The sequence below is a fragment of the Megachile rotundata genome, chromosome 13 (assembly GCF_050947335.1).
Source record: "Megachile rotundata isolate GNS110a chromosome 13, iyMegRotu1, whole genome shotgun sequence".
In the NCBI taxonomy this organism is placed as follows: Eukaryota; Metazoa; Arthropoda; class Insecta; order Hymenoptera; family Megachilidae; genus Megachile; species Megachile rotundata.
This window is the reverse complement of record NC_134995.1, coordinates 13,956,730-14,080,849: the sequence shown is the minus strand read 5'-3', so window position 1 is coordinate 14,080,849 and position 124,120 is coordinate 13,956,730. Positions and strand designations below refer to the sequence as shown.

Genomic DNA, 124,120 nt, shown 5'->3' with positions numbered 1-124,120 from the left:
GTTACCCAGCCACGCAAACCCAGTCTTCCCTTTCCGTCTCTTGCGCTAGTTTGAACCCTCGCCGTGAAGGACGCACGCACACACACTGGCAAAATTAAGGAACATAGAGAAAGAGGGAAAAGTATCCGGCCTGTTTCAGCAGCGTCGAGCCCGGAGTTTCCACGACTTTGAAACAATTGAATTCCAAGACATCTTAAGGGGGAGAGGGTCGGAGGGTCTGCCATTACGCGAATTACATAATGAATCCGTCAGACGTGAAAGAAAAGAGGAGGAAAAAAAGAAAATATGCCACGGTGGTTAACAGTCTAGGCTCGTTCGAGCGGCCGTCTTTTCTTTGCGGCAACCGATGGAATTTTCGGCTCGGACAAAGGGGGAATTCCGTGAGGATGCCACGTTCTCTCTTTCTTCGTTCCTCTCTTCCAGAGCTTCGAATTCAAACCGCGTTCCTATCTTTCCTCGAGCCTCGACCTCTTATCTGGTTATATCAATTAGAGTCGGTGCCTTTCTGTCTTCTCGCGTTTGCATTCTTTTCGTTCTTTTGCTTCGACATGTCGGAACGGGACGAGTAAATTCGAAAATTACTCGACTATCGATCCTCCTTCGCTCGATTCAATTGGAGTCCCGACACGCGACCTCGTCCTTTACCATTTTCGAAGCGAGCTTATTTGCACTTCACTGCAACTCGAAATTTTTCTAATTAGAAGTAAAAGGAGAAGTTATATTTTGCTTCTTCTTCAAGAAAATTTATGTACTAGGCTTCTCTCTTGGAGTATTATTAATTTGACAAGTTCAAATCGTACGCGACAATGGATCGCCTAAAGTTCCACAGAATGTTGACGATGAAACGCGTCGCTTCGGAAACAAGTTAAAGTGCACAGCACATGTTTTGGAAGGTGTCTTGAGTCTCGTAAATAATAATGTGCATATTCGCTGGCGAATGCTTGGCGTGTTCTAGTCGATAATAAATTACCGGTGACGCAAACTGGGCACGAATGTTATGGTCTACGTTCACCGAAATTTACATACATAGAGAAACTCGTGAAACAGGAGATTAAAGGAACGAAAATTAATTTATTTCGTTCTTTTATCTTCGTTCGGCGAATCTGTCAGTCCGTAAAAGTACGTGTGTTCAATAGAAAGTAAATACATCTTATCATGATCGAACGTGACCGGTAAGAGACGAGCAGGATCAAAAATCCAAGGAGGAAATAACGTGCCGATACTTCCTTGCATCGTGCCATACACCATAACGCGTAGTAATATTTTTCTTTATCAGAAACCTCATGACTAAAGACGGAACGATGTTGTCGATATCCCTCTTTTTTATCATAGCCTGCAGAGGGTAAATCTCGGGTTTCCGCTACGATAAAGTAACGTAAACGAAACGAAACGAAACTCCAAGGAATTAATTAATATAAATCGATTACCAATACGAGCTTGCTCGTCGATGAGAAACTACGAGGAAGTCTACATCCCCGTGGAGGTTCCCTCGATTTCAAAGCATTAGCGAACTCGGTTTGCCGCGTGTAACAAATTCTAATTTTCGGTCGAAACTACAGAAACTGAAATTAATTAATAATCCTGAAACGAGAGCACTGTGTCGTTGTTTTCTCGCTTTTGCAGCTGCTCATCCGTCTATTAACGAGGACATCTTTCCAGATTTAGTTTACCGTGAAAGACAAATGTATGTTTGTTCATTAATGTACAACGATATTAACAATATTGCGAAACACGTTTCCAAGTACATCTATTTTAATAAAAAATTGATGGGTCGATTTCTAACAACGGAATTAGTTTTCAATTACCTCGCGATACAATTAGTTTCGTTCTGCCGTAACAATTATACGCGCACGGAATTGAAGGGTTTCTTCGTTACGTATTTGCTAGTTAAACGCGGGTCAAGTTTGTATATTGAAATATTAAATCGATCGATGCAATCGCGTTCACCCAATTTTCAATCTTTCGGATGAAATGTTCGTTAGCGGGGTCGACTTGATTCGTTGAAAGTTACCAATTAATCGGGGAAAGGATTCGCGTCCGGAGTGTCGTCGAACTTTCTTCTTTCGAGCTTCGGGGCAGCTTCGTGCATCTCATTTCTTTTTATTACGGTTGCAAAACGGATGCAAACCGAGTGCAATTTATAATTCAATTTCCAGATCATCTCGAAAGCGATTTGCTCTCTTTCTCTCAACAGTGAAATTAAGTCGTTCGTTTCATCGGCGAAGAGACAAGGGAGAAACGAAGAGAGAAGAATGCAAGGAGGCAGAGAATCCTCTTAACGCGGAACAAACTCTCGTTCAGTTTAATTACATTAGAAATTCTTAATCTTCCTCTTATCCGTGTCCAGAGGAGCCGTTTTGCTTGTACCGAAAATCGATCGATACGAAGATGGTGCGAACGCGTGATTTCACGTGCGGTGATGCGACTATCTGCGAAGTTAATTTTAAAGATGAACCGATCATATTGTTAGCAACTCCAAGTACGGACGTGTCGCGGGCGGAGAACATCAGCAGGTAATTTTTTACCGTTGCCTAGCAATTATTTCTCGTTTAGCGCATTGCCGTATATCAGATCGACGAAAGCGAGCAACCGGATAGCAACGGTCACGTACGAGCGTGGCCCGGCAATATCGTCGACCCAGGATCTTTATTCTTTCTTATTACTTAATATCCCCGTAACGAGGACAAATGCGGTGGCCAGGGTCCTGCTAATTGCCACGATATCGCGCACTCTCCTCCCATCAATCTATCGTTCCTACGTTCCAAATGCCACGTGGAATTCTCTTGCATCATTGACCGAGTATACTTTCTTGCGTGCTCCTAATTGTCTACCCTTATTTTTCTTTCGTGTCCGATTTTTTTTTATTCGCGCGCGAATATACCGTAATTTCAGAGTTCTCGAACATTGAAGAATTTCAGAAAGTTTCTTAGCCGTCTAATCTAGAGTCAAGATCACTGAACTCGAATCTTCATTTCTCGCGAACGTTGTCCAATTTCGAGTCAAGAGCATATTTTACGAGGAAATTAGCTGGGACTTTTCTATTTCGTTCAGCGCCAAAGGACGATCAATTTTACAAATTTCTTTTTAATCGTCTAATCGAGAGTCAAGATAATGTCTCTACTTTCAATCTCGATCCAGCTTGTCAAGCTAACTCGTTTTCAGACCTAATCGAAACATTCGAAAACCGATTCTCCGTAACACGCTGTACGACATTCGAGCGAGATGACGTTGATTGATCGATGGAATTCTACGAATTCGTGGCTTTCTGGAGGATTCGGGCGTTCGAGGTATCAGGGAGAAAAATTAGGTCGATCGAATTGAATAATTAATCCCCTCGGGAGTAAGACATTCTTCGTCGTGGCAGTTTTCGCGAACTAGTTCTCGATCGTAAAAGGGAAAACACCGTGTGGACCGTGGTTGGCTGCGGTTACCAGCCATTCGTACAATATATGCTTAACTACGTTACGAGAGAGAGAGAGGAGAGAGAGAGAGAAGCTATCTAACTAAATTATTCCGCGAGGCTGACGTTCAAACGCATTTACATTCGGTCGACCGTGAACAATGTCCCATCGCACCCCATGTTTCATAATTATTAAACTTATTGGCTGTTAAATAACACGAAATGTACGAAATTTCATCGCGTCGAAATAATCTGTCGCGTTTCTTATAATGCACGATTCGTCAGGTTTCATCGATGATTTTAACATGGCCGCAGTCGGCGACGGTGTACGCGTCGCATACTCAATCGTTTTGGTATTAATTTAAGCTTTGTCACGTCTTCCTGTCATTTCGTACAATAAACGCGAGAATAAATGGTTTCTGTATTTTCTTTTCTGTCCTCTACTCGGTAATAACGCGAATTCTCTTACAATGCGAGCTCTTTTCGGGTTCCTAAACTCTATTCTGCTCTTCGCTGCTCTTGCCCGCTTTCTATCATTCAGTAGTAAATATATGCGCGTGGTCAGCCACGAGAAGCCGCGTAATAAATTCAGCCCGCGGTGCTTCAGAATTCAACTGGCGGCCGTTGTTTCGTTTCCGATTCTGTTTCCATGCCGGACGTATCCGTCGTCTAAACCAACGATAATCAACTACGCGAAATCTCGTTTATTCTTGCCGAAAATACGGCCTGTGCCAAAGTTATGTTTCATTCGCCTCGGTTCGCAGTCGACGCGATTCTATCTGCGTAAATTTCTCTCGTCGTCATATCCCGAATTCTCGATTTAACAATCGTTCGTGTTCGCTGTTTTTTTCGACGTACAGAAAACAAATAAATTTCGTAAGGTTTCTAATTTACGCGAAGGGAGGCATTGATTCTTCTGGCTTGTCTCCATACATTTCACTTTTCAAGTAGATTCGGCGCAACGCGACTAAGAAGCGACGCTTTCGAAGCTTCGTTCGCGGGTAAATCGCGATAAAAATCGTCGCTGGCACGAGAGGCGACGCGTCGAAGTTTTATAATGTTATATTGCTCGCGGGAGAAGCGAAGTAAACAGAGGCAAGTTCGAAACGCTGATCGATGGCGTTTCTAAACGCGCCTTTCGAACTTTCCAGGAAATATGAACTTCTTTCCTTCTCTATTCCAGGTGGTCCTTACCTCGTCGTCCGCCTCTTCTCGCGAAACTTTCCTCGAGGAAAGTTCACGTCCTCCTGTTTAATGTTTAATCGGTCTCGACCGCTCGAGAGGCCAGCGAGCGAAGAAATAAAGGTGGACAAACGGAGCGGAAGAAGAGCTTACGCGAGAGGAATTGCGGCTCGACAAAGGTACCTAGAAGAAGTGCGATATTTAAAATAGCGTGAAGAAACTTTCCTCCCTATTCATTCGAATTAACAACTACCGGTAGTTTACTTTCTTCTTCCGTTTCCACTGTTTAAGATTCAAAGAGTATACATACAGTAACGCGTTAGTCAGCGCGTTAACGAACGACTCTTGTCGCGCTTAATAGCTACGATTACTTTATTAACTGTTGCACGACTGTTCCAAGGACCAACGTTCCGAATCGATCCTTCTTTGCCGTCCTCTTTGTCGGACGGGCTTATCTTCTTCCACTATCGCGTTGCAGCAAAGACATTATAATCAAACCGAAGCCGCAGGGTCCCTGGCGAATCGGCTTGAAACCAGTTCTCCTCGTCGCGACGTTAGGGTCTGATGACATCGTAAAATATGCAAGCTCTCACCAACGGAGCACGAGCGGTTAGTTACCCTACGATTCACAGAGCTCCTCCTCTTTCTTGCCTCACCGACCAGGGGAGATTTCGTCGCTCTTGATTTCCCTTCTGTGACAAAGATAACTTCCTCTTGCACGAACGCGTACACGCGCGAGTCTATTCGTTTCGTCTCGGTGACTGATAAGCTTCAAAACGAGTTTCTTGTTTAAAATCGATGCGAGCAGTCGACGCCTCGATACCGTAGTAACAAGCGGTCGTTAACGATATAATTATTACGATGGTTGTCGAAAACTCGGGATCGTTCAGTCGCTAAACTGTAATTGTTAACGAGATAAAACTTTCTATCGTATCTCTCGGCGAAAGTTTCAAGTATTTTAAAAGTTCACAATATTAAACGAAAGCATCAGTTTTTTTACAGTTGCACGTTCATCCTCATGAATATTTTCTACGATTATTTTACGAGCGGTACTCGAACAAATCGTAAAACTACGGAAAATTTAGGCCACGCGAAACGAGTTACGATAGCTGAACCACACCGAGGTCTTTCTTATTTTGCTCGGTTCTCGTGTTGTCCGTTAACTTTGAACATGGAAATTGTCTTGTTATCGAGTTAATTACGGCCGGTTTCTTTTAACCCGGTTACCCGATTAATACTTCCAGCCCCGTTCGCAAAGTTCGTTCCCTAATTGGCTCGAACAGAAGCATAATAAGTAGCAATTTTCATCGTTACATCGTCGTTTATTTAATTTTTCTCGGCGATCAAGGTAGACGCAGTTCGTTTAAGCGGCTTTCCATTCAGCGATCGACCCGGCTGATTTTCCTTCTTCTTCGTGGATCTCGCAATTATGTGACACGCGTCGTTGAACGACCGAGTGACGTTATTTAATAGTGGCAGACGAGTTCATGGGCGAGTCAAGGAAATGTAAACATTGAAAATTAATCCTGTCTCTGGCGAAGCTGCACGGCTTCCCCTTTGTCCCGACGGCACAAGGGCTGGTAAACAATAGAGATCGGTCTTAATGAGCAGCTTTTCATCCCGTCCCATCGCAGTTCCCAAGATAACTGAGAACGTAAACGAGCATCGATTTCCCTTAATACGCCTTTAACGCTACTATCGATAATCTCGATCAACATCGCTTTCAACCGAGCCTGTAATGAATTTAGATTTTTTACAGCTTCACCCTCGAAGTTCTGCTTCTCGGAGAGTCATCTACAGATTCCACGTCCGACTCGGCGCGAAAGAATTTTTCCGATTAAGTCATCAACGGTTTCAAGATTCTTCGTGCGTCCGCAATTCGGAACTGGGCGCATTTTTTGCATCGCGTTAACCAAACTTTTCCATCTGCCTCGATCGGTGGGTCGGAATTTTCGCGAACGCAGCGGAGGCTTCGTTGGCGAACTTTATTCAGGTCAGAAGCGGTAACTTCATAATCTCAATTTAATTACTAAACCGTTCTCAATTACGATCCAGTTTAACGTTCCCCCGGGAATCCGACGAAGTTTCGTCCAAAACAACGCGTCTCCCTTTCGGCAGCGCCTCATCCTTGCCAGGGATTCAATTATCCAGGCCTCCCTAATCGCATATTCCGAATTATTGTCCTCGAATCATCGTTTGATCTTTCGCGAATCAAGTGTCATGGTACCGTGCGTGGCGGTCTAACACGTGGCGATATAACGGAGTACTACCGACTCTGCTGCCAACCACCTTCTGTCGTCTCTGCATGGTGCGCGTCTATTTGCAACGTTGAAATTCGTGCCGTGGTAAAATTCTTTTTCCTCTTCTTCCCTTTCTTGCTTTTCCAGAGCCAGCACTTACGAGAATTATAATTTTCCTGATTCAACATTCGGAGAAGTTTCGCGACTAAGCCTCGAGAAACTCTCCCTTCCGATTCGTTCTCTTTTCGAGGCACACCGAGGTTTACCTCATCGAAGGAGGATGTAGTTTGACGAAGATGAATCGACGAAAATGGTCCAGTTATGACAGGTTAACCAGATATTTTTCATTTCGCCCGGCATGCGGTGTATCCCGATCGGTTTGATTGGATGGATTTAACGAGATTGAACGAGTAATGTGATTAAATTTTTGGAAAGCGCGAGGGACGCTTCCGGCATGTGCGACTGAGAAAAATAAATTAGAACTTCGCTTTTAGGGCTCAAAGGTTCGCATCACTCTGTAACGAACTTTAGGGAAACTGTGTGACACGTTCAATTTGACGATGGTTTCTAACTTTCAGCAGGTGTACAATGTTCGCAGTCTTGCTCGGTGTAACTGAAAGGGTCTCTTTGTGCGCTCCAATGCGAAGTATGAGAAATTATCGATTAACTTCGATTATTACCCTTCCAGCGAATTAATTTTTAGATCGAATTTCAATTGCAACTTCGTCTTTTCGCGCTTTTACTCGTGGAACATATTTCTACACGCGTACAAAGTATTCGGATGATTTGACTTCTTTCTTTCGCGAAGAAAGCTCACGAATATTTAACTTTCAGCACCACTTTCTTCTCTTAACGTTCCATCAACCTTAAGTAAAACCGGCTATTTTTCACTCGCTTTTCTTGTCGTTTTACGGCGGAAGCGTGTAACTAAACGAACACCGTTAAACACGGTGGTGTTAATAAAAAACGTGGTAAAATCTTAGCGTGGAGGGTGGGACGAAGCTCGCGCGATCGGCGGAGCGTAGGTCCTCGCGTGGCCAGAGTGTAATATCGTTTTGAATTATATCAGAGGGTAGACATTGGGCAGGATGCGTCGCTTTAATATTTTCGCAGCTCGTGTTGGGTCGCTGTTGGGTCGTTGTCGAGCACTGGCTGTCGAGTTTGGCTCGACCGTTAGGGGTGAGTTTTTACGTCCGTTACGACTGCACCCGTTGCACCCTACGGTCGCTGTTTTTCGTGCTTTGTGTCCGCCACCTTCGCGCGATAATGGACGTCCTTCGATACCCTTTATATTTTTAACACCATTTTTTCTTCGTTAATATCGACCTTTTTTGTTAGGGTGTGTTTTGTCGGGTATATACACGATTTAACGATACAACGATATTGTTAAATACTACTTACGGCATATTTGATTAATATTCTTGAAAATATCGTCGGTTAGAGTAAGCACTTTTCTCGTCCGTATTTAATATATGTATTTTGTCCCCTCGGGAAAAGTTGAAAGTATTGTTACGGTTAAATGTAGGAGCGTAGAAACGCCATTTATGAATTGGGCTGTGTTTGGGGTCGAGAAACGTGTCTCCATAGATACACAGGGACGTTGCCCGCTGCCTCGAAGTACCTGTCCCTTCATAAAAGCTTTAAAAGCAGTCGCATGCCTGGTAAAGGAGTATCTATGCGAGGACAGAGAGATGTTTCATTGTTCTCCATTGCGGCACGACGATTCGCTAAACATTAAGCACGAAAACAGAGAGAAAGTAGACGTCCATTACGCCGCTATGCCTTTCCATTATAATTTCTCGTCGCTCGTAAATTCATTCGATATCCGCGTAGAATCCTCCGTAAATTCGTAAATGCTTATCGATCGAAATATCCACGTCCACACCGAGTCGACGGCAGATCCGTAAACGTCGAATGACACGAGCAAAATTCTCGATAGACTGACAAATTATCGATTGAAATATCCGACGCGACGACGCGTGAAAATCTGTGCGTAGCAACCGTCGATAGATTCGTTAACTCCTATCGATCCGAACAGTCGATACCGTGAAACGCGAAAATCCACGGGTAGAATCGTTGATAGATCCGTCAATCTTGATCCCCCGAAATATTCCACAGCAGCGTAGAATCATGGATAGATAGAGGACCGTCTACCCGTCGAAATATCGGCGTAACGCGAAAACACGAGTGTAGGATCGTAGATAAAGCGAGGGAACGAGTATCGAAGTAACATATTTCCCATCGATTCTCGAAGGCTTTAGCCGGCCGAGGGTGTTAATGATCGTGTCTGATCGGTGCTTCATCCTCGTTACCGCTTGACAATCGGAACAACTTTTTACGTTATTTCGACGTAAACGAACAAGAATCCTTTGGTATTTATAGCTTTCCGCGTAACCTTGTAACTCACGTCGCGGTTTTATCGTCGAGAAGTCGTCGTCGTCCCTGTCCGCGCCATTGTTCCCTTTTTCTCGCCTTGGCAGAAATAAAGGAAACAAAAGGAGGGAGGAGAAGGAGTCGGAACTCGTGGCAGGTTCTTCAGAAACGGAGAAAGTCACACACATAGGGCGAATTTCCGACCGTAAGGGGATTCCGAAGCAAAAGTAAAAGCTTTGTAAAACAAGTTTGCAGTTTTCGAGCAAATTGTGGCGTAACGCGAGAAATCGTAAGAAAAATAGTGATTTTAAAAGAGGAAAGAAGACTCGACGATGATAATACGCTAGGCGAACGAACGAACTGAAGTTAACTCGCAAAAATGCATCGAACGGATTTTAAAGCAACGCTTCCGCGAGGAGAAAGGTCTTTCGTTCGGGGCCGAAAAAAACTGGCTCCTTTCATCCGGCAACTCCTTTTCTTCGAGCGTAATTGCAGCGGGAACGGAAAAAAGAGACGCGTGCACGGTGGAAAAATCTTCACCGGTAACACGAAAGTTCGTTTATTTGATCTTCAATTACAGTTTCGCAAGTTTCACGTGGCACCGACTGTACCTTTCCCGACTCGACCCGAAATTGTCGGTGCCCGAGGATTTTTCTTCTTCTTTCCTGCAACTTCCACTTTTTCCCGTCTTTTTCATCGTTTTCATCAACTTTTGCTCCCAGTTTCTCGGAAAAGATTCACGTTTTCATAAATCCCTACGAAACTACGTTCGCCGGTAACTACTTACGGTTAAAACAACGATACCGAATCTCGGTAAAATTACGAAGAAAAAGAACGAAAATTTTCGAAGAATTATTTGTAGCAGCCGTCGAACGAAGAAAGACTGTTGCACATTCGGAAGAAGTTGGGCGAGGGTTGATAAAAGCGAGAATAAGGATCGCGTTGGTACCGAGAAGAGCAGGGAAGGTAGACGAGGTAAAAGAAGAGGTCACGACCCTTTCGATCGGGGTTAGATCGCGTAGGTGGGTCGTAGAGGGGATCCGAATAGAGTTTGCCTCGACGAATTCAATCTCGATGCGAGAAAGAACGCGATCGCCGGCCTCGATCGTCTTATGCGCACGGTCGATGCGATGCCGCGCAAACCTATAGTCGGGAAATGCAGGGGAAATCGGTCGCGCTTCAACCGAGATGGTCTCGATTTTAAGGGATACCGATATTAACTCCCACCGTTCGTAAAACGGCTTTTTGCGCCTTGAAATTTCCCTCGCATTCGAGCCATTTTTTCCAACTCGAGGACGCTTTCTTGCAAAACCTTCTTATCAATCGATTTTCCATGGAAAATTCGCTATCTCGCGGGATGAAATTTATCTGGTGAACGAGATAGCTCGGAGGTTCGCCCCGGATGTACTCCTTTGCCTTTTGTATACAAGGATAGCAGATTTTCTCGATTATTTTTCATTCATAGAAAATTTACACGCAACCAACGTATCGGTTATCGTCAACGCAAGGTCTGTTAATGAACCGTTGCTCGCAAATTTGTTAATTTGGTTATTAATTTTTCATCGATCGAACATTAGCTGTTTATCAGCAGCTGTTCACGATTCAGCAACGACACGTCGCTTCCATACATCCAAAAAATAAAAGTCCACCGATAAGCGGTCGGGTAATTAGGTAGACAATTTAACCGATCAATCGCTGCCGATTAATCATCGATGTCGCGGGCGATGGATGACCGGTAAACGCGTAACAACATAACACGGCGACGCGCCGTTCGTCGGAATCAGCTCGATGGAATCGTTAACCCGGCGTATAACAAAGGAACACGTCGATACGCTCGAAGGCACTCGTGCGTTAACAGGGGTTAAGTGCTATTAAAAGCTAGTCGTTAAAAACCGTGCAAGATATAACAAGTAAATGCTTCCTGTCGGTCTACTTGCACGGTGACTCGCGAACAATCGTATCCGTACATCAGAGCAATTAGGGATCGCGGTTATGTGCGTCATAGGTGTAAGGAGGAAACAAGTTTTAAGCGCCTACACTCCTCCTTTGGAAATTTTCCTAATTCGTCTCTGGTTAATCTATTTTCGATCGAGTAATGTCCCGATAAAGCGATTTATGAAGTCAACCGTGCGAACATGATCCTCGAGGCAGAAAAACGAGTTCATCGAGCGTCTTCCCAAAGCGTGATTCTGCCACGACGCTCTCTCGTTAGATCTTCGTCATAATCCTTAGAATGTCTTGGAAGATAGGCACGGTTTCGCGGCGGTTCGAGAAGTCGACGATCAGGAGGGTCGAAGAAAGAAGGGAGCAAAGATAGGACCATTGACATTGACTTTCTTCCCTTCGAAGTGAAAGCGGAGGGAGAAGGAGGTCGAAGGGGAATGTCTGCAGGTGGCTGCTGGAAAAGAAGACGGGTGACTGGACGGAAACGGGGATGTAATGCGAAACGACCAATTGCGCGGAAGAAACTTATGGGTGCGCGCGTAGAAAGGCGGCTGTGTAATTTCATCAGTGAAACCGTCGTGTCCTGGCTTTGATAATAAGGGGACAACGAACCGGGATTACCGTGATGGTGGATATTCCCTTGTTGCACCGAAAGTAAGGGACAATCTTGATAAAGTCTAGGAGACGAGATACACCTGAAATGTCTGGAATATGGAGGAAGCTCTCAGTTGCTCCGTCATCGTTTTATACGCATATTTCGAAAAATGTTGATCAGCGACTGGGATCGTATAACGAGCAATCGCGCAGTTCATCTCGAAAAGTTTCACGGAGTGGCATTACGCGAACGAATTTTGGCGAAGCTTCGTTCCCAGACGGTTATAACGGTGGTTCCCCCGGGGGAAAGGAGGCGATTTGTGGTGCGATATTCGTCGTGCATCCTGTTCAACAGCGTCGTGGAATCCGCTTGAAACAATAAAACGTTTTAATTTCACGAAATTCCGACGAGTTTCGGACTCGATAGCCAGTATATCGCTCAAGTCGATTCACCCGTAAAAACTATCTAAGCACGAGCTTCGAGTTTCGTATCGCTTATGGTTTTCCAACGAACCCGAAGAGATACCGTAGGCTACGATCGAGCTTTTGAGACGCAACCGGCTATCATCGGGTATAGAGTAATCTAGATGCAGAACGAGCACGGAATCTTCTGGTACGAGGACTTTCCATGAAACTTCATATTCGTAAGCGGTGGGAAACGGGTGAACGGCAACGATCGCTGTCGAGTTAAAACGATCGAGATCAAACGAGCGTATTCGTCGTCGTATAAGTTACTTTGTTGCTCCTGTTGATTGTTGGATCGTCGAGTTTCCGAGTATATCGTTCGCGAGATAGGCCCATCTATCACCGACGAGCACCAAGATACAACCAAGTATGTCTCAAAGCGTATCGATAATTCATCGCGTGCCACGAGATACCGGCTCAAGATGAATTTCGTGTTTCGAAACAGATAATCCATCATCTCGATGGAATTCGATGAAGCGCCCATCATCCGATCAGGTGATAAAGTTTGCTCCGTAGCTGCGGTAATCTGTCTCCGAATGATCGTGTTCGGTTCATTTGCGATGGAAAACGCGGGAATATCGCAAAAAAGAAGCGACGAAAATGCATCCCCGTGATTGAAAAATGGTGCTTATTCGTTCAAGGTAAGCGATCCGTTTTCGTTTGTTTCTTCGAAACGATTTCGGGGCATTTTCATCGGTGATTGATCTACGTTTAACCAGTTATTATCGCTGTGTTAAATTACACCGGAAGAAACAACGAGAAAGTATGCCCATTCGCGCGGTGTTCGTTCTACGATTAAATCAAGTCGTGTCGTCTAGCGAGTTTCTATTCAGCGTCGTTGCGTTTAATTACACGCGCACATTGCAACGAACGAGACACGTTCGTAAATAATTAGAACGAAGGTATATCGGGCGAGAGGTGTTCGATACGAAAGGAGGGACAGAGAGTACGTTGGCTTGCTCAAATAATTATATTTTCCCGGATCTCGTTAGTAGTCGTGCTTCCAGCGAACGTTTTGCGTGTTATCGTTTCTGGAATTACCAACGCAGACGTTGTTACGCGAAAGCGTTGTTTATTCTGATGCGACAACGTTTCGGCAAATGGTACCCTTTCTTGAGACCCCTCGTCGTTGGACAGGGCATTCTTGGATACCAAAGAGGATTCCTCTCGAACGTTCGCCAGATTTTACTTGCATATTTTCTTTGCAAACAGAATTCAGCGAATATCGCGCGAATAAATAAATCGTGGTATAATGGGGACAGCTACATTGTCGGATGTCGTATCCAGGAGGAGATCGCGATTCGTTTGAATCTCGTAGTTCGTGAACGCTACAAATTATCGAGAAACCTCTGCATAAAGTAAGTGCATCAATTCCCATCGGTTGGGTCGTGCATTCCACCGGTTCCGCGTACGTATGCAACTCCATATGGGTAGATAAAACGTCCCGTGTGTCCGGACAGGCTACAAACACGTATGCGAGAGCAATGACATGCACTCATGGCACCGTATGAAATATTCCCGTGGCCCAGCTACGTGATATTCGCAGACGCACGAAATATTCCTTTGTATCTTTGTCTACAGGTGAGAGACGGCTAAAGTGCACTTTTCTCCATGCGACGAATGAAAAATGAGAGGGACCAACGGATGGATAACGGGGAAGAAACAGGTAGAGGACACGAGCCGTTTTATACAAGTTTGTTCTTTTTTCGAAAGCAAGAAAGGAATTAATGAGGCTGCCTCGAATGGCCGATGCTTGTTGAAAGTAGAATAGAAAAGGAGGCAAGGAAGGAAAGAAAAAATGACATCGCGTGGATGAAAAAGTTTGCTTTTCCATTGGCCAAGAGCATCTGCACGGTTCAAAGTCGCGTATCGAGCAAATTATGCTTACGATCGAGTGCAAAACAGCGAATTGGTTGCCTCGATCGTCGTTAGGATACATTATCATCGAGTACTATCACGAAACACTCGCAAATCAAAGTTACGTGTTCCATGCCGTACTCCGTCCAGTCTTCGTTTTCTTGCAACTCATCTACGTCGAGTTTGGTAATTTCAACTAAGCGGCTCTCTCGAAACGATCGAAACAACCCGGTGTTCCATTAAACAACTCTATCACCTTATCCGAGCCACGAGTATCGTAACATCGATCTTGCTATTTCCATGGAGACGAACGTGACAATCGTACATGACGTGTCACCGAATTATCAACCGAATTATCAACCGAATATTAAATAAGTGTAGGAGAAAGTGAGAAATTCTGCTTCATTTATATTCGGTTGAATCGCGTACCGAGACTGTATATTGGGCAAAGAGAATACTTAAATTGGTTGTACCAGTACCATAACGGTATTAGACATAAAGCGGTACAGCTGCAACTAGTGCTATAATTGTGTCTGGGAAATTACACTCCAAAATGTACCAACGCGCCATTATAGAAACATTTACAATTACCGCAGAAAGTCGCAATTTCATTTCGTATATAGTACGCGTGGTTTACGTTCTTTAGCAGCATCGTAGGCACGGAAAAAAAACGTATCCTTCGTGTAGCAACATGAATCGTTAATCCAACAGTTGTTTCTTTTTGAAAAAAAAAGGGAAGAAGAAATTGCATGTGATTTATTCAAACGAGCGACATCGTGCTGTTTCAACCAGGAGCAAAGCGCGTGCGCTGTTTTGAACGAACCACTAACGCAACGCGGCGCGAACGCATCGACCAATCGCAGCGCGATACCGCGAGCGAATGCGCAGAAAAGCGGCGCGATGTACGGTCAGGCGCGCCGTGGCGCGGTTCTCGCAGTATCGCGGTAACCCTCGAGTCAAGAGTGTCGCGTTCGATGCTATCCGTAATTTGTGCGTGAAACGCGTCGAGAAACGTGAGAATCTCCATCCTCTTTCGCTCCCGTTGTTTGTTTCCGACGAAATTCGTGCGCGTGCCGTGTCCGTACACCGCCTGCCGCGTTTCGTCACGCGTTCGAAACTCGTGAAATTCGCGGTCAAACGATCTCGCGTACTAATTTCCGCTAGTTCGCGTGCAAAACTTTCGATTATCGCTAGAAATATTCGTAACGTCTGTGTGTGATATGTGAGGTGTGTTCGATCCACTTTATTCCGCTGCTACAACTCACCCTTCCCGAGAGGAGAGAAAGAGGGAGTGACCCAGCATCGCGAGTAAGGTAAGACGATTTATCGTAAGATGATTTACGCGAGAATGTTGATCGTTTGTAACGTTAGTCGGAACATTGTTTTCGTTCGGGTTGATTCGCGCACGCTTTCAGCTACTTCCGTGCAAATAGGTTCGAGGCGTTCGTGCAATTTCAACTAAGGGTGTGTAAACAAACGTTCCAGAAGGCGTACCAGATTGCGGTGAACCGTGATCGGTGGGTCGAGTCGTGTTTCATATCGCGACAAACAAGTGTCTGCTTCCTGTTCCACCTCGTAATCACGAAAAATCCGTGGTTTTTTGCGAATTACTCGAGCCGTATAGTAGGAAATCACGCGGATTAAAGTCGAGGTTACGCGTAGGTAGGAGTAAAAGCTGGTATATACTAGACTTTATGGGGTCGTAATTTTTTCCACGATACAGAGTCGTTTCATGTAACGTTAAAACTTGTAAAAAAGCGAAGCATTAACCGACGAGAGAAAGCGGAGTAACCAAGAAAAAAAGCATACAGTTGGAAATGGATATCGTCAGACGAAACACGAGCGGTTGACGGAAGAGTTGGACCATTCTCTGTGGTACATTTGTGGATTTGCTAGCGGACACTTGTAACTCGGAACAATTACGGTCGAATTGAACGGCCATACGTGCGTGGCTCTGTCAATAGACCGCACGGTTAGATAGTTTATTGCATTATCGTCACGAAGTTAACGATGCTCGTGTCAAATTCAAAGAGCAGTAGCGCAGGGGACAGGTTAAAAGCGAACCGTTAACGACGCGACAATTTCAATTTTCAATTTCGACTTTAAACGCGCTACATTCTCCTCGTAGAGTCGCGTTAATTGCTCGCAGCTGCGCTTCGAACAACGTTGCTCTTCCTTTTATTTTTATCCTCGATTTTCCGTGGCCCGCGAAACTCAGAATACGAAAGTTTGCTCTCGCAATAATTTATTCGCGTTCCCGTACATGTAATTGCTCCAGTTTTCGAGCTCTTAACGCGTTTCAGTGTCGCCGAACGCGAGGATAAATACATGAATTTGAAACCCCCTTTCGCTCGATACTCTCGATTGTCTACCGAAAAGTTAAATTAACTGCCGATCGCGCACGACCAATATGATTAACGAGTTTTCGTATTTAGCGGTAAAACGGAGTTGGGACAATAATCGTGTCGATGCGTCAGATAAACGTATCGACGAAACGTTGAAAGTTCTCCTAATAATATGTTTCGCTGAATTATCGTGCGCGTAGGAATACAGAAAATTTGGTCTTATTTAAATTTGTCGCGTTTTAGCTTATTCACGATTTATCCTAAAAGTCTGCTTAGAAACATGAAGGCATCGATACTCGTCCATTAGAGTAATTTGATATTGAAGCAAACCACAGATCAATCCTTATAATTGATCGTTGTAATTCTGTCAATCAAGTTCAGAATCGAATACCGAATTCATGACCCAGAGACAGACATTTTAGCAACCCGTTATAGACGTTTGGTCGACGTTGTAATTAATACGTCTCGCACATCGATCAATTAATAGGAGAAACTAGAAAATTAGAGACGCGTTCGCTTGTAATCTTAATCGGTGTTCATCGATAAAACGATACTCTAATTTTTCGTCGTTGCATCGAATTTCATGTTAACATGATTATTAATCGATTTCCAATCAATTATTTTACTCGTGGAAATTATATTCGCAAAATGTAACGCTTCGTTGCTGCTCTCGTTAGCATTTCACCATTATATCGCAAATGTATTAATTAATCGTTGCTGTCCTTTCCTTTCCTCCTCCTACTTCTCACTTATTCTAACGTGTTTGTCCATTTTTCCTGCGTTAATTAATATCGAGTCTGAATATCATTGTTATTTAAAAAGTTTGATACGATTCTTAATGCACGATTTCGGCTATTTATACTGGTCCAGTCAATGGAACATTATCAATTATTTGACTGTACCTCTGTTGTATTATTCAACACGTACCTATCTAGTTTAATGGAAGGATTAAAAATTAACGAGAGGACAATACCACCGAAATTGCATTAATAACGAACTACGACGCGTTAAAATATAAATTTAGTTGTCAACGTCTTTCGCGGTTCGTATTGTAGCGTGTCTTACTACCTATGGCTATTTCTACTGTGCCAGTCGTCGCGTAGATCAGAGAATATCACTTCCGTACTCCTCAGACATTATGCGGTAACGTTTAAAGCAGCGCACGGTACTAAATTAGTCGAGTAATTCGAGTTTAAATACTCGAAGGTACGTGTTTCTCGGCGAGCAACAAACGATGAGAAACGAACGTAGGAGAGAAGGTTAACGATTTGCGGTACACGTGCTCTCGAAAACTGACTCTTGATTCGCGTTACAGCGATCGATCTCGTCGATACGCGAACTTTTCTAACGGATTTCAGAGATGAAGCTCTCAAGGAATCCTATTGAAATTGAATATCCAAAGAAGCCACGGACAACTTGCTCTGTTTCTCTTACTTCCGTCTTTCAATCTCGCGCCATCGCCTCACTTTATTATTACCTCTACTGTACAAGATTGCAAGGGGTTGGTTATTCTCTTCTCGTTCGTAAATCCTGCTTCGACCGTCTTAAACGGCAAACTTTTTCCACGTTTTATTCGAACATCCTTTAAACGTTTGCAGTCGAAAATCGAGTTTTTGGGATTTTAATTTGCTTTATGCACTGCGCGAAATGTGGGATCTCGACTTCTATAAACCAATTAAATTTTCATTTTTCCACCGAGTTAAAAATTTCAAAGTCGGACAATTCGAGTATTGGATCGCTAATTTTGAAACGTGGAAAGTCAGATGCAATTTCGCGACATAAAGGTATCGCAAAATGGTACTTACGCTATACCAAACTAAAAGTTAATAGAACTTGTGGTACATAAATTTGTAGCTTAAAGCTCGAGGTATAAACGTTTCATCAATATTCCTAACACAGAATGGTTGGTTTCCCGTTAAAACACACAACGGGCCAACCAGTTTATCGTTCAGTATTGCCCATTAGCGGATATCTAATTTTCAGTCGCTCACGTCCCAAAATAGTAATAAATATTTCAATTTATTGCACCATAGAGAAATTACAGCAGAAACTAGATATCGTAAATTCTATTTTGTTACAGTTTTGTGCGATAGGGTATTAACGTAATCCCTTTATCACCTCGATAGCTAACGCGTTAAAGATCGAGTCGAAAGAGCGATCGAAAGAATTTGGCGAGTGACGGTTTATGCAAGTGGAAAAATGCTTTGCTCGTTTTAGTGGCGATGATTCTTGGAGGAAAGGCGTAAATCAGCGGTGGCTTAGCCACGCAAAAGATTGCGGCCAGCCGCGTGAAATATTGTCCCCGGTTTACGTACGAGTACACGTAGCACCGATCGTTTTATGGCCGACAGAATGGTGCCAGAATTTTTAGTTTTATTCGTCGGTGGAACGAGAACGCTCGTCCCGGAAGTCCGCACGCGTGTAAAGGCTCGGTAGCGTAGCTTGGAACAGAACTGGCCGTTTAAATTCGTGTAAAATCTCCGCCAAAGAGAAAGAGAACGAGAAAGCGGCTCGTTGCTTTTCATTATTTACGTGCCAACAAGTAATCGCGTTCACGACAACTTGTTGCTTACTAGAAAATTCTGAACGACGAGACCATGCTGGCGAAGGGGTCATTTGCACGGGTATCGCGTGCACACGCGACCGTCCCACGTCGATTTACACGATTAATCGCGGGATTAGTTTTCGATTGCTATAGGGACGATTTCTATGACCGTCGGTAACGCGGAGAGGGAAGAAAGGAATTTTTCCACGTGTTGCTCGTTACGGAAGTAAAAAAGAATTATCCTGTTAGCGAGATACCTATCCACGAGATTATCGTTATTGTATCGGTGCTTTCACACGGGAAATACGAAGCAATCTCTGTTACTAAAAAATAGAGAAACCAACGTTTCTTTCTACGAGACAAGTAAATTTTAACAAATTCAATCGATTTTTTATTCGAGATCACCGACTTTTACGATCAAGCATACTTTCAACATATCTGCGATAACATTTTCATTTTTCGGAGCTACTTCATATCCTCGTTCTCGAGCATGCTTCCGTTTGTAGCAAGTAATAACGTTTTATGAATACTTCCCATAGCTATATTTCTTCTTTCGACAGAATCGAAGCAAGCTTAAATATTTGTCGTTTCGCGCAAAATTAATTTCAAATAGTACAGTCGAAGACGGTTGTCTTTCGACTACTTACGATTCGCTTTATTGCACCTGTTCGTTGAAATTGAACGTGAAAGATTTCGAAAACGAGTTCGTAAAGCAGACACATTTGTCGGTTCAATACTTTTTTCAAGGCAAGAAGCAATTTTTCAATCGCGAAATCGTGAAAAACAATCGAGTCGTGCACGGGCGATAAAACCGATGAGACGTTGAACGAAATCGTACTTCCGGTTATTCGTAACCGAAAGCTTTACCGAATCGAACAAAGGTCCGATGATAAATTCGAGAGAGCTGTTTTCGTGGCGAACTTTTCGAGCATGTTCCCTTCCACGTTCTTGTTCGACGTAAGTTAAGGGTAGAAATTGGGTCAACGGCGCTCCGAAAGACAAACGATCCGACACGTAAGCGAAACTCGACTCGTAACAGCGAGGTTCGCGCTTGCGAGATATTCCAGCGAGAGAGGGTAATGAAACGCAATGAAACGTAACGCGAAAAAAGAAAAAGGAAAGGTGAGAGTGTAAAAAAGAGAAAAAGAAGAGAATGAAAGGGGAGAGTAGTTTTCAGTTAGGTGGCTCGTTGCCACGAGTTGGTGGATCCGTGGAAACCTCTCCCACCGGTGACAGTAAACGAGATACGGTGAAATAACCTCGTGTGTCTCTTGCTTTCGTCTATTTTCGCGCGAAAATGTTTCCTGCTCTATGAATAATATACTGGCTGCTGCTGAACTGTACGTGAAAAATGTACTGGCTTCGGTAGAATTCGCTGAAAAGCGAAAACTCGAAATCCTCGACTGTACGTCTTAGAATCTGTGTAAGCTCTCTGTATCCTCGTATTTCCGAAACTCGCGCGTAACGCTACGGCTAAGACAATGTCCAAATAAATGTATCGATTTTTGCCTCTTCGGGCGCAGTCATCTGTACATCGATGTCTGATAAAGTTCATAATTCGTTTATAAAAATGAATCGAAAGCGAGCAGAAACAGTGTTTATTTTCTATTTAATCAACGAACCGCTATATGAAATGTATGGGGGTTTTAATTCGATTTATCGTTGAATTTTTACCGCCATATGGAAATTCGCGGTCAGTTTTCAGTCCTGTGGGAACAGCAATATTGCTTTTGTTCCGTCATTAGCTACGGTAATTAGCGTTTCCATAAATATTTTCGATAACAGGGAATACGCTCGAAACTCGATGAGTGCAACGTAGTTTCAGAAAACGCTGAAAGCAATTATTGCTGCACGCGTCGGAAGAACTAGCTAGTTATGTTTCAAGGAAATTAATACGTAAGTAATTACACGGTTCTCGAATTTCTTCGATCGACGAACAAACTATGACGGAAATGGAGCAGGTGAAATTTCGTGTTTCATCCGGTCGAAGACTGTACGAGAGTTATTTAATCACGATTCGATTACGAAGCTTAATCAACGTGTCGTAACATAGGAGATTGGAAAAGTTTGGCGAGTGTAGCGCAAACACAGCGAGATATGCATTTTTCAATCATTCAACCACGAGGACACCGTACTCGTGCACAAATTGTACTCTATCGATTCGCTCTTTCATTTTACCTCGGTAATAATACCGGTAAACATAGAACGATGTTTTTTTCTGGCTTCCCATGTTCGTTTATCAGCTTTTGATTTTCGACCAACAGCAAATTTCGTGTAGCATTTAATTGGTCGAGTACCGTTACATTCGCGAATATATTTTTAATCGAATGCAAAGAAAGTCTTTCGTTCGAGATCGCTTAATCGTTACCACTACACGCGGAGCTAAGTACCTACAGCTTATATGATCTTAAGAGCATGTTTGTATTAAAAGGATATTTTTACTTCAATTTTCCAACGCTGTATTCGGATGTAGGTACGCTTGAACAATAGATATAGAGATGATCACGTTTTGCGAGGCAATAGCTTCTAAAAATATTCCACGATCGTTCTATTATTTCAGGATATTTCAAATACGGTTTTAGTCGGACCGCTTCGCAAATATTCGACCGCGAATCGAAGCTTGCGAATCTCCGGGCCAGTCGCGTATATTTTCCAGCGTGCCTCCAGCATCGGTTAACGTTCGAACGTGTTTCTGACATCGGGTATTCGAAATATTCCGGAGCACGTTTTCAGTTCCACGAACGTTCAAACATTGCTTTGAAACGACGTATCGCGAATATTCCTGCGCAAAAAAGAGGAACCAGGTTATTTCGCCAAATATACGGCGTTTTTAATTGACACCGTGGTGATCGCGAAAGGATGGGTTATAAGTTTTCTCTGTAAACGTATGCTCCTTTGCATAACGAAACACAGATTCGATTTCGTGGACGAGCGTTTCATCGATATTCGCTAATCGTCCAAACAAACGTGGCACGAAAATTTTCTCTCTGCCGTTGTCGCTGAAACTCGGTTAGATTACTTTTTCTAACAAAAAGCATTGTCTTCGCGAATCAATGGGCGAGCGCACGCTGCGAGGGGCGTAATTAGTCCGTTCTTTTGCGTCGTAGGAAACATCGTTAATTGCTCGGTTCGCGAACATTATTTATGCGGAGAATCTTTGTTTCACGACCTATTTCAACGTCGAATTAAACCGTGTCTACGCGTTTGATATCTAAATCGCGTATTTTAAGGGAATGATCGTTCGGGATGAATCTAGTAATTGTACGCCGAGTGGCGAGGAATACGGGTGACTTCGTCGAAAGCATGTTAAGGTCTTAAAGCGTTGAAAACGAAAAGCGGTGCTCGCAAACGAGTCGTAGCGAGATTAGAATCAAGAGCAAAGGCTTCGACTTTGACAGGATTAACGGCAAATCTAGAGAACCGCCTAACTCGGTAGAAAATGCCGCGTACCTCGTACATCGTAGCGAAATTTCGACGAACAACGCTGGCAACCGATCGAAAGCGATTCGAATGCGATTTGAATTTTGAGCACACTCGCGAATCTGCATATGTAAACACGACGCGTTGCGCCGCATGCTGCGCGATACGATCGCGTTCCCGCTTGCTATGCGCGTGCAATCATGCCCGTATAATGTGCCCCGTCCATCGAGCAATACCGCGCTTCCAACTCTTCATTATTGAACTACCTCGTGATTTTAGGAAAAGCTCGGTTTTACACGGAGGAAACAGTGCTTCCGCGCGTTTCGCGTTTATTACTTTTATCCCAAGTACGATGGCGGGAAAAAGCGAAGCTCGAAGAAAGTTAGGAGGAGAATTAGTTAATGACGGCAAAATGAACGAATGGTTTCAGATGTTCCGTGGAGTATGGCAGTGGTCGACTCTGCTGTTAACGCTGCTAGGTACACGGCTGTTGTTCGTGGTCGCCCAATGTGGATCGTTCACCCAGGATAGACAGGAAAAAGAGGACAAACAGGATAAGCTGGCGCTGTATAAAGTCACTTTAAGGACTTACTGGTCGAGAGCGCGATTTCCACGACATTATCCGGAATGGAAGCCACCTGCACAATTCGGCAAGCTGATCGGTGAGTGTTTAAACGATTTTTCTTTTGTATCGAAACATTTAACAGCGTCGCGATAACTGTGCCATCCGCAATGAGAATTGGAACATGTCCGAATATCGTTAAACGTTCCGTTCTCGAGAACTTAATTAACCGAACGAAGAAAAGACATCGTGCTCTTTCGAAATCTTGTCGAATTCTCGATAATTTCACCGTCGATTCTCGACTCCGATGCGATTTCGGCGATCAGCGAGTGCTTATTTCTGCTCCGAGGCGCGCTTCGAGCTGCGCCATCAACGTTGCCGGAACACACGCCATTTCCCAGCTTTATTCGCGTCGACCTGCTTTCTCGATCAGCCTGAAATACGATAATTGGAAAAGTTGGAAATTATCGGACGTCGACGCGTACGTTGTCATTCCGTCGCGATTCGTTCGCGTTTCGGAGCTTTTGATTCTCGTCCACCGAACGATATACACCACTCGAACTCGTCGAGCGGAATAAGTTCCGCTTAATCTACGCGAACAACGATAGCATAGAGATCTTCAACGAACACCTTCGTTCGCTCAACGATTAACCAAAAGCGTAATTAATCGCGTTTTCGATCGTTATCGTGGGTGTAAATTTTCTTACCGGAAAGTTAAGCTATCGATAGGTTCTTTTTGCTTTTGGTTGTTGCTTAAATCGCTAAACAGTCGATTAACGCGATAACGAATGGCCATGGGCGTTAAAGACTCGAGAGAGACAGAATTTTCACGGAAATTACCAACACTTTCAACCCCTGAATCTCCGAATAATCTTTCCGCGCACCGAGTCCGCATCCCTCGAGATCGTCGTGGTCTAACCGGGTAGCAACTAGCTAAGAACCAGGATACGCCTGACCTCCTGAAAAGTCTCTCTGGCCGTAGAGTACTGGTACGCCGATGTAAAATTCAACGACACCGTTTCGATAGCGAATGAAATCTTAGGAAAGAGAAGAGAGAAATTCCGCGGTTGTGTCCGACGAAATTCACTGTTTTCTCGGCTCATAAACAACGGAAATATTTCAGATGGTAACGCGAGCATGCGTTGCGGGAACAGGTGTCCCAGCTCCCCGACGGTCCATAAATTTCTTTCGCGGCTCGTAACTCTTCGGACTTTCGCACTTCCGATTCCTGGCCATGGCGTTGCGTCCTTTCCACGGTAGATCGACGACGAAGGAATCGGAGGTCGAATAAATCTTGGTCGGTCAGAATTTTAGCCCGGAGAAACTAACTGGTTCGAGGATAGTCCAATTCGAATTAGAGAGGCACGCGTTTCGTCGAAATTCAATTTCGGTTTAAAGAGTCGTCCTCGCATTCTCGGTTCGTCGGAAAATCGAGGGGTAACTACGGAGGTGTATAAAGGGGTGGAGCGTGGAAAGGTCGTCGGTAGAAAGACGAAGGAAACGGAAAAGAGGGAAAGCTGGATATGCCGGGAATGCGAATGCGCGGCATTTTCAGGCGTCGACGGCATTTTGTTTCACGCTTCACGAAAGAATTTGTGAATCGTTAGAGCTCCACCTCTAGCAGCTTCTCTGCCTTTCCAGGATGCTCCCTTCGCGGAACACCTGCCTTGTCATTCTCGGAATCTTCTGACGGTGTCGTAAAAAAGCAGGACGCATTAGCTGCGAATCGAAGGCAAGAATTTCATTACGAAACGCGTCGAGACGGCGCGAGTGTATTTTACGGTCAGATTTAATCGTTGAGCCGTGAAATTTATTTGCTCGGAGTTTGTCCGACAACGAACGGTCACGACTACTGTCGCGTCCCGTCTTGTAAATCTCGTTTCCTCGATCTCCGCGTCGACGAGTTTACGCGCGCGATTAAAAGGGATCGGCCATTGGCCGCAGGAATTGAAAGAGGATTCGTTGGTCGAGAAGGTGCGAAGAACGTGGCTGGCGATAAACATTGAACGAGCATAGAAGGAACGGCGAGCTCGAAACCGAAGCGAAACGTAATCGAAAATCCTTTACGGCGGAGTGCGGCGCGGCGATTCGTCGTACGAATCTCCCCCTTTCTATCGAACGCTAGCTTTTCCTTCCTCCTCGTTCCCTCGACATTCCACGGAGGATCCACGCGGAGGAAAAGCGACCTTCCCAGGATATATCCTGCGTAGGTATACAGACGAACGAACACGTTCGATCGTTAACGGCCGACTAATGGAATGGAATTCGCATCCAGATCGGTCGGTTCGGTCACCCGACCTTCGTCTAACATTTTTTTTCTTTTTTCTCGGAGCTAGCAGAAAAATCGTAAAATCGGTAGCGACGTTCGCCTTGTTTTCCTTGCGCAATCCCTGGTCGGATGGACTTAATTCGATTTTTTCCTACAGGTTTTATCCGCTCGCCTCCCCTGTTCGCCTTCCTACACACGAATTTTATCCTTTATTTCTACTTTCTCGCTCGTCGACCTCGCCGTGTTCCGTACTCTGTTTTTGCTCAACATAAGAGCGTTAGCGCGCGTGCCTCTAATGCCATCGGGATTGAAGCGGAAATATCCACGGTCACGTACACTATTTCCGTATTTCCTTCGATATTGTCCTGGCAAGATAAAGTCCGACAGCTTTTGCATTACCGGAGATTTTGTTTCGTCGCGAATCGAGCCACCAGAAATACGCGAGAGCTTACGGGAATTAATGAAACATCGTTGGAATCGACAACCTTTATTCAACCGGTATAGCGGTACTTCAAACTCGAACGTTTCTTCCCGCTATTTCTGTTAATCTTTCGGCGACGTTGTGCAATGTAGGAGTCGTAGATCTATCGCCTTCTTACTTGACGCAACTTCTAACGACCGATTATCTTCGAAGATGAATACCGAATGAAATTATGGCAACAAGACTGATCGCGTATATGGCGGGATCGAAGAAACAAGAAACGTTCGGTCGGGGCGGAAAGATGCAGGGAGCAGAAAGACGAAGAGGAGAAAGAGGCGGAACGCTTTGCACCGGAGAGTTTTCTCTTCTGCGGATGCTCCAAGGGCCGCTTCTAATTATTCTTCTCTCGAGACACCCGCAGCGCGCACGGTGTTCTCGTTATTTTTTTTATTTATAGCCGTAGAGCAACGGTTTCGAGCAGCGAGAAGCGGAAAGACAGAGACGAGGGATAGAGAAGAGTCGAGTGGCGAGCAAGACGAGGAACGAAGAGACCAAGAGAAGAGAAGACTCAGGCTGTGCCCAAGAGCGAAGGGGGTGTAGGTAAAGAGGAGAGGTATTTTTAGCTTGAACCGAGAGAGTCTCTCGCTTTGCTCCCTTTCTGGCGTACCAGCTGCGCTCGAAAACCAACAGAATCGGGGAAAAAATGATGCACTCGGTGGTGCAGATCGTCACTCCTCCTCCCGTAAACGGACCGTTTAATCGTATGGTCGTCGGTTTCCTCGCTCCCTCCTTTTATTCTCTACCTTCATTTATTCGAATTTAGACGGTACCCGCATTAGATTATACACATATTTTAATATCAGTTAGCGGTTCGCGCTTCTCACGAAAGTACGATCTCTTTTATTTTCCCTTGTTGCGTTGGTCCGACTTGGCATCACGCGAGTTTGAATTCGGTAGGAAAAAGTAGACGTGGACGTTCGTGGCCGAGTGTAGAACTCTTAAAGACGAGGACTGCCGCAAGAACCGGAAGCACTATACGCGTGACAAGTGGCGTGGGTGGAGCAATTTTTAGTTTTCGAAATTCCGAGCGCCTCTTCCTGTTTACTTAAACCACTTTCTTCCCTGACATCTGGAAATTATATTTTTCATCGCGAACCTATAGAAATAATCGAGAGGAAAACGACCGAAATCTTACTCGTATTCGAATACGAATGCGTTTTCTGTTGTCGAGATTCCCGGTAACGCGACTTTCCCTAGTGCGCGATAATTTTCACAGAGAAAGGGCCGCAGCGTAGTTATTCCTCCGGCTTGTTTCTTTTGTTCGTTTCCTCGGGTATCCTTATACCCGAGAAAAAACTTGCTTCTGGTAGTTTTTCAGACCAACCAGTCGTGGACGCGTATATTAGGCATCGTGGTTAATTAAAGCGAAACGCAAAAGGTCCTCGGAATTGAAATTCCAGGTAATATGAATAGCAGAACTGGGAAATGCGAGAAGTAGCAGCAACGCGTGCCTCTCTACTCGTCGTCGGCTTCCATCAAAGCAACTTTATCTTTCCTACGAGCGTATCTTGACGTTTCGTAATTGCCCGCCGACCGTTTCTTCTTCGCCTTCTTACTTGTCTCGGGTTAACGAGCTCGGATGATTTCTTTAATTGAGCAATCAAGTCGAACATCGATCCGTTTGAACAATTACATTTCTTTCTATCGCGCTAACAAAACCACGCTAAGCGTACGTTCAAACATCTACGATCTATAGAACGATAGTATCGAGAAAACTATGCAACGAACAAAAGTACTTTTTCTTCGGAGAATGTTTCGAAAAATTGGCAGCCGATCGCGCGAGAAAACGTAGTAATATTTTTAGCCGGTAATAGGGATCCCATCTGGTTCTTTCCGTGGTTGGTAACGGGGGAACGTCAAACGCATCGAGTTCTGCTTTTCTTGCAATCTGCTCGCTTTGCAACCGATTCATCTTTTCAGAGCATCTCGATTCTCGTCATTTACGTGCAGCGCTCCGTTTCGTTCGTCTCGATGTATTTACGAGATCGTGACGAGCGGAATTTTTCGCGAACAATCTTCTCTAAGTTAGTTGGACATCCCTTGTCCGATACGTGAAAGCTTTAATCGGTGTCGAATGGAAAACTCGTGTCGAGCAACAGATCGTGAATTTTTGATAGGCTATCGTCGCCTAATTTAGTTGGACCGACAGGGTTAAAGAGGGTTTGCTTTAAGATTAGTCGCATTTTACAAGCGACAGGCCGCGAAATGGAATATCGTCGTCGAATTCCCCTTGTGTCGTTATTCCGAGGACGAGCAGGGAACAGGCCGCAAAGGGTGTGAAAAACGGAGAGGTTGAAAGAGAGGGCTAGATAAATAAATAGAGAGAAGAACACAGAGGTGGTAGAGGACGGAGGTGTACGAGGGAAAGCTTTCTGTAGCAGATGTACTACTCGCGTCTGAAAACCATCCCCCGTGGGGCTTTTGTTGATTTAATAAACGCGAGCCCTCAAGCTCACTGCTTCGACTACGCATTGTCGTATCCCTCTGCTGCCCCTACGCTTTATCTCCTTCCCTCCTGTCTTCTCTTCTCCTTACTCTTTTTATCCTCTCCTCGCGACCGTCTCTCTCGCCTTTTCCATACAATTTATTTACCGCGTCCACTTTTTCTCCGTTCTTTTTCGTTTACGTCTTCTTCGCGTATTTCGCCTAATTATTTATGGACGGACGATGAAGAAAAATGCGAGTCGTGTCGCGATGGAAAAGTTCCTCTTCCTTAAGTGGATATGTACTGCCACTTTCAAACTTGAGGCTAAATAATAAGAGGAAAGGGCGATCATTTTTTCTCGCGGCATATTTGGATTTTAAAGCTTAAAGTGGCGCGAAATAATGTTTTAGAAATCCGTTTACGCGGATTTACGTGGCGATGAAAAATGCACCGCGTGTCCTACTTTTGATACGTCGAACGATAATTCTGGTAATAATTTCTGTTGAGAAACAGTGTGTCGCGGTGGCAACTAGGAGCCATAATAACACGGAATTTGTAATCTTCTCCGAGTTCCACGAATCCGAATCCGTTTGTGCATTTCTATTACAACGAACGTCGAAGTCGAAAGGTAGAAGAGCAATCCGTGTCAAGCGCTAATTTCCTGTGAAATTATTCAAATACCTTCCTCCGTTGGACCATTGACCCGTTCGCGATCGTTTGCATTATAAGCTCGGTATTAAAGTTCCTCGATGTCTGATCGGTGACAGTTTATCGAGATTTTTATGCACCGTGTATTTTTCAGTCAGCCCCGTCGCTGATCGGCACCGTAAAACGGACTATCAGCAACGATTTAATAGGACGCGGATAGAATATCGACGATTACTCGGGTTATTCGCTGGCCGCCTTCCTATCGGGCTTTGATTCGCTATTCGGATCGATGGACAGAGTTAAAAATTTTCTCTCTGTTTTTCCGGGCTTCGAAAAACACGAGCACACGGTCAACCTGCAACGGGAAAGTAATTTGCGAGAGAGGAATAAAAATTACGTTTCAATGTACGCCAGGCGTTGCCAATAATTGCAATTTGCTCCGACATTTCGCGCTACAATCCCTGCAAATTGGAAAGCTAACTTTGACGACAATGCAGAGTCGACGTATCGGAATAAAGGGAAATTACGAATTTTCCAAATCGATTTTCGACCGAACGATGTCTAGCGTCGATAGCGTCTTTACTCCGTTTCCTCGTGGTCCCATAATTTGTCGGCTATTTCGGAGAAAGTATCCGAAACATTTGACCGTATACCGTGATAATTCCCAAACTGGCGACCCGTACCGAGTATTCTCGAGAAATTATGCAACTGCAGTGGCTAGCAGAACCACCGGAGCCATTACCGTGGACATTGGTGGGATACGTAAGGGTGATAGTGGGCAATAGGTGGCGATGTCGTGGACAGTGTCGGCTGCGGTGTCCTGGATACGACAACTTCGGAAGTACGTCGTAACCGGGCAAATAACGGGTCGTTAGACAGCGGGGAAAGGTTGCGGAAGGTGATCGAGGAAGGGATGGACAACGAAACACCGTTACCGACGAAACCATTCGTTTATAATTCCTCCGAGAATGCGACCACCTTCTCTTACCACCAGCTCCTCCCGTACACCCTGCGTCTTATCGCGACCCAAAGTTATGCCTCGACAGGAGTCATCTTCTCTTCCTCCTATTCTTCCTGTCGGTCCAGTCAAATTGAAATTTCCGGATTCTACTCCAGCGATCTAACGACCTTTCTTAACGACCCTCCATGGAATCGCGCGCTTCTTTCGTCTCCGTTGCGGACATAATTTCGCCGGCGTGCCCTCTATTCCGCGAATACTCGTCTCTCTATGCTAACTAGTCGAGATAAGTTTGAATTAGTCCGCGATTAGAGAGCTATAGCACCCTGTGGATCTGTCTGGAACGATTAGCCAGATCGGTGGAATAACCGGAGTAACGAATCCCGTTTCAACTCTGAATCTCATTCGATCCTCTTTCGTCCTCCTTTCGGCGGAAAGATGGAAGATACGACGATCTTATAAATATTCCACGAGGGAGTATCTCTATTAAAGTAACCGTCCGCTTCTCGGCGATCGCGGATCCGAGTCGAGCGTATTTTTCACGATAACGCGAAGACGGTGGCACGGAACGGGGCGTTTGGGGAATCCTCAGAATTTTCCGGCACGAATCATCCGACAACACCGACGTCGGTATTCAGGAAATACTTGTTCCTCTCTCGCGAGAACGGTCTACGTAGCTTTTGCAATTTTGCGAAATCTTAACCGGATTGCTCGGAAAGCAAACTTTGCCGGCCGATAAACCGACCGATCAACGTATCCATGCGAATCTCGAGAAATTATACGAAATCGCGGTCATAAATTCGCCACATAATTCTCTGTGGAAACGTGACCAAAATCCGTAGAAACGCAGCGACGCGCTTATCTCGCATTTCCCTGTCCTTTCTCCCCCCACCCTTGCAAACAACGAACGCCATTTCCCGTTTTATTAGATAAGTTCTCCTATAAACGGCAGGCCGTCGTTTTCGACTGGTTATTTATTCGGATTTTACAGCCGGTCTCGTGCCGGCAACGCACGCTAGTACCGCTCGAGGGTGCAACGGAGCGAGCGAGCGAGCAACGACCTTTCCACTCGGCTCCGAGAGCTCGCAAGCTGGAAACCGACTAATTTTTCGTTTTCCAGCGAAAATCTGCCTCCTCGTAGCGACGCGTTCGTTTCGGCGAGTTATATTATATGATACTTGACGTACGCCGGCGAACAGATCTTCGTTGGCATAAAGCTTGCCAAATTTCGACCGACAAGATATTTCTGTGTTCGCTTTTCGAATTTCACGCTCGACGAATATTAGAAGTTTTCCTTCCGAAGGGATCTCGTACGTCGAGAAAAAGGCCCTTCTTCGATCCGAGGCGTGCACGAGTAATCTCCTCGGCTCGTTAAATAATCTCTTTGCAAAAGATCGACCTACATTTGCCTTATCTCCGAATTCGTCAGGATTTCCAGGGCAATAATTAAGACGTCTCGACGTACCGTGAAAAATTAAGACTCCCTGGCAGAAACGTGGAATCGGATTCTTGCTCAATTTTTAACGCGAGAATTTCTGAGCTACGGGCATACTCGTTTTCGTTAATCGTTATCTCTCCTTCCTAGTTTTACTCGAGATTTCCGCGCGACGCGTGTCGACTAAATCGACTAAGTGTCGGCGTTGAAGAAGCAAAAAGGACATCGAAGGCTTCTCTGGTCAAAGAATGTAAGCAACCTGCTTGACACGGTGTTTAATTGGCAAACTAGAAGGGTTAAGCGAAAGACTGGTAATTGAAAGAGCTGTTAGATAAAGAAGCTCGTTTTGAGACGAGGACGACGTTTGCGAGGAAGATGTAGAAGGAAACGGTAGCCGAGAGAAGGAGCACTAGGAACCATTAAAGGGTTACTGGTGCATTAACTGCCTTTGGAACTCACCCGACAACGTTGTGTACCGTTCGCATTATCCATCGAGAGACGACGATCACCGGCACGAGAGCAGAAGAGGAAGGATGCGGATGCCGCGTAAGCCGATTTACCTCGCGTAAATCGGAGACGATACTTTGCCGAGAGGAGATTCCGCTTGCAGTTGATTCTCGAAGATGCAACCCCCGGCTTCCCTGAATCCTTTTCGCATCCCGTCTCTTTCCTTCTCTCTTTCGATTAACGCCGGCCGACAATTAATTCCTCATTTTCTTATCTCTCCCCCACTGGTTATCTTTCTTTTCCCCCCTCCCCCATTTTCCCAATTTTTCTCCCTTTCTGTCCTCTCCCCCATTTTCCGGAGCTCAGGAGAGTTGTTTATTATTACAACTATTGTGTGCACACAACCCAAAGTCACAGGGAAACCATTTACGGTTTCGGAAAAGATTTTTTCGCCCGCAGGTGGGATCCGATCCGGGGTCCCTCGGATCGCGGATCCGACACCCTACCCACTTACCCATCGAGACCCCATTCTTGGTACTTCATTAGAACGATATTACCATACAAGACTCAAACGGTATTCTTAAGGATTAATAAATTCGCTCGAAATGTTATTTCTATTAGCCGTAAACTGTAATTTCGATTTTAATCGCAACCTGCAAAAGCAATATCGTCAAGGAAAATTAATAAATGGTGTTTGAGTTTCCTGTTTTAAACACCGAATTAAATTGATTAACGGTTCAACAGGCAAACTGCTTCCGCGGCGTAATTTTCGATTCAACCTTTTCCACGGTTAGAACTTCAAAGGATGGTAGAATATTTAATACGAATGTATCTGTTTACCTATATTTCGATTAAATCGATATTCCGACTAGCCTTCGAGCGATCACGGCTAAACGTGATTATTCGAGCGATTTGTAAAGCAGCTTTACCCGATTCGTTATTCTCGACTATAGGATAATGCGAGCTGTATCAATTTTCGTGCTTAGAATTTGCGCGTACGAGAGCTCGACGAATAAACAGGGAAAGCCGCGGAACAGACAGTGTGACATTAATTAAAATACGTATTCTTACCGTGCATGCGGTGCAAAGCACCGAAGCAACAGGTAAAAAATTGTTAAAGAGAATAACACGCGTATTTCTGCTCGTCACGAGAAATCAATCACGAATCTGCGATTCGGTCTCGCGTTCTTTTGTTCCACCACGTATCTTCCATTTTACGCGCGGATACGGTTATAATAATTCGACGAGCAATCGTTTCTTAAGGTTGCTAAGCAAAGTAAGAAACTCGAAGTGGTCGCTAAAACGTCGACGGGATGCATAGGCACGCGTCGAAGCAGCTATCGATATCGGAATCAATTATCTCGGCGCATACGGTGTGCAAGGATAAGAAACCGTGGAAGCAACAGCTGGAAGCAAAATGGAAGGATTTCGATGTTCGCTTCATGGTTTAAGCTACTTAGACTCCGTTGAAACTGGAGGCTGTCGAGCAGAAAGTACAGCAGCTCGAAAGAATCCGTCGTTCAAGCTTTAGCACGATTTCCTTAGTAATTTAATTAGCTCCGTCGTAATCTAAATTTCTAGATCCTAATATTTCGAAAGTCGTAATAGCGAGTAATGTTCCCATTACTCTCGACGGTTTCCACGGACGACGTTGAACGGGACTCGTGAGCGAAGAGCACGAGTTGTCCAAGGTCTGCTTTAACCTTTAAGTTATTCAGATCGTGGAATATTCTCTCCCTAACTCTTAAGACTAAAATGGCTACCGCGTACAAACGGTAGATACTCTTCGAACGCGTAGCTGTCTGCGAATAAAGGAGATGCCTTTGGGGGTTTGTTATTATGATTATGATATCGAATTCAGGTCCGCGTCTGCTTCTCTCTATTTGCCTTGCTGCTGACTCGCCACGCATACAACGGAAACTGGCCTTCTAGGATGCCAGACTTCCCTTAGGAATTCCGATATGAAACATGTGCCGCATATTTAGTGTCCTATCCAGCGGGAAGATACTCTAGACGTTTCTTAGAATCTTGAGATAGTGGAACGAGGCTCGATCGTTACGAATTGAAGCTGACGCGCGTCGTTGTATCGATAAAAATTACTATCGAGTTATCAAACTAATGATGCTATTAAATTCGTGTCCGTCCGATGAAACTGGTGTCTATTGTCAGGATAGAGAACAACGAAATATCGTTCAACGACCGCGCTCCCCTATAAAAAGTACCCCCTTTTCAGAAACCCTTTGGTCGGAGGGGTTGTCGATCTCGAAATTTCGAGGATGAATTCGTCGTAACGAGAGCATCGTTCCTTGCATATTTCAAAGGCGGGAAAGCGTCATCGGTGTACGAGATAGAAGGGTGAGATACTCGAGCACGTGACCATGAAAGAGGAATTCGCGAAGGGAGCGTGGCGAGGGATGCTGGGATGGTTCTGTACATAAATACAGAGTAGCACGATGCTATCAACAATTCATCGCTATTATTACAACCCTCGGTAACGGCGGCACTCTCTGCAATGCCACGAAGGTACCTCGGGACATGAGAGAACAGGAAACGTCGCAGCTGCTACACACGTCCCTGATGACCGACCTACTCGAGAACACGCCGCCACCCTGTCCGACAGAATTCACCTCACCGGCCTTCTAATCTACATTCTTAATAGCTCCTACTTCTACAGTTTCCACGAACAAGTTTTTGCAAAGTAAACGAACCCGTTTTCAACCCTTCGAACCAAAGTCCCTCGCTCTCGTTTGCCGGCTATCGAGTGTGCCGACCACGCTTAAACCGGAAAAGTCCTCTGAATTTTCTGCTACACGATTCGCCGGTCAAGTATCAGCACGAATTTCTTCAGGATTCCCCCGAATCGAAAGTAAACGCTTCTTCCTCTATATTTGCAGTTATCCAGAAAAAGTTATCCTACGTTGTATCCGTAAATGTACGGAATTTACTAAAAATCCACTCGATTCGACACTAGAGTCGTCATCGGCGATTATGGCACGCTCCATCTACCGCTAGATGGCTCGTTAATATTTAGCCTTTGTTTTTCGCAGTATTTCTAGAATATTCATACGCGATATATCGCGGCAACGGACAATATTTCTTTGTCCATAGCACTTGTTTGTTCGACGCGAAATTAAACATATGCGGGTACGCAATTACGCGTCGCAAATTGTGCTCGATTAAAACGGTGATTTACGAGTGTACAATTATTACGTAGCCGCGAAGAGCGATCAAGCTTACGGTGGACTTTTATTTCCGATCAAATTTATAGCCGCGAGTTGAACTTTCGCCACTTAATTATTTACGCACCGATAGCATATCGGCCATAACCAATAAAATAAGATTAACGCTATTGTTCGAATTCGCGCGGAATAAACGTTCGTTGTCCGGGAAATCGCTTGCAAATCTAAACGCTTAAGATAATTTACGGTCTTTGATCGAGCAGATTGAATTTAGCGAAATAATGAGGGAACAAAGGAAAATGCAAATTACGGATAACTGTCGCTTGGTTAGATCGAAAAATTAATCCTGAATATCTTTAACGATCCATCCGATAATTTAAAGCGTTAAACGCAACGAGCTTCTTTCTCGAGTTTCCGGATAAAATCGATACGACAGAAGAAGAAAATAAAAGTGCAAGTGAACGAGAACTCGTTCGATTGGATGTCGTTGTTCCATTTCCAGCCACTTGCAGCAAGCATTAAATTCGACGACACGGTTCAGCGAACTTTTTTCTTTTCGTCGTTCGTCAACTTAACGATCGCTCGAGTGGTATCGACAAATCAAGACGAAAGACAGATTTCACCGCGAAAGTACATCGATCTCTTGCACGGAACTTCTAATTTATTTATAAGGACGGTCTGTCGAGGCAGAGCCGCGAGTGTTTTCGAAATCGATTCGATTAGACTGAGTCGCCCTCGAAAATCCATTCACCGACGGTTGAAAAACGAACGACGCGAACTTCGACGCTTTTGCAGCTCGAAACTTCCGATAATTCTACCCGCTCGAAAGCTACGACACAGTTTCCTGAATAAATTTCTCTCCCAACCCTCGTCAAATTTTATCATCGATTTTTATCTCTCCATATTGAAGCTCCGGTTAAGTACGCTAAACAAGAAGTAATTAAAGGAAAAATTAGATTTACTTAGAACTCTGTCGAACAGTGAAGAATAGGTGTGTCAGGTTGTCGAGGGAAAAGATCTCGAATCGAGTCGCATTCGGTTGAATCGCGTTTAATCTAACCGCGTCGAACGACATCGCTTTCGATCGAATCGCGTAACGGATTGTAACGCATCGAGTTGCTACGCGTTGAATCGCAACCCGACGATCCGTAACGCGGTGAAATGCAAATCGCGTAGCTTTCGAATTGAAAAATGTCTAAGTTTCTGTTGCGCTAGTTCGAAAGCAACTGACGTAACTGTGCGGACAATTAACACGGAAATATCGAAATACTCGCTTTCCGTGTGCACCGGAATAGTAACAGAAATTGGACGCGAAATGATTTCGACTAATGGCTCGTGTCCTGGATAGAACAGTTTCCAGGTTGTTCGGCGACCTGACCTCGCCTAAAAGACTCTGACCGGATGTCCCATCTCGCAGAGCCGGAGAGAAACGGACGCGAAGCAGATGCGCCATAATTTATGTATCACGCTACTTGCTACGATGATATTTTCATGGAACGCGAGTTGGCTCACCGTTTGTCGGAAAATATTTATTCTCTTAAGTAATTTCATCGTATCGTTTTTTGCCGACGAAGAAGCTTTCTGGCCGACGATAAATGGCACAAATAATATTACGGTTAGAGGGAAAGAAGACGATAACGTATCAAAATGTCAAGCGCGATTGATCGTAGCAAAGTTAAGTTATGCGGCGGATATTACATATGTCGGTAGAAAAATGATTCGTAAAATTTATTGCGAAGAGTTATTTAAAATTGTATCCTCCAGGCATTAATATATCGCGATGGAACAAAAACGGAGCAACAAAAAGCATTAACATTATTGCATTAATAACGATGGAATATGGAACAAAATAAAATCTCGCTGGACAGTATGGTGCGGTGCATTTCTGCGCGTTTTTCCGCGATTACTAACGTGCAATAAAACGCGCGTGATTGCGACAGAAAAACGAATTTGCATGATCGACGTTCGCGACCATTAATCGCTTCAAATTGCAACGCACGATTAACAAACACGAACATTCGCTCTAATTTCTATTCGATGACCGCACATCCGCTCGTCGATTCGGTTTAGCTCGATTTAGTCCGATATCTCGACCGCGCACAAAAAACATTATACACGAATGTCGGCCGCTTCTTCGATTCCTCTGTGAATACGTTTCATAGAGAGTATAAGAATGATTGCTGGGGGAACCATGCAAAATAAATAACAACGATCCAATAGTGTAAAAACGAAGAGGAAAAGGGGCAGACAACGACACGCGTTAATTCGCACGGTATCAAAGTTCTTGGTTCGCTAATTTCAGAATGTTAGACAATGCCAAGACAGTCTATTGCCGAAAGTTCCACAACACGTTGTAGCGTATTCGAAGCACGTAGCGAACAGACTATTTCAGCCACGGGGTATCAAACTCCATTCCAAGCAGCGAAGATGATCCTTCGTGGCGAAAGGAACGCAAAAGAGGCGGGGGAGGTTAGAGAAATTCTCGCACGAGTCGCGAAAATCGGGTCGTTTTATAACGCTACATTAACCGGCAATCTTCTCGCTTGCTGCGCCAAAGGATGGCATTCGTTCTGCCCTTCGTTTCGCCCCCTCGGTCTTCGTGCCGGAGAAACGACAAGCTACGTCGATAAAACTTTTAATTGCTCTCGCTTTAGAGGCCATGAAAAAAAAGGAGAGAGGATTCGGTTTTGTCAAACTCGATTATCCCGATTTCCCAAACATCGATTGGACGCTTTACGATTCGAGAATTTTACGCGAAATATTTGATACGTTTCTGAAATATTTGCAACGCGACGGATACGCGTTAATTCTCGAAGAAGAAAAACGCGTATCGGTAACAACGAGCAATTTTCGCAATTTCCTCAACTTCCCAGCATCGCCGACGGAACACCTGTTCATCCCCATTTTCTTCGCACTCCTCCCGTTTCTTATTACTCCCTGCAATCCGTTCCGAGACGAGCTTCTCGTTCAGGTTACGAAACAAACGCGGGCTGTCCCGTAACCCCTCGATCTATAGGTGAAAGTGGTCTGAACCAGCAACAGCAGCAGAAGCAGCAACAGAAGGGTGGCAAGAGGGTGGGAGTCTGACTTTACAACTTTCAAAAGAAATATTAAGTGGAGACTACGTTGCTTCCAAGTCGAAGGAAAGGAAGCTGAGTTATCGAGGCACTTTGCATAATTTAACCCCAACCACCTCTGCCTTAACCCACCCCTCTCTCTTCGAGCCACTTTCAACCCTCGTCTGCGAGAGCACGCCGCTATCTATCGTGGTTTCTAGGTTTTCGAGGCGTTATCGGTTAACAAGGAACCGAGCTCGACCGCTGGAAAGATTGTTTTCTGATGTTACCGGTCTGTTTGGCCGCAGTTTGCTTCCGGACGCAAGCCTCGGTCACAATTTATTCATGAAATCGAGCACGAAGTCGGTAGCGAAATTACGGCAACCGCGAAAAATCCTGCGCTCCGAAAATTGCACGTTTCTGTCCGAGATTCATGAATCCTCTCTCTGTCTCGGCTCTGTAAATAACAAACTTTTGTTTGCCGCGATATTCGACTGATTTCGTGAATTTTTCCAGTTAAAGACGACGAAATTTTTTTTCCTAGCTCTCCGCTAAAATTTTCATTTCCAAAACTCGCAACACGTTCGGAGCTTTACGTTTTACGCTCGACATTGATCTTGATAGATTCCCGCAAAGAGTTAATCTTAGACCGTTGAAGGATCTCCGTTTTTGCTAATTTGTCACGTTATTTCTTGCAAGTTAAAGTTACGAAACTGTTTTATCGACGAATTCCATCGAAGCTACGATCGCGTCGCGTCTAAAGTATTAAGCTCGAAAGACAGAATTCCAAGGTGGGTCAAAGAAGAATATTCCCACCTCGAGCTTGGCAATTTCCGTGCAAAGGTAAGCTTCTCTGTGAGGGAACGAGCGGCCAAAATCTTGGAGTAACAGGCACGTCTACCGTGAGTGAAAAACACAAAGAGCCAGGCAATCAAGCCGGATGAACGTCAGTCGATGAAGCAGCGAAAAAACAGCGATTCGGACCCCTCGCTCCCTAGGGTGACGGCATTTTCGGTCCTCCTCCACGACCAGACGATTTTCACACCTCCGTTCGTCGGGTGTTTACGGCGTACAGAAGCACCGACGCCCTTTGATCGCGACGCAAAGAAAACGCTACGCGTACACGCGCCGCGACTAGTTGGCTGATACAGCCCGTGAGAAATTTGACGGGAACGTAAAAGACCCGTGGAGACCCTTCCAACGATTAATAATCCGTTCGTTCTTTTGTTGCACCTCTTGATCGACTATCTTCCGTGATTAATGCAGTATCGATCGCGAGTCTGGTCGCCAAACTTTAAAAGTTTCGAGAACCGCTCGAACAAAAAGCAACCATTAAGTCTTAAGTGTTAAGGGAACACAAAGCTTTCGACGAGACAATCCATAATCGTTGTACGTGAGGTATCATTGTATTGGAGGATCCTGAAAACTGTGGACGTTTGCCACGTATTTGTTCGTTACGAATCCAAGGGACGTCCAATTAAAAGTCTCGGTTTGACTTGGTGCTTCGAGGTGCGTGTAGAAAGTCCGGAATAATTTGGAAAGAAAACGATGATCCTACCTACAAAGTCTCTCCGGTAAACTAAGTGATCGCGCAAAGTTCGTTAATCATTCCCATTGGGCTGACTAGCATTTTTGTCCGCTCATCCTCCGCGTCGCTACTTTCCCCAGGGAAACCTTCCGTACTTGCTTACTACACGATATACGCGAAAAAATGTCTGCGTACGTGGTCGGTAGAAACTACGACGCGCGTTCGTTTTACGATCGAAGATCATGGTTAGCCACACGGTCGACGATAACGACAGGAAGAACAAGTTGTTCCTAACGTAGGACATTCTCGAGGCGATGTTACCGAAGTAAGGCGATAGATTAACGCGGAGCAAGGTTCACGGCGATTTTCAGGAAGCTAAGAGATGAACGGCACGGGTGGCCGCAAGATCGCGGGTTAAGACCGAGCTTGCACGCGAGAGCAGCGAGCGGATGGTGTGCGCCCGTTGATGTAAAGTTACGACGATCGCGGAAACTGCTCGCCGCGCTGCACCAAGCCGGTTGCATACACAAGGCCGAGTATGGAGTCTTACGGATGCACCACGAGGATTAATACATAGACGGGAGAACCGGGCCTGTAGTTGGTTGCGTACAGATACGGTTATGGCGCGTGTGGTTTGAAATTAGTTACATGCATCAGGGGATGCAGCATCGTTGCACCCTGCCGTCTTCTATTCTCCGGCTGTGCCTCTATTTCTGGCTCGTGCACGGTTCGTCGACGATAGTACTCCTCCTCCGCCTTTACCGGTATCGATTAAGCATTATCTCTTAACTATAACGTCGCTGGAAAGCCACGTTTCTCGTTAGCCAGGGCTACAGTCGCACTTCTCCTTGCTGGAAACCAAGACGTCCCTGGAGAGGCAGTCCGGAGCAAAGCCTCTGCTTGGCGACAACGGTTCGCTATCAGCAAATCCTTGCTGGCTTTCGACGTCTATCGTGTGGTCGGCGTCGATCCGACCCTAGATGGGATCGCTTTTAATATCAGCTTGTTTTGCTCCGGATGCAATTACCTCTCTCCTCGGTCTTAACCCCTGGGTACAACTCCGAGATATTTATAGTTAATCATCGTTGCTAGGAAACTGATTGTTTGTCAAACGATAAAAGGCAGAGCGATTTAATTACAAAATTATCGGACAGGAAAGTTAGCGTTTGTGCTCGTAAATGGAATTAATTAATCAAAGAATCTCCGCGAATCTCTGGAAAAGCGGCGAGCTAATTGTTCGGCTCGGTTCGGGAACACTCGAGTGCACGTTTTCGATAGAAAAACAATAAAAGGAAAGAGGCGAAGGAGGACACAGGCTTGCAAGAGGAAATTCGTATCCCGGAAGATTCGTTTGCACGGCAGTTCCGTTTCCATGCCACCGAACAGTCCGTCTTTAGAGCAGTTTCGCTGTCCTCCTCATTCGTAGACCTTATCGTGTCCTCATCGTCGCCGCACTCGTCGTCGTGCTCAGTGGGTCGAGTGCACAGTTAAGAGGGCCTCGTTTATGTATAATAAGCTCAGGTTAGGTATCTACGTCTCTTCTAGCCTCCACTTAAGTACGACTCGCTCCTCTGTCTCTCCTCCTTCTTCTCCCTAGCTACGTCTCTGTCTGGCTTCGGATAGATGAAGACAGGCTCGAGAGATCTTGCTGAAGAGACCCTTTAGCGAATAGACCATAAGCACGAGCACTCGGAAGGAATAATTTTAGCTTCGGGCGGTGTCGTTCCACAACGACACGCGACACCGAACCTGTTAGACAAATTCTTCTTCTCCCTCGATGATTCTTTCATGATCCTTGCCATTACTAGTAATTTTCCCTTCGAGCCGCTATTTCCTCTATACGTTTTTTCGTTAACTTTGCTACGAGAATTACTTATTCTATACTGTCGTATCGGTTTCGAAGAAAATTCTGCGTAAGCAAATTTTAAGAAGACACGAGTTCGAAGCACAATAGACATCCGAGGAAGAAGGAACGACTTTAGAGGGTAGTTAAATTTTGCCAAGTAGCTCGTTGCTCTCCCGAAAGGATGTAGGATTTGAATTCCGCTCGTAGCCGGTGTTCCCCATAGAGAAACGAACCACTCTCCGACGTTGGCGGTCGAAGAAGTACGGCTCGTTTCAGCGAATTTGAATTCCAATTCCATCGACTGTCCCCGTAGAAAAAATGGACTTCAGATTCACTCGTCCGGCTTTTCCATCGAAATTCTACTTTCGTCGTTGCTCTCTCGCAGTACGCGTTTCATCCTCTTCTTCCTTCTTCTCTGTAGACTTTTCGTCTCTTGCCGCAAGATATTCGCCCTACCTTGGTTGAACATTTTCCGGAAATGTCAATAAAAGGAACGACTACTTCGCGGCGTTTCAATGCTAGCTACGAACGCGTTAGCTTTTCCACTTTCAACCTTTTTCTTTCTTTCCGAGTAGATTTCATAATTCAGAGCGACGGCTGCGATCGAGAAGCAAGCTCATTTATTTTTTATCGGCTTCGATTACCATCCACCCTCGATTCTTTCTCCTCTTTTCTCGCATCCTGCCTTTTCACTGAATTATTAATTCGATCTAGCTAATGTCAAGGTTACCACCCTCGCTTTTCTCCTTTTATTTCCTCGGTGATTAATGGCCCTCTCACGGTTAGCTAACGCGTACATCGCAACGTTTTGCTCGTTTTATCGTGGAAACCTTAGCGAATGAATTAATAGCCCGATGATGTACAAGCTGTTATCCCTTCGTGTATCAAGAGCTTTAGATTTGGGCTACCGATAGCCCGGGATAATTTAATCGCTGCCAGCCTCGTAAACGGTTTGTGCTTTCGAGTCGCAGTTAACGTAAGAGAATATAGTATACGCCAGAAAATAGACACAGAGACGTTACGGCGAAATTATTATTTAAAGTTACGACTATCGATATTAGTGCGATCATTCGATGAACCGAGAGTCTTAGAAGTTTCCTTACCAACTGTTATTTTCGCGTACAAATTTAATCACGATTAATAAATAAGGAGGGTCGCACGGGTTTAATAAGCTTGAACACCTGTTCCGCGGAATCTAATAAAATTCATGGACGGCGTGACAGACACGACGGCGTAATGGGTAATATAGCGTAAAGAAGAAAATAAAAAAGCGGATCAAGGAGGAAATAAAGACAAGAAACAAAAGGGCGTTGAGGTATCGGTGCACGCATCGTCCGGGGAAATATCCTACGATCCGGGAAATGCCGGTATGAATTTTATGCTTATCGATCCGCAGGATATTGCTAATAAAAGGGTACCTCTGGAGCGCTGCTCGTTCCGGTTTTCCATCTGGTTCGCCAACTGCGTTGTTCGCACCCTGAAACGTTCTCCTTCGCTCAATGTCGACGTTACAAATTTACCTTTTCGATCTGGAAGTAGGGCATATCGTTGAATCTAAAACTTCCAACTCGAATGGCTCGATTTCGAATACTTTCCAACGAAATAACTTACTACCAATACAGTTGTTATGTATTCGATGAAATTATCGAAAGGTATCTCGTGAAACGACTGCGCTTGTTCGCCTTTAAACTCGGCGAAACTAGAATGCTCGTTTCCAATATGATCGTTGAAAGAAAGCGGAAAATATCGCCATCAAGCGGTCTCGTAGAGCTTGACGAAAGAGGGATACATATCCCCTGAGTTCGAGTCGGAAAGCCCTTGGTAAGAAGCCACTCGGCCCTATAGACTCGTGGTGTTCTTTCGATCCCCCTTTGAATTCCTCGAAGACAAAAGGAACAGAGAGAAACAAAGAGAGGAGAGCAAACATCAGACGAATGGAGGTTCCCTCGTGGTGTCTCGATTCTCGGACAGCTTTTCTCTTCCGGCCAGCGAGGGTGTACTCTTTCAGTTCCATCCCTTTGCTGGCCACGCGTTTCGCACTACCCTCTGCGCACACGTTCAAACTCGGTATTTTCGGCTTAATCAAGCGCACACGGAGTTCTAGCATTTCTCTTCGTTTTATAAGTTGTAGCTTTTCTTCGTAGGTTCGTTGTTACTTCTAACTCCTTGCCTTACTGCTTGCCCCGGTTATTAAGTAAGAACTTTCTCGGTATTCCTGTTGTAGGCGATTAGTTAAGCCGGAAAAGTAGAAGAATCGAGGAACGAAGACGGATAGTCGTTTCCTTTTATTTCTACACGGAATATTTCCTTTTGGCATCAAGAATTTTAATATCGAGCCGTGCGTTGACCGAGGAGCAAAGTTTAAAACGAAGGAATTTCAAAGTTCGATTTTTCTTCGGAAACACTCTTTTAAGTAAACTCGGTTCGAAGTGAAAAACAAGCGGGAATAACTCATCGAACAAGGGGAAATATATTCAACGAATGTTTAACACGGTAAAGAGACTCGTTTGAGAGCGTTTGGACCGGTTGATAGTTCGATAAAAGGACTTTTTTTGTGCACTTTACCTTCTGCCGCGCAAAGGGATGATTCTAACTAGAAGATCTTCGGTGATACGCAAACGCTTGTCGAGAAGCGGAGTTTTCATCGTTACGTAAGGTGTCTCGCGAAAATAATCCGGGAAAGCTGTATAAATAGAATTTCCGTCCGTTCCATAACGAAATTTTCAATTATGCGTTTGAAGAACCCCTCACCGCCTCAGATTTTGTTCTATTTCGCCCGACGTCCACCCTTTCTCGCTTTCCTTCATCCTCCACACTCTACAGACTTGGTTCTCCGCTTCGTACCTGGTTGCCTTCGCGTTTTTTTCCGCCCATCCCACCCCCACCCTCTTCTTGTCGAGCTTTCGCGGACTGCATATAAAATATGCACGGCGCCCGGCCTCCAGCCCCGCCGTCTAGCTTGCCAAATTGGATTTCCAAAAAAAAGAAGGAAGGAAAAACACGCGAACTGTTTTCAACCCCTTTCCGTCGCCTTCCATTTTCTTTCCCCGTGGCCAGGAACACGCGTATCCAACCCCTTTTACGACCTTGTTAGCTGCGACTGCGATAAACGAATCCTTGTACGCGGTTCGAGGGCCGCTTCTTTCGCGCGGAATCGTCGGAAGGATGGAGCGAGCGGTTTCATCAGGAGAGATCGATGCGTGGAAATTGAATTCGACGCGCTTCCGTTGCCTCTGTCTCGACTAATTTGTGACTGATTTCTGGAAGTCGAACGAATGAATCGGAAGTAGTTTATTCGCGGTAGACGCGATACGCGAAAGAGAAAATAAGAGGATCAGAAAAATGACTAGCGATAAGTTAAAGCGAAGTATGCCGCGGGTAAAGTCGTAAGATAGAGGCGCGAGATGAAGCGAGTATGCGAGATGTTTAGAAACGTTAACCGCGGTGTCACCTAGAAAATAACAGAAAATTTCGCGTTGCCAAGACCCGCTGTCGCGTTATGTCACATTTGCATCTGAAATATATTCGAGGCAGGGTTTTAAAGTTTTTAACAGGATCAGCGTAATGCGAGAAAAAAAAACACGGCAAATTCAAGCGGAGGTGTCCGTGCTCGAAACGGATTGGCTCGTGGATCGTTTTTAATCCGTTTTTCACGTAGCAGAACGAGGATCGTTATGCATGATATCGTTGGCCAAGCACGAATGCAATTCGTTTCGCGTTTTTTCGTCAACCGATGCGCCAACGCGATTTGCGATTCAAATTCTTTTTTTATTCCCGTTTAATGCGTGCAATAAAATATTTTCGCTCGTGTTCGCGAGAAATTTGTAAAACTAGCGTAAACACACTGGCAAACTGGGACACCTTTCTCTTGTCCTTTTTTCGCATGCATTCGCCCGGAGAATATATTAGAGGCAGGGCGAAACAGCTGGCCCTTTCAACGCTGTTTACGATGGAGATGAAAAACGTAATCGCCCGAGGCAATCAGAAAACAATATTGTTCTTGAACAAAAAGCGTCGATAACTAAAAGTTTCGAAGTACACTAGACCCGTTATATCGTTAGACCTCTACGAGTCGTATCCTTTTGTTCCGGAATTAAGCAAAATCGAAACTTGTCTTGCTATCGAATCTTAAAAAATTTGAAACGATCGATACATGTATACGATATGATCGATTCAGGAAATATTCTATCGAATCGAGGCACAAACACAAGACGATTGTTCGAAGAAAAGTCGAACGTCTAGCACCGGGGGAGACAGAATAAATTTGAATATGGCGCTCACGGGTCAACCAGTCGAGGTGGCAGCGTAATCGAATGATATTCAAATTTAAATGCCTCGTGCAATAAAGTGTTTAAGAATTTAAAACTTTATTTGACTTTCAAAGTGACTTTCCACTACCGACTCAGTACCAGCTGCCAGCTATGACCCGTGCTCTTAACTTCCACACTTAGCAGACCAGAGCCCGAGAAGCAAGAGTTCGCAGTTAATTTCGCATTTCGTCGTTTTTACCGGCTTTCTACCCACTCGTTCTCGGCTTCTTCGTCTTCCACCTTCTCTCTACGAGTGTTAATAGGTCTACGGAAACGGCGAGCTTGTTTTTGCGAGTTTCCGTTCCGTCGTGTCTTTTCTTTTCGGCTATTTAAATGCGTCGTTGGCCCATGTTTCTCCCCAAGATTTACAAGAATCATTTGTTAGCTGTCCGATACTTGGACCTCGTTGCGTATCGTCGCCTTTCCAGACCGATAGTGCTAACCGTGTTCGCGATCGGAATTTATGATCGTTGTCGAGAAAGAAAAATCTGGTCCGCGCGTGACCCGTAACACAAAGGCAATTATCTCATCGTCGCGATTCGCGAAAATAATTTTCATCCGTCGCTGGCAGCCGATATATCGAGGAGAACACGCACAGCGGTGCCTATCAACGAAATCCTGTTGCGTGAAACGAAATTAGGCACGTTCGTGGATGGCGGTGCTCGACCGTGACGATATATAGACGCAAATAAAATTATTCCTTATTATGTTATTTCTACCCTCGTCCTATTCGACGATGCGTCTAGAGCGGTGGGAAAGGTTCGAGCAGACACTGATTGGTTCAGACCCGGTGCAGCCTTTTCCCTTTTACCTTTCATTCGGTCGCCTACGCCATCTCGTTTTCTTCGTCTTCTCTCAGACACGACCTTTACGAGAAACGTACCCTTACAATTTTTCGCCGTTTTTCTGTCGCTTCTTTTTTCTCCTTTTTCCTCCGCGTCGTTATTGTAACGGATGTCTCGATTGCGTTGCACCCTTGGAAAACGAGGGGAAATTTAATTTGTACGGGCTGATTGGATTACTTTTTTTAACGACCGCTAATTCGTACACGTTTAACGCTGTCTTTCGGTAAAAGGATATTTACCTTTTTCTTATATCCCTCGAGGCAATCAAATTCTTTATACGCTTTCGTTTCTTTCTCGCTCGATAAAGTTAGACTCGTTGTACATTTCGGAATCATCTTGAACATTTTTTGATCGATCCGTCTTACGGAACTTCCGGGCAAGAATTGAACGTTTCGCGACAGGGGTGCCAGGAAATTCCGAAGGACGGTAATTACCGTTAGCGTGTAACTGGAAGCGCGGATAACCGAAGAAGAAGCCCATCAGGGCTGCTTCCGGAAGCAGAGGTTCTGGTTGCGGTGCAATTTCGCGTGCAGCATCGCGAAAAAGAAGTTAAAATAAAAAGCAGCAAGAAAAGGCAAACGAGTCGAGCCTTATTACCAACTCGAGACAAGTTCGTCGAGCGAAGAGACTGCGCTGGGAAACGGTAGTACACAAAGGGGATGAGTCGGTAAGAAAAGGGCGAATAGGGGCGGGTCGGAACGAAACGAGATCAGACGAGAAACTCGCGGTGCATCTCGAAATCCCGCAGGAAGCAGACACCGCGTCTGCCGTTTAATTTCACTTCCTTATCTCGGACTCCGTATAATCTGACGGGGACTCCGTGCAATTTTCCGAAGATCCTCGAGATTTCTCGTTACTGTACCATCAACATGGACGTCGAACGATATCTAGACGACCTGGACGACCGAACGACGTTACTCGATCTCCGTGTTTTTCTTCGGATTGAATCTGGATTCGTGTTCTTATTTTCAACCAACGTTCCGGATCGTGTTCGGTGTCATTCTTGCCAGGAGAGTTTACCGTCTAAACCGATAGGACTGCTCGATCTTTTAAACATCGTGGTTCATAGCGTAACTATGCCCTGTTACGTGCTATTTAATTCTCGCGAAAGTTTGCTCGGAAAGACGGTATCGTACTTTAAATTGCAAAATATCCAAATATTTCGACTCACGAGTACTTCGTTTCGTTACGAGACGCAAAGACACTTCGCGAAGACCCGTACGCGTTTAATCCAGCGCAAAAGCGAGACCCGTCGGTACTTCGGAAACTTCAATCTTTTAAACCCGACGGAGAAATATACGCGTAACGCGTTCGCTTCGAACCTCGTGGCAAATAAAGTCGGCGAGTATGTAATTTTTATTCGAGATACGTTAGAAAAATCCCATATCCGAAAGTTGGCGCAACCAGGAATACCATAGTAAAAAGAAAATTGAAGCTCTCCTCGTATGCCCTTCGCGTCAATCGAATCGATAGGCGGCCTCGTAAAATTCCGAACAGGAGGGTCGAAGAAAACGGCGGGCGGATGCAGAACCCGCGAGCTCCGCGCGAGGCGTGACTTAAAAACCAAGAGATAAATTGAAATTCCCCGATACGCGGCGTTTCTATATTTGCTCGTAGCCGAAAAACGAAATGTCGTCGTCGACGAAGCGTGCAAGTCGATGGAAGAAATGAAAAGAGGTTGGCCCTTCGCTTCGAGGTGGCAAAAAGAAGACGAAGAGTAGGAAGAAGAGGAGTAAGAAGCAGCAGATGGAAAAGACCTTTTGCAAGGTAAAGAGTAGAAGGGATACTGCGGTCTGAAAGGAGGTTCAGGGTGAAATCGAACGGCATAATAATGGAAAGTTGAACGGGCAGGTTCAATTTTGAAAATGGATGGCGCCTCGAGAGTCCTTTGAGAAACGACTCTAAAGCTTGAGACGATGATTCGTGAAACAGAAACAGGAGTATCGTCGAGTGCTCCAAATGTTCGCCGAAAGAGAGACGCTCTTGCAACGAGGCGAAAGCACCGGAGTCGATCGAATTCTAGTTTAGAATATTGTACGGTATTTGTTTCGATGGGCACCAATTAGCGAAATTTCGCCCCGCCAACACTCTGCTAACTCGTTTAGGACGTTTGCTTTTGTCGGCGCAATTATCTTCTTAATTACTATCGCCGCTTACTACTCTGTTTCGCGCGGACAATTATTGGAAAATGTACAGAAAGGCGATCGCGAGGAAAAATTATACTATCCTATGCCAGTTTCCCTCGAAAATTCGGAAAATACCTCGATGGTTTTGATAAATGGTTCCACAATTCGAAGAGGATTCCACGTTTCGTCGAACACTTGGGATTCGACTGATACCCGATCTTCGATGCCTCACTGTAAAGCACGAAACCGAGAATACAGGGATTCTCGATGACCTGTAAATGGAAATTCAAAGAGACTCGCCAGCCTTTCTCTTTTTTCCCTTGTTTTCCACTGTTCGCTAAAATGGAATGAAACCGAAGCAGAGTGTCGAGTTCGCGAACTATAGTGGATCTCTGTCTCTCGATTTTAGTCGTCGAGGTGGAATTCGGCTGACAACGACAAACAAATTTAATCGCGTGGCTTACACACCAGGATTACTCATGGACCGCGATCGCGGTTCGGTTTTCGCTTGCGAGATTTGTCAAGAGGGCGAATCGACTCGCGCAAATCCGGACCGTTTCGAAGCGAGTTTATTCGCCTGTGGATTTTCGGAAAACATCGTTTCAACTTCCACCGTAACACTGGAATCGAACGATCTAGTAAATTCGATCTAGTAGCAAATTTATTTCTTTCCATGATAGCATGTCTGTATTATTAGCAACGATACGCCTTAATAAACACGTAATTCAAACACCGTTCAAAGTTTCATCGTTGGTTGATAGAGTTGCGAGGAAGTTAGGTTTCCGTGAGTGTATTATGCGCGTTGTTTTCAGAAACGAATTACCTGTCGCGTCGGCGGAAGATTTTCACGGTGTCCTAAATGAAGGGCTGGAGCGCACGCAACACGCAATATCGTCGCATAAATTTTGCAACGCGCACCCATGGGGGCGTACCATAGGGGGTCGGTTGCGACACCAGCGAATAGGAGTTAATTCGAGAATTCGAAATCGCTGCAGAACGGGGGCGCAATGAATACGCGGATGCGGATGGAAGAGGTTCCCTCGATCCAATTCCGCATCGGCGGCCAAATTGCACGCTTGTTGACGTCACGTTCGCTTCCGTCGCCGGCCAATTGTTATTGCTTTCCAATGATACCAGCGCTTTCGATCAGGAACCGACGAATTTCCTCTTATTTTTCTCTTTCTCGCTCTCTTATTTTACGGTTATTCGTTAGATCTTTTGTCATTTTAGCGGTTAATTTTAACTTCCTATCTTTCGTCGAAATTATATTACGCGGTCGACCTACAGGATATTAGTTTTATTTCCGTACTTCGCTACCGAAGACACGTATTTGCTTATTTTTGAGACGACGTAACCGCGACAGCAGCTGACGTCGCAATTTTCCGTTCGAATTCGAAAGAACCAAATTAGAATTCGATCGGTGAAGGCTTGCCGAGGCAGAACGTAATTCATCGGCTAGATAATCTAAATGGAGTTGGTAGCTCCGTGGAAAAGAAAGAGGAAGAGTAGAAAGGCCTTTGTGTTTCTATAGGTCTGCGGTATTCTAGGAATGTCAGGAATTTTGAAGAGCACGAGACAACTTATTACCAGAGTTCTTTGTATCGTTCCGACTCGTGAAGAGAGTTAAGCTAGTTGAACACGTTTTCCTATTAATAATGTACACCGAACAACCAGCTAATTATTTGACCTTCCACTTGGATTTTCGTTTAAGCTTCGACTTTTCATCAAGATCGATTACAATTTTGTTCTAACTTTCATCGGTTACTCGATCCAACTTCGATCACAGGAATTGTAAAACTTTACTCGACACTGTTATCGCGTTTCAGCGACAGTTGTTATATTGCCGAGCGCTCTATCGCAAGCAGTTCTGTCGTCTGAAGAGCCGTGATTGCGGTACCGTGACAGTTCACCCGTTTTAAGGTTAATCCGTTGAAATTGATGGCAGCTTTACACGAACAAATGCAGGAACAAAATAATTAAGGAACGATTCTATCGATCAAGTTGCATCGAACGAAGAGAATAGAAGGCAGACTGACTTCGAAACGTCTTCACCGGTATTACGGGCCCTCGGGTGGGTAAGACGATAGAACGATAAATTCAGCCGGTGCTGTGATTAATTGAATCTCGAAAGTGGCGGCTGATATCGCGGGTTGGGGCACTTAACGATCCTCGCGTTCTTGCCCCGGGGGTGAATATTCCGAGGTTTCATTAATTGACCAAGATCTGCGTGCAGATTAAATTGGCTCGTGCCAGCCAACCCGCGAGAAAGTGAATTGCAAATCTCATAAACCTCCGACGAAGGGGGTGGCCAACGTGTCCCACGGTTCAAATCATTCTTCGAGCTCGAATTTTCTACCACGATCGAGTGAACGAGAGCAACTATCTTCCTATTAATTTTGTTCGATATCGTTCGTAATGGAAGAACCTTGAATCGGAAATTTTTTAATACAGACTGACGAAATCATCCTAAAATAATCCTGGTTAGCACAGCCGCGAACGAATAACAAGGGTGTTGGCAAAGAGCAACCTGTTACGAGGGTAGATTTACGGATCAAGTAAAAATAACCGACCGAACGTATACGTTCGAAATAATTGACGAGTTTTACGATGTTCACTCGATGTTAATACATTGATCGTCGCTGTACTTCGATGCGAGTAATCCGACAATCATCGTGGAGATCCGATCGCTCCGCGATAAACTATGCTTTTGCTAACCCGATTATCCGGGTTAAAAATGAAATTATTATAGGAGGGGAAACTATGGCGAAAAGAAACGGTCGATCGATCATTTGCTCCATAATATTCGGCTAGGGGGTGAAAAATGTTTGGTGTTCGTAAGCCAATCGAAGCGTTCCCTTCGTAATTGGCCCATGGTGGTGCCTTTAACTGACAAATAAATTTACCCGACCAGTCTGCTGGGCTCCTTTAATTGAGGATCGTACAATAAAGAAGACCAGAACTCTGCCGACCCTTGGAGTTTCTTTTATTTACGCCGGATCTCTCGCCCCTCCTCGTCTTCGTTGGAAAAAAGAAGAGGAATCTCGAAAGTTGAACCGAAGCAAAATAACGGGGACGATGGGACGAGAGACAGGGAAGATGAATCCGATTATGTTTGTTCATTCGATACTTTGGGGTTAATAAAAGAACACGGAATATCGATTCGGTAGACTGTACAGAGTGGAGGATTTCCGAGAGCGTTCGACGAATTAACATCGCGGACACGCGAGGTTTTATTGCATCGGTGCAAGCAAATAAAATTAACGCGTCCTGAATTCCCTCGGGGCTTATCGATAGCGTAGTATTAATTTTATATTAATTTCGTAAGGTAGCAAGTGAAAAGTTCCCATCGGAAATTTATGGTATTCCGAATAATTCGAATGACGTGCCGTATCACGTACGACCCGTTTCGAATTCTACGCATTTCCATAGTTAATACAGTTTCCATGGATCTAAACATAACGGTGGAGCATTATTTTTCATTTTTTAAACGCCCAATAACCCTGGTCGACGAAAGGGAGGCTTACAGGGCTCTTTTATCTCCTTCCTTTTTTCGTTTTCACCCTTGTCACAACCCTCTTTCGCGAACGTGTATCCTGCGTATCCCTAGAGATTCTTCCTTTCTTCGTTTTCTTCCACTTGACGTGCAGTTTTCATCGAACAGCACAGAGATTTCGTGCCACGATTTCGAAATTCTCGAGACCCGAGGACAGAAAAGGGAAACTTGTTTCTCCCCGACAATAGACTCTTACGCTTTTTTCGAGTCTCCTGCTTTTTCACCGTCTTTTTCAAGTCGATGTTTTTCGTTCGTTGGTCAAAGAATCACGATCGCGGGGTGATGGTCGAATCGCCAAGTTTCGTTGTTTATCGTTCGTCGGGAAACAACTGGGACCACCTGGTGCATGCTGGTCGAACGAGCACGAAATGAAACCGAACGAGAAACGCGGATCATTATTTCACCGCGATTCTCGGCGATATTCCAGCCGAAGAAATTAGAGGATACAATTTACGAGAAAAGATTTCTCTCGGTTGCGATTGCTCCTTTCGAAATCATTTTTCATTTACGACGCACAAACGTTCCGCGCAATTTATTTTTCGCTATTTCGTAAACGTGTACCACTTCAATTCTGTAATAGAATTCTCTGTTTATAATAGATCCCCGGTATCTCTGTATCGCCGCGTTTCCGAACAAAATTTTCCCTAAAACCCGTTCTCCTTTGAACGTATAAATACGCGAAATCGAATACAAATCGAAAGTATTGTACATTTTTGTGGCCGTCATCGAACGTGCGGTAGTATTTTGGGTATCGTCCGCGGTAGAACGATTCCAATCTTCAAAGCGAGATCTATGGCGTACCAAACTCGTTTTCCGGAAACGATGTCGCGTCGATTCGCTTGTTTATGGAACAGTTTATCCAGGAGACGACAGTCACGAGCTTGCAGCGCGAATTTGATTTCCCGTTTCGCGTATTTCATTCTATGCACTCGCTTCAACGATCCCTGCGTCCCGTGTTTTATTCGTTTGTCCGAAAGTCGTGCGTGTTCGTATATTCTCCGATTGGCTTAATGAAAATCGCTCTGTCGATCGTATTAATAAGGTTACAAGGGTCAGTCCCGTTTGAATTTTCCATTTTAAATCATCGCTACGAGATACTCCGCGCTTTCTGGCTCGATATTCTGTCGTTATTCACCAGTCGAGATAATTACAACGTCCGACATATATGTAGAACGAAAACAAAGAGAAAGGAGAACAAAGGAACAGGTAGACGACGGAAAGAAGCAACGGCAGCGTGTACAGACCGTGCCAAATACTTTGCTCAAACTGAAACGAAAGATTTTCGAGAAAGGAATATAAAGTTACGAATTGTAGATATTCGCGGGCACAAGTTTGCCCGGAATATCGATGATTAATTAAATGTACGTAGCAACTACGTTTCTCGTACTCTCGAGCGTATAAAGAATTCAATAGACATAAGACGAAACATCGAATATTTCTTCCTTTTTCATCGATATTTTGAAAACAGAGAAAAACAAGAAACTCTCAAGTCCGAAAGTTCGGTGAAAGGATTCGAGGAAAAAAGACGACTATAAGACTATTTTTCAGTGGTCGAGGCAGCGTCCAGATCGATTCGTGCTCGTTCTTTTCGTCTAACTTTCTCTATCGAGCTTTACGATCGTTTCCGCGAGGAGACGAAAAACTTTTAAAAACACCCGTACCGAGCAGGTCCGGGTTTTATCCGTGAAATTCGAAGCTACGAGTCGGATCGACGCGACCGAAATGGAAGGACGATCCGATTTGATCGAGAAAGACGAACAGACCGTAACAACGACCACCATTTTTTACAATAATTGTCATCCACCGTGTACCGGTATTCGTTGAAAGCCGTAAAGATTAATAGCTCGATGCTCGGCCCAAAATAATCCATTCTCTGGTATTCGGTTGGAATTTTTTCGAACAAGGACAACCAGAAGGATCCTTGGATTTCCAGACGATTTCATCGAAGAAATCTACCGAGAGCTCGACGAATCAATATTCCAGCCACGACAGGTTTTCGACATTTTCGGGTTGATTTTATCGAACGACACGATAATTGGAAACGTGCTTTGAAGCTTGTTTGGAATAAGTGATATTTCGAAGTCAAATATGTTCTTGCAAAAGACACATTCGTGTCGGATCTCCTTATAGTATCGTCCTATAATTATACAGGAGTCGGAAAGAAGAACGAAAAGAATTTGGGAGGTTCGCACGTTTCGAGGAGCACTCGTTCGCGCCATTAAAGTCACAATTTGCTTCGGTTCGAGAGAACGAAAAGGCGAGAGAATAGGGAGAGGGCTCGCGCGCGAACAGCTCGAACGAATTGGTTCGAGAGAGGCTCTTCAGGAAAGTGCAGAAATCAATAGTCTCTGCGATGGGGCACGCTGGCACGCGGCAAATTGTACACGAATTCTGAACAATGGTTATTGATTGCGCGAAAGAAACCGACCGGTGCCGTAAACATTCCGAGAACGAAAAAATATTTATCAACGGCGTAAATTACGAGGAACCGTTTTTCCAGTAATTTTCCTCTATTCGATATAGAAGAATTTTGACTCGCGTTGGGGTGAAAATTCACCGGCTGAAACGGGGTCGTGGAATCGTAGGAAGAAGCAATTAGAAACGTATTCGTAACACGCGACGATTGGCACGGTTCGGTCATCCGCCCCCCAGTGCCCTGTCTGCTTCCAACGCTTCCTCGGCACCGCCGCGTAATCCCGTCGAATGAAATGAATTATTCATTGGTTCGAGACGCGAAACTCGACCGATAGCACAATCCGGGGAAGATATAGCGAACCGGGCGAAAAATAGGAGAGTCCATTTGTTACGTGAAATACTCGAAATTGGTGGAAGCATTCTCGCTTACCCTCGTCCGTGTTGATCGACTCACCCTTCGATGCCGAACAACTCCTATGGAAATATGTATAATACCCATGGGACCTGGTTTTCTTCGAATTCTACCGTCTTCGAGACGTCGAATTGTTTTATAATTCAACGAAACAACTTTCTCGTCTTTATCGAGGGATAGGTTGATAGCTACGATGGGTGAACGAGTTACCGGGAAAGCAATTAAAAGCTTTCCTATCGGTCCAGTTTTATGGAAATTGAGAAACACGGATTTGAATACGATCGACTTATCGGTGGAATAACAGGGAACAGGGTGTTTTATTAGCGCCCAATAGAAACGATCGAATTGTCATGCAAAGCTGGAAAAACATCGAACGTTTTAGGAGGAAATTCTAGTACTTCTAAATAGAAGACGCGAAAATATGAGTTGGAATTTTCTCGAGTTCCAGACGACAACGGCAATTACGTTCCCGAACAGATAGAGGGGACCTCGTAATTGGACCGGATGAAAAAGGACCCCGCGTACGGTTTCCGTCGCGATTAAGTGACTGCCGTTTGCAACGACGTCAGTCAGGTATTTCAGTCGGAGAAAAAGCGTACAGACGTTCGCCTAGCGTCTTCGTAAACCTTTCTTTTTGTAATTGTCCACCATAGAGATTACCAGGACCGATCGTGGAAATGCTTTTTGGTAATTGGAAAGCGTCCAACGGATCCAAAGAGCTCCCGAAACTATCGCGATCGGTTCTTGAGTGATCAGGAACAAAAGGGACTTCCGCTAGAATCAAAAAGAACACGCGGGAAACTGATAATTGATTAACGTCCCAGTTCCCTTTGTGGCTTCTTTCCATGTCAGAGGAAACAGAGACAGAAAGAACACGGTGCTCTCCGTTTATTCGATCCGAAACCTGCGGCGATGTAAAACGTCACTCCCTTGTTTCTGGTTGTTGAACGAGTCTCGGACGTAGTCTAGGCGCAAACAGCGTCTTTCGCTCAATTATTTAACAAACTAGTTTTCACTCGTTTTCCTAGTCACGATATTTTTTTCTTTTTACGAAATTTTGGTAATTCGATAGTTCGGAACGTCGATACGCGTACAATGTAGGTATAAATAAGGCAAGGAGGAAAAGGTAGGATAAAAATTTCGCCGATGACACAATCGAATTATTCCGGTCGCCGCGAAGCCGTCAGTAGAGGCAGCCAGTTCGTGTCAGACGCCAGCTTCTTTCCCTGACTTTGTCAGCAGTCTCGATCGGAAGCTAAGTCCTTACTTTTTTCTTCTTCCAGTTTCTTTCGACGTTCCCGTTCGCGTCTCTGCACCTAATTTCCCATTTCTCGATGGACGCGAAATCATCCGTTAGAAAAAAGACGCGACTGGAACGACAGCGGATGCGTTTTCCGGGATACGAGATCCGTGATCGCGAACGACGATGGAACCGGGTCACAGAAATAGAGAGGAGCCTCTGGCTCGTCGGATCGAAAGCAAAAATAGCTCGAAGGCGTAATCTTCTGCTGCCATGAGTCACGACGAAACTATTATTCGACTCGAAGAATTCGTCTCCGAGGAGTCGGTATTAAAGTTGGACGATCGGCGAGCAAATCGTCGAGAAACTAAGCTTTGACATTTGATCGGTATTTTTCGAGTAATCGAATTGGCATCGGCAAGTTAATATCTTAATGGCACGGTGTCGTAACCTTTGATACGGTGAAAATAATAGTTGGAGAAACGCTTCGAGCATTTTCCAATTACCTGTGTTTGTTGGTACATAAATTATTCATCGTACATTACCGACTAATTTGCGAAGAATGCTCGGTGAAAAGAGCGAGAACAGTTTCGTTGTATAACTAGTCAAACGATATTCATTTTCGCATCCGTTGCTTTCCGGAAACATCGATGCAATTAAGCGTTATTGCCCGGTAATGGGTGATCGAAAACACGGCACGCACCAGAAGCTCTTCAGAGTAAAAGTTTCGATCGATCGCGTCGAAGCGTTGCTACGAAAACGCGGTTGCAGCCTTTCAGCTGTTAATTCTGGCACATCGAACGTTAAAGGTCTCCCTTTACGATCGTTTACCCTTTCTACGTCGACCTTTTGTTCGCGCGCGTCACAAAAACCAGACGGGCAAAGGGGTGAACGAATCGCCGCTACGTTATCGCGATCGCCAGCGTCCATATCGTTGTCGTTATCGAGTGGTCGTGTAACGAGCTCGACGCCCCTCCGTTCATCGTTCGTTTCGCGTAATTTAGTGAAATTAGCAAAATTGCTGGCGATCGTTACTCCTCCCTTCCGGTTCGCGCCCCTGTCCACGTCGTTTCGACATACGTCGTTTCAGAGCCAGACGGGGGAGGCTTTCGATAGGCGCGATAAATGGGAACATCGGCCGAATCCGTGGAAACAACCGTCGCCCGTGTTGGAGCCTCGCGAAACTGACTCGTAGAAATCGTACAGGTCGCCTCAAAACAGATTTACACCACGAACGTTCTTTACGAACGAAGTCGGTTAAAATAGAGGTTAAAGGGTTCTTTATTTCACGCTTTGACACGGATCGTATAACGTCGGACTATTCTCTGCGGTAAAAGAAATCGTGTATTCTCGGGACCTTCCTTTTTGAAACATCCTGCACGCCCTGATCGCTAGTTGTCGACTATCTGGATCAACAGAATGCTGAGCTATTGAAATCCTCGTAATCTTGTAAGCGGCCTATTATCATCCGGCTCGAACGGTCGCGCTCATGAAATTATGATTGTGGATAATTATGGTCGCGATCGATAGTAAACACGCGTCTCGCCTCGTCACGAGTTACGAGGAGAACGTGAATTCGCATACGCGTTAGCATACGTCGCATACCAACAGCGTCCTTCTATTTTAGCGCGAAATTTGCAATCGCAGAAGGAGAGAAAACAGAAATATTTACAAATAGTACTCTTAGAAAATTTATCTCCTAAATGCTGTCACGTATCGGTAACTAATTACCAAAATGCAATTGGATGTACTGCCTGAAATCTAAGTTAAACTAATCACACGGAAGTGTAAGATGTTGCTTTTCATTCGAACTCTCGACCCGTAGTCGGAAAGTTTTCGTATCTTTGGCGATTCTCGACAACGTTGGAACAAATCGGTAGCGTAGAACGGATGTCCGCGTGAAAGGAAACACATGGAGCGAAGAAAAGCGACGTAACACAGATTCTGTCCAGCCGTGGTTGGACCCATATCTCTCTCACACTCGAACGCGCTAGCGAATCCCTACAAATTTATACGAACAGTTAGTTCCGGGATAGTTTCGAGCTACGTTCAGATTTTCCATCCCTTTCCAGTTCGAGCGACGAACACTTACGCTTATCCACGATCGTGTCCCAATCCGAGAGAATCAGCCTCTGTCTCGAAGGGTTCGGCTAGGTCGGCCGTAGGTTAAGCCGGGATAAATACAGCCTCATAATTCGCTGCTTCTCTTTCCTCCCGTGCTTCCTTCCGTTCGTCTCTTTCCAACTACCTAATCGCCTTGCTGGTCGACCCTGAAGAAAATCTCGATCGTACTTCGAAATGTCCAGATTTCCCGAGTAGGGATAGTTACGTTCCTTGCTTCTCCGGATTCCTCTGATCCGATACTTTTTCGGGCTAAAGATTCCTCCAAGTATATCTGCCACTGTTTCTCTTCCCCTCGAAAGCTATTAGCTTAATTGTCGGAAGTTTGCGATCAAAAAGCAGAGTGCTCGAGATCCGAAAAAACGAAGAGGTGCAGTTTCATTAGGAGCAAGGTATAAAGTAAGCAGAGTCGGGGGTTCGAAACGTACGAGCTACGTATTTTATTCCGTGTACTTTATGGCGCGGAGTGTTTTCAAGCGCAAAAATGTGGGCGGTTGGTCGTAACGACACTTGACTCGTTTTTGGATGGTCACTCGAGACAAACCGATGGCGCGTAGATCTTCCGAGAGCCGTGCAATCCGTGGTAGAAGAAGCGCGGTCTTTTTCCAGTTGTTCGACCGTGGCGCCATCGTTTTCAACCTTTCGTCGAGCTTCTGCCGTATTCCTCCTTCGTCCTTTACCTTGAACCGACTTCGATACCATCATTTTCTCGATCGTTCGCGATTCCCACGGGGATACGGCAGCTTTGGACACCGTGTCTGGCCACGTACCTCGAAATCTTCCGCGCCAAGAGTGTTTCATTGGTCGTTTTGGCATCGCGGAGAAGGCAAGGGGTGTTTTTTACTTCCTTCGATCGGTGTTCCTCGTCTCTCCAAGGTTGGTCAACGGGGCCAAGTCGGCCGGATTTCCTTCGTCGAGCTCTCTCTCTCGGGCGCGCGTCAGGGTGTTCTTGGCATGCCGTTCGAGCGGAAAAGTGGCGTTTGAGGCGCGCAACGTGCTCTGCAAGACAAATTAAGGGTGGTTTGAAGGCGGGGCGGAAAACGAGCGGGGATTTAGCGACGTCAAAGTGGCTGCTGCTCGCTCGGCCGTGAATTATGCAGAGTTTTCATAAGATTCGTTTTTTTAATCGTGGCTATGGTCGTGCGCTACACTCCTTTGAATCGATTCCTTTGGGATTACGCTTCGTCGATTAAAGCGACCAGCGGAGAATGGAGACGTTGTTCTCTCGTTTCTCTCAAAATCTTTATTTATTTATTTAGATCGGTCTTCTTTTCGACGCCACTTTATCTCTGTGATACCTTCGACGAAACTGTTATTTAGAACTTTATACTGTCCCGCTTCTATGGAAACGAACGAAATCATTTGAGCTGGTATAAGTAAAAGACCGAGCCGCGCATAAATTACGTTGGACAGTATCGAGTTTCTCGCGACTCGACCGTTCGAAAGAAATGTGTGTGCACGTTCGAGCATAGACGAGTGGTAGATACTCGAGAAAACCGAGAGTTTTAATTCTCTCGAAACGCGACGCTGAAACGGAGCTTGTTCGTTTGGCCGGTGAAACGCGTAGCCGGTGTAAAAGCTCGAGCTTATTAACGATCTCGAGCCTTTGTTGTTACCCTCCCCGTCTACGAGTCCGGTTGTTCTTTCTTCTCGGCCAACCGGGAACAAAATAGATTCAGCTTACGAAACACGCCAGGCGAAGCAGTCAAAATTTCACCCCGGCGAAACTTTGGCTCTGGCCAACGTATAAACAATAGCTTCGCCGCTGGGCATTGTACATGGAAACGAGCTATTAAATTATTTAACTCTCGCTAAATTAGGTCTTACCGTCTTCGTTGAAGCACCGTTTCTCGAACGGTCGGAGGGTCCGAGGAGAAAAACGCGTTCGCGATATCCTCGAGGTTTTCCACGCTTTCAGCGATGACCGTGGAACCCTCGGCTGAAAATAAAACTAATCCAATTATGCCCGACCCCTGACTCGGTGCAATTACCGATACCAATTTCACCCGGCTCCCCTAAATGGGTTACAACGCTCGTCCAAGGAACGTCTACGAGAAAGACACTTTTCAGTCGGTGGTTAGAAGGGAGAGTCTCGTAATTGCTTGGCCTTACCTGGAAGGGATGCTCTCACGGGGAAAGAATACTCTGGAATCTTGGCGATAATGGCGCACGCGAGGAGGCCTACTATCGAAAACGTTTGCTAGATTCCTGCTGGATCGCGGTTAATTGGCTCGGGAGATGTAGCGAGATGGAACTAGAACATTTCCCGTGGAACGAGGACTGGATAATTGAAAGGGTAGAATGGCAGAGAGGGAAGCTCGTGAATTTTAACACGGTCGAAGATTATCGTGGTTCGCTTTTTACTAAAGATAAACGAACGGGTTATATTCTTCCAGCGTAATCGTGATATATTTCTTTTGAAATTCCGGAAATCGCGAAACTTTAAAACGAACAAAGAGAAATGATTCCGGCGGGAGGAATGAAAAACATCGAGGTCGCAATTTTATTTGGGAATATTCGTTCGTCGACGTAACGCGGCACGATGCGGCTGCGATCGATTCGATATTTCCGCGACAAACGAATCTCGATTATTCAACGTTCGGTTCGCGTTCGACGATCCTGAAACGGAGAGAAACGGAGTCGGCCTGGCAGTAATTCCCCCACCACTCGCCAAGAAATCTCGCCTAAATGCCGAACGGTATTTAGTCAACGCGATATCGTACCCGTTCTAGCCGCTGAACGAGCACCTTGTTGCATTCCGAGCACACGTAGGCATAGATCAAAACGGAGTGTGAGGATATTTCGGTATGCGGCAGGATCGTTTAATTTAATCGCTGCAGGAGATTCCAACGAGGTCAGAAATTATCCTCGATCGTCGCGGCGTCTCTTCGTTTACTCGATTCGAGCTTGGCGAACGCTCGGAATTTTGAATTCGAGTACGATCGCGACCTCGACTCCTCCTCGCGAGAGCATCCTTTTCTACGCATCCTTTCGCGAGCTTCGAAAAGCTCGAGCAAACCGACGTCGAGAGAAAACTTTTCGAATCTTTTCTGCTCTTGGTCGCGACCGGTGCAGCGTCGATGCCACGCCGATATCGTCGAAGAAAGCATTTGGAAGTTTCGATTTCGTCGCTTCCAGTGTTTACCATTGTCCCTTCTCCCTTTCTGCTTTCATGGAAGCCGTAATCGAAGCAGTCTCTCGCTTCTGCGACTTTCGACCTGCACGTCGAAGACTCTCAGTTGTAAAATTACTCGCTACAGAAGCGTACGCTAATAGCATCGTCGAGAGCGTTCGTGCACTCGTGGACCGATAGCGACGAGATAGCTAGAAGTTATTTAGAATCTCACGATCTTCGTTTCTGTTCGTCGTTTATCATGGTGGGCGACACGCGGTGCGCAATAAAGCCGCGGCCACCGAGAAAGAGGACAATGGAGCCACGGTGCATTTTTTATGTTGGCACGGTGTAACTAATGCCGGTTGGTTTTATGGTCGTCCCTAAAGGGCGGCGAGGTGTTCGCAGCGGTGCACGCGCGTTTATTGAAGCCGCGAGCACCCGTAAACTCCGGCCCACGCTGGGCTAGCGAATATTTCATGAGGCGGTTGCGTTCTCGTCTCTGGCTCCGGATCGTACCGGCGGAACACGAGAAATCGGCGAAAGTTCGTTGCTTCACGAATATTTCATTCGTCGTAGCTGCTAGTCGAGCTTCTGTGACGATCCTGCTTCCGAACGGCTAGAAACGTCCCTTCTGGAAGTCTCTGGCACAGGTAAGCAGGAATCGAGAATCAGCTCGCTGTGGCGACGTCGACGCGGAAACTTGACGATGCATTATATCCTTTATAAAGCTACTTTATCTCCTGCCGGTGTTCCAAAGCGATCCAGGATGTCGCCAGTCACGAAACACGGCTGTATATTCCGTTTGTTTCTGGAGTTTGTCTTTTAGGCAATACACCGGGCTAACGCAGTAAACGACTAGAGCTATTTAGAACGATAACTCGATTTTCTCGCTGTAATACCGAGTAATTATAACGCATCGTTGTTTCTCGACTGGAAATTTCAGCGGAAAAGCAACGTTCGAGAAGAGGCGAACTGTCGCCGGATAAAACAACGACACCGCACCGTCCCAATTTTCCTCCAGAAACTTTTGACACGGACGGTGATGTACGATTTCTAGCAAACGTGTTGAATTTCGCTCGTATCTCCGAAACCTTTTCGACGAAATTTCTCCTCGCATAAAACGAAAAACGTTTCGATGTTATTCTTTCAACTTTGATCGGACCATCGTCGATGACGTATTCGTCGGTGGTTGATTTTAAAACTGTGTTCGCAGTATCGATCCACGCGTAGCGACTGGTTCAACAAGTTCGAAGCTAACCGAGACTACGAACTTCTACGAGGACGAAGGAATTTTTGTTCGTCGAACACAAAAGACTGGACAAGAGAATCACTTGTTAGTTCATTGTGCCTTTTCGAGCGCGAAAGGTTTGGACTAAGGGGCTACAGCGGCACGTTTACTTTCGAGAAATTAAGCGGAAGATCGATATCTTCTCGAAGACGATCACCCGAACTATGGACGCAAGCGTTTATGGGTCGTCGAATTTGTTCAGGAATCGAACGAGAGAATTTGTTCACGGTTCTCTTCTACGTAACTAAAATATCCCTTATGCCAATTAACCCGGCTAATTAAACTTTTCTGTTTTGCTCCACCGAATATTTAAATAATCTGCTACGAATACCTGAAAATATCAAATGGTCGATATCGAATTTAAACGTTGAATTCGAGCGAAGCTTGAAATTGGAGGACGTGCACGAAGCATTCGCGCAACAATAATTTTCAATAATTTATATTTGATTCGGACAAAGCGATTGCAGACCACAACAGACTCGAAACCGTTACAGCGATCGCGAAAGAAACTTTAGAATCGGTTAATTATTTATTCAAACGCGGAGAGTCGCGATGTCCCTTTGGCCACGTTGATTTGTACAATCTCGATACCGTTCACAGCCTGGCTGGCAGCGTAGCAGAATTAAACCATTAATCGATATCGGAAAAGTGCTTGGAGCAATATTACCTCGGTGGATAGAAAGGAACGGTCGTTACTCTGTCAAACGTACCGAGCCAGGGATCGTGGCCGTGGCCGTTTCAACCTTCGAACTTTCCAACAATTTCTTGGGGCTTTCTGTCGAGAATTAAGTAACGTTATCGAGAAGCCGATTCGCTCGAATCTCTTTCCCTTAATTGACGGTACACCTTCGAACATTCTCCGAAACGTAACTTCCATCGAGTGCCCGGTCAACGAAGCATCTACCGTTATTAACATTTTTCGATCGAGCTTACGGTTTCCGTTACACTTTGTACTCGAAGAAAAAGCTGTTGTAACGCGGCAGAAATTATTCGATTAACGAAAACTCGATCACGGAAAATCTCCGTGTGCAAGAACGCGTCGATGTAAAATAATTTTCAAGCGAGTACATGAAAGATTCGTTAACGCGAACACGAGAATCAATATTATCCATCGAATGAACGTTCAGATCGGTCTCGCGACGGAAATGCAAACAAGAAGACTCGTAGTCCGAACGACAGACGGCATCGAAAAGCTGTTGTCAGTGTTTGCCGAGCGAAGAAAGGGGCTTTAGATCGCAGAATCGAAGGAAATTTCGACTAGTCGGTCCGGTCGAACGGATTGTTTGATTTATCGCGGGATGCGCGAAAACAAGGGAGTCCTGCCAATATTAATCCGACAGGGAGTTTGCCGTGCCGTTTGGTCCAGGGCACCACTTTGTTTGCCCCGAAACCGTAGGGCGATAGTCGGGTCCAGCAGTTTCGTAAGTGGGTCATAGTAACGTGGCCAAATCGACGTTCTCCTTGTAATTTCTAGCCCCGGGCCGGAGATCTCGTGTTAGCTAGTTTCGTCTCGATACGATTTCCACCCGGGATAGAGTTTCGTATGCATGGCTGCTCGATCGTCGACCTATACTACTGCTTCGATCTCTTCGACTTTATTGGATGTTTTTTCTTCTTTCTCCGTTCTTCGCATCTCGCTTCCCGGCACAGAGAGAAGCTTATCCATTCGTTCGTTTCAAGGAAAACATTAATTATTCCTTCAGGATGATAGCGAAACACGGCTGAAGCTACTTTTCCGAGAATCTTGTATTTATCGTTGAAACCGTATCGGGAAGAAACAGAAGTCGATACTCGAGAAACTTAACGAAATTCGCGGTGTAGGATAATTGGAACGTACAAAAATTTGGTTAAAAGTAAAATAATGCTTGAAGAGTCGAACAATTAGGAGAGAAGGTTAGGATCGTTCTCTTTAGAATTTCAATGGAAAAAGTCAACGACCCTCGACAGATAAGAAAATAAGGACCACCATACTCGGTGGATCCGATGACAGTCGCGAGCGTTCGATAGAAATGCTTCGAGACACTCAAGGCGAATGCACTCTCGCGTTTTATACTTTTCGAAATATACGATGCTACGCGTATACTCTTTCAGCAGCGAAAAAGTTGCGGCATACCGTTCGAAATTATACACGAACTCGTTATTACGTATCGAGTATGAGCTTTTAAACGTGCAACGATCAACGAGTAATTGAAAAAGGAAAAAGAAGGAATATTCGTAAGAGAGTTTCTCGCGGTACGAAATCCATGCCGGTGCTTTCCAATTGCAATTTATCAACGTAGCAGCTTGAGACGACTACAAGCTGATCCTGCGTCAGCTTCAAAAGACAGAAAAGACGAGAAGAGGGATGTAAATGCTCGGGACAGGGCTGCTTAAGGCGAGCCAGAGACTCGAGAGCTCATACGGGGGTGACAGGCGACCCTAATATTTTCTTTGGATGGTGCTTTAAGCCCACGCCTTGTCACAACCGAAGAGCTCGAGTGCCGGTACTCGACGTGTGCGACGAAACGATACGCTGTACTCGGCGTTTTAAATAGTTGGGTTACAAAACGAGTCAAAAGCTTGGAAACGCATACTTTACAAATTTTTTTCCTTGCTTGGAAATTCGCTTTTGATAACTTTTTGTCGAAACAAGTGGCTTTTCATCTTTTACTTCTTCGAGTCCGTTACGTAAACGATGTTTGCTATCATTAGTAACAGATAAAATGAAAAATTCCTCGTCTTTTTAACTCTACAATTTGAAAAATAGAACCGTGGTATATTTACTAACCTAACTAAACCATTTCTAACCTACTAATGAACCCGTCGCGACATAATCGATTTCCGAGCTAATAAATATTGTCGTTTCCGAAACGCTATTCGAGATTCGAGTCGACGCGTTAGTTCTTTCTGTGCTGGCTAAAATAACGAACTGCGCGGTAAACGTAATACCTATTTTTCTACCTATTGTTCGTGGGGTGCGGAGGAATTAAACGTATCGAACGATTTTCAAAGGTGTTTTCGTCTCGTCTCGAAATCCGGTTTCAAAGCGAAGTTGAACCTATGAAAAACGCGGAGATGAGCGAGCGTACCTCGAAACGGATGCGCGTTTGACGCGCTTGTTCAGGAACGAACGTCGAACGGACTGATATTTCGCGCAGACCGAGAATAAAAAAGTACGACAGCTTCGAAACAAACCATTCGTCACATCGCGTCGCCTCCACCTGCCATTTCCAACGCCACATTGTACGCGGTTGCTTTTCAGCGAAGCTATTGTGTCCCTTTTCGATGTTGTCCGCGCCTACTCACACACGAACAACCATTTGAAAATTGATAAAGTGTTTCTCGATCTCGTTAAGAAGCGGCTGCCCTCCGGGGCAGAATGTGGTCAATCTTGAACAAACAAGCGAAACTCGGAGAATACAGCGATATAAAGATAGCTTTTCGGTTACAAAGATACACCTTGCTTCTTGGAATACACAGATGCCAACTCGAGGTATAGCGAGATAGATCGGCCATAGAGAGCGGAGCGAGTAGAAGGTTAAAAGAGGGCATTGCCTCGAACGAGTAAATAGAAAACAGACAAGAAAATCGATATCGACGAGAGTTTGCGGAGGAGAGACAGCGCGAGTATAGGATAGAAGTAAACGCAAAGCAGTTGCGGTAACCGATGTACGACGAAAACAGGTATCTGTTCATACCTCGAAAAGTATAACGCGAAAAGATCCGTGGATTAATACGAATAAATTTTCCGGTCAATTTTCAATGCCACTCGAACTCGAAGCAAACTACCGGAACGAAAGGGAAGAAGCTGAATGGAGAAGAGGAATATCTCCGGTTGATCAGTGCACGAAAGATCGACTCTTTCCCCCAAGGGAGGCATCCAGACGTCCCTGGTCGGTTTCTCTCTGGCATTCGTGGTTTTAACCTCTTAAAGAGGTACGTTACCCGGTCGTTGTTGTAACGGTTTCTAGCCACTTGATCGATCTTGAAAGCCAGTCAATGAGACAGCCCGGTCTTTTTTTCCTCTATAGCTCTGCTTTGATAAAAATCAGATACGTAGTTATATCATAAGAGGAATATCGTTGCTTCGCTACGGCACAGTGTAAATAGTGGATTAGGCTTAATTCGTTGGCTAGACTCCAGCTTTGTTTGTTCGGTGCAGTCGCTTAGATTAGGATAGTCGTTTGATCTGGTAGACTAACGGATACCTTGAACATCTAACTCTTAGCGCAGATATGTACTTGCTTCTAAGCTAGCTTTCCACTTTAGTCGCGCTTAAACTGGACTGTACCTAAACTCGGCTCGTAACTTCGGCCCAGTTAGGTACAATTTCGCTCCTAATCTTTATCTTACTTGGAATAAAACGAATCGCGCAGAACGAATTAGTCCATATTACGATCCAAGTCGATCTTTCGATCTGGTTCGGGTCCAATGCTCGTACATGACCTAGACTCGTAAGTTAACCTAGACTCGGTACCTTGGCATACAACGTTTAAAAGTTGATCGAAGGTTGAAAACTAGGTTGTAATCCTAGAGCTACAACAACAGCAGTGACTCAGTGGTGTACGATACTTCCAGGAAAGCGAACCTCGCCAGAGGACTACAAAGTGACTAACACGGTAGCTCGACTGTGCCAAGAATAGTTGATTATTCATAGGTAGCCCGTTTCAAACTCGACGCAACACGATGTTCCAGAATGCCGGCAGCAGCCGACGCGACGCTACTCGACGCGAAGCTATCTTTCATCAATTATTTTTCCAACAACGCGTATCACAGTCTCGGTTAACGAGCTACCATCGCGAAAACAACATTTGCATGCAAAACGACGCGACGCATCCTTGAACGAGGTTCGCGCGTGTCCTTTAAACGATCCGTGCACAAAGGAGGCCGCCCCAAAAGCCAGCCGACCAGGCATGCGTGTGTCCTCGACTTCCGGCTCATGAATCATGCATCGTCCAGCGTTTCCTGTCGTTCCTGCACGATGAAAATCGTTCGCGTGGTCGGATTAACAAGCATCCTTCCCTTTATCTTTCCTCGCCCTTTCGTTCTATGCTCGTTTCTTCTCGTTCCTCTTTTTTTTCTCCTCGAACGACGACTCGGTTACCCTCCACTTCCGGTTTCGTCGTCGTCGTCCACGGATTCCTTCGGTTTCCTGGCGCGACGGATTTACGACGGAAGTCCGTCGAGCTCGTTCTGTATCGTTGCTCCACCGCCGAATGGAAAAGTTTCTTCTTCTTCCTCGCCCTTGAGCCCTTTCGATGTCTGGAGAAAAGGGTGCTGGTAGAAAGGTCGACGAATTTACTTGTCTACCTGATCCCCTACAATCCACGTCGGATCTTTTCGTCGGCGGGTTGATTGTTCGAAATTGTGTTTCGGTCTTCGAGCTTATCTTTCTTTTTCGACAAGTTTGCCAAACTTCAACTATCGAGTGAATAATCGCACCGAAAAATTCTTTACGTTTCTTCTGGAAAATTTCGCCGTTGAATCGTACAATGGCGGGAAACGATGCAATTTGGGGCAACAGATTGAAAGGAAAAATTATTACGCGAGTCGGACCATATATCGTGTACGTAAGAAGTTTTTTGCAGAAAGAATTTCCCTAGACTCGAACCATCCATCAACGGCGAAACAAAACGTCCGCGGGACACGTTTCGTAGGACGGCTGTTGTCGCGGCGGTATAGCGGTCGTTTTAATCGTTTTGGCCGAATTATAAAACAGCGCGGAGAACGGGAAAAACCTTCTCCCGGTCGAGTCTGGCAGCGTGGAAAAGATGAAAAAGTCCGTCAGCCGGTAAATGGGACGTTTATCTGGACGTTGGCCAGTCCAAGTTTCCTCTCGAGTGCCATTTTAAGGGACACGAAATAATCTCTGATCGCGGTTAGCCAGAGAGAGGAAAGATCGAAGAGTTTTTCGGATGGACCGACTCAACGAACGCCAGCTCGTTACGCGTAATCTGATGAAAACGATCATTAATCTTCGTCTTCCGTTCTTTTCGCTCCTTCCAGGCGGATGGGATACGATCGAGTCTCGATTTTCACCCTAGAAGCCAATTAATCGCGCTACAATCACTGTCGTCTCGTTATTACCGATTTCTTCCTAGTTTTTTATTTTTGCTCCGGGGTATCGAAACGTGATCGTTCGTTAGGCGCTTACGTTGTCATCGGATAAAAAGAGCGGTGGTCTTGCGAAAATAATTTGCAGCCGGAACTAAGAAACGATTGTTTAAGATGCGATCAAGTGATACGACTGTACGATTGTTTCGGCACCGTTAATTAATCACCGAACGAACGCTTAGCGGAATTCGACGCTCAATCGATACGTTTCTGCAAAGATTGCGGCACTCTGGCAGTGAATTTTCAATTATCGCTGTAATTAATGTTGCCAGACATTACACGGCCGTAATTGTACCCTCGTGACAATGGGCAACCTCGTCTTCGGTATTACCGTCTTTGTACCGATTAACAATAAGCATCCCTTTAATTATAATTGGAACCGAGATTACATCCGCTACTCTAGACTGGCAAAGCTTGAACAGGCAACTACGATGAATTGAACGAACAATTAAAAACGATATTAAATTGCGTCGTATTTTATTCTGCTCGAAATGAGGTAATACGATGTCAAATATGTGGTTACGAGGATATGAGAGATCTAGGGATGCACGTACACGCGTTTCGCTTTTATAATGCAAACGTAATGTCGTGTTATGTGGCAATTTCGGTTACATTTGGAGAAAATTTCGTGTACGACCTTTTAGGAAAAAATACAATCCATTGAGTGGCAAATTGAGTTAATAACAGGGTAATCGGTAAATCGTGCAGCAATTAAATGCGGCAAAAGCGTGTGCAGGTTGTTGAGTCGGAAACGACCGGTTATTTACCGGGGCAGGCTGAATCCGGCAACTTCATCCGAGCCAAGCATCAGCGCGAAATTGCCGTGGTAACTGGTGCTCGGTGTTACTTCAATCTGCATAACAATTGGCAAGGCATTAGGGTCGAATCTCTCCTCCAGTCTGACGAAGGAATAAATTATTTGCCCTCGACTCTTACGCTCGCGCGGGAACATCGATGAAAATTTATGACGATTATTTCGCGGACAGAAAGGTCGAGGTGAAAAAGAAAGATGGAAAGCTGGATGAACGAAATTTATGACAAAGGACCGAGGCGAAGAGGAAACGAAGGATTTTCAAACGGAACGGGGCAAGATCACGGAAGAGAACATTCGAACGACGTGGACAAGCGGTGCAACTTGATTTTCTCGTTTCGGCGAGAGGATTTTTCGAATATAAAATTCATTTGTTCACCAGAAGAGGAAAACGAATACTCTGCGGGTATTGTTTCCTTTGAAATTCAAACGCACCCTTTGGTTGATACGGGCTCTTTGCACGACAACCATCGCTAAGGATATTTTACCAGAGAAAATAATATTAACGAAGGGAGTAACGAAGCCCTCGAATATTCGCTCGACGTTTCAATGCTAAAGGGTTGAAAACGTTTTTGTCTCGCTGGCGGGATGAAATACATTTTTTGTCTCGTCCCCGAAAGATCGTAAGGGTAACTTTGGAACGCGATAAACGGATATACAGGCTGCCTTTTAACGCGTGGATACAGAAATAACGAAAAAATTCTTCTTCGTTCTACGATTTCTTCTCCCCTCGAGTCACTTATCTGTTGATTTCCCTCGAGATTCGAATATTCTCCTTGCTCTTCAATCATTCAACCTCGCATTAACAGAACCTTTGCATTCGTTTTGTTGTAAACTTTTTTCCCTCTCTTGTCTCTTACTTGGATTTTTCTGCTACTTCAAATTCTGTTCACCTTTCTCTTTTTCTTCTTTAATTATTCAAACTGTTCGCGAATCTCGTTCTACTGAAAAATTCACTTCTTTCATCGTTATCTCTACGAAGTTACAGTAGATACATCGCGACAAAACGTTCTCGATCGCGAGTTTGATGGGTCAGCTTTCTCCCGAAGCGGTTTCGAGGCTTCTGGCGTTGAAAATTCAGTCTACTGTTGGTTAACGTTAACGTCCCTCTGTTCGTTCGCGTTTCTGTTCGTTTGGCTAATTTCCATCCCGGTGGGTTCTTCCTTTAGTCAGGGGATCTTGGCTGCACGTCGAACGCACAGAGCCCTTGATCCGATGGGTGAACCAGCAGCTACCGCGTTTCGTCTGAGCTGCGGATCCTCCGACAGGCTTTGTAACCGAATCATTAACAGGCGACGAGAGTGTGTACACACGCGGCGTGCGTTTAGTTTCTAATCGAGATCTTGGAGGGAAGGGCACAGAGGGACAACGCGGCCCTTGATCTCCCATGCTGGTAGAACTATACGCACGAAAATAGGATAGCTCTAAATCGATTTCGATTAACTCGCCGAGATCGAGTTGACACGGTGCCGCGAAGAAATCGAATCCGCTGTCTGACCAAACACGGTTTTATCTACTTGGACGGCACGGCGTCACCGATGGTCCGTATTATTTCGAACAATTTGAATCTGCCAAAACGAAAATTGTTAATATTCGAGAGTGTACGTTACACGGGAAATAATTACGGAAATATTGGTCACGAGCCATTAAAGGTAATTTGTGATAAATCAATAATATCGTTTGTAACCGCAAATATTAAGTTTAATTTCGGTAAGTGTCGTATCGTAAAATTGATCGTATTATATTTGCACGTAATATACTTTTCGCGTACTTCTTCATCGTTTAAAACACGCCCGAATAACGTATTATCGATTCGATAAGAAAAAAGCTATAAGCGTTATTTAAAAACAGATCCGCGTGGATAGAGCGGTAATACATCAAACGCAAAGTGATTCTTAAATCGAAGCAGGAACGCGATCCTAGCTACAATTTCTTATCAAACCTCACCTCGAGCCAGCCATACATTTAACCTCCATTCACCGTGATCTTCCTGCTCGATATTAATGACGGGCAATCGAAGCTAGCAAGACGCCGAGCAAAGATTTACAGGCGAGAGGGCGTTTGCCCCGGTCGGGATAAGCAAAAAGGGTTGGTTTTATCGTCGGCTACTTCTATCCCGCGGCTACGCTTTCACCGGCGACTTCCAACTCGAAGAGAACGGGGCGAAGAGGAACTTTTTTCGGCGCAACCCATTCGACCCAGATACGTCGTTCCCTCCTTATCCTGGTGGGAAATGACATAGCAAAGGATCGACTCTCCGTTCTTTAAATCGATCAGCCGCTATCGACGAGTATCTCTGAAACTGTTCCGATCGACCAACAGCAGCGATGACCGTAGAAGAACGTCGACAACGCGAATGAAAGAAACGGCGACTGTGTCAATCCGTGAAACCTCTGCGATGACTTGGCACATAATACCCTTTAATATCGGGTTTTATTAAAATCCCGTAGCCGGTAAATCGGGGAAACGGTGAAAACGGCGTGGCTGCAAGGGGTGGCAGACGAAAGAGCACGAGTTTAATAAAAGCGAAACAAGCCGGCCCAGTCAGCCAACCAGCCCACCGACGGCTAGAATATTTGCCGAAGAAATAATTACAGCCTGGCCACCCTCGTTGCATCTGATGACCCTCGAGCCTCGTTCGCGCCTCACCCTCGATGCAACACGAAATTCCTGTCGTGGAAAAATTTCCGAGCGCTTTGATCGATCACCGCATTTTTTCTCGATATTTGCGGGAATGAAAGAAATCGAAAGAATTTAGAAGGTATCTGGAACAACGATCGGACGAAACGTACGAAATGGCGGTAGTAGCGAGTTACGCGAGGGCCGAGTCAAGCTATCGAATCAATGAACAAGAAAAGTGTGTAGACTCCATCCATCATTCTCGCTCCATCGAAACCACTTTGTTCGTTTAAGTGCCTTCGCAGTTACCTTACACCGTTCAATTCGAATAGAATTCACGGAGAAAATGAAGAGCACGGATCCGGTGGAAGAATCGAGGTTTTAGATTCGTCAGGCTGGGCTGAATTTTCGATTAAGCGAACTATCAAAATCACGGGACGGTGTCGCGCGTGCCACACACCGGATCAGAAGTTTAAATTAGTTTTGTCGAGTTGGTCGCACTGCCAGCTCGAACCTCTGAACACGTTGCTCGTGATTTTGAATTATTGGACGTATTGTACATAATTCCCTGGTGACGGACGTTGGCTTACCGTCGCCCATGGCCTCTCCTAATGGATACACACCTCGAACATTCCCCTCAATTTCGATTAAGTGCTCCGTCAAAATGGCAACCCTTGAGAGCAAACAGTTAGAGGGCACCGTCTACGCCGCTCCTTGTAATTGCTCGCCTTCCTATCGTCTTCGCGTTTCCGCTGAACCTTGCATTTCCGTTAATGTTCCTCCTGCCTTCGTACAATCTTTCGATTAATCGAATTACACTAATTCTCCGCTTAGCGGTAGGATATAAAAGTTTCGGTCGAGTTACAAAGTACTCTAACATTAACTTCTAAACAAGGCGAGATGATTCAACGTTGTTTCCGTGCATTTCATTGTTTTCGGGAAAAAGTAAACGGCGAACGGTCGCGATTGCGTAAGCAGACGGGATAATTAGCCCTCGCGAAGAATGCGTCGCGATATGTAATCGCGCAACAAACTTAACCGAACTAATTTAAAGTTATAATCGAAACGGTGCGCGTTGCGGAACGCGTCCTTTCTCGCCCTCGCGATTTCGATGGGACGCTTAATCGAAATTCAGGGGATGCGCTTTGGTATGCATCCATTAGAGGAGTCTCTAATCCACACCTAATCGTCTTAACTTACGGCTACTAAATTCGTGGTCTCGCGATCGATGCGTTATCCTAACATCACCGAATCGTCACCTTCGCATCTTAAACGATGCTTCTGCGTCCGCGCTTATTCAAATTATACGTACTTTTTTCCTGTTCGTCATAGTATTTTACAGGATCTTGAGCAAATACTGTCGTTTATATTTACATTGTAACGAGCAGAAAGTAGAACGACGAGAAAAACGGTTAACAAAAGTTGCTACTTTTTCATCAAACTTTAATAGAAAAAGCTCGTGAGAAGCAACTAAAAGTTTAATTGTCCATGAGAAATTTTAAAACACAGCACGGAACCCAGCGTTGCAATTGTGGGAGTTTTTAAACGATCTTGTTGAAAATTTCACGAATTGGCATATTTCTATACTTAAATTATACCGATCACGAATAACGACATCGTTGCGAGATTCCTTTGCCGAGTATCGTTCGGAGCGAAAATCAATTGGTTAGATACAAAGGAACCTTCGATGTTCTTCTAATCTATTATATCGGGTAGCTCGATCGTTCGCGATCGATCGGTGAAAATTAGCTCGACGCGGGTAACCGATGAGGCCTCTTTCTCGACGTCCTTTGAACCGACGACCGCATCGTCTACTCGACGCGTCGTCAGTCATCGCGACTAACGGGTTAGCCAAGATTTTGCACGCTGAAAGGATCTCGAATTACGCCCCGTCAACATCCTTGCCTTCGCCAGTTTCTATTTTCCTCGCATCGCTTCGGGGGTTTTAGCATCCTTTACTTCGCGACTGGCGTATTAATTTTCGATATTGTTGCCGATCTCGTTTCCCTCGTTACAAATTGTAAGACGCGACAGGGTATTGTTGATTATTCGCGAGATTGATGGTAAGGAAGCACAATTCGTCTGTGTAAACGTACGATTCTCTGCTTGATTCAGAATTTCATAAAGTATCGAACGCGGCCGAAGGCAAGTATTCGTCGGAGTAATCGTACACGCGAGTCGATGTCCGACCAAACGCTGTCTTGTTCTACCGATCGCTACCACCGTGCCTGGAGGATGCAAAGAAAAAGACCAAACCGCGCTCGCTGATCCCAGCGAAGCTTTTACTGTCCCCGGGCTCTTCTAGCAGTACGAAAGTTTCAAGCAGCCATCCGGTTCCCACGGATGTAGGACAAAGTCTTGTCTTCGAGACCGCGAGAACCACGGTTCTATCTAACCGTGTTCCGTTTCATTGGACATGTAGAACACGCGGGTCTTTTTCAACCACGTTATTACATCGTGCAAAAACTGCTCGTAAATTTCAGAATACTACTCGAGACTCTAGCAGGAAACGTAATTTAGTATACTTCAACATGTCGCTTATTTAAGTTTCGAAATAACTTTTTCACGAACATAACGTTTATGCGAGAAAAACATTTTTAGAAAAATGTTTCTAAAAACATAGAAAGGAGTGTATTTCGGTTGGATGTGTGGTGGTGCGCGCGTCAATATTCCCGTTTGTACATGGTCTCGAGGTCCTCGGGTAAGCCTCCTTTCGAGCGAATCGTGTGTGCCTTGCGGCTTCCAGTCAAATGCAGTCCCTTTGACGAAGCACCGAGGCTCGTTTGCTACGATTACTATAACTCTGTACGGAGTAAATCTTTCGACTTGTTATGTCAAAGGTACGATTCTCGCTGGACACTTTTTCTATCGAGATCGAATATCCGCTTTAAGAAGAGGTCGCAAACGGGACTCCATGGAAATAAAGCTTTAAACAGGAAGCGAGATTACCGTGTATTCTACGGGAAGGCGATATCGATCGATAAAAGCGAGGGTGTTTGCATGATCGCGCGGAATTCAACGGCGATCGTTGGCTCGATGGTCGCCTAAGGCGCGTCGGGATCAGGTCCATGTATAATTTAAGCTACGTGTATCAATCGCCGAAGGGCGAGCACGGCTGGAGGAGCAATTCGTGTGACTAGAGGGTGGCTGGCTGGAGTCGGAGGCCTAAGGGATGATTTCCCGATAGGCTCAAGCCGACGAGACGCCTACGTTCCGCTCTACAGGCTGTTTCATCGACGAACACCTGCTTTCAAATCCGTCAGTTTCATCGACCGCAACGATAGCCTCGTTTCCTCGAACATTTCGAAATTCCAATCTGTTTTGCGAACAGGGTCGCGTTCGAGAGTCATCGTTTACGCATCGATCTTATACGGAATTCGAGGCTCGTTGATTTTTCGTACACGACGATCTCGCATCGAGACCAACCGCGTAATTTGTAGATTCGCGAGAGGTCCTTCACCGGAATTGTTCATACACGCGTCGGCACTGTATCGCAAATCTCTGATCAGGCGAACGTATCGATCCCGTACAACCACGTATATACGGCCAACCGACGGTCACGTTGCGCTCGACCAATTTGTGGTTTCGCCTCTTTTCATGGCCGAATACCTTTAATGGTTTGCACGAGGTTTGCCTTCGATTGACCGTCCGGCCTGGCGTCGATACCGTTAACGTGTACCAGGGAATCTCCCATTATTCGCGACGATGGAATTGTTTCGATCACGGTTCGATTTCTTCCCGAGGGAGTCTTATCGACAACTTCTTAAAATGCGCTCGCGTAATCGTGCGTTCCCGTAACTGCCTTTAACCAAACAGCGATTCAGAGACACCGACCCTCCGAAACGTTATCCAACATCAAACAAGGGTCACCAGATTCCCTCGCCGCACCGACGAAACTAATTACGGCCCACGTACCTGGCTATTACGTAAAAAAGATCCTGGAAACCGTAGAGAGCCACTAATTACTTTGAATCGAGGGGTAAACATAGCCCCTTACCCCTTTCCCTGCGATCCAAACACACTCGAGGGATCCGGTCGACGTATTTGCACGTTGATGTTGCCGTAGGAAGCTGGTAACTTCACGGAATAACGCCTCTTCTGTCCCGTCCGGTTGCTCGATGGCAATTTACCAATCGTCTTTATTAAATTTTCACCTCTGATACGGCGAACTTGCAACTCCCGGTTAACAGGGTGCCGTTGATCCTCGCTACGGTCGACAAGGATCGTAGTAACCGATGAAAACTTATTACAGCTGCGATCAACTTCCTCATGAATAACATTAGATGGCGTCATTATAAACGGATATAGCTAGGACCGCGTGAGTTTCGGGGAAAATGGAGTCGGCGGGTTAGCGTGAGGCGAGATTGCCTCGAATTCCCGTGGATCGCGACGAGATACGAGGATGCTCCAGGATCGCGAAGATGGAAACTTTATCAGCTCTGTCTCGACGAGAAATTGGCCTTGCTGCTTTCTCCCGGCTCTCGCAATTATACCGGTTCCAACCTTTCCGACGTTTGTTCGATTCTTATCGAGCCGTGTTTCCGAATCGGAAGAATCGATCTGGACAATTAACCGAAACATAAGACGATCACCGAAGTATGTAATTAGGTTTTACAATTATGGTAAAATTTAGCGAATAGATTTGTCGAAAGTAACGGAATTCGAAGAACAGATTCGTGAACGTTATTAAATATCGGGAAAGCAAAAAGGTAACGTTACCGCGAGGATGAACGATCGTTCATTCCCGCCATATTGTTCCTCAAATTGGCTGGCGTGAAATGAACGGGTAACGAAGAATTTCTGGAATCCCTTAGGTATTCGACGATACAGCGATTTCCACAGCCAATGAATGACCCGACGCCACGAAATCCCGATGGAAGGTATTGCAGGTATTCGCTCGCGAGTCCCGGTGAAATCGCAAATCGGTTAAAACCACGCTGACATAGTTCCGCGACCTCGTTACGCCGCGTACTCGACGTTATTGTGCGACGAGCTTAAAATTGAACCGAAATCACTGGGAAATCTGGAGAAGCACGCTATAACGATAACTTAATTTCGGCAGAGCCTCGATATTTTTCTGCGCCAGGGATTCTAAAATCGTGCGATCACGATAAGCGAGCGTTAAGCGTGCCGACGCGACGATAGCGGAAATCTCCCGATTGAATATTCGATCGAGAAATCATGGTGGTTTCGGAGTATCTAAACTGAATTTCGAACAGAGTAAATCGTTACAAGCTACCGAGACAACTTGTCGATCGCGGTCACAACAGAGACCCGCCCCCGAATCGACAACCTAAACGACGCTAATTGCATTTATTAATTATCCCCGATGGCGTGTATTAACGCGTTTCGCCACCATTAAGGGTTACAGGGAAACGAGGCTCGCGGCTCCGAACCCGTGTTTCCAGTCGTGGGTTGTTTCTCGAGGGGGTGTACGAAACACGAGTCGAGCTTGCATGGAAAGCCATTAACGCTAAGGGGTTGTTGGCCCTGGGGGTGGTCGGGTTCCGGCAACGAGTTAACGGAGGACGGTCCAGTCCGTTTGTCCGCTGCATAAACAGTCGACAAACGGGAGTCAATTTACAAATGACTGGTTTCCCTTTGCTTCCGCGTAACCGGGACACCGTCGCATACCTGCTGTACCTTCGATCGATATTACCAACTATCGACGAACATTTTAATCTCATCGTTGGCTCCGCCGACCGCTTCCTTGACCCGAGACTCTTCGATCTTAGCATTTACGTTGATGCATCGAACCAGCTACCGATCTCTCGAGAATACGTTCACGAGGATAATTAATTTCTCCAAGGTCTAGCAACGCATAATTATTACGTAGACGATATCAAGATGGCGTCTGAAAAGTTATCTCGTTTCTTCCCGAAAGTTTCCTTCAAAAATTTCTCAGACTAAACGCGAAGTCTCGGCGCAAATGTCGAGAAGAATCTCTGTCGATCTCGAAAAATGTCACTGGCCTCGTAGTCGTTTCATCGATCGACGCGCGACCGAGTTCGTCGACAAAGGGTGGTGCTCTTCTGGTTCGCAACAGCTTGGCAGGTGGTTGCAATATTTCGCGTAGCTCGAGCAACGGTGTTGATCGAAAGGAAGAAACGTGTGGAGCTGTTCTCTCGCAACCTCTTCGACCTCACCCTCCGCATCGCAAATGGAATTGAACGTCAGAAGCTCGCCGCCCCGAACAAACCAATTTGTGCAAGCAAACAATTCCGTGGAGATGTAAGTAAGCTGGGGTTGCACGCCACCAGATTTCCCTTTAATTCGTCTCTCAGCGGCGAAGAAAACGAGGGAAAAACGGAGGGTTGGCTGGCGTGTTTCGCGGAAAAATAAAAGAAAGGAGAAAAAAAAGGGAACAGCGGTTAGGTCGGTTGGTTTGCGTCTTCTAATCGACGACCTCTGATTTTCCTTGCTTCCTTTTCAGCGTCGAATCTCCTCGGCCCGAGCCGCGAACTTGCCGTGGAAGAAGCATGGTAGCTCCTTAAAACTTCCGGTCGTTTCCCCCGGTGACTCGAAATTCCCTCGAGATGGGAAGAAAGAAAGAAAAGTGAACGCGTCATTAGCGCCGAAGCGAACTTTTGATCGTATTCCTCCTGGAATTCCTTTCCCCATTCTCGTTCTCTTTTTTGCTCCGTTTCGAACGACCGAAATAAACCGTCCCATTTCCGTGGAAATATGTAATTCAATTGATCGAGGAATTAGGCGAAACCGAGGGGACGCTGGCAAGTTGTTCGCTTTGAGGGATGGAACGGAAACGCTTCGAGCACTTTTTAATTGTCGTTTCAAAGACTTTGAATATAAAGGAGGACAATCTACCAGCGATCTACCAGGAAATTTATTCGTCGAGATCGAAGGATCAGTTCGCAACGAGTCGGGGTAGATTTTTTTAAACGAAAGCATTTTTCTTTTATACATAGAAACTCGACGCGTTCGGTAATATGCGAGTAATACGATAAGACGCGTGATTATAGAGCTATAATTCAAGAACCGGTTGTTGCTACGTATTTAATTGAATCCCCAGTTGCTACGATAAATTCACTGGAGGATATTTTATCGTTCGAATCAGAGTTCAACACCATCTGTTCGCTTTGAACGCTCAAACCCGAAGATCTAAAGATCAGAGAGTAGCGGAGAAAGGAATTTCCTCTCGGCGGCGAAAGAGATCGCTCTCGGAGGTACATTAAACCCGAAAGCTCTCGTCGAAAGGAAACAGAGGCGAGCAAAGAGTCGATAATTTGCGCGTGAAACAAAGACGAGACAGAGGAGGCGAAATGGGACGCGACCTGGTTTCTTTTCATCGCGGAAACCGGCCTCTTCCGTGTTTCTCGCTGCGAATGCGCTTGCGTCGCTACGCACCGCGTCGTGTAACGTACACGAATATGTAATCGCCCGAATACATCGTGCGTTGTCGATAGCCGGAGTCATCGTTATTTGTTCGCAATGATCGATAGACGTCGTTATAGAGGATCGTGCAGCTTTTCGTCGGCAGATCGCTTGGCCTGTTCGACAGAAAATTACTTACGAGCTTCCGTAACGTATTACCGTCGAAATAAGATCGCCGTCGAATGCCCAGGGTAATTTCATTCAGCCACGCGTAAACAGGTCGAACGATCGATAACCGATACAACTGATATCCGTAATTGTTAATTGCATCGGCCTGTCGCTAGTGTCTGAAATCGTACGCAAACGCGTTAATTCCATTTATGTAATTAATATGCCGCGTAGGCGCGAGAGAGAGGAGCACCATGTAGAAAGCTAACACGAAGATTATTACTGCCTCGCAATTAACGATAATGCAACGTATGTCGAATCGATTATATTGTTCGAATTCGTTCGAGTTAGCAGTTCCGTTGACCAGATCCTCCGTTCGCTCGAAAATTCTACTCCGCACATCTCGACAACGCGACGCGCAGCGTTTAATTAAATAGCTTCCGATCTCGACTTCCTCGTGACTATTCTCGTTCGTTAGAATTGTTTCGCGGATAGTCTCGTAGGCTTCCTGACATTCTTGCTTTAATAATAACACTCGGCTAAATTCCATTTGCGCGTGTTGCGATAGCGCCCGTTCCCGGGGATAATCTAGAGAGAAGCAAATTCTCTATTTTAGTACGCGTAGCGTTTGTTCGACGAAACGAATAAATATCATTGTACAACGCACGGTTTTAGACTCTCACGAATCCTTTCCAACTGGAAAAGTATCGCCCTCCAAGATTTGAACGTGAAACGTTACCGTCCATCGTATCACGGACGCGACGAAAGGGTTTCAAAGAGCAGTTCGTCGCCCAAAAGACAACGACCCTAGTTTGTCCGCGCCGAAACACCGAGAGATGTTCCGACATTAGAGAAGGTTACGCATCGCGTGTAATATTCCACCGTCTAGTGTCACGTGTCAGAAGAAGCTTCTCTTTACCCAAAGTTCTGTGAACTTGTGCAATATTGCATTACACGTGGCTGCGTACCGAGTACCATTCGCGATCTGCATTTTGAGCAATTTCCTGGGGTTTCGAGCTACGTTTGTTTGCTGTTTCTCGCAAAAATACTACTACCTACGAGAAGCCTGCGGTAATTTTGCTCTCTGCAATTTTAACGTAGAAATACGTGCTCCATACGAAAACACAAATTTCGTCTTCAATTACACTATCTACGCGAAATAGAATTTAATTTGATCGGTCGTAAGTAATTCCGCGTCCGATCAACCATCGACCTGTTCCACTTGAAAGCGTGAAAAAATAGTCTGACCCAATTGATGGACTGCCAAGATGAGTTAAAACCGTTCGTTTTTGTCACCGACCGAGTAGAGTCGACGAAGCTTTTATCTCCCAGAAAATCATCGGAACTTATACTTTTTGTTTTTAAAACAATAGAAGACAAGCATTTTTTAAAGCATTTTTTATCTTGCCGACGATAAAAAAAATGATCTCGCAACCAGTACTTTGCAGAAGGTCGACAAAGATAACGAAGTAGCTTTCCAGGCCTCTGTTGGGTTTCAAGACACAGGAGTGACTTCCCCTCGAATTTTCGTTGGAAGGGTTTCCGCAAAAATCTCTCGATCGGCTTCGCTCTCGTCGCTGATCTTCTTATAGAGAGGGTGTCGCGAATACGATAATCTGTCCTCCCTGGAATCAATTCTCCGTGATCCTCTTGTTACTAGCCGTTGTCAATCAACGTTGCATTATTCATCCGGCAGGGTGAATTTATGAGTCGCGAATTGCCCGTTGTAATCTCGAAATCCGTTTAATCGATTCCGACAGAGGAGGATTAATTCCCCCTACCAATAACGCGTTTGCCACAAATTTCATTTAATCGTGTAAATGGGAAAAAAGACGCAACGAAACGTAGACATAAAATTGACGATTTCCAAACGTAGGCATCGATACATATTGTACACTTTACAGTTATCGTAGATCTTTGAAGCGTTAAATTGTTCGAAGTTCATTTTGATCGGTATAAACGAATTTGTAAATACCAGCGTGAAATATAAATTTCGAAGCATCGTGAAAAGTAACCCCATACATTCGATCGAGGTGGAACGAGCCCGATCGAAACGAAAGAGCGTCCATTTGGAGCGTCGGCCAGCAAAAGGTTTCCCGTTTCCAAAAGTCCGAGCGCGGCCACGAGGGTTCGCGTTACAGCCGCGCCGCGAAGAGGGAAACGCAACAAAAGCAAGCAGGGAAACCGCGCTCGCGTAGATTCCGCAAATAATTCCAAAGCGAACTTTTATAATCCGTGGAAATTCTTGGCAGAGATTCCAGCGGGAAACGAGCGTAGAAAGGTCGCAACGATGCCGGTGGTAATATTCGAAAAAAATGCCGTGTTTCGGCATCGACATTCTTCCCCGAGGGTGGTCCTGTCTGGTCCGAGGAACTCCCACAGGAGAGAAGGCGGAGGGAGCTCGGCGTTGTTGGTCAATGTTTTTCGACCGAACAAAAATCTGACGGTTTTAGGCTCGCGTCCAAAACGCTTCGATTCGAAGTCTGTTAATTCGCCGGGCCAATCGATCCGCTCGGCCGGAATTAAAACGGGATCCTCCGCACACGCCTGTCGGGCAGATGTTCCGTTAAAAATTTCCGCGCGACAGTCGCTGCTTCGCCGATTCCACAGCGTTGAAACTGATGAACGCCGATTGGAATCGATTGCTCTTGTCGCTGGACGAATTAAACGCGCGTGGCAATCACCGCTCCGCTATTTCGGAATCGTCGATTGGCGCCGTCTTATTTCTCACCGAGGCCAGAACGCGTATCGATCTAACAACTCTTATAACCTCGCAACAATTACGATTCCAAACACACTCTCGGACAGCGAGGGCGCTCTATCGATCCGGCTTGTTAAAACATCGTTCGGAATCGTGTTTAAACTTACGTGTATCTTAATCAGGTATGCTCGATACAGCGGACCGTGGGAAACAGTTGGTCGTCGCAGCGGTGAAAGAAGCAAACGGAAGTTGGGGATCGCTTTGTAACTGTGCTACAGTTTGCTCACCTTGATGGAAGATCCGTGACACAGTAAACTGTCCTGATTCTCGCGGCGGTCCGAGGTCGTTCCCGAGTAATTTGCAAATCAAACACTGTAACGTTTCCCCGGTTCGTCGTGACCAGAGGAAAAATCATCGCGCTACCCTCACGCAGTTGAGCAATATCAATTATCGAAACCAACTTCGGACAAACTCTGTTTGCACGTTCGAATGAGCGTTCCAATTAGCGATCGATGTTGACCTCTTTCGATCCGGGACCAATCGAAATCTGCTTGTTTTCTTTCAAAGCTTTCGCTCGCTTTAATATTTATGATGGTCGTTGCCTGTCCATACAATAGGTTGGATACTTAACGAAACTGGAACGAATTCGATCGCGGCCACGAGCAAAAGGCGATAACGCCTTTAGAGGTATTTGTTCGTCGCAATTCGACGGAGCGGAGATTGCTCAAAGGATCGTAATCAGCCTGCCGTGGAAAAGAACCGTGGAGGTTCGATAATGAGGAGGCGAACGATAAAAAGAAAATTCCATAGAATCGAATGATAATCGAGTTTGAGAGTCGAACAGGCAGCAAAGAAAATTACTCGACGTCGAGTCGGCTTTATGCGTTAATTATCGCGTACGATTGTCGTTGCAGCGTTCTAGTTTGTCATTACGTTGTCGCGCGGTGGAAGGCAGGTTTTTTTCAAAAGCTCCGGAACAGTATCCGGCCCATATTCGAAACGGGCGATGTATCCTGCAGCGTACGATCCTCTCCACAGCTCGTTAACGCGCGAACAAAAGGCTGATTACCCCGGTTGTATATCGTGACGAACTGCACTCGAGCTCGTTGCCCTTTGCTCTGCCGTGTGTCGGTCGATTGATCGAACGCGTCGTTACGATTCTCTTTCGTTCGATCCGCTCTTATTCGATTAATAATTATTCGCCGAGCGACATCGATTCCGTACGGTGACGAAAGTTATCGCGAAGAAACGGTTTTACCCTCGTATTTCAGCGACGCGGCTACAAGAACTTGGAGCGTAATGAAAATTACCATAATACGAAATCGAGCGTTGCAAGTATGCCATTCGACGGGGTAATAATACGGAAAACGTTGAAAGAATTTTGCTCTCTTTCAACGAGAAACTTCTTCGAAAGCGATCTTTCAGCAACGAATAATCGAGCCCGGCTAAAACGAGAAGTTCCGCGAAATTGTTCTGGCCAGTATTAATTTCCCAGAGCGGAGAAAAATAATTTTGGAGATACGGGAACGCGATACCGCAGCCCTGGGAATCTTTATCGAGGAAGTACAGGGAAAAATTCGACACGGGACGAGAATGAACTGGTCTCTCGGTTATCGAGCAACGCGATGGAGTGCTTAATTGAAAAGCTCTCGTGTTACATACTCGAAACGCATACCTACCGTCGATATCAATTGCCTCGTGTTCGTGCTAAGAGCAGCTTTCCGCACCGTCGCAAAAATATTTTCAATCATAATCGGAAAGGCCAAACCCGCATCGACGTTTGCCAACGATAATTTTGGGCAATAGAATGCAAGGCACGTGGATTTCCTGGCATCGATACGGTTAAACATCCGCGTTAACCGACCGCTATCGACAAATTGAGATTGCTTTTCCAGCTGGACCGGTCTGTAACGATGATTGGCAGAGAGCGATGTTGACGTTTCTCTCGATACACGAACGCGTAGGAAAGTGCAGGCTGCTTGTTGAATCGCACCGATGACATACGCGGACAACTTACGCGCTTTCGGTAAATTATTTCAAATCTTTTTTTTGGAATAAATCGTAAAACCGAAAGAAACGAAAACGTTCTCCGATGTTAGTCAGTTTCCTTTAAGCAAGCGGGAAAAGAATCGGTGAGAAGCAGAGAAGACGTCGTTTCGTAAACTCGATTTCTTCAGCCGCGAAAAACGGGAAAGGACAGGCGACCGTAAGGTTTCTACGAGGCGAGGAAAAGTCAGCGTCGTTTCTCGATCTCGACGTGTTTCGTTCGATCGATACCGCCATTACGTTCCCTGTTTTCTCTGACCTTCCTTCGTCGCCTCTATCGACAGTTCCAACGAAGAATTGGGTCGTTTCAGACAGGAGACTGGGTCTCGTTATCCCGAAAGCCTCCTGACAAATACGCGGCGACGATGTGCCACCCGTTTGCTATTTCTGCGCCGCGCCGCTTCGTGCGAAATCGTTTCGACCCAGCCGTTGCTTACAACGACGAGAAGAATTTTATTTCCGTTGCTCCGCTAATTTCTGCTAGTCTTCGCGCGAACGAATTTCGAAAGCATTTCCGTCCATCTCGCGAAAAGATTTGCGGAACGATCAGTCGCGTTACGATGAAAAGAAACTATCCAACCGGTCCATTCGTTGGCTTTCGAACGAAAGGGTTGGCCGGATGAAGCTATCGTCAAGGGCCGCAGGGTCAAAGGGAAGCATACGCGGCAGCTAGGATACGCCCTTTGCAAAAACCACCGGTATTACATTTCATCGCGCAAATGCGGACACACGATAACGCGTGCGAGGCCGAGTTAATCACGTAACTCGCGTGCATCTGACCAGTTGGACTAACAGAGCGAAATCATTTCGCAAATGGCACGGTGGAAGAGGAAGAGGAGAGCTTTCAATCGGATCAGAGGGGCCCGGGTCTTTTGAGACGTACGTTTCCAGCTTCGTGGCGATGCCAATGGATAAGCGAGAGGCCTGTCTTTGTCCAGATGGCTTGTCCAACGGTAGCAGAGGAAACATGAAATTGCCTGCGGCATTAGTTCCGTTGAAGGCGCGCGTCCATCCACTGGGTGTACCGCAATCGATAGACATTTTCTTTCTTCGCTACTTTCCTACTTTTTATCGTAATTGTTTCGTAACTTCGATCTAACTGCGTCAATCTAGGGTATATTAACAATTTTTGATATTAGCTACTTGTAAACTATACATGATTCAGACACTTAAAGGCATTTCTTCACTCGCGCAGATGTTCAATTTTTCATTATATTTCTTACGTATAATACAGTGTCATAGTTTGAATACCTATTTCTGCAACACCTCGTATATCAACCGACAATTGTTCAACGAGCTCTAGCTCGTCGAGAGGAGCACGCAAAGAGAGAGAGAGAGAATGACCGATTCAATGCATCTCACCGCTGCACCACTCTCGTTTAATGGGGACCCTGAAACGTGCAAATCCTGTAGGCTCGCGACAGCAGTTTCTGTAATTGCGACGACGAACGTCCGTCACCAAAGGACCGCCCAACGTTTAATGGTTTTCCGTTGGACCCACTTCTTGGTGGGATCACGAATCGCCGGACATTCAGCGAATTTGTTTCGAATCGAACAGACGTTTCTTTTTTCAAAAAGAAAGACGATGAAAGGTTTCGAACGCGGTAACCCGGTGCACCGAGCCGAAAGACGACGGTTACCGAACCAGCGGGTTACTCACCTCTGCTCGTTAATTTCGTCGCTCTCGGATACGGGAACGCACCAAAACGAACGTTAAAAGCGTCGAGGCTAGTAGCCTCTCCGTTTCGACGTGCTCTTTTCTTCCTCGTCTGCCAGAGACGTTTTACAAATTCGTGAGATTGGGTCAAACTATAAATACGAGGCGCCAACCTGACCGAACAGCCAGAAACTGAGCGCTCACGGACCAGGCAACTTACGGCGTTGCGTAAGCGCGAGCAGCGTTACGTTTCTTTATCCGCTCAGGATAAATCTGTAGCGTTATGCTACGGATTAGTTTACGATTATTATAACGGCGATGGTCGAGTCGGAAGGAAAAAACCGCGAGCGCACGCGGGCTCGATCATTATCCGCGATCGAGACGTATTTCTTCTATTATCGTTTGCACGAAACGGTATTTCGATCGTCCGTCGTTTCCAATTAAAAGGAGGCTAGAAAGAGAGGGGAAAAACAATTTATCGCTTCGAGCGGGACGCGACGTCGTCAATCGCGAGGAATTATTTGAATTTTCGCGAGGAATCGTAAAAAGGGTCAGCCGAATTTCATTATCTTCGGAGCAATTGCCGAAGCGAAAAGTCCAGGCGGCAACGAGGCTCTCGATGAATATTCATAGTCGGTGTTGTCGTTTATAAAACTTAATCGAACGGCTGGACAATATCATTTTAATCCATTGTGCGTGGCCGTGAGAGAGCACTGCAGCCATCAACTGATTGCGTTCGCGTATATCGCGCGCATGTTTTCTAACTTTGTTGCCAAGCATTGTGAACGAGCGGAAAATGTGTCTATTGTTTCGATTACATTCTTTGAAACCACGATTGTATGTTTCGTTCGTTAACGAACATTTATTTCGTTTTGCCGGCAATTCGTTTAAAGCACGAAGCACGAGTTGCAGAGAATACGATAGAGATTCGTTTGGAAAGCGATTATGATAGTAAGTTATACAATGGAGAGTTATCCGGGGTTAGATTCACTGGACATCGGTAAGTCGTATAATAACTTGTGTCGAGTACAGCCGTAACTCGCACGGAGTACGATAATAACTCGTTCGGGAATAGTACTAATTTACATAAAGTAGAGTACATAGAACGGTGATAACTCGTATAGCACACGATAGTACCTAAGTCATCCGATATAGCAGCTCGTGCAGAGTCCACTAGAGCATCCGGTACGATCGATAGTTTCTTCGGCTTCGGAGTCTCCGTACTTTCCTGTCAGAGTACTTACGTCCGATGTAATTGATTTAAAATACACGAATTACGTAAGAAACGGTCTAATCGTAGGAAAATATACGATAACTACTCGGCATCGAAATCACGAAAATTAATGAAAGCGCCGGAGTACGCTTGACCCAGAAGGGTTTCCAGTTTCACAGAGACAACTCATCAGCGGTAATCTAATTAAAAAAAATAGGAATTAACAGGGACGGAAGGAGAAACGTTCCGTGCCACTCTGAAAGTTCCGTCCTCTCTCCTGGAAGTAACCACTGTGGCAGAGTTACGAGAACCTCTATTTCCTTCGTCATCTCGGAAGCATACTTGACCCAGAAACGCTGGGACCCTGTTATCTGACTGGGTCGGGAGGAAATCTTGAGGAATCGCGGAGTCGCTTCCGGATAGAGGGAAAGGAAAAATTTGGTCGAACTGGATGGAACGTCGCGCGTCGCGAACGTAATTTCCCGCTGGTTTCTTCTCTTAACAAAGAGTTTGAAATCCGACCCGGCGAAAAAGCTTGCGCGCGATATTGAATCGAATTTGCATTTTATTAGCCGCGACCCCTTCAGCAAAAACCACGGAAACCGCTCGGATTACGTTCGAACGCCATATTGAATTCAATATACAGAGTTCACGGTGATCCTGTTTCTTTAGAATTGTATAGGGTTCGATCGTGGCTTATTGCGATCGATCAGTTCGATATTCGAGTTGCTCTTTTCTCTTGGAAATAATCCGAGATCGGTCTGCAGAGAAAATCCAAATTTCCAGCGGATCTTCGTCCGTTTTCGCGAAAAATTACTGTTACTGATTAGTCTGATTCGGGCGTTTCGATTAGAACATTCCCTCGTTCTTAGTTAATCCCTGTATACGGGTATTCTGATCAACGACAAAATGTATCGAGTTTCGTGCTGTCATCGTGTAACGACTTTTACGCGTCCATTATTTGCCACACCATTTTGCTGTCCATCGAGCTGTCGTTCGTCAGCGGGCCGAGATAGATGATCGGTTTTTTGCCAGGAAAAAGTTACTCCTTTCGCGTGGTCGAGACGCACGATCTTTTCAACGAACGAGCAGAGTAACGAAGCGTTGTAATCCCGCCGCGACACTGTTTGACTTTCAGCTTGAAAAGCCGCGCTAACGAAGTCCTCGCGACTTCTGACCCCTCCTAGTCGACAGTTTCTAGGCACACGTTGAAACTCGTAGAACCTAGGCAAATGAACCGGGATCGTTTGGTCCGTTAATTTCGCGACACCAATTTTGCACGGTGAGACGGAGCAATGGTAAATTTTGCCGCTCGTGCATGGAACAATTTGCATGTCATACCTCTAATGAATATGAAACGACAAAGATCGCGTGTCTCCGCAGCGATACAACTTTAATTGCTTCAATTACTCTAATTACCAATATATTTCTATAACATAGGAATGTCTACAGTTGTTATACGACTGTCGAAAATATTTTTGCTACAAGAATCAGTGAGCTCTATAAAGTATCAACGACCGTAGGAAGAGAGGGCGAGAGCAAGCCGAAATTCGTGTCAGTTTTACAGAGGAGAGTCGTGAATTCACGCGAGAGGAAAGGGTGCTCACGTAGGCGAACATCGGGCACCAGGGAATAGGAGTCGTTCGCGGCTGGTGTGCACGCGAATATAAATGGACGCTCGCGGGCTGGGTAATATCGTGTACAAGCTGTAACTTGCCTAGCGGTCGTGTACAGCCTGCTAGAAAACTTTCTATTCGCCGAAAAAGGAATTCTCGTTCCATTCTACGAAACTATCGTTATCGTCTCGCTGATTACGGGACCAACGGTTAGATGGTTTTTCGATCCCGAACGGAAGGGTTGTCCGATCGATGCGTTCGAACAATTTTCACGTACGTGTCGAACTCGATAGGATAAATTTCGAAAAGAGCATACCGTGCGGTTAGCAGGAACGTTTGGGTTTCTGCTAATTCGCCGGATGGCGACGAGACAAACCAGAAAGAGACGAGGTTTGCGGGTATTAGGGCAAAAGTGGCCGGGCAGAGGCGAACAATTCGCCGGCATTACGGGCGTACGTTTCAGCTTCGAAATCCTGCGAAATGGTCGGGGAGGAAGCGTCGTCGCGGCTAATGCGTGCCATTTAAACGTTTCACGGGACATTGTGCCCGAACACGGTGCTTGGCGCGAACACGACGGTTCGTTAGAGCGCCGTTTGTTTGCACGGCTTCGAAACACTCGTTTCACAGGCTGCGAGCCGAACGCTCGTCCCTGTCCGCTTGCCTCATCGTCGAATTTTATATCGTTCGTCGGTTGAAACCGTCGAGAACTAAGCAGAACGTGGACGAAACTGACGGTGATGCTATTCGAACAGAAATAACTAGGACACTTACGAATCTGTGTCGACGAGGTTTTTTCACGAATCCTACACGATCTCGTATATCTCGTAAACCTCCAAAACCGTGAATCTCCGAAATCTCCTTCGTGGTTCGTGCACGAACTTTGACGTATTTCAATTGATGTACCCGACGCAAATGCCAAACGCGAACGCCGATACGAAGCAAGACGACATAAATAGGAAGAGGTAGAAACGCGGACAGTGCAGGAAGGGTGCAAAACGAGCGAGGGAGGATCGAATCTGCTATAATGGAGAGTCGGGAGCGTTCATAATTTATGTGGCTTTACAGCAAATTAGTTATTGTTCCCAATAAATCCAACAGTCTGGTAGCTGCGTTACTCCGCGTTTCGTTGATGTTTTCGAACGCGAACGGAATCGTCCCTCTTTAGTAGACTGTTTGCCGATGTTTGCGGTCAGCGTGCGTTAATACTTCATTGTAACGTCACATTGCCTATCTCCTCGCGGTTCCATCCCTATTTACATATGCCTGTCGGCTGTTTACGAAGCGAGTTTTCAAACATACGCGTACCGATGCAATCTCTTCGTTTGCATCCGATTTAGCGCGATTAATATCCGAAATCATTCCTCTTCCGAACGCGTTATCGAACTTTCAACTTATTTTTTGTACTTTTCAGCCGCGAGAGGGGAGAACGGTCGGACGATGTTCGGGGCTAAACGGGAATGATAGGTATGCCCGGGAAGGATAAAGAAAAGAGGGAGTCCTCGATGGTAAACGTGTCCGAAGCGAAAAATAGGGAGAGTCTGAGGGTTGCTTTACAATCGAAGGGTCAGTGTTGTTTTCAAAGTCTAGGCACGAACATTGTTTCATCAGGGGTGGAACAGTATCATTTTTGCGTCGGAGAATAAAAAAAAACTGTATTTTTCGTATCGGATATGCATCTTATATGTATATTATACATATACGCGAACGTCGTGGGTTATCGAAAGACTTTACCCGTGATGGGATATAAAAATTCTTAAACGGATACGAAGCGTATTTATAGCAGAAGTCGAGGAGAGCAGTAGCCGGCGCGTGTCCAAGTTTGTTTTTCCTCGATAGGCAATATCGATCGTGCCGTTTCGATGCAAACTAATTGCCGTTTCCGATAAATTCATTAGTAATCCAATTATATCTCGTTGCGACCCCTCGGCTCCAGGAAATCCATCGATCCTCTGCCCCCCCGTGACGAACCGTTCGGTTGCTTGTCCAATAATCGCTCGTTTCCGTGGAATCTGGCCAAGTGAATTTTCATTTCCTCTCTCGACGATGCTCCTAATCCTAGGGGATTCCTGTTCGACGAAGGTCAACCTGGATCCTCTTTGCCTTTCAAACTCGACAAAGTGTCGCTAGTCTATCTTCGTTCGTTCGACAAATTGACGTCCTTCGACGCGTGAATTACCGTCGAAAGAACTCATCGTCAATGGTCGAATTGTAGGATTCGAGAAGCAATATTCTAGATATCGCGAATAGCGGTCGAATTATGGCGAGAGAAGAAAGAAGGGTGAAACGATCAAAGGATTGCGGTACGACGTATATACGATGGCGCGAAACAAGCACCATCTCGTCGCAGGAGCCGGGGAAATTGGGTTATCCACTCTCCGGGAACACGTCTCGGTTGCTCGGTCGCGTTCCAAGCGACTGCTGCCACGTCCAAGACGCGGGAAGCTAGGCGTGCAGCTGCAGCTGCACGTGGTATACATAGACGATTCGCGGTCGCGCCAACTTGGGCTCGACTTGTTTCGAAACTTCCATCAAGTTGGATATCACCGACTACGGAGATTCTCAACTCCAGATGCCTCAGACTTTGACATACGCTTCTCTCCGTTCATTTCGCTTCGCGGATTTTGCAGATCCTCGAGGATTCCCGGAGACAATTTGTTTTTACTTATCACGCCATCGTTTCGGAGGATAGAGAATTAGAAGGAAAAGTTTCGTTCCGATAGTTTTCGACGATGTTGACGCGATAATATCGTTACAAGCTTCCTTGAGTTATCGTACAGATTCCATTCATTCACGCTTGAATATTCGATTAATCAGCTCGACGACGTCTACGAGGTCCAACTAATCGCTTTTCGTGCAAAGTTCAGCGTATCGATTACCCAGTTAACTAGCCAATTCTGCTACTCGTTAATTATTCAACGGATCTCCATTCATAAGGGACATGAAAATTTCACTCGCTACCGTCTGCGAAAGTTAACTCGATGATAGATGTCTACACGAACTAACGATTAAGTAAACGAAAGAGTTCATTTATGCGCAAGGTTCTTCCCAACTTTTCAATTCTGTCAACGACTAAGAAATTATTAGAATCACGGTATTGTCGACATTTTGGCGAAACATCGGGAGATTCAAAAATTTCGAAATAAATCCACTAGAGCTTAAGCGATAATTTTTATCAAAAGAGACTCGAGCTAAATGGCGTGGAAGCTCTGGTTGAGTTTTCAATTTGTCCGGCTGTCCGACTAAACGATACTGCGGTTTCTCCGTCTGACTCGTGAAATTCTCTTTTCAAAGGGTGAACCAGCTGGCCTTTCCGTCGCACACGTTGCCACCCCTAATCCTATCGAGTTCCAGAGAGACTTAATTAGTTGCAAAATTAGCGAAAACCGCCCTGGGGGGAAGTGGCCCGCACAGAATGGACTCGGTATGGAAAAGGGATTCGAAGGGTACAGAGGAACTTGACATCTTCTGCGGGTTGCTTTACACTCGCTTACGTGGATCGAAACAACCAGTAATTTCGATGAAGCAAATTCTAAACGCTGCGAAAACGATCGTTCTAAATCTCGCGCGAGCAATCTTTTACCGATCGACGTTAACCTCGATCGTCTTTTAAAATTTTTATCGAGGTAACCCGGGTCGAATCGCGTCGAATTATTCAGCGGCGAGGCCTGAAAAAGCCTGGTGGCCTCGAAGTAAGAAATTTGATTAAGCTCACCGAACGACGCGACGTTTTGAATTGAAAAGAGCCGCAACCTACGGTGCACCTGGTCCGCGCCTTTTCCCTTCAAATCCATCAGCTTTCGACCAAGAACAAAGCTGCTTTCACCGTTTGGCTCGAAGGAATTCCTCGATCTGCCTCGAACAATGCTACTCCCCGACAATACGGGTCCTTTTTAATTAGTTGCCGTATACTCGGTGCGCGCGTACACCGTTCCACGACCTTTCGTTTTCGCCAGCATCGATATCGAGAACCGGGAACAACGAAACTCGCCCTGACAAATCGTCCAGAGAGACTTTCCAGGCCACGGATCATTCGTCTTCGTTCGAATCGACCACGCCATTCTTTGCTTCCATTGTTATGCATTCTACGAGCGCCCTGAATCAACTTTATACCTCGAACAGTGAACTGCCAGCTTTGGGGATGTTTATCAACTACCTTCTCGTAGTTTACGGTCAGTGACAGATATTACGATTCCAGATTCTTCTTACGCTTATTTATTCGTTCAAACTTTCTTTGATGATATGTATATGTACGCGCTGGATAGAGTCGTTTTAGTAACAAACAATAGGAGTTATCGTATTTAAATAATGCAGTAGGCTACGTTAGAAAATTAAAAAGAAGCAGTCACCGGCACGCGGATATCATTCCAAGAGACATAATATCTTGGAACATAATCTATCACCGGTGGCACATAACACGCGTGGAAACAACCTTGTCCCTTTGACAAACGACCCTATTTTCTTCTTTATTTCCACGAATTTAGAAGCTCGTCTCGAACGTCTGTCAACGAATGATTCCTCCGGCCTAACGCGTTTAATCGTTCTTTTAAACGCGAAGGAATTATAACTGGCGATGCTGAATATTCCATTGGAAATTAGAGAAAATTTGATTACTTTCGATAAGAGTGAAACGTGAAATATAAATTTTATCGTAATAATATTATACGCTTTCCGATGTAATTTCCGTTGATTAAATTTTTAATATTTTAAAGATGATCGACCAAATGAAATCCCCAAGCCCCGATTACGAACGAAGCCGATATTAATATTCGGAGTGGAGAAAGTCGACGTTAAATTCCTAAAACGACACGCGATCCTGAGGAAAGAGAGATACATTTTGCTAAACCATCCTCGGAATTCCAGGAATGTTATCGTTTATACCCACGTTGTCGAATTCTTGATAAAACGCAAACTTATAGCTGTCCATGACCCGAAATCTTACCCGAAGATGAGAAACGTCTTCCTGTTTTCGCGCACGAGTTCTACGAAGAAGCTACGTGCTCCGCGTTCCGAACGCGACTTTTATATTTTATTGTGCTTTACGATATGTGCTGTTATCTTATTTTATCCGCGGATACGAATTCGAGGGGTTGGAAACTTTATACGGTGATGATGAACGAACCGAGAGAATCTTCGCCTTGCGGTGATCTTTCTTTCACTCGCTGCCCCTCTTAAATCGAATCGTCTTTCCGAATGATTTTCATCGATCGTTTTGCAATTTCCTTGAAACAGCGACAGAAATAACTTGCAAAATCTGATACGCGAAACGCTCGGACGAACGTAGTATTTTTCCGACGAAGCTGTTTTATTATTTATCGATTCGACAAGAAGAAAGAGGGAATTAATTTCCTTCGGTGACTCGCACAGTTTACCGATACGCGCACCGTGTAATTGTTTAAAAATTAGTAAATTTACCGATATTCGTGAAACGTTGCTGAAACGCGAAGCAACGATTCACCCGGAGATAACGTTTATTGACTATAAATCTACTGTCTCGCGTAGGATTCGACGACATCGTCAAAAGAGGGTGGTCGTTAACAACCCCTAGACCCGTTTGGCTTGATCCTCGACGCTCGCTACAGACCGACCATATATTTCAAACAAAAAACGGAGGAAAAATAGTCTGGACCGTCGCGCGTTACCTTTCCCTATTCGTCTCGTCCAATTTACGATCTACGTCGAATTAACGATGCAAACAACATCCAAATTACGTCACGTGGTTCGTTAATTAATTCCACGCCAATCAAAGCAGCCGCATAAATACACCGCATTTCGATAAATTTCTGTTCGAACGGGTAATATAAAAATATGTACAAGATATTTATACGTGGACGGTACGAGCGAAAATACAGAGTGGAGATTTATGTACCAGCAGCTATTCGCGACGAAGCTTTGCGATACCGATTCTAAAAATTCTTATTGTCGTTTTACAGGTCGAACACACGACTCTACGTATACTCTGTACAGACTGGGCGAACGGCTATCCACCGGGGTGAGATTGTACGTAGAGACCGGAAGAACGGATGGATTGGACGCTGACGGAGACTCGCCCAACAGTCTTCACTCGTTCACTGGGCCCCCCGTGCCACAAGGGGAAGGAAGCAGCATCGCCAGAGCGTTTCTCGACGGCAATCACACTCTGATAAGCATCATGGCTCGTATCAATCCTAGTCCTGACTGGTTCGTGGGCGTCGATTCGTTTCAGTTGTGCGTCGAGGGCAACTGGGTCGACACGGTCACCGTCGAGGTACTTATTCGCCGTTTAACTCCCTCCTATACAGAGTCTCGCCCTTTATTCGACGTTCTATCCGATCTAAGAAAGATCGCGTTCTCACAATAAAGTCCATAGTGGGTAGAAATACTTTGGAAAAACTACAAAACAGCCGAAGGACAATTTGAACACGTACCTATTTCAAAAAATGACGATCTTTCGAAGCAGTTCGTACACCGTACAAAAAATAGTGAAAGAAAGAAATTTTGCGTTCCACTGCGTCGAAATTGGGCTATCGAACAAAAGCTCGACCCACTATGGAAAATCCTTTTCGCTATTCAGGAAGCATACCGAGGCCGTATTAGCGATTTTTCATTCATTAAAGCAGTCAAAAGGCAGTTTCTGTTGCAAAGAGTTACTCGGGGAAAAAAAGTGGAAAAAGAAATAGAAACGAACAGATTGGTGGAGCGTTGATCGTGGGAAGCGTAGGTATACATATAGGTCACGTTCCATTTTACAAGGGATTCGATGGATCCAAACGTGGCTTTCCCCATCTCATTAAAATCTAGTCCGCCTATTGAAAAGACTGACTCTTAACTGCGCGCTCTTCTGTTTCGTCGGTGTTTCACAGCTGGATCCGTTGGACGGTGGAACGGATAACGGGTTCACATTCACGGCTGCCAACTGGCCAACGCAACCCCAAGGAATCGCCTACAGGATCACCTCGCGATACCCGGCACATCCCGCGGGAAGCTTTTATTATCCGAATCTACCTCGCCTACCGCCGATAGCGACCCTCACCTTCACCAAGGTAATTCGACTTCTTTTTCGTTTCATCGATCGCTCGTACAATCGCGCGACCTTACTTTTATCGATTCGATACGAATTGAAATCGGCTTCTCTTTCGAATGCTAATGTATCGCGGTTTTATCTTATCGGTACAAGCTTTTATCGAGCTTACGTATCGGACAAATTTCAATGTATTTCTGTAAATGGAACTACCACTTTGAGACGGTGTACGCGTTAAGCGAACACGAGCGGAAAACTTTGCCGAGAACAATAGTTTCCTGTCGATGCTTATTCCGTGTTTATTCGTTTCCTACGAGCTCTTTTTCCTGCTCGTGATCTCGTCTCGAAACGATTCCGTTCCTCGGTCGCACAGTTCGAACGAGAAGCGACAGACAGGGACGGTAACGAGATTCGAGAGGCAGCGACTCGTGTTAAACTTGCTAATTATGTCTTCGCCTTGCCGCCCTCCTTTCCCTCTAACTTACTTTTTGACCCTTCTATCTTTTTCTCTCTCCCGGCAGCTTCTTGGCTGTTCGTTTCAACGGTGACAAGTCGCTTTCGCCAACGCGACACTCGCAGTTCCCTTCATCCTTCGTTCGCGCGGTTCCTCTTCCGGTATGAACTTCCCGACCCGCTTACCGTATAATTATCAAACTTTTCTCCCTAATACGATAGACCCGTTGCCACCTCACATTTTCCTTCCCGTCCCTTCTCTTTTCTTCTCGCTTTTATATTCCGCTTCCTCGTCGCTTCGCTCGTTTTCTGCCTAAATAAAGAAGTATTGCAACTTTCGATTTCCGAATTGTTCCTCGCGGGACCTTTGTTCGCTCGATTCCTTTCGTCGCGTACAACGTCGAGAAATCGAAGCGAATCTTGTTGGAACGTTTAGCGTAATTTCGGAAGTTATTCAAACGTCCAGTCACTTATCCCGCCAGCGAACACAAATTTTTTCTCGGGCGTGTTAATCCAGATTACCGTTCGTTACTTCTGACAAGCGTCGCGATTAAAGTAGCCGTGCAGAAAGCACCAACGAATGAGATTGTACGGATAATAAATAGACAAGAGGATAGAAAACAGTGCGTTGTAGGCAATCCCCTTATACTAATGCGCCTTAACCGCGTTTCCGATGTTCTGCCATCCTCCTCGTTGCCAACACGGTACTTTAATATCCCCGTGAACAAGCATTAAACGGCGAAGGAGAAAACAAACGCGCGCGAAACGAGCATGACCACTTTGTTACGACGATATCATCGTATTACGCGAAACGAACTTAATTGGCATAAATGATAACGTACCTAGCTTTCAGAGACCGAATCCTCGATTGTATCGCGGTCGATTCTCCGCCTGATATTTATATCGCGAACTCTGTGCGGATGTTAATTTGGGTCAGGTGGAACGAAACCACGCGATCATTCGAACAATTTTCAAATTAATTGTCTCCTTTCAACGAATCGATTCGAGTGCCGTCGAAATTTTTATGCTAACCGTGATTCATGCCGACGATACCTCGTTACTCGAAAAGCGTTTCTATCCCTGCGTGCCTGTCTCGTTACGTAACCGTTGCAAGAATCGTTCGAGTAACGAAGAAGAATTCGATAATTTCGCAACGTCGGGAGGAACAAACACGACGGAGGGTAACCGTGGTTCGAGCTGCACTCAACGCCTTTTTTCGCCCTATCCGAGGACGTAAACGTTATCGATTAGCTGAATCGTTACACGACAACGGAGACGGTCGCGATACGTACGGAACATTACGCAGCGCGTTCCAATTTCAAGCTTAATGGAGCACCTAAGATGCTCGAGCTTAATGGAACCGTACTTTCGTTCTCTCGTTTCTTTCTTTTTTCACCGCGACAAGGAATCATAAGTTATCTCGCATTGCCCGTTGTCGCGTAATGGCAGCCGCGAAATATACGAAAAGAAACAAAAAGAGAACGGTGAATTAACGTTTCATGGTTCGACGGTTTTCCACGAGCTAAACGCGCAAAATGATTCTGGAGCGTGAGAAACAGCTCGATGCTTAATCAGCTGTAAATTACACCCGCGACTCGTTATATGTAGAAAACAAGCATCCACAGCCAATCGATTTTTCTGAAAAACGAGGAGAAACGTTGATATTTTCTGCGAGCTCGATCCATTCTCGATGAAATAAAATTAATAAACTACAGAAGAATCGAGTATCGGGTTCGGACAAATGTGGGCAATTTTCTGAGCGTGGAAGCTGGAATATGTCGATCGAGAAAGTTAAGCTTCGGAAGAATTCGGGGCACGCCGTGTTATCGAACCGCATCGATTACATCGATCATCTCCCGATCATAATTGTTCCCCCGGGGGTGAGCCAGCGTGTATCTCGTGAGGCTCGTTAACGCTCGTAAGCCGTGAGTTAGTATCGTCGGTGCAGCAGATAAAGGGAGGAGACGCGTTAGTTGGCAAAGCGGCGCCGACCGGATTATCCGAAGTTGGCTGAAAGCAATAGGGCTTGGTTAGCCGTGACACAGCCCCGTGCACTGTGCACCAGCATATTTCGATGTTCGCCCGTACTTGACGTAATTACCGACTATTCATAGGCGCTCGATTATCTCGGCTGTTCTCGATTACACCGCTGCAGAGTAATTTGTCTCCTTTTGCCAGCACTTGGATTCGCAAAACCGCTCGCGTCGAGAATCGATTCGTGTCCTCTCGCGTAACGCGCGTTCATTGTCTCGGAAGGTCAATGCCGAACTAAATTACATAGAATATTAATTCAGGAAGCGGAGGAAATATCGATAACGCACCGAACAGAATAATTTTTAATAATTCGTGCGATCGTTGCGTCGCATCGATGTTTCTACAATTCCATGTTTTGGCGCGTTACCCATAGATCATCCGGACGTTGCGCAAACTAATTTGAATTAAAGAAGAGTTATATATGTAACAAGGGGAGAATATACGAGGGAGGATTATTCAGATTAAGCCGGGGGCCATTGGAATGATCGTTTGCGACCCCTGTGACCAGTCTAAACCCGTGTCAACGCAATGGGTGCCAAGATAAGCAACGATCTACCCAAGACGAATGCGAGACACGGCCAATTCTCTTCGCCGTGGAATCTCAGTCTCGCTGTTTATCGACAAACACGACTTTCTTCAAACATTCGTGAGAAACCAAGTCTGTTTATCGAAGATCCAGACATCGATCATCGTTCTCTTTACGCGTATATTTTTACCATCTTTGCGACACGATTCTTTAACTATCTCGATAAACGTTCATCGACTGTGCAGATATAAATTGCTATTCCGTAAAATAAAATAGCGTTCTAGCGCGACAGCGTTATCGAAATTCCATCAAAAGGTAACCCTTTCGAACTACACATTCTTCTTGTTACAAAAATTTGATAATACTCGCGATTTATATTCCTTTGAGACACTCTGTACACACCCATCTGTTCTAGAATATTGACTGTACACAAATCGAATCCAGTCAATCGATAACTTTTTATGGACACGACAAAAGAATTTCCAAAAACTTTCAAAGTCCCCTTAACTTGGCACTTTTCCAATCTATTTCATTCGCTTAAAAAGAAAAAAAGCACAATCCCCGGTGTATCGAGCGTTCTCTAACAAATTTCGGAGCAGCGTGTTCAAAGAACCCTGCGCAGTCAGAAAATAAAACGACCCTTGAATATTTTGTAACACCGTCCGGACCCTTTGTCCCCGCAAAGTGTCCTTTCGAAGCCCGTGGAAATTCGATTTTAGAAAGGGAAAAGCGTGTAAAAGTGGCGACTACAAAACGCATCGGAATTCCTAGCACGCGGTCGAGGGGTAAACAGCAAGGTTCGCGCAAAAATACCTTCTGTCAGGAAAAGGCTCCTTATTATTTCTTAGCTAAATAAGCAACTTTATTAGATTTCGATGGACAGGGAGCGAATTTTCGAAACACGAGGCGCTTCGTACGTCGCGCGCGCGTGTGCGAAAACAGCAGGGAACGGAAGAAATCGTTGTTGGCAGGTACTCAAAGTTCTCGGTAATTGAACACGTGTTATCTACCGATGATGGGAACACGATAAAGCATGAAAGTTGTCGAGGGACCAAGCACGTTTCCGAAAGAATCAAAGAGCGATCTTTGATCGAGCGGCGTTCCGAGAAGTGAGTCGAAAGTTAAGCTGCATCTGGAGTTTATTTAAGACGAACCAGGAGTCATAAGTAAGAAACAATAGTGGATTCTCGCGGAAGAGAAAAGAATTTATTTTCATTCCGTCGAAAGGAGATAAAGTGAAAAGTAGCTATCGTCTGTGCTCAAAGTTACACGAACGCGTGTTCGAAATTTTTCAGCTGACGGCGAATCTTGGAAGCCCTTATAGAAATTTTCTACTTATAGAATCGTTCGGTTCGAGGATTATCCTGGATCGCTAGGCTTAAAACTCGATTTCACCAGTTCATCGATATCAGAATCGAACCTCTTGTCTTCAGGATCCGATAACGTCGATCGGCTGATTAACCGTCGAATCCTCGTTTGAAAAAGAAATTGAACGAAGGGTCAGTGCGCGATTTAAAATGTTCCAGAATTGAAAAGTTTTCGAGAGGAGAATCACCGTGAAGTCCGCGGGCGAAATGATTTTCTTAAAGGAACGGCCGATATAATAACTCCAAGTACGACACTTTGAAACGCGTCGAGATTACCTCTGACCCATGGCAATAAAACGAAAACTCTTTCGTCCTCAAAGTTTAACGAGAGGTCCGAAGTGCGTCGTAAAAGCGCGCAGTTCCGGTTAAAACCATCGGTGCCTCGAATTTCGTTAAAGGTACAAAACCTTTTGACCTATTCGCTCGGCGAATGCGTCCTCGCCAAGTATTCATCGCGGTTAATTAATCACTGGGATCCCTTTGTGGAATCTCGCCGTTCTTCAGTCTTGACTCGATCTTTGATTAGTCGGATCGAATTAGTTTTCTTTATCGATTGATAGAAAAACGTTTTAGTTGGAGGGAAATCTAACTATTTTTCCTGTCGGTTGGTGCCACAGTTTGTCCAGTGACCGTGTCGCTCTTTCTCATTCCCTTTCGACTGGACAGTTTCCCTTGACGTTGGTTTGTCACGCTTGTCCGATTATCGACGGATTAACCGGTGGCTGGTGGTAGGACGGTGGTGATGCAAGCGATGCGGTCGACCACCTACTATTCTCGACGGGTCTTGTCCCGACGTAAAACAGCTTCGTAATTATAAAATTTGTTATAATCAACCGGTTCGACCGCCGTAGTAACTTCGCAAAACTTTCTCAATTATAACGTGGATCGTTTTTATTTTCTTTCGTTGCGTAAACTTTCAATTTATGCACGTCGTAACTCTCTTCGAAGACAGGACAATTTATATTCCGTGAAATTTTAGCGAATAGATTATTTTGAAAGAAATGCATGTTTCTATTTTAGCAACGTATTAAACAAGTTCTCGTACGAAGGTTTCACGCAGCAATAAACGTGGCGAGCCGTAAAATATCATCGCGTTTCTACGCACAAGCAGGGATGAAATAAAATTAGATGGAAGGGACGGGGAAATATTTCGCGCGGGCCACGGCTTCTAATTACAAGCTGAACGGAAAAGTTTTCGCGTAAAATTAAGTCCGCGGTTTACGAGGTTAACGCGGAAACTATTTGACAGGAAGGTCGCTAATAAAGTTGAGCATTCGGGAAAGAAAGTCACGCAGAATTTTAACCGGTATCCTGGTCGCGCGTATCGATTGGTCGCGATAGTAAAAACACGTGGAGAGAAACAAAAAGACTGCGTGAAAATCTGCATCCAGCAAACGTGGTTCGCTGAATAACAAGGAAACTCGATTCCGCGGTTCGTACGAGAAAATATTTGCAAGAGGTACCGGAATTCTGTGACGGTATTTAGATGCTTATAATTACGCGATGGCAAAAGCCAAACGACAGAATCAAAGAAGAACATTTTTTCGACTATAAGTTCTGACAGCAGCTTTAAAAACCTTGTCACCGGAAATTGTTTACTAATAAATTACCACGGTAATTAAAGTTAAATAAACGATCGCAGAAGAAGATGACTTGCAGCGTTTAATTTCGTCGAGAGTCGTTACACGTTCAAATACGATAAATTATTCCGCAGAAACAAACGGCCGAGAACAGTTTGAACGTTAGTCCAACTCATTAACGCGCCTAACAACAACGTATCCCTTAAATCTAGTCCGTGGTGGCGCACAAAAAAGGATCGACTTAATACGTTCTACCCCCGTGGCATGCTCGGCTATCTCTGGCCGTATAATTGCGCATCGCAGACCCCTCTGTTTCGCGGCGAAATAGGTAGGGATTTCGCGAACGCCGCTGCACCAGCGGCAATCTGTAAATTCCCTGCGGAGGCGAGCGAGAAGAGGAGGGCTTGTTGGTTTCGATTGCCGAAAATTCGGCAGGCACGGTTCGATCGTATCGAACCAGACTAGCCGTTGCAATTTGTCACGATTCCCTGACCGTGGATCGTATTAGCCGTCGACTAATACGAGGGCCCCTCCCCTGCAGTCTGGAATTCGTTGCACGGAAGTAAACGACAACAGCGAAATTACCGGCAATTATTAAATTACAGCGACGACTGCCGCGGTAATTATCGCTGCTGCACGGATTATAGATTTTACGTCGGACAAATCCGTTTAATACCGGCCGGGCCGTTCGCGCGACCAACGAAAAAGTGTTATGCGAAACGACCAAACTCGTTATGGACGTTGAAAACGAATATTCGACGCGTTTCGATTCGACTCGTTTCAATTTGACTAGTAGACAAGTTGGATCTATATTTTCTGCGATACACGTAGCTCTCTACCGGCTTCCTCTCGTAGACAAGTAACTGTAATTTTTCTAATTCGAGTGTTTTAACGGCGAGGGTTCTCGAACGAGCAGTACGAAATTCGCGAATTGCCAGTAGTTCGATTATGACGGTGGATCGTGAAATAATCGAGGTAAACGACGCGGAACGAAGCACGCGGATTTGGTCGCAACGAAAACCAGCGAACGAGGGCTGGATTTGCAGCGTCACGTTCGATGCAGGTGCACGTGGATGCACTCGAAAAGAGCCTCGCAGCGAGTTATTGCTTTTGGACAAATACAATAGACGAACCCGATTGACACAACTTTACGGCTTCTCTAACAGACTCGTACCGAACGCGGCACAATATATTTCGTTTTACCCCCAACGATCGTTGCCGCGTTATAATGCCTTTAATCTCAAACGGATAAATCGACGATATTTTCTATCCTCGCCTCAACGTTCGTGATGCGATTACCTGTAGATACGAAATGCATGGAACGATTGCCGACTCCGTAATTAATTCAACCGAAGGCGTTACCGGCGAGAAACGTATGCCAGGCGGTGGGTCACGTGTGGCCAGGTTTTATAAGGAAGTGCATATACACAGTTGGCAGACAGACTGGACTACAATGGCGAGGTAGATCGTGCGAAGAGCAATGGCGGTAGCTGGACACTCGGTGGACCTCGGTGACCACAGATTTATGGGGGCCCCGAGTTCGCCGGTACGGCGAGAATTACGAATGTTTTGTGGTATGGCTGATGGGAAAATAATGCGGCTTAATATATCACCGGCTTAATTATTTTTAGCGGGTAATTGATCGGTGAATAAAGTCCACTCCTGGCTCGAGCTAGCTCGGCGTTTAGTCCTTTTAAACGCTGCAGCTGGATTTTCAGACGTATCGAAATTGTGAGAGATTAACCATAAATAGCTGTACGATTCGCGATGTTCGAGAGAGAATGTTTTAGCGCCGAGATGAAGTAACTTGGCTCAACGTGTTGGATATGCTATCGCTAATATCTTGGGTATCTTAAAGTTGTTAGAAGGTAGCTAACTTGAGGGGAATGTTTGAAATTAATAACGATTCCTACACGTAATTACTATAAGTTATGAGATAAACGTCTGCAACGCCGTACGTTCACGGACGAGAGAAGATATTGCGGCGAAGCACAGAAAAGGAAGCGCACCGAATTTGTCTCGAAAAGGAACCGCTTTATTTCGTCGCAGAGCCGTATTAAGTGTCTCGCCAGGCAGAAGCAACAAAGAAGAGAATAATTTAATTCGTGGTAAAATTAAAAGAGAAAAATGATCGTGTTCTTGTTGGGAACAGTTTGCATTTAAAAAGCAGAAGCAAAACGCAGCGGGTTATTCTCACCGTGGTCTTGTTTATACATTCTGACGATTTCAAAGGGAAAAATCCTCACGGCGCGAGGATCATTCCATGGAAATGTAGTTTGAATTTCAATAGTCGATGCCGGGAATGTATCGCAAAGTTACGGAAAAGAAAGTTGCCAATAACGTCTTCGATCGTACAGAAGCGAAACAGAAATTCCATCGACTGCTTCTCTGTCGTTGTTGTTTCTTATTTTAAAACAACGTATTATTCGAAAGAGGAATACGAACGAGCAAAACCGAGGAGAATCGTTGACGTTTACGGCATTGTTATAGTGCATTTGTGCCGCGAAAGCACGTCAGACATTTCGAGTTTCGATTATCGGCCATTCGATACGTAACGAGCTGACCGAGACACGTTTAGATCGCCGTAAACGGATTAAAATTTGCGAGGAATCGCTATTAGAATCGCTATTCCTGCGAGGAATCGCTATTAGAGACGTGCATCGACTCGATAGCGAATAGAATCGACGAAACGTTGTGCTCGTTCGAGCAGCATATCTTCTTTCCGAGTTAGAAAACTAGCGTCAACCAGAGGACTAGCGCGGAATAGAAATTGGTAATGCCGGATGACCGACGAGCGTGTCCAAAAACCGAGAAATTTATGCGAGTTAGTCGAGTTACTCGCAAACTAAATTTTACACCATCTGTCCCGCCGACCCCCGTACGTGTTCGTGATCGAACTTTCCGATCACGGTGGCTACATCGTTTTAACCGAATCGCCAACTCGTTTTTCTTTAGCAACCTCTGTCAGGAACGCAAAAAAAACTGTTCCTCGGATCGAATCGTGTAGAAGGCGCGTATCGAGAATACGAAAAACTTTCAATTTGTATGATTCGTAAATTGCGATGCCGAAATGACTATCGTAACATTTAATTATTTTCTCTTTTATATTTCAATAGTTCCTTAGCGGTATTTTTCTGAAATTTAAAGCGCGATTTTATCGTGGAATATAGTTGACTTTTTTTTTATTTTACAATACTCGCGTATTTACGAATCGATGCAGGTAAATAAAAAATAAAATCATTCGGAAATATAAATCGCGACTAAAGCAAATGAATGAGAAAATTTTAGTCGAATAAATGGAAAGCCGTACGGTATTTGGTCTCGATAATGCTCGAACGAATTGCACGGATGTTATCAATATTTTTGCAAGTAAACATTTTCGACACACGAACGCGTTTTACGGTAGCGCGAAATTATAAAATTTTGCTCGTATTAAATATCTTCGTAATCGATTTAAATATTAATCGCGAATTATACGATCGGCAATTTCGTTTGTGAACCGACGAAACGTGCTACCCTTTTCTTAAATATTCCACCGAAGCATGTAACTTGATAAGTAAGACGACGTTGTCGGAAGGATCTACTTAAATCGGATCATAAAACTCTGGGAAATTTGTAACGATAAAGTCTGCAGCAGCCAGATATACAGGAGCATAAAATACGAAGAGACTCCAACGGCTCTCGAGTTTGTCCCGGATGTGGACGAAAGTTTTTACACGACCCTGTAAGACAAATCCTTCGGAAGTTCGTTCCGCTGAAAATTCATTTTCAAAGTGGAAATCCATCGTGGAAAAGCAGAGGGGAATTATGTAAACGAGCGGAAGCGGCCTTGATTGTGCTAATGCAACGTCGTTTTCTAAATGAACCGGAGGAACCAGCCGCGAGGAGGATGAAATATAAAAATTCTTTTTACGACACGCGGTTTCTTCATGGATTTATACTTTCGACCCGGTGGTTCCTTCGCTTTTACGGTCGTTTCCCGAACAAAAAAAATATGGAGGCAGAGAACGGCGGCATAAAAATATTTAACTATGGAATTTATATTATTCTTGTGCCTCTTCTACTTATTAACCCTTTGCGCTCGAAAGACGACTCTCGGTCACCATTTTATTTAATACAATAATTTGAAATAAGCATTCTTTAACTGGTTCTATAATATGACACGTGTGATGTATAAACACAGTGAAACAAACAATAGTGGAAATTATTAGTAAAGAAATAGTGAGCTCAAAAGAATTCATTTAACTTTTAAACTTAAGTTGAAAAGTAACTTAAAAAATTACCTTCGAGTGCAAAGGGTTAAATCGTTGCTCGTGATCGGTTTTGAAACGTTAAACGACAACTAAGAATATTTTGTCCAGAGGGTGTCATCTCATCCGAGATGTATCGGATCGAAAGACAAAAGGCGACGTCGTTTCGTTAGGGACGGGAATGTTACGCGCTCGTCTTTCCATCGAAAGTCGACGAGGACAAAAAAGCCTAGAGGGTTGGTTGGCTCGAGTGAAAAGATAGCCGTGAATGAAGGTTGCCGGTAGTGGCGGATCTCGGTAGGGGCTGATATTACCAACCAAAACATACCTGGCTACCTACGTGACTGAGAAAATTACCCGGCGCCCGGATATACACGACGCCGCTCCAGTAATATCGAAGAGGCTGGCCATGCGCACGTTTTCTCTACGTGCCTCTCTGTATTTCCCTCTCGCACGCTTGTCCTCTCGCCTGCACCGCTCTTTCCTACTTATTTCGATCTGCCACCCTTGCCTTTTCCACCTCGAACGCGAAAAAAGGAACCCGAGAATAAATGATACAGGTTTTCTCGCTAGAATTTCTCTCAGTCGCCAACGATTTTTATCACGAAATCATCAAATCCTGTTTCTTGGAATTGGCTAGGCGGCGTTTGCGCCACAAGCGGTCAGCCGGCGATTTTACTCGCGAAAATAGGTCGAGAGAAAAATGTGACGCCGCTTAAAATATCTGTTAGGAAATTTTTTAGAATCAACGTAAAATCTATCGCAGTTTCAACGGGATAACAATAATGAGGCTGTAATCGATACGAGTACCATCTATCAAATCCCTATCAAAACAGATTTAAATCGAATCGAGTTCGTGCGCGTTATATCAATTACTCGGAATTACCGACTCATCGATCACCGTTCGCGCGTTCGATTACATTAATTAACGGTAAAAATGTTCTGTTATTTATCGTCGACGATAACGAGCGTCGTTATCCTCGCATAATGGGAACATAGCGTTCGCGGCAAGTAACGTGTACAAAGAGTTAATTTTACGATTGACAGCCGCGACGCGATATGCGACGTAGATAAATTTGTTTACTAGCTATTGGCGCGCTAACAGCGCGAAATTGAATGTTACGGTTTTCCGTTGTTTACGAACAATTAATAAAAAAAATGTTGCTTGTTCGCGCAAGTTGTTCCAGTTTGTCTGCTGTTTACCTGGACTAGCAAAGTTTCTCCTCGCTTCCCGTCGAATCGTACAAACAGAGTATAATGCAATTAGCCGGAGACCGCGAAAACGTGTCGGTCGCGTTACAAACTTCTCTCTTCTACAAATAAGTCGCTTTTATCATGTCTCCCTCGCGATCGAAGTTGCAGCCGCCGTATAGAACATTTGAAAGTAATCATGAAATAGAAACAAGGTATTGATGATTTTTTCGGTAAGAAAAATTTGGGAAGAGAAAATGTGTACGTTTCGATTTGGGTTACGCTCGTGCGTCATCGTCTAATTTTGAATTCTCGGGATACAGCAAGGTTCACACGATACAACCACATGCAACTTGGTCGACACAGCTTCGAGAAACGCAACTCGACCGCACCGTTACGACTCTGTTCCGGAAGTAATAACACTCCCGAAACTCGTGTCGCTGCGAACCGCGTGCTTGATTCACGCACGCCCTTTCGCTAGTTCCTAAAACACCGCGATGTTTTCGGGTCAAATGCAACCGTTTCCCAAACTGCCGGTAAATGGTTGCTCGTGGAAAAACGAAAAAACGCGAAGAAGAGAATGCGCGAATAAAATTAAGCAAATATCAACAACAATTCCCTTTAATAAGAACACGATAACGCGTTAACGATGTTTCTCGTGCTAAATAATTTGAAACGAATGGCGAGAACAATTTGATTTAGTAACGGTACCGTTGCATAAAACATCGTCGTAACCGAATTTCAATGCATCTGGCGAAGGGCATCGCGTGTTGCGCGTTTATTACAAACATCGCACTGTAATTAACGAATAACGATGCAAAACAAACCGTCGCGACATTTCGTTTGCAAAATCGTGCTCCTGCAAAACCACCCTGCAACTTAGTAGCATCCGTAGATGCATCTGCTATGTTTGTTTTCGAACGAATCTATAAACTGTACGCGTTAGTCGAAGCATCGGGCGAATTAAAAAGATAAAACTGACAGTGCGAACAATTCGATTTGACGGATTTAAAAGTCGCGCAACTCACGAAATAGCGAAAAACTAGTCGCGTCGATCACGAGCTTCGATTCGGGTTCGATCTGGAAAGTCCGAAAACGAAATTGCCAATAAATCAAAGATAGAACATTGCAAAATACAGTAGCCATTTACAATTGCGTGCGATACAGGCTACAAACAATTGAGATTACGATAGAACAACCACTGGCCGTTGCTCGTTGGAGCTTGAAAAAGCGGCTGACCGAGCTTCGGTGGAACTAGCGCGCGTAAGGGTCAATCCGGTGGCCAGGAATCGACCCAAAAACTGATCATCGAAATTTATGCGAGTTGTTCGAGTTGTAGGGGAGTAAATACAACGATCCCTTTGCAGTAGTCCAATCGGGTTCCGTTGGTTTTGCATGGCCGTTTTTGTGTAGCCGTTGTATATTCCCGTAGATTAGGTTCGGCGCGACATGAAACGTTAATGAACGAGGAGATGTCGTTTGCACGGACACCGGAGGGGAGAAAATTTCCAAATTTGCGTTTACAGCTCCCGAAGCCAACTGATCCCTTGCCCTCGGCGTGCCGTTTCTCTTTAACTCCTGCCGTTCCATACTGCCTCGAGCAAATAAACGCGTAAATATATCAGCTCGTAAATATTCCAGAGATTTATACTTCGCTGGCTTTGTACAGTTCGATTTTTATACCCCTTCTGTCCTTCGAATCGACTGTTTCTGTTTAAACCGTGGACACAATAACACCCTGGCGTTAGATACACGTTCCGTAATTTATTAGTCGGACGACCGTCATTCCCGAAACGGTGTTAATTACAGATTAATCTTAATCCTCGAATTCGAAACGTCGACTAATTGAAGATCATCTTAAAAGGTTTATTTAAGGAGGAAGGAAAACAATCTTCTTCCCTCGTGCTCGTTTTAATCGTCTCTATTTCTCTCTCGTTTCCACGGTGTCTGTTCGAGTACATCTTTTTTCGCTCGTGTTCGTTGGACGACTTTTTTTTACTTGATCTGTTCGACGGTGTTCGATAGGAACCGGTACTCCTGCCGCAGACGCGGATAATCGATTGGAAACCATAATTGGAAGCTGCCACCGTACGTGAAACAATTAATTAGACCTTAATTAGCACTCGGCCCAGTTTCAAAGCCCCGACGGTGAGTGGATTCTAGAGGAAGCTGGGTCTCCGTCATCGTATTACCCTCTAAAACTCGTCGAACAGATAAAGGGACTGCTTTCTCCCTATTTAATCCTTTTTCTACTTTTAACGAGCTCTTATCACTGTATAATTATCGTCTCGACGGATCATAGAATGCGATACGGTTAATTTTAGCTTCGATAAAGTTCAATGTGTCGTTTCGATCGCGAACTTTTTATCTACTCAACGAACAGAATGGACAGAGTCGTCGACGAAAGTTTGATCTTCGACTTCCGTTTCTTCGATAATTCCACGACTGCTCTCTTCTTCGCAAATGTCCAGCCGTTAGATATTCGAGGCAGTTTAAAGTTAGGCGAAACGGGAAGCCCTTTGCATCCGTCGAAAATGGAACGAGGTCGGTAACGCGACCGATAAGATAAAGAAAAATATTGAAAGGTACCGGAGAGACGCGTATCGGCTTTTATCCCCTTAACGATTCCGCCGGCAAAGAGACTTTGATCGTGGCTTCGACGCGATAACCATAGAGAACTTTCTCGCTACACATCCGACAACGCAGGCCTGTCATCCGGTTGTCGACGAAGAAGAAAGGACTCGGACGACGAGCAGACTCGACGGAAAAAGACTCGTTCTCCGTTGCTCCGACCCGAACGCCGATCAATCGCGACTCTGTCGATACCGTGTCGATGTTCCTCCCACGGGATTCTACGTGACAGAACTAATCACGAACTGCAAAGTCAAGTGACCGATTGCGCCTGCGAACCTTTCGTTCGATAATTCTACCTCGTTCGGTCGCTATCGGCCGACGATAGACGATGAATTTTTATCGAAATCTAATTGTTAGGATCGAAGGAAACGTTGTATAATAAGGAATACGTTGCCGTTCTGTTACAGCTGCGGGAATACACGTTAACCGAAACGTATCACGAAGACGACGTCGAGGTGGAGTTCGTCAGCAACGACAATCTACTAGCGAACAGTCCGACCCCCAGAGGGATTGATCCGAACAGAGACCTGAACGAGGCTATCGCCGAGGAACGGAAGGAAATGGACACTCAGAGATACAGGTACATTCCTCGCAGGCTTCCTTCTTTTATTTTTATCGAATTCTTCTTCTCGGATTGTCGAGCGACGTGAACGAAAAACGGACCGAGGGAATCGAAGCTCCAGGGACAATTTGAAAATTGCAAAATTACGCTCAGAATTGCTAGAATATCGACGCGAGGGTGTTTCAGAAATCGCGAAAGAACTATTTTTATGCGAAAAGAACCGCACGCGACCTGATTCCCCGAAGAAAGAATCGGTCGAAGCTTTGAAAAAATTGGTAAAAACCTCCGGAATAGTTCCGGAATCCTTTTGATGCAGGGATCACGAGAATATAGGAAAATAACGAAGTTGCGTGCTTTTCGTATTGCGCAAAGTCGTTGCAAAGGAAAAGATGAATTTCCTCTATAAGAAGCGGTCGTTTCGATCGTAAAAGTTAAAAAGGAAAATAGAGCGAGAAAAGGAGATCGAAGTTGGTATCTAGTAATGGTATGAACAAGTCTGAAGAGGCTGGCAATTTTTTTCAAAGGAAACGAAAACGTAAGATGGATGTTGGAAGGACCGACGTGGAAAAGCCACGAGAAAATCATCCGAACGACGTTCTATAGTATTTCCACGACTCCTTTCATCGCGCGTCTGGACATTGTCGGACAGTTTTCAGCCTGCCAGATCTCGATGTCTTTTATGCACCAGTGTCCATTCAATATGTCTTCCTGCTTCTGAGCCGAACTCTCCGTTACGTGACCTATTTCTCCAACTTGGTTTCAACCATTGTCGCGTGCACAATCGAACGACCGCGTTTCGATCGAACAATTAGATATACCGATTTTAGAAATCGGCTCTTTCGTTATCTACGTCGGCCTGTTTCGGATCCCTTCGACTGCCACGAGCCGGGCGTTTGACGCGGCGCGTACTTCGATCTGGTCCGCTTTGCTTTTCGATATTATTTATCTATCGTAAAACAGGGTCTCATGAAAATGCAATAACGGTGACCGCGAATCAAATACGTTTCCTGCCGCCGATTCCCCCTGGGTCGGTGTATACATTTGACATCTGATGCCCGATAACGATATTACTTTCCGCGGACTTCCCGATTCTCAGTGGCAATTTCTATGATACGCTCGGACAAAGTAGAGTGCCCTTATCGTTGTAATATCCGGGCTATGGCCCGGTGTCCATCGACATGATCGTCTCGAAACGAACGAACCCATCCCAACTTTTCCTTTACTTTATACTTTTCCTTCCTTTCGTCGAATTCCACTTCGTCCTATTCGCTCGGTTCGTCTCCAAAGCTAGCAGCAGTTTCTATTTAATCAAGATCCCGTAAGGGAAAGGTCGCTTTCATTATGTCGAATCGAATCGAGGAGACAATATAACATTATGGTTGCCGAGACATCGATGGACCATCGTCGAAACGATCAAAGACACTTGGAAGTTGACCGTTCGATTTGAATCGAAATTCCGAGTTTCGGAGCGTTGTTGATTCGATATAAACGTTCTAACGACGTTCTCGATACAATATTCCTCGCTCGAACAATGGTTTAACCAATTTTTACCGTCATTCATTTACTTCCAGCGCTAAAGTTGTCGAGCGAAAATCAAGTACGAAGGGCTGGAGAGATCTGGCAATTAGATCGACTCGATTCGATAAACCGAAGAGAATTGTGCCGCAAACGTTATCGAAAAAAGCGGTATCGATCGGTCGGATAAATTTTCTTTTTTTTGCCTCGACAGCGGCCAATTGTTTCGATGAGAGGAGTAGAAACAGCGCGATACGCGTACTGGTCCTTTCTCTCTCCGTTTTTTGGTGGAACGACAAGCGTAAAACACGTTGCTTCCGGCACGAAACTTTTAACCAAATTGGAACACCGCCGAATGAAATTTATTTTTTATTTTGTCGTTCGCGCGTCGCCTTCGTTGACGATATTTTCAATCTCGATCATACCCGAATTGCCGTGAAAAACAAACGTTGATCTTGCTTCTCGACTCACGGAGTTGCGTGTGCAACCTGTACGCGTCGACTAAAATCGAGCATCCGATGTATCGCGTTTTCGAATCTCCAATGCCGTTCGGCTGATTCGCGTTGTGCGATACACGAGCGTTGTGCTTTCGATATGGTCAGTGAAAATTAAACAAACGAACGGGCAACCGAGTTATTTATTTGAATAAACAGGGCTTTGTAAACATTTCCATTGACGTCATGCACTCGAGTGATTTTATTCAGTAATAAAGAAACGAAGAAAGTTTGTTATTATCTAACCACGGTACTGTATTGAATGATACTTCGTACAATGTCCTATTCAGTGAAGTGACCCACTTTCTCCTTCGGATATAATAATGAAAAGGAAATTCTTTTCCGAGCACAAAGGATCGCGGGACAATCATTCTAGCACCGTGAAGATCTTTTCTCGAAAGCATCCGAAGTACCCGCCAATTTTACGAAGGGACCCGATCGCTCGCGAATCGAATCGATATTTTCGTTTCGAACGTTACAAGGAATACTTGCATTCTTTTTTCTGGATCGTTTTTGTAGTCTATTATTCGAAACGCGCAATACTGTATGAATCGTTTAATTGCATTTTTTGCACGCATCGTGCATTTTTCACGAACTGCAGTCGGAACCGACTGGACCAGGAAGTGGCCGGTAATCCTGGAATTTACGTCGACTGTCGGATACGAATTTATGTCACCGCCGGGCATTTGCATTTTAAAATTGTCTCTCTCTCCCCGTTAATGAGCGTTCTGAATTGCAAATCCTGCGTATAATAACGCGCTTTCGTAAATACATTTTCAATTAACCCGCGAAAGTGACGTTTCGCTTAATTGATTCCCGTTTAAACGTTCAACTGTTGCGATATCGAATATCGACGTTTTTTCGTCAAGATATTGGCCACTTTCGTTCGCGCCATAACATACGACCGTTAAGAAATAAAATCTGTCGTGCGATTACGATCGGAGAAAAAAGGAAGCACTCTAACCCACAGGTTTAAGCTCTCTTTTCGAGGGAAGAATCGCTGCCTAACGTTCCTTTGAAAAGATTCGAGCTCCAAAGCTTTAACGATCCACCGTAAGCCACAAAAACTCCATTGTCGATAGTCTCCTGTTTTTTCTGCGCGAATTCTAAGAGATGCAACATTAAAGCAGAAGCTCCGCCACGGTTTAATGTCTCTGGTAATTAACCCGCGAGTCAAGATCACGACTTCCAACGTCCTAAATTTCTAAAGTGGAAAATTTGAAATCTCCAACGTCTCTGCCCGCGTCGTAACGGTACTCTTCGGCGACCACTTCATCTGCCTATCGCTGCTCTACGCTTTAGATTCCTGCTAAGTCTCCAACTTCTCTCGGGTACTTCTTAAGTCCTAGATTCTCGAAAACACGAATAGGTAAAATATTTTCTTCCGCTCGCGCGACAACAAACGCAGCAAATTTCCAACTTACAACTAAAAGGTCGATCATCCGCAACTTTCCTCTCGTTTCGTTCACGCGTTACAAGAAATTAAGTTAATTAAAACGAAAGTTCGTAATTTGTTCCGCGCAAAGTTCAACTCCCACGACGAGAGAATACGGTGCGTAGAGAAAAATGGAAAATGGGGACGGAGTTTAGATGACGGTGTCGGGTGTATGACGGTAACAAAAATGTTTAATATTAACGAACCCATTAATAATAAGGGGAACGCGTAAAGTGAAGTTTTTTTCTGCTCGAACACGCGACGCCACGTTCCTTCGAATACGGTTCCCGTCGATGTTTGTCGTCTGAAAAATTCATTTCCGTAATCATCGAGTCGGGACGCGACTCGCCGAGCGAGAAAATCGCGTCTCGATCGATCCTCGAGAGTCGAGACGACGCGACGCAACTGGATACGAGCTTCGTCTTGCAAGGCGAATTTCTGCTTATTTTCGAGAGTCGAGAGAACGGGTCGCGAGCGGAAAATAAACTAGGAGAGAAAATTCGCGGCAGGTGAATGACGGTTAATTCGATGGCCCCTGCACCCTGACGAGGACCGAGATAATTGTTCGAGGGAAATTGAAATCATGCAAATGTGGAGGAAATAAATTCAAAACTCGTTGAACACGGAACTGTCACTCCGGAAAATTAGAAAAGAATCTTATTACTATCTTGATGTCTCGTTAAGCTTGTTTCTTCGACGACTACTTCTGTCCTACGCGTTACGCGAATACATTTTACACAAAGTATATTGAACCTTGGATTTCAACGAATTATCGTATCTCTCGGAATCATGCAGTTTATTCGAGGAAAGAACTGTTTCTTCCGGAGACGTTCGACGTTGGATTCGTGAGAAACACGAGCTGGCGAAGACCAGCATCGTCTAATACCGAGAAACAGGAGAAGATCGAAAATTCTTAGGGCGGAGAAAGCAGGATGAATAAGTTTCCGTAGCGAAACGCGAGTCTTCTCTTTCCCCATCTTTCTCCGGTTCTCTCTGGCCTCCTCGTTTCCATCCCTTGCTTCGGACTAGTTCCCTTCTCCCTCCTCTATTTTTCCAACGCCATGACGGTTCTTCGTAGACACGGCAACCGTAAATCAACTCTCGAAATTGTTTTCGAGCGGTACGCAGTTTGGCTCGACGAACTCGGTTGTCTAGGAATTTGAACGACGAGCTACGTGAACGAGCGCGGATAATTTTTCTGCCTCGGAAAATAACCGAACGCGGAGGTAGAGATCATCGTCTGATGCGTCCCGATCCATGCCAAAGTGTTTGCAAATACAGGGACATTTGAATACGTTTCACGCTTGATTACGATGCAAGAATATCGAAAAGGTTTGTAAACTTTTCTCATTTTCATGGGATAAAGCATCGAACGTACAAATATCGTTCTATTTCTCTGTTTGTTATTCAAATGCTGTTCGAGATTACGCTTTTCGTCGTATAACCACGCTTAGCATCGTCTCGAATCACCGTTCACGGTATTCGTCGACTACTTAATTATGTTCGACGATCGATTATCAATATATTAACTGGAAATTATTCGTACGTATTCGTGCCTAATAGATTGAAACTGTTCACGATAATTTGATTTACGTTGCCGCGATATCGACTGTGGTTCCAGGTACTGGACAACGACCGGAAGTGGCCAGGTGGTGACAGATGTTCCGCGCGACAACAAGGCAGTGATCATGGACAGCATCGCGTCCTCGTACGCGTTGCAGAGGCCAAGGTTCACCGGAACACCTCCGCCGAAAATTGGAAAAACTAGCTGGCCTTATTACCAGAAATACAAGCAAACGGCGGAAGCGCAGAAAGCGCAAATCTTCGAAGATATTCAAAGGAAAATGGCTAACGCGACTAGTGGAAATAGTCTGAATCACGCGTGGAATTCTACCAACAGCACGGCCCAGCGTCAACACAGGCTCAGAATGAAACACCACAGACTGACGTCCAAAGGGAAACGTATGAGAACGCGTGAGTATAATAAGATTTCTACGATGGCGTTGCACGTGAAAACAATTGTCATTTCGGAACAATCCAATTAGAATAATAAGCAGATGAAGCTAGAATCGAACCTCCTCACAGTAAACTCGGTCGAACGGTTTATTCGATCGATCCGCGATTAAGGTCTCGCCCTTTTAATCCGGCTTGCGTTTAACCGAGGTTGCTTTCAGAGCTGGTAATAATGCCCGTTCGATCGTTTCAGGTGCTCCTAGGGACTGTAAGGTCGGTGAATGGGGTCCGTGGAGTGCCTGTAGTCGCAGTTGCGGCGTAGGAGAGACCCAGAGGACGCGGAAGATAACGATAAAGCCACGTCGTGGCGGATCATCGTGTCCGCCGTTGAAGGAGACCAAGTGGTGCGGTAGCGCGAGCCCCTGTTCCGACGGCAAATCCATCGTGGACAGCTATCAATGGTAGTCGTCGTCCTCGTCGTCGTCGTAGTTGTCGTTGGTGAAGCGGAAATCTCGGACGATTTACCTTAAGCGATCGAGAGAAAGAGGATTCGACTCGAGGGGAATCTAGAGGAAATCCCTAGGCGAACACGGTGGATCGTCATTAATGGTCCGCCGAGATCGCGTCAATAAACGTTATCGTAGTCGTAGCACCAAAGATTTCGCATGGATGGAGACGTTCGAATTCGTCGAACTAGTCGATCGGCGATTATGGAGTGTTACTTTTCTTCGTTCTAATCGATGAGCTGTGGCGAGCGGCAGGACTTTTTCGGTTCGTTCGAACAAGTGCGTTAATCCTTCGACGGCGATGCCGTTTGATAAGAAAATCTTCGGCACTAAACTCGTTTACAAAATCAAGATAATAATTTTTCACCTTTCGAACAACAAATCTAAACGTTAAAAGCTCAAAGGGTTAAAAAGACGTCGCTAAACTTTGGCCTACGCATCGCGTTTCGTCTTATCCGCTGCGTTCATCCGTAGAACGATCAAAGAACAGATTTTTAATATAGCTATTATCTTTCGAATCGAACGTTAAAAGCGGAGCTCGTTCGTCATCCGCTGATTCGCCGAATCGGAAACGGGATAAAGCTTGTCGCGATTCGACGAGAATTCGAACCGGTTTACGGATTATCCTACCCGGATAAAACGAATTCCCGTACGAGATCCGCTAAAACTCGGATACGAGCGTCCTAGTTCTCACCGAAGCGGGTATACGGTTTCAAATGCGATTCGCTGCTAGCCAGAAACGAAAGAAAGAAAAAGCAAGAAACACGTGGCTGAAACGATGGAGGTACAGAGTTTTCCGAAGGTTAGAAAAATTGCCGGCAATTCCCCGAGGTTGAGGCGTTGAACGCAATTAACCCATTGGTCTCGAGCGTGTACGTGCGGCCGTGTTCATCGGCGTGTGACGGACAAGAACGAAGTCCGGTGGATAAGAAAGTTCGCCGAAGAAACTCGACGAATGGCTCGCGTGTCGATCGACGGTCTTAGGGAGACTTAGTCGACGGTCTCTCTATATCCTCGACCGGAAACTGGCTTTGCATTTCTTCGCCGTTTCTCGCAACTTGTACCCGCCAGTTGTCCCGAACTCGAAAACATTTATATCGATTCGGTGCACCTGTGATCGGTTAAATTTCGATCCCCCAATTTCGTTCTGTTCGTTCGACTTGGCCGAATACAATAAAAACTCAAAATTTCATTCCGAAGAAGTATCTTTATTTTAAAAAATCGACTCTTCATATTCTTACTCGAGCCACGTTTACAACTTTCTCGTAATAAACAAACAAGTATCGAACTGCTTGGCTTTCCATTAATCGTCGGATGGGCACGGTATCAGAGAGAGGTAAAACGATGATAGAACGTACCAGCCGAATTCATGCGAAGATCTACAAACCGAAAGAAAGGAAGATCTTTTCCCGACGCCGATGCTACGATCGTCCGTTCTCGTGGCGTAATAGGGAAATTTTTACAAAAAAAAAATGAAAAAAAAAATGAAAAAAGATATCATCAGGTACATACGTCTTAGGTGAGTGTATTATATCTTAGGCGTAACCTTAACGATAATAATTAACAACTAACGTTTAATCGTAACTCGTTAACTAATAGGCTCGTATTGTGGCGCAACGGCTTGTCTTTTCCCGCGTTTGTATCGTTAACGATCAGTAGTTTTATCGTAGTAATTTAGCACTTCTCGAACGTTAAATAGAGAAGGAATCAAAATCGAAGAGAGTACAAGATAATATCTAACCGACGTTAATTAAAGAAGAAAAACAATGTCAATTCGAAATTTCTAATTGGATACGAGAGACAACAGAAGGATCGAAGATTGTTTTGAGAGACAAAGGCAAGCGACTCTCGTCGGGGTTCATTTTTAACCGCGAAGCAAAAAGTTTGGTTCCGGTGAATCGTGAAATTTCTCGCGGTAACAATAACGCGAGGACGAAAGGTATGGGCCTTTCGTTTTCTGCCGAGAAAAGGAAGGAACAAGCCGTCGCAGTTTTAGCAGCATTAAGGATGAACGTTTTATAAACTAAACGCTCGAGGGGACGCTTTCGTAACGAAAGTTTCAACGACACGGTGAAAGAGAGAAAGAGAGAGAGAGAAAAGGAGTAGAGCTGTACTTTGCCTAAGAAATAAAAGCGCGAGATAACAAGGAGGAGACGTTACCAAAGAAACGCCCGTGTAAATGTATATCTTATCCTTTCTCCTCTGTTTCCGCTTCTACCTTCTTTACTCTTCCCTCGAAACTTCCTTCGAACCATCCTTTCCAGCCTCGAATCTCTCCCATGCCCTCTCATTGTCCTCCGGTGTCTATCATTTTTCTTCTCGACCCTGTTCAATCCCTGTATCGTGCGCGTACGACCAACGTTTCTTTCTCTCTTTCTCTATTCTCCATTTTGCGCGTGAGAGAATTCACGAGGACAATGACAAATCAATGGGAGAGGGGGAGGGAGAGAGAGAGAGAGAAAGAGACGAGCGACAAAAGTGAGGGAAGGAAGGAAAGGAGAAAGAAAGAAAGGAGGATGATTCTGTACAAGTCACTGTGCATTCTAGCCTCTAAGGACCTAGCCGATAGGAGTTTAGCCGTTAAGCAAGAACATGTAGCAATGTATAACACGATAAGTTTATATTACATAATAAAATCTGTCGATAAAGATCCGTTCGAACAATATTTTTCACTTGTGACGTATGATGATGAACGATGTATTCGTATAATTAATAAAGTAGCTATTATTTCAGGAACGTTGACAGTGTCCATTTTCTTCTCCCGATTCGTCTACGCCTACGTGCAACAGCTATCCAAACTTTCGATTCTAAACCGACATGCAAACGTGCTCGTTAAGCGGTACAAAAGCGTAAGAATTATCGGAAGAAACTCGAGAGACGTTTTGTTTTCTCGTGAAACCGAGGTGTCAGTGTCAGCGCTCGTTATTCCCGGAAAAAATCAGCAGGCGGAAGCTGCTGGACAGGACTGTTCCCCGTTAACGATCCGATCCCTCGACCAACAATATTAATAATCGTCCCAACGGAGCAATTCCGAGGGGTGTGCGGCCGACAGCAGCGTTGGTTGTTATCACGCAACATTACCCGAAAATAAAGGACGTCGTGCGGTTTGCTGGAAGGTAGCCGGAATACAATGCCTAGGAGTCGCACACGATCTCGAAAGCCCTCTGTCAGATAAGAGGGTGGAAGCCACCCTTTTGCTCGACCCTCGACTCTCGAGGACGAGTCAAGTGCAATGATGCTGCACAAACGCTGCTCGACCTATTCACCGATGCCTGTCTTTATCCGTTCGCGTTAGGTTAATCGCGTTAATATCGTTCTTTCCGCAACGATCCGCTTCTTGCAATTTTATCAACCGCGTTCTTTACGAGGCAAAATTTCACGAGCGGAGACTTTCAGACGAATCGACGTCGCTCTCGTGAGTAGGAAAATCGCAAGAGAGATTTTAAGACCACTTTATCGAAAATTCTATTCTATTTCGAACAATTCGTAATGAACTTTTAAACGCGTTTAACGTATGTTTGAAAGTTATCTTTAATACATACGCTCCTGACCATCGATTCTCGAAGCTGTTGTCTATGTCGGACAGGCGACGAATTAAAATTCACGGGCAGTCACATTTCGCTCGTTAAAGTCCATTGAATCGTCCGTACAATCGTCGATTGTAGGAAAGAGAAGTTTGAAAACTCGACAATGCAAATGTTTAACGAGAGAAATCAAAGGAACAGAATGTGCCTTCTGACTTGTTAGACCAACCCTCAACGCGTAAACGTTTCCAGACGAGCGAGCGAGCGAGCAAGCGGACGTTCCTCGCGGCAGGAATCTCTCCGGACGAAAGACCCGCCACGGATTAATTATATTAACGCTTTTAATTAATCAAGTCTGAACTCCGGAAAGAGAAACAAAGATAGTTACGCTATCTTACGGACGCCCGGTCTGGAACATCGTTACCCGTGTTTATCTTACTTTCGTCGATCTTTCGCCGACAGATAAACGTAGCTTTATTAGATGAACTTAAAGAAAATAGACACGAACGGAAGTTTGCCGGTTTCCAGTTACTCTACGCGATTCAACGTTTCCCATGGATTTACCTAACTGCACTTCGAAGCTTAATGAAATAGGAATACCGCGACGGAGAAACGTTTCCATCGACGAACATAATCGTTATATCGTTCTAAAGTTCTTGTCTTCCCAAGTTTTCTAAATCGAATATTTAGTTGCATTTATCAAGATTCGGGATATTCGAAAGTTCGCAACGTGTCGCAGCCGTGAGATTATAATCGAATGAGTCGTACCTCGTCATTTAATTTCCCCCGATATTTCAAAGGCAGCAAGAATTCCGTGTCAGGTTTGAAACGACTCGCGATCGCGTAACTGGTTCCAGCCGGTAGCGCAGACAGTGTAGCAATTAAAATGAACGGTTACGGTCGTGTCGGTTCACGAGATCGTGTCTTTCGTGTTTCTCGCGAAGTGGCTGGTAAAACCGCGATTCAAGCCGGGAAGATAATTGAGCGTGAAGAGCGTGCAGACGACGATAATAGGAGAAAACGTGTAAGGTGGATCTGGTCGTGCGGAAGATCGGCCGTCTTGGTCCGCTGTAATTGAGATATTGTCAGTGGAACACGTGCGGCCTGTTCGAGGCCCGAGGCAGCGCGGAGGTTCATAAAATTAATAACCCATAAATCCAGGAGAATATCGCCGGGAAAATTACCCGAACATATATTACCGCTGCCGACTTGCCAGATCCTCTTTCCATCCCCTTAACGCGCATATCTGCCACGGGAACTTTCACTTTAACGCTTTCGGAATAATGGAAAGGGTAACATTATTCTTTTCTTTCTCGCTTCCTTCACGAAGGAACAAGATACCTCTTTGTATTTCTTGGTCATTTATTCGAAAAGAAACAGGAGAAAGTTGTTGAATTTCGAATGAATAATGGGTTCGGTAGGACGCGGTTGACGTCGAGAATTGTAAATGGCGCGGATATGTCGGGTTCGTTCTACTTGGACGGAAGGACCGTGAAAATCAATGTTTAGTCTGCAAACAAGAGTGTACGCGCAAACAAGACTGCGTTCCTCGCATCTGTTACGATCACGTTGTTCTAAGCAATGCCCCGAGGTCTCGTTTTGCTCTCGATCAAACGTGTAACTATCCGATAGAACAGTTACATCCTGCTACGTCCGTTTCTCCTGCTTCTGTTTCAAACATCGTCTTTATCTCTCTCCGAATCGTCAAGTAACGAAGTTCTTTTCCATTTTCGAGTTATTATTTAGCAAATAATATCGGAACACGTAGCGAATCATCATGGACGATATTGCACGATATAATCATGATTATTCGATTTTTAATTCGAGCATCCCATTTGCCACGTTACGCGGTTAATATAATATTAATGCTTCATAACGGTTTCATATGTTTCGTTCCCATTTAAATGTTATACAGAGGATTATGAGAAAATTGTGTGATCAATCACCGATGACCCAGATTACGGTAGCCGACGCGTTAATGATTTCGCAACGAAAAACGTACTACTGTATGAAACATTCTCGAACTACGCAGTAGTAGCTAGTAGTTGGACTCGATCAGTGATCGGACGCGTCGGACAACGAGCGAAACTTACGAGAGTAAGGAAAGGTTTTGCCTTTATTCGACGAGAAGATAGAAAAGATTATTTGCAGTATATTGTTGAAAGCACTCTCGATGAAGATTCAAGGCTGTCGATAAAATTCTGCGAGTATACCACAGCCAATCGCTTAGTAGATCTTTTGGATCTTGGTCACGAACCAATAAACTGCAAGCTTCTCGATACTCGGGTAAGGTTAGACGTCGTAGATAGAATCCGGAAAAGAATGGACGAGAGAGCGAGAAAAGACGCAAGCTTGGATTAATAAAGTTGCGTGAACAATCTGCTCGTACAAACAGCGAGAAAGTCGTACGTGTTTCCTGATAACGTAGCATGTCTCTCCGTGGTTTCACATTACCTACATTTCGCATTTCGCCAAGTAATTAAATCGAGTCAGGACCGTAGAATTAAGATGGAAATTAGAGAAACGATAATATCTTAATAGAAGGGAAAGGCAAATCCGATCGGATCGATTAAATAGGCGATGATATATTCGCTGCGAAAGTTTGTGCGAGATTTTCGATCTCGATTTTTCGCTTTCCGAAGGAAGAGTCGCAAGTTTCTCGAGGGACGAACGGATTAATTCGGTGGACGGGTGAAAGTAATATCGGTCCCCGTGAATAATGGACCGAAACGTGGTCGCGCGGACACGAACGAAAATACACTCGATTTAACTTTTAATTAATGGATTCGTTAGGGTAATAGAGTCGGCCCTGTGCTGCTGTAACTTTTACCACCCGCCTGCCCAGGGATTGACTGTAACTTTTGCGTGGTTGCCACGGTGGTCGAAGGTTTTCCATGTTGATTAACTTCCACTCTGAATCATTTAGCTATCTTTCTGCCAAGAGGATAGACATCTATGGAAATGCAAATGGACCGACCCGCTAATCGTAAATAATTCGTAAGATTTAAAACGACGCACAGACTTCTAAATCTATAATATCGACTATCGATCGTTCGTTATAGCGACTAACCCGTTAAAGAGTATAGTCGAATCGGAGGATTGCGGTGGTCGCGAAGTGATCAATACGTCGAATCGGTAGGCATTGCGGATGAGCAAACGACAAAGGCAAAGGTACAGGTCGGAAGAGGAAATCGAAAGTGTGATAGGCTCTCTGGGATGCAACCGGGTCTGTGTGCAGTCTGTCTAGCGCAGCCGGTGCATTAATGCGAACGATCAGCGAAAAATTGAATGTCAGAGAGGCTCCTCTCTGATCTTTCTCTCTTATCTTACGACCAGACGAGATTTATCGACGTTTCTAGCAAAAGGCCGACGTTCGATGTTTTTACGAGTTTCACCGGTCCAGCCTCGTACTTTGGTATTAACGTTGTCTAACACGTTTCGAGCAAGAGGCAATAGCGCGTGTACGCGTTTACAGACTGGCTGCGGGCTAAAGCGGCCCATAAACATGCAAATAGTCGATCTCGCCTCTCGAAATGAGAAGTATCGAGTATCGTACGAGGGAGAGGTTGATCGTTCGGTAGACTCGCCGTGTGTCTGTATCCGTTAAATTGCCTCCATTTCGTGGAATCTAGCAAGTTGTAGTCGACATGTTGATCGACCGATTGATCGATCACCGATTCCGCCCGTTGTTACCCGAAACTTGTAGCCGGTATTTCTGTGCGCGAGGAGACCATGATATAGAGTCCCTGTAACCGAGTCTGAGCACTGTTTTGACTGGACCGTTATCGCGAGCTCGCGACTCCAGCCACGGAAATACGATCCTGGAAAAAGTTACCACTGGCTTGCTGATAACGACACCGTTCTACCGCTAATTGCCATCGTAATTAACGCCAGTCACCGTAAATGCCTGTTCTTGGTAACGAAACTTCTTGGACCACTAACACGGAAATCGATTCGAAAACTTTACGTTTTTCTTCCTTAATTATCCGTTCGTGTGTACAGCGTGCGCGAGCCATAATGAATTTGCGGAAACTAACGGACGAAACCGTTATCGATGCATCCTCTGCCTGTCTCCGTGTTCGAATCTAGACTGTCGAAAATAACCAGACCGATTGATACAGCGGCCAATCCAGGATGAAACATAGCCTCCCTTTTATCTCTGTTTCCATGTATCTTTATTTTTCGTTCTTCCCTGCACGAACCACCATAGAAACCGAGT

General features: G+C 45.2%; 1 protein-coding gene across 1 annotated transcript; it reads left to right on the top strand.

The window, feature by feature from the left end:
• Positions 1–14,993: 14,993 nt before the first annotated feature.
• LOC100877354 (spondin-1) lies at positions 14,994–119,113 on the top strand. The gene is made up of 7 exons (XM_003701381.3): positions 14,994–15,368; positions 22,796–23,027; positions 94,811–95,124; positions 95,720–95,899; positions 110,320–110,492; positions 115,540–115,892; positions 116,125–119,113. Exons 2-7 carry the CDS (start codon positions 22,796–22,798, stop codon positions 116,334–116,336), a joined length of 1,464 nt encoding a protein of 487 aa, XP_003701429.1. The 5' UTR covers positions 14,994–15,368; the 3' UTR covers positions 116,337–119,113.
• Positions 119,114–124,120: the final 5,007 nt, after the last annotated feature.

Excerpts from the sequence above, each read along its gene's own strand:
- LOC100877354 (XM_003701381.3), top strand. The coding sequence starts at position 22,796 with ATGTTCCGTGGAGTATGGCAGTGGTCGACTCTGCTGTTAACGCTGCTA. Across the intron at positions 95,125-95,719 it reads TCGACACGGTCACCGTCGAG|CTGGATCCGTTGGACGGTGG; the intron begins GTACTTATTCGC and ends GGTGTTTCACAG. Across the intron at positions 110,493-115,539 it reads ATGGACACTCAGAGATACAG|GTACTGGACAACGACCGGAA; the intron begins GTACATTCCTCG and ends CTGTGGTTCCAG.